General features: G+C 42.2%; 6 protein-coding genes and 2 long non-coding RNA genes across 30 annotated transcripts; 6 read left to right on the forward strand and 2 right to left on the reverse strand.

Annotated features, from left to right (window-relative positions):
* Window positions 1-7,397: 7,397 nt before the first annotated feature.
* Window positions 7,398-42,033, forward strand: ppip5k2 (diphosphoinositol pentakisphosphate kinase 2). 21 transcript variants are annotated; one of them, XM_042059852.1, is made up of 33 exons: window positions 7,400-7,808; window positions 10,078-10,630; window positions 11,580-11,775; window positions 15,113-15,203; window positions 15,936-16,051; window positions 19,166-19,320; window positions 19,741-19,842; window positions 20,942-21,103; window positions 21,561-21,682; window positions 21,912-22,013; window positions 22,112-22,198; window positions 22,465-22,540; window positions 22,639-22,748; window positions 22,834-22,919; window positions 23,245-23,370; window positions 23,594-23,715; window positions 24,324-24,506; window positions 25,117-25,270; window positions 25,591-25,817; window positions 26,048-26,175; window positions 26,406-26,520; window positions 26,650-26,757; window positions 26,875-26,991; window positions 27,296-27,466; window positions 29,231-29,272; window positions 29,421-29,594; window positions 32,792-32,864; window positions 34,267-34,386; window positions 36,500-36,562; window positions 37,251-37,271; window positions 39,684-39,827; window positions 40,511-40,618; window positions 40,789-42,033. In XM_042059852.1, exons 2-33 carry the CDS (start codon window positions 10,469-10,471, stop codon window positions 41,217-41,219), a joined length of 4,194 nt encoding a protein of 1,397 aa, XP_041915786.1. In that variant the 5' UTR covers window positions 7,400-7,808; window positions 10,078-10,468; the 3' UTR covers window positions 41,220-42,033. The 21 variants fall into 21 exon arrangements, with proteins under 21 accessions (XP_041915801.1, XP_041915793.1, XP_041915802.1 ...); XM_042059854.1 differs by having other exon boundaries at window positions 25,117-25,258; XM_042059856.1 differs by having other exon boundaries at window positions 15,936-16,021.
* A 555-nt stretch (window positions 42,034-42,588) lies between these two features.
* On the forward strand, window positions 42,589-45,812 carry macir (macrophage immunometabolism regulator). Its single transcript, XM_042059785.1, has 2 exons — window positions 42,589-42,727; window positions 45,061-45,812. The coding sequence occupies exon 2, from the start codon at window positions 45,074-45,076 to the stop codon at window positions 45,773-45,775; it is 702 nt and encodes a 233-aa protein (XP_041915719.1). The 5' UTR covers window positions 42,589-42,727; window positions 45,061-45,073; the 3' UTR covers window positions 45,776-45,812.
* Window positions 45,813-51,907: 6,095 nt separating this feature from the next.
* Window positions 51,908-53,558, forward strand: LOC121680417 (lysozyme C-like). Its single transcript, XM_042059786.1, has 4 exons — window positions 51,908-52,378; window positions 52,613-52,771; window positions 52,926-53,004; window positions 53,375-53,558. The coding sequence occupies exons 1-4, from the start codon at window positions 52,252-52,254 to the stop codon at window positions 53,439-53,441; spliced, it is 432 nt and encodes a 143-aa protein (XP_041915720.1). The 5' UTR covers window positions 51,908-52,251; the 3' UTR covers window positions 53,442-53,558.
* A 2,952-nt stretch (window positions 53,559-56,510) lies between these two features.
* Window positions 56,511-58,146, forward strand: LOC121680336 (lysozyme C II-like). Its single transcript, XM_042059667.1, has 4 exons — window positions 56,511-56,678; window positions 56,924-57,085; window positions 57,499-57,577; window positions 57,955-58,146. The coding sequence occupies exons 1-4, from the start codon at window positions 56,552-56,554 to the stop codon at window positions 58,019-58,021; spliced, it is 435 nt and encodes a 144-aa protein (XP_041915601.1). The 5' UTR covers window positions 56,511-56,551; the 3' UTR covers window positions 58,022-58,146.
* A 214-nt stretch (window positions 58,147-58,360) lies between these two features.
* On the reverse strand, window positions 58,361-60,360 carry LOC121680337. The gene is made up of 3 exons (XR_006021661.1): window positions 60,258-60,360; window positions 59,612-59,695; window positions 58,361-58,796 (listed from the first exon to the last, which is right to left on the reverse strand). It is a non-coding gene; the product is annotated as an uncharacterized LOC121680337 (long non-coding RNA).
* Window positions 60,361-62,972: 2,612 nt separating this feature from the next.
* LOC121680334 (lysozyme C II-like) lies at window positions 62,973-66,162 on the forward strand. Of its 2 annotated transcripts, none has more exons than XM_042059665.1 (5): window positions 62,973-63,000; window positions 64,259-64,408; window positions 64,736-64,900; window positions 65,081-65,156; window positions 65,610-66,162. In XM_042059665.1, the coding sequence occupies exons 1-5, from the start codon at window positions 62,988-62,990 to the stop codon at window positions 65,671-65,673; spliced, it is 468 nt and encodes a 155-aa protein (XP_041915599.1). In that variant the 5' UTR covers window positions 62,973-62,987; the 3' UTR covers window positions 65,674-66,162. The 2 variants fall into 2 exon arrangements, with proteins under 2 accessions (XP_041915599.1, XP_041915600.1); XM_042059666.1 differs by lacking the exon at window positions 62,973-63,000 and adding an exon at window positions 63,836-63,949.
* A 3,238-nt stretch (window positions 66,163-69,400) lies between these two features.
* On the forward strand, window positions 69,401-76,399 carry LOC121680414. 2 transcript variants are annotated; one of them, XR_006021691.1, is made up of 4 exons: window positions 69,401-69,574; window positions 71,419-71,523; window positions 71,668-71,873; window positions 71,998-72,081. It is a non-coding gene; the product is annotated as an uncharacterized LOC121680414 (long non-coding RNA). The 2 variants fall into 2 exon arrangements; XR_006021690.1 differs by lacking the exons at window positions 71,419-71,523; window positions 71,668-71,873; window positions 71,998-72,081 and adding exons at window positions 71,554-71,634; window positions 76,306-76,399.
* A 1,990-nt stretch (window positions 76,400-78,389) lies between these two features.
* On the reverse strand, window positions 78,390-86,785 carry pdzph1 (PDZ and pleckstrin homology domains 1). The gene is made up of 12 exons (XM_042059888.1): window positions 86,731-86,785; window positions 83,530-85,998; window positions 82,987-83,154; window positions 82,568-82,738; window positions 82,330-82,431; window positions 81,890-82,000; window positions 81,513-81,691; window positions 81,080-81,237; window positions 80,575-80,617; window positions 79,978-80,164; window positions 79,592-79,727; window positions 78,390-79,048 (listed from the first exon to the last, which is right to left on the reverse strand). The coding sequence occupies exons 1-12, from the start codon at window positions 86,783-86,785 to the stop codon at window positions 78,949-78,951; spliced, it is 3,879 nt and encodes a 1,292-aa protein (XP_041915822.1). The 3' UTR covers window positions 78,390-78,948.
* Window positions 86,786-126,975: the final 40,190 nt, after the last annotated feature.

Here is a 126,975-nt window from a genome sequence, read left to right on the forward strand (position 1 = left end):
TATAGATTTTTGCAACTGGTGTTTTTTAACTAGCTAGGACCCCATTCAATACAAAACAACCTGTTTCCAATTTTTTTCTTAATTTTCAGTGCCAAAATTCAAGATGGCGGACAATATATGCGGAAAAATAATATAAAGGCTTTAAGTGGTCAACTTTTTGATAAATATACACCTAATAAGGTAGACAAGTGAGATACAGACTATTTTCAAAAGATGTATTGCATCATTTGCCAAAAAATTTGGAGAAAATTTTGAAAAAATAAAAAAAAAAGATTTAAAAAAATCTGCATCTTGTTTCATTATTGAAGAGTTCAACAAAACATTGTCATTGTCACTGAAGTATTTATCCTCACCACTGTCACTGTCTTTTTAATATTGGTGTACATCTCCTCAGAGCCTTCACACCTGAAAAGTTGCGTGAATGGTAAGTTGTTACTCTTGCAAGAACACCTTATACTGCAATGGCTGGCAAGACAACAACACTTCACAAGTTCCACAACAGCCTCTGGTGCTGGTGGAAGTTTTGACAGAACAGGAGCCCATTGCCCATCAACAATTTGTCTCCATCCCAGTGATAGTGAGTCAAGAATCTTTGGAGAAGGCACTGTATCTTGTGCCCAAACATTTGCTTGCCTGTGTGCTCTCAGAATTTCAATTTCAATTTAATTTCAGTTATAGAGCGTCAAAACATTACACGTCATGGCGCTTTACAGAGTGTTAAACATTCAGACAGAGCCCATGAGTAACAGGGGCGAGGAAAAACTCCCAAGAATGGGAGAAACATATAGGATGAAACCTCAAGCAGATCCACGACTCAAGGGCCTGACCCATCTGCCTGGGGTCAGTTACAGGACAGTAAGGTCTATATACAGAGAATAGAACATGGTATTTAGAGCCACCTGAGGTATATGTTACAAAGTGGTTGGATGGTTACATAACCAGTATGATAATGCATGAATCCTATTTAGTGTTAAGTTCAAATAGTCCAGTGTAGGGGATGAATTGTCCATAGGAATTAAGAGTTGTCATCGGGCAAATAGTGGGTCGCTAGGCTGCGTGGGCAGGAATCCGAGCATGGGGACAGCTATAGGCGATGGTAGGGTAATTATAGTGATGGGATTTCCCTAGTTCCCGAGTTTTTCCACTCCCTGGTTGGGCTTTAGAGTTTTAAACATGTTCCACCGAAGGGCTTTAGCTGTTTGAAAACCATGTTTTGAGGAGCTGACACAAATTTCTCACATCCAGCAAACACGTCTGGAGATGGATGAGGACCTACTACAAGCCTACAAAGTGTGTTAATGACACCATCATGACTTGATTGACTTGAAACAGAAACCTTTCCTTTCCCACGGGATAAACGGTAAATGGCGGGACAAATGGTTGACTTTCAATTTCCTGATAGGATAGGATACAATAGGATACCCGATAAGTCCACCGACTCTATACACGATGTGATTGGCCTGAGCGAAGTTTGGTTTTTCCACCTCACAAGCCAACGGAGAGTTGCTAGACTACCCTGACTGCAAATTACATTTGCTGCCGCTAGGGTGCGTCAAGATTTCTAGGCTGTATCTTTTGTCGACGTTCTCCAGTGCCCATGATAATGAGACTCTCTTTGTTGATGTCTGGTACCCTGAGAAGGGCAAGCACCAAGACATCTGTGTGACATGTAGATATATGGGGTTTTGGCAAAATGACTTACTGTTACTGCCACCTTTGTGTGTGTGAACTGTGACTGGCAGTTTACATAGTTCAACAGCTTTATGACCAAGGTAGAGGATGAGGTTGGCTTTGGTTTCCTTCGATCCCAGGAAAGCTTTAAAGTCTTTGATTGGTGTAGAGTCTTGTATTTTGTATCCCTTATCATGTGCTTGTCCCATTGTATGGACCTGTCTCGTCCTGTCTTTCATAGAGTTTGTGATGGTATAGTTGTTAAATAATAAGTAAATGTCATTGTAGCCTCGTGCCTTACTTTCAACATTTTGCCAGATCTTGGCAACAGTTTATGTCACTTTTCCTGACAACCATCTCCTGCACAACAGCCATGCCATCTATTAAGATGCTATCCAATGTGTGTGTTAATTGCACTGAGCTACTCTCTGTAGATTGTTCAGAGGATGCTGTTTCTGAAACCAGTCACAATTCATGGATGAAGGCAGACTTAGATGTAGTGGGCAGCATTAGGCTTGCATATAATCAACAAATTCATATGTTCCCACAATTTCCTGCAAGTCCTGTTAACAGAATTATTGAAGACCAAAGCGCTCATTGTGGACTTCAGGAAGTCTAAAGCTAGCACACACACCCATTCTCATCAATTGGACTGAAGTGGAGTGTATCACCAGCTTCAGATTTCTGGGTGTCCACATCTCTTGGTCCTCTCTTGGACCCTCAACACCTCTACCCTGATCAAGAAGGCTTACCAGCATCTTTTCTATCTGAGGAGGCTAAAGAAGGTCCTGATCCTGGTGAACTTCTACCCCTGCACCATCAAGCGTATCTTTACCAACTGTGTCACAGTTTGGTATGGCAACTGCTCTGCCCACAACCGAAAAGCACTGCAGAGGGTGGTGAAAACTGCCCAACACATTCCTCACTCCCCTCCATTGAGGCCATCCAGGGCAAGCGATGCTTGCATAAGGCGCACAGCAGGTTCAGAGGAAGCTTCTTTCCTGCAGCTAAAGTCTAGCTCTCCATCCCAGTGACAACCAACCAACTAACCAACAACCATACATTGTTCACATTACATAGCCATATTTATTCTGCTCTTATAAGGTAACTGCTAATACACTGCACATATTTATATTACTCTAAACCTCTCTACTTTATATGAATCAACTGTATACTACTGTCTACACTGCACTATATTTCTTGACCTGTCTATGCACCACCTGTCTATACTTTGCAGTGTTTCCCACAGAATTCAGTTCTATTTGTGGTGGTAGGTGACGGTGGGGGTTGCAACAGTTTTGCGCAGCATGTTTATGATGCTAACCTGATTTATTCACGATTTAACCAGTCATCTTCTATGCCAACAACAATCCTTGCACAAATGACAATGTTTTCTTTAAACATGCATGCAGAGGAGGGGCAGAGAGAGAGAGAGAGAGAGAGAGAGACAAGGAGAGGCTCATGTCACCAATGTCATCTCATGTCACCCATGGTCATATTTATTACCTAAGTCATTCAATTTTATTAGAAAATGTATGTATATAATGATAATACCTAACATATATCCATTTAAAAAATTTAAAAAGGCGATTATTTGCAATTTTTGGTGATATATCCGCCATCTTGGATTTTGGACCTGTGCAGTCCGGGAAAAAATTGGAAACAGGTAGTTTTACAAACTATAGGGTCTGAAGAAGTGAAAAAACATAATTTGCAAAAATCTATATGAAATGTTCCAAACACCTTTTTTTGCTACATATCGCCCTGCACTACCTGCTGGAAGTTGTAAATCAATTAACCTTTTCCAGACCCACTCCCAATTGTAGTCTAGTTGACAGAAAGGTGAACCCGGAAATGTTGAGGACACCAAAGTTTTATGATAGAAATATATAGTATAGGTCCCCAGCATGCAGACACTGCCGGATGCTAATTTGCATTTGTTGGGCAATTTGTTTAATTGCGCTAATTAGCATAAATTAGCATAATTGCCTATATTGATCATATTATAGGAGCTGCTTGGCCAAAACGGACAATGTTAGTATGTTCTTAAGGGTTACTGGAGATGCTGAGTCCATATCTGACATTTTCAAGATTCAAAATCAATATTTAAACATGGTTTGGTCACGTTTTTACTCTCACTAAGCTGATTTTGCTGAGTTTTCGGGGGCGATTTAGACAGATTTTTGGAGGATAAAAATGTTCAGTGTTAATAAGGAATAATTTGGATCCTCAAGTTATTTCTGAATTCCAAAATAATTTTGGAAATAGCTATTCACTGGCCCTCTGCTGTAACTCACAATTGAGTAACAAAGGGAAGAACTAGCCTCTTAAACCCAAGCCTCTTCTGAAGAGAGCCCTTGTAAGGGGTACTAAAAAGCTTACAGAGGTCTTCGGTAGCAGCCGCGGGAGGAGACCAGCCGTCGCCTGGGCCTGGCTACGGGAGTGCTTGCCTGAAGAGGGTCTTGATGCAGTGGCCACGGCGGAGAAGGACTTCATGTGAGTGGGAGAGCGGCCTGAGGAAGCGGCCTTGGAAGATGAGGTGATGACGCCGGCCTGGGCGCCTGCCCCCGCAGGGCGGCTTTAGGCTGGAGTTGGCGGTGGCCCTGGCTGTGGAGCAGAGCGGAGGTGGAGCAGCAAGGAGGTGGTGCCTTGAGGACGGACAGTTGGCGGAGCCGTTTGAGGCACGACGGTTGGGCAGCTTCGGCGGAAGGGCCCTCTGAAATACTGAACTCTAAGCCTTTGGGTGCGTGTGGGAGGCACCATGCTGTGCGGGCGCCTGTTCAAGTTGGCCTGTTCGCCGGCACTCTTTAGAAAAATAAGGGGAAAAAAAGTTTGTTGTGTGAAATCCGATGGCACGAGCCAGAGACAAGGTCTAGGCCTTGGCGCAACCGTGGCAGAGTGGAGCGGAGCGGCCGGGAGCAGCGACGGTAGCCGTAGCCTGATTGCGCTGCGATGGAGCTGGAGTTGCCCCAACCCTATGTGTGTTAGGTGCGAGTGTTCTTGACTTGTACTATGTCCCTGCTCCCGACCTTTAATAAAGCTTTTGATTAGACAAAGCCCCCCCCCCAAAAAAAGAGAAAAATCGAGGTTTATATCAAACTGGGTCAAAAATCGCGATACGAATAGAATTGTTAGGTTGGTATATCGCTACAGCCCTATCCTCCAAAAATCTGTCTAAATTGGACCAAAAAAATCAGCTTAACATACTAACATTGTCCATTTTGGCCAAGCAGCTCTTATAATATGATCAATATAGGTGATTATGCTAATGTATGCTAATTAGCTCAATTACACAAATTGCCCAACATATGCAAATTAGCATCCGGCAGTTTCTGCATGCTGGGAACCCATACTATATATTTCCATCATAAAACTTTGGTGTACTCAACATATCCGGGTCCACAATGGGGCTCTATGGGCTGTCAACCGGACTATTGTACCAGAGTACATGGTAAAACATTGCTGAAGTTTATATCATAAATATATCTAGCAGTAGGAGCACTGTACTGTACTGTTGTTGGTGGCACACCTGTCTCATGCCATTTGCCTACTGTCCTACACCACTCACCTACTGTCTTGTCACTTGTCTTCTGTCCATGCCACTCGCCTACTGTCACATGTCTCTGTCCCACAAGGGCGTAGGTTTGGTCTCAGCTTTGGTGGGGACACATCCACAACTCCTGTTGTCACGATACCAACATTATTGTTTCAATACCAATAGCAAGTGAAGAATCTCGATTTCGATACTATTGCGATTTTTAAAAAATTTGATTTGGTTTGTGTGATTTGTGAGATCATTCACATCAGTGGCAATCATAGAATTTGATTGACCCTCCACACACACACACATAGAAAGTGATGGTTGTCATAGGTTTCTTTTTCATATTTTGGAATTCATATAACTATAAATGTATATTGATAATTATTTATAGTATTTTATGATCTGCATGATTACTAATAGATAAACATATTTAGTCTTTTGATTACATCATATTGATATTTAAATTATTAGGCTACACTTGTCTATATCATCACATTTGGTGTGTAAATCTAGTGCCTGCCACTTTAAGAGGAACGTGAATGATGGAAAATAGTTTCGCAAGTGCAAGGATATGTGGATTCAATTCATCATGTTTGCTATGTCATTAGATAAAATAAATGTTACAAAAAACTAACAAGTAAAAGAAAATCTTTCTGGGATGAGATCATAGAAGAGATAAGTGTCTCGCAATGTTCATTTCTGTGAGTATGGAAATGCACCAGTTTATCTTTTATTTCTTTGCATTGTGCAGACTACATTCACAAATACATTAGCCTACAGGATATATAGGAAAAATAGGAATAGGATATAGGAACAGGAAAATGTCTCGGATCCAATTGTTTATTGCGACTGCAAGATTGGTAGCTCAATTAGCCTAACAGTGATGGTGACTTATAGCTGTCCGTGCGGCACACCCTTGTTCAACATGACTCCTAACTTTGGTTGAAAGATTACAGAAGCTAGGTTAGCTGTTACAATATCCTGGGTAATATCCTAACAGCTGATGCTATTTTACACAGTAAAATCCGCATTTGAAAGCCTGGTCACCAGTTTGTATGGCTAACTATTTTGCCTAGACTGCAATGAAAAAACTTCGTATTTTTGGGTGGCATAGCTGATCTACAAACCACAAAAAGGGGCAAACATGTATGCTGAAGGGCAAAGGGAATATCACAATGTTTTTACTCTGGCCTTTTTTGGGATAGGCTATGTAGGCAGACAGCCCTAACTTACCGTTGTCGTTGACACACCCGCTCGCTTGACTGCCGGTGCAAACAAGCAGCCTGTGCTTGTCACTCTCTGTACGTGTAGGCCTACTGTAGCGTGAATGTCAGATAACCCTTCCCCCTCCCCCTCTGTTTTTCAGCAAATCATGACGATGTTTCTCGTACTGTCGTGCTGGCGGTCGGAATGATCAGCAGCACAAATAAGTTAGCTAAAATATTGGTGGGGACAATTTTGTCATCTTAAAATATTGATTAGGACTAGTCCTTAGTGTCCCACCCTAAATCTACGCCCATGCTGTCCCATGCCACTCACTGTCCTGTGCTACTTGCCAAACATTTCCTTAGGTTAGGGTTGAAATATTGGCATGTGGCACGGGACAGTGACACATCTGCCAACTGTTCTACGGATTAGGGTTAGGGTTGGTATAGTTTGCAAGTGACACAGGGTAGGCAGAATGCGAGTGGCACTCACCACCAACAACAGTATAGACCTACAGTAGGCTATAGTTTTTGGCTCTACTGTCTCTCAGTATTTCTCACACCAAGCAAATGGGCATTTGCAAAGAGCTCAGGTCAAGAAAAAACTCAGGTTTTGTCAGATGTTGTATCATAACCTCACTGATGTCAGATTATTCACTTCTGATAAAAGCTGTTTGCATTACTTGAGATTGGGCTTGAAGCAGGCATTTGTTTCACTGTAAGTGTGTGGACTATTAGCCTATGTGTGGATAATTAAGAGGATAGCCTAGGCCTACCGTGTGTTTTTACAGTAGTTAGAGTTAGTATTTTAAGCTAAATAAACTTTTTCGCCTACTTACATCTTCCAAAATGTACACTTTACATTCATTATGTAGGACATTTTTGTCATAGCCACACATTTCAGGTGGGACGTTTGAAAGGCTTGCGAGCGATCCCACCCCCTAGTGACGACATTTGTCATCACCGATGTTTCATTTGGCTGTTGCTGGTGTTTGTGATTTTTTTTTAATGCTGGGGGAAGAAACTGTTAGTGTACCAGGTTGTGAGAAAGAAAAGAAGTTGATTGCTAGAAGAGTCTAAAATAAAACCTTCATTTGAATGTATTCGCATTTTAAACCTTTAGCTTAAACTAAGTTCCTCGTAAGGATTTAAAACTCGACAGTTTATCCACCACGAGAAAAGAAGATGCACCCCTCTGCCTAGCTACACAGCACGCACCGCTAGCATGCCTGCTTTCTTGGCCGTTTTACAGGATATGTGGTGCGTGCTAGCCAGATAGCCGTGTCTCAAGTTGATGTTAGCTGGCTGCAGAAAGCGATGCAAATTATCCCTGGACCGAACTTCTTTTAAGTTGAAATAATTTCGAATGACTCTTTTATAAAATATGAAAGGTAAGACAAATTACAGTTATTCAAATGCTTGTTCATTTGGTTAAAGTTTCTAAGCACGTGCTTTGAACCGATATGTTAACAGTGAAGATTGCCATAGAGACGTTTGTCATTTAACAGTTAGCAGCTAGCTAACGTTAGTTCGACTGACTGACATGTTAGCTTGCTAGTCATCGATAGAAGGGTCACAGTGGCGTGGTGGGGCTTGATATGAGATTGTTTAAACCGAGCATCGTAAACCTCCTGTTTCCAGCTTTCGTCAGGTAGCTAACGTTAGCTTTAACTGGGCATGCTAGCAGATATCACTGTCTAACCATCGTACAAGCCTGATAGTCCACCAAAATTAAACCAAACGCCAGGTCATCCTTCAGATAGAACTTGGCAAAGGCTGCTAGACCGCTAGCTCGCTAGGTTAACTCCGAGCCATATAAAGGCTCTGGGTTAACTAATACGTTACCTATTGATTTGCTGATCTGTGTTGTGTTTTGGCTGTGGCTCCTAAATGATTCAAGTCAATATCTGTTAGCCATTCATCTATACAACTCAATTGTCTGCCGTGTTAGTTTGCTAGTTGTGGAAATGAAAACCTGGCTAACGTTAGATGTAAAATATCCTAGTATGTTGCTAAAATGTCAGTTGCTAGGTAGTGTTAACGTTATGTTCACGTCATTAGTTAGTGACATTAACGTTACATCAGAGACGGCTGATAAAGGATCTTTGGTTACATCCTTTCCTATCAATATCTGCAACACAGATTATAACATTAATGCGCATCCACATGCATGGGGGCAATGCATGGGGCATCCTCTATGAATTTACATAATTATAGTGTTTTCAGTCAGTTCTCTATCTGATGCCACAACGAGAGGGGGATGTGACTTCTGGCAGGTCATGACTTTTGACTTTCAGTACATGTGTTGCAAAGCAGCTTGTATCAAAAAGGCTTCTTTGGTCGGCAGTGTACTTGTACAGTGTTGTGGTGTAGAGACCAGACAAGGTGCCAGTGACAGATGTCATGACCGCGGGTTAGGTCGACCGTGGGCGGCCGCCCCCTGATGAGAATAAAGACGTCACTATTTTGGCAAAACAGGAAAAGAGCACTTGGGGAATCCAAAACAGTATTGCACAGTACAGTGCTGCCAATTACATTCATGCCAAAGTGCACACACGTGCATGCGTTCTGTTTGGGTAGTCACATCTAGAGTTCATATTTTTACTTGTCACGAGTGTTTGTTCCAGCTAACCAAATGTCTTCTGGTGTGATAGACTATGGTACAGAGGTGTTGGTGTGGCACCTTTTACCAGAATTCAGACTTACTTGTAAATAGCTGATTTGTGCACAAATGTTCAGTGTTACATTTAAAGACCCAATGTGTTTGTGCGAGCAATGACACTAGGAGTGTGTTTCTCAAGGCCAAACATAGCAGAGTGTGGTTACATAGACATACATCATGTAATTTGGGGCTGCCTAGTAATGCATTATGCATCGTTGCTGCCAACTCCTCATTTACAGTAGGTCTGTTCAGTATGAAGACATCTTAATAATTACACTGTAACCCTATTCTCCTGTTTATAGGAATAAGGCTAGCGATGTGAGCTCTCTCAGTATTCAGAAATCTGTATTCCTTCCTTTGCTGCCGTTTCTATTACACCGCCTGCTATGAGCTATGGGGGATTATCATGTCAGGATGGCTATGCTTGCAAATCACAAAGACAGACAAAAACCACTGCCACGTCCAACATTAAAATAGTGCCAGTGAAGAAGAAGCAACAGTTTGTAGGGCCTGTGAGAATAACATTCTGTCATGTTTTTTTTTTATGGAGTGGAAAAGCATGAGGTGTAGTGGAATCTTGTTGCATAATAGAATGGTGTTTAGCAAGTTTCTAGGAATTTATTTTCTCATTGAATCACCCTCTAAATATGTATTTATTCTGCAGGGTCTTTGATGTTGTTTGTGTTACTTTGTAGCATACTGTTTCTTATGCAGCATTTTGTTAGGATGCATTGACAACCTGTCTGAGGAAATTGATGTGCCCACTTATGAAGTGGATATTGTGGAATTGCTCCATATTCATTTCATTGATTCACCATTTCCTTTGTTCTTTGTCACTGAACACAGAACAAACCCAGGATTTTCCCCAAAGACATTATCTGGAAGTCATTTCTATGAAGTGAATCGCATTCATGTAATCTGCATCGGTTGCATAATCAGTGAAATAGGACCCAGAGTTCTGTTGTCAAACCCAGTGTGTGTGTTTGTGTGTTTTACAGAGAACACCATGCTGATATCCGAAGACCAAGATGAGGGGAGAGAGGCCCGGCCTCACCCAACCTTGTAAAGTTGCCTGTCCCATGGATGCATAGCCAAATCAGGCCATTTCCTCCTGTGTCGGCTTAATCTGCCTCTCGCAGTAGACTGACTAGACCGAACAGAGACTGAGGGGGGGGGGGGGGGGGCAAAGAGGCGGAGAAGAGGGATAGGAAGTGACAGACAGAGACGAAAACACAGAAGGACAGGAGGGTGGAGATTTAGTGAAGGTCTGGAGGCACTGGTGGGAGCTCTCAGCATTGGTCCAGTGGTGCAGAGCGGCTCTGGGCAGACGGGGTGCCCCAGTCCCCCCGCCCCACCGCACGCGCCCCTCTGTGGTGCCCCGGGGCGACCATGTCCGGAGGGGAGGCGGATGCCGACCACCCCCGCTTCTTTGTCGGTGCCGATGAAGGGGAGGGTGACGAGCTCCTGGACCCGGGCCGGGTGCTTGGCTACGACTGTCTGTACGAGAACGTGGAGGAAGAGGAGGAGGAGGACGATGAAGAGTATGACTCGGTAAGTTCCTAAGAAAACTCGTAGACGTTGCAGTACTGTATGCTTTTCCCTGTGCAGATTTGATGTACTTTTCTATCATTGTTTGGTCAATCTTGCTCTGCTGCTCTGTGAATGTACTGTTGGCACCATTTAGTAATTCTGGGGTATGTTCGTGTGAAATGAGACCTTTGTCACACTCCCAGTTAATTATTAAAATTTGACACAAGAGCTAAGCTAGGTTTAAACAGTGAGACAGGCCTGGTTGATACTAAATTGCAAGCAGCCAAGACTCACTTTGGTCAGTCAGCTCTGCAACAGCTGTGACCCTGGTAGACCTAAGGGCCTTTTTCCAAAGGCACTCTGAAGGTCAGCTTTTGTGGCATGCTTTTTATGTGAACGCAGTAGTTTGTGGAGCATTGCGCCGTATGCGTTCTTTGCTTCCATATAAGCCCAGCTTTTGCCCAACGCAGTCTAGTCATGGTAATTCACTAAGACGAGAGGTTTAGCCCCTGATATTTTCCATTGTCTTCAATGACTTCTATTTGTGTTCATAGCTAGTTAACTCAAGCCTGTATCATAGCAGCCTAGGACATTTGTGGCTCCCTATTCTAGGTGAGTCATACCAGGAGGGTGACGATGTTGACTCTGAAACTGTTGAGGCGTAAAATAGCATACTAACTGACACCTGACTAACTGAATAGTGACAACAAAAATGTGTTCATGTAATGGCTAGTAGAACCATTGAACCAAAGCTTGCCAGGTATGTTCAGCAGAGAGAGTTTGGCAAATGGCTTTAAGTTGATTGATTCCGTAGATTCTGTGCTGGAGCCTAAAAAACTTAAACTCGTCACTGAACACACACACACACACAAAAAAAAAAAAAATTGAGGAGAGAAGTCCAATGTTCAATGTCGAATAAACATCTGTGTTTATTTACCCTCACTCTACCCCCACAATTCCCCCCTCAAAGCCCCCAGAGAGGCAGATTGTGGTGGGCATCTGTGCCATGGCCAAGAAGTCCAAGTCCAAGCCCATGAAGGAGATCCTGGAGCGCTTGTGCCTCTTCAAGTACATCACAGTGGTGACCTTTGAGGAGGAGGTCATCCTCAACGAGCCCGTGGAGAACTGGCCCCAGTGTGACTGCCTCATCTCCTTCCACTCCAAAGGTGATTTATACTGATACTCATTGAGGTCAGGGGTATAGCCAGTGGGTGGGCTTGATGGGCCTCGGCCCACCCAAAAGATGCATTAATTAAATTATTTCATTTAATGTAACCTAATACGTTATTGATATCCAAAGGTAACTGATTGCTAGATTATGATAGACTGAGGCTGTGATTCATAAGAGGATCCTGTCCCAGGATCGCACAGTGTCACGAAAGGACATGAACCCTTATTCTAAACGTTGAATGTAGACGCGTGCATATGCCTTGTGTTCTCATATGCAAACTTTTGTTTGCATACTCTTTCACACATACCTTACATGAACTCTCGCTTGTGCAAACACACTCCCACAGACATGTATACATTGACGTGCATGTGTGTGAGCACACACGCACACACTTCCTCTCGCATGAAAAGCCTCACTATGCGCTTTCACATTGCATCTCTTTCACAGCCTTGTGGCCTGGCAAAGTTGCCTGCTCGCCGGTAAACAGCAGGAAATACCTGTGGAGAGTTTTTGTTTAAGTAAGGCCAATGCATTCCTGCTCCCATGCGCGTTATGAAAGTGAGACCAAATAACATGTCCCAACACCTTTCGCTGTCCAAACACATCAGGACGGGCTGTGAAATTGATTTGTTTTGCTTTTGTAAACGAGCTCAAACAAGCAGTGGAAGTGAGTGGAAAATAAACAAAGATTGCGCAATACTGCCCAAAAGTAAGAAATCAGCCGAGAGGGATGAGGCTAGACTGAAGTTTATTTATGTGGGACCTGAATGTAGAGTTGGCATAGAAAAATTACATACCAGTAAACAGTTCCAATATGTGAATACTCTGCTATCGTTTTGATGTTTCGCTGGAGCGTAAGAGTACAGTTGAGCTGTTGAAAGGCAAATTGAGCAATTAGATGCAGCAGGTATAAAACATGTTTTCGCATTTGCACTTTGAGTTATTTATGGCCAGAGTTAGACTCTGCTTAATGTAAACACATTTGATTTTCTTGGGGGGCAGTAAGGACCTCATTTTGTGGTCCGCTGCCAGTGGCAATGCTGCCTGTACAGTCGTTTGGCGAGGGGAGGTTGTTTATGGCGTGGCACCCACCCATCCCTCTACTGCCAGCTGCCTCCTCGTAATTGTAACAATTTGTCAAGGTCCGGTTAGGAAAGGGCAGATCTGCTGAGGAGGACTGACCGCTCATTTCCTCTCCCGCTTGAGCCAGAATGAGCCAGAGCCAGCATTGGAAATTTGTACCAGCCAAGATACAAGAGTTGGTATATTTCAGACACAAAATAATGACTTACTATTGAGTGGCTGGTGAGTTTGCCACTAGAAAGTGTGTCGTTTTTAAGGAAGTTGTGTAGTTGTGAGAACATGTTTAGCCCAATTGGTAAAAGCAAAGTATGGTTAAACCTAGCCTCTGTACACCTTTGAAGTCCATTATTTTTGCTGTTGGCAGAAGGATAGCATAAGCAGTGTTTCAAAATTTCTTGTATGTAGGCCAATGCTGACAGGTATGTCCACTACAGTACACAGCCATGTAGTTAGGGATGATGGAAAGAATAGAGAGGGAGGGACGGGGTATAAAATTAACTTTTTTTTGGCTTGTTTGCCAATGGCGGCCACAGCCACAAAACGATGTAATATGTTTAGATCTAAATCCATGTTGCTCTCCTGTCCTTGATCTTTTTTGTTCTGGGTTCAGTTTGAGATGAATAGGTTAATTAAGTCCCTCTTCTCTGATTTAGTGTTGCGGTTTCTTCCTCCAAACGCTTTGACATGCCTGCTGACTGCAGATAATACAAATCATAACGTCTTAAAAAATTGTAATTAATTTAATATCTCGTTTCTCCATTTCTAGTGCAAAACTTTTTCCTTCTATAAAACACCTGCTAGTCTGAACACTCGGTTGATGCCATATTCAAAACCTGTAACTTGCTGAAATTGCATAACCCTAAACGACTAATCTATCACAGCTGTTTGCCACAGCAAAAAACAAAATGTTTGCAGCATCAGGTTTTGCTTGAAGCTAGTGACAGTAGACCGCGAGGGTCATAATTGCAAAGCATTGTCTACCACGTATGTGATCTAGACAAAGTCTGTATAAACTCTCTGTTGCGGAATTGAAGGATTTAAGGTTTTTTACTCGCATTTGGCGAGTGTCTGGTGCCAATTTGAAACCCTGAAGAGTAAGAGAATGAAAGATTTGGCATAAACATGCAAGCTGACTAGAGGTTTTGTGATGTGATCACACCTGTTGATTTGAAGATGCTTGCACACTGGCCAGACAAATGCAGACCAACTCTAACCAAGACCCAAAAATTGAACAAGTATGTGGCGCGAGTCTGTTGGTGTTTGCATAGTGGAGTTTTTCCAAGTGCGACATTCCCAGTAACAAACATCTGTGTTTGTGGAACTGGTTGTTTTTCTGATTATTCTTAAAGATTACAACCAACTGCAGCCAACCTTGGAATGTTGGGGTTTGGTGGGCAGTAAGCACAAAAGATTGCACAAAAGTAAGTTTGTCTAATATTTGTTCGTCTTCAACTGCTTTTGTGTTGCAATGTGTCCATATGCTTGAGTGATTTAAAAAAAAAAAAATGTTGTGATATTGTTTTGAGATGTAAAAGTTCTTTGCTCCAGACAGCTTTAAATGGTGTTGTTTTCCAAACTTAAAATGTGCTTTGTGCCTTATTTCAGTGACAAGTGAGTTGAATCTAATTTTCATCAAGTTTGCTTGAGAATGATTAAAAAAATTTCCTCTAACGCTACTGGTTCCTCCTGAGTCTTGTCCTCCTTACTCTTATCACTTGTCTGCCAGAGCACACTCTCCAAACGTAGTGTGCTCAGTGACAAGGGGATCTCAGAGTTTCTCAGATTATGATACCATCACATCATAAAACGCTTCCTTTGAAATCTGATGGCCTCTAGGCTCAGAAGAGACAAGTCATCTGTGCTGCCTGATACATCTTAATGAACAGAACACAGATCTAATAAACACCAAATGGGATGCGTTTCAGAGAATAATGATGAACCAACATAGGGAAGAAATAAAAGTACTTGGTCTGATTCTCATATCAGTTTGATAAGTGTGCTGGGGTGGTGGAACACTACCAGGGCAAAATGATTGCAAGCTGAATACGGTGATCGATTTGATGCACTTTTGTGTTTCATAGAATTATGGAATACAGTATCATGGGGAGCCCCATTAGTGTGTGTGTGTGTGTGTGTGTGTGTGTAAGGTTGTCTTGGTTAGGATATCATGTACTTTGGGCAGGTGGAATTTCACACTGATGTCTGATTGATGTAATCTCACTTGAGTGGGGGGTCTCTCTTTCTTGCAGGTTTCCCGCTGGATAAAGCAGTAGCCTATGAGAAACTCAGAAACCCGTTTGTCATCAATGACCTGGACCTGCAGTACTGTATCCAGGACAGGTGAGGAACATGCCTCGTCCTTGCTCGCCCCCCCCCCATTTTATTGGTGGAAGTATTTCATCAGGAAGTCCACTGATAAACATTGACAACTAAACTATTGACAATCTGCTACTTGTGATGGACAGTAAGTCATTTTTTACAAGGATGTAAAAGGATGCTTATTCGACTGCACATTTCAGACGTAAGCAATGGCCATCGCTCACATTGACATCATTAAACATCGGTCACGGTCCCTTTATTAGATATTTGGTCTTTGACACCCTCAGATGCCCATTAATCAGATGTAATTGATGCATTAAAATCAGACACACAGACCAGACAGCATTGCTAGCCCTTGGGTGTACCCAGTAGGGTTTGATGTCTGTTTTTGGTCCTTGTTCACAGCTTGCATGCTAATACACACATAGTTGATTGTTGTGAGCTCCCTGTCCTCATATGGGAATTACACAGGCTGACATGTATGTGACACCCTGCCAACAGGGCAGACTGTGTGACTCCTGCCATAAGTACCTTGATTAAATTACCCACTCACATGATAGGGCGGCCATATGCGTATGTGTTTGTGGTTGTGTGTGTTTATGGGGTGCCACATGCCTCTCTATGCCCTGTGAAGTGTGCTTATGATGACATCACTGAAGAGAAAATATCTGTCTGTGGGAACCGAAGTATCCTGACAGGGTGTTTGTGTGTGTTCTTTAAAAGTTGTATTTATTACTGATAATTTCTTTGTAGGAGAGAAGTGTATCGGATCTTGAAGGCAGAAGGAATCCAACTTCCACGTTTTGCAGTTCTAAACCGGGACCCCGCTCTACCAGAAGGTGTGTGGTGTGTGCGCATGCATGAAAATGGTAATCCTTGAATTTCCTGAAATTTACCAATTAGAAAAACCACTGATGATTGACATGTATATGTATAGGAAATGTGCACTGATTTCAGAGCAGTATTCAGAGAGGATGCAGCCTGACCCCACCCTGGCTATGTATGTCAGGAAGCAAACAGATGCTGAGAATCACTTTACCCTCTAGAGAGCATGGCAGTCTCTTCCTTCTCTATCTCCCGTATCCATGGCAGCCACATTCAGTGGCCATGGCAACATCTGTTCCATTCCAGGCCTTCTGTAGGGTTAAGGATAGGGCTCGGCTTGCCAGATCTTATCCAGACAGATTGAGCCAAGCCTTCATCATACGGGCACAGTGATGCAACCTCTCTTTTTCTCTCTCTCTCTTTCTCTTTCTCTCTCCCTCCCTCTCCCTATCCATCTCTTTCTCTTTCCCCACCCCTTCAGACTCTCTTCTCTTCTGGGTCAATCTCTCCATCAATCTCTCTTGTTCTCTCTCCTGCCTTTTACAGTCAAAATTTTTTTCATCCCTCTCTCTCTGTCTCTCTCTGTATCCCTTGCTCATCTCTTTCCCCCGATTTCTACTAATGAAATGCTCACTGTTGTTCAACAGGTCACCTCTTGTCCGTCCACCATCTGTCCACTGGTAGATTGAGATTTTTAGTTTTTTTTTTGTTTGTTAACCTCCGCATCACTTTGTTTTTAAAGCCTCCCCAAAAAGCTATACGGTTTGTTTGAGTTTGAAATTGAGATCGAGTGGAGCTTTTTGTAGACCTGCCATACACTTGCATCATGGATTGTAATTAGTCATTGCAGATATTTTTAGGTAATGTTATTTGCCTAAAATTTGCCTATTACACTCTTGACTGATTGCTGAAATTGTACTTTTTAAAAAAAAGACTGGGGAGGAAAAACAGAGAGAGAACATTTCCCAGAGTGGCAGGAGCAGCAGCAGTAGTTGTTTGGGCAAACACAGACCACAGCGGTGTTTGAAGTTGTGAATGTGGGCCAACATAAAAGAGCCTGTCAGTGCCCCACAGACATCAGAGGAGCGACGGACGGGGAGAAGTAGAATTATGGGATGTCTGAGCCAGGCTGTCCACCGCAACACTGCAGCCTCTATCTCACTTAATGCTTCTCTATTAATAGTGTTTCAAGCAGACACTATTATAAACCCAAGCAGACATGTACAAGGCCATTTCTGACTTCTTTGTGACTCTTTCGGTTACTGGTCAAGGTGGGCATGACAATAAAAGGGGGCTTCTATGGGCCTCTGTCTGTTTACAGATTCAGGAGGTCGGCTTTGTTATTGAGAGCGACTTGGCATAGACCGCAGGCGTTGTTGTTTGGATAGGATCAGCCGCAGCCATGGTTGTGTTGACAGGAGTCAATCATGACCTCGTTGGCAACTTGTACAACTGCTGCCCACTCTCTGATAGCTCTGACACTGGACTGTGTCTGGAATTCCAGAATGAGAGTTTGCGGTGTCCTTCACTGCACACTGCATAACAAAGGCCAAACAACAGCATAGGCCATACTTACTTACTTACTTACTTACTTACTTATTTATTTGGCTGATGCTTTTTATCCAAAGCATCTTGCATTTGTCAATTATTAATATTAAGGGTCAGTGCCCCCAGAGCACCATGTGCCTTGCTCAAGGGCACAGCAGTGGAAGCCGACAACTTTTCTGGCTACAGCTCCTGAGCTGGGCTACCATCGTCTACCACCGTCTATCTATTCAGTACGGTGGGTCACACAGCAGCACAAGCCAAAAAAGACCATAGGAGCAGTACAGTAGCATAGGCTATAGGCCTAGAAGATGATTTAAGGAAGCTAACCGGTTCTGTCCTGCCGTCATCATGCAAATGTTTGGGGAAGTGGACATAACCACACTAACGGTGGGGGCTCTGTTCTGTTTTCTGTGTTTTGTCACATTGCTCTTGTCAAGTGTTAGAAGAAGAGTCCCCTACAAGTGTTTCGCTAACCGTGTCATACATGTTGAAGCCTTTGATGAGGTTCGTTCCCCCAGAAGTTGCTCTGAATGTGTAGTTTTTATTGATGTCTTTCATTCTGAACCCTTGCTGTGCATATATGTGTCGCTTGCTCCTGCTATCGCTGCTGAACAGCTTAGGTTGAATGCCAGGGATAATACGAGATTAGGGGGCAAAACGCCTGAATATGAATCTCGTTTGTCAGCGGAAGAGATTTTATGAAAATTGTCTCTTTGTGTGTGTGTGTGTGTGTGAGAGAGTATGTTGGTGTTTGTGGTGGTGTGTGCCAGCAGTAATTTCTCTTCCCTGTTCTCTCTGTGTGCATCTCTTAATTGTGTCTACAGTTTAATTCTTTATAATCTGCAGCATTCTACAGCTCTGGAAATAGAGGAACACTCAACAAACCAGCACTTTAGCAGAGACCCTCCCTACATTTCCACAGCTGCTCAAAGCTTCGACTGCAGACATCCTATTTAATTAGCCAGCCAGCTGACAAACGGGCCCAATGGAGATGACAATTAAACGCTCCATTTTTGGATTTTCAGCTCGGCCTCAAACAACCTCCAGACTGTCCCCCTCTGTCCCTTGATAGTGTGTTTTCCTGGCTGCGTCCAAACTGGAACTGTAACGGGTTTGACCATGTGTGGAGGTTTATGAGGCTTATGTAAGCTTGTCTGCTTACCGCTGGTGTCGCTGCCAGCCGGGTTGATAGTGTGCTTGTGATGAGCCTTGTGTCTCTTGTGTGGGGCTTGGCTGTGACGAGGAGACAGTCATGGATCGGTACCCAGCCTTGGCTTTATGGCGGCTGGCTCACCACGGGGGGGGGGGGGGGGCTTCTGAGAATGATAGAAACAGTTGAGGAATGTGGAGATTTTTGTATTATATATATTTTTTTTATTTGCACATATTGTAAATAGACAACTACACCACAAAATTATGTGAAACAACATTCATATAATGAAGCATGATTAGTGCTTCAGACTATTCAACTGCTTTCTGAGGAATCACTAAATACTTTACAACGAAAGAGCTACTCATTGCGAAAGACTGCATTTCCCTTAATATTTAAATGCAGTTCTGATGTGTGTGTGTGTGTGTGTATGTCTGTGTATGTCTGTCTGTGTTTGTAGAGTGTAACTTGGTGGAGGGAGAGGACCATGTGGAAGTGAACGGAGAGGTGTTTCAAAAGCCGTTTGTGGAGAAGCCAGTTAGCGCCGAGGACCACAACGTCTATATCTATTACCCCACGTCAGCAGGGGGTGGCAGCCAAAGACTATTCCGGAAGGTCAGTGTGGTGTTTTGTTTACACCTCTTCAAAATCCAATATTTGAACGTAAGTGGAAAAATAAGACACCAAAATTAAAATGTCAGATTCAAATTTGTCATGATGTGCGTAAATCTGTAGAGAACATCCTATATAATGGTTGCAGTGATCGCATGAAGGATATGAGTTCACTCATAAGGTTGCTATAATTACCAGCATGTGCATCAACCAAAGTGTGTCCAAATATGAATGAATTTAATAATCAGCAGTGTTTCCCACTTATAGGCAAGGATATTGGACATTATCCCACAAGGTGTATAATATACATACATTAGGCTTTTCTAATGTATATCAGCTGCCACAAGTATATGTGTAGAAATCCCTCACTTTGAGGATCAATGAGGCCGATCTTCTTTAGTCTCTTTGTTGTTTTTGCTGTAGATTGGCAGCAGAAGCAGCGTTTACTCTCCTGAGAGCAACGTGAGGAAAACAGGGTCCTACATCTACGAGGAGTTCATGCCAACGGACGGTACTGACGTGAAGGTACTCCACCCATTCTCCTCCACCATTCTCCTCCACCCATTCTCCTCCTTGTCTCTCTGGGCCTCCTTCCATCTCTGTGAGGGACAGAGGGTCAAAGGACCCAGCCTGGATTGCCAGCCAAGTAGATTGCTGTCTCTGTGGCTTTGGAATCCAATTATAGAAGCTAGAACACTGCTGGGGCACGATCCCGACACTGTGACTGTAGTCGGATGTCAAACCTCAGCAGGGTGCTTTATTTTCCTGAAGTCATTTGCATGCACATTTACATTTTGTTTTGTTTATAGGGCAGATGCTGGTCTTTGTCTAGAACAACTTATGGTGAAGGAAAGACATGTATTTTGTCTCTGAGTGTACAGTTGTTCAGCTATATACACAAAAGCGACACATACTATCTTAATTTTTGTTTTTTCATTGCTTACTGTGCATTGTTAGTTACATATCATACTTACCTCTTTTGCTACAAACCATGGAGGTATAACTGGAGAGAGTGAGGACATACCGATTAATTTTAATGTAATCTTTAAAAATGGTCCCGAGGGAGCTCAGGTGCAAGTGGCTGCAATGTCCATACTACATTCAGCTGCAATGCCCATACTACATTCGGCTGCAATGCCCATACTACATTCGGCTGCAGAGCCCATACTACATTCAGCTGCAATGCCCATACTACATTCAGCTGCAATGTCCATACTACATTCAGCTGCAATGCCCATACTACATTCAGCTGCAATGCCCATACTACATTCAGCTGCAATGCCCATACTACATTCGGCTGCAGAGCCCATACTACATTCGGCTGCAGAGCCCATACTACATCAGCCAATCCACATGGATGACCTCATTAATGAATAGTTATGTGGATTAAGGCCCATGTGGATCTGCAGGAAATTGCATGACAACATGGGCGACATAATTGGTGGCCATCAGTAATGTGGTACCTGATTGGCTTGTTTGTGAAAATGTGAGGGGAAGTGAGCACATGTTGGACCCTGTTTGTGAAGATGGTGGCAACCAGCTGTTATGCTAACTGGCTGAAGCTAACCTTACAAATCCTGCCCCCCTGCAACAAACCCATGCTGCCCCTATTCACTGGCTCCAGGTGTACACGGTGGGGCCAGACTATGCCCATGCGGAGGCCCGCAAATCGCCAGCGCTGGACGGAAAGGTGGAGCGGGACAGCGAGGGCAAAGAGGTCCGGTACCCCGTTATCCTGAATGCCCGAGAGAAACTCATCGCCTGGAAAGTCTGTCTCGCCTTCAAGGTGGGTCCGTAAAAAGGGGACCAAACACTTTTATGCGTGTCCTTGTTGCATGGCTGCCACTTGACATACAGATACTGAACTGAACAGAAAGACAGAGTGGACGTTGTCCATGGGGAATATCTACATTTAGCCGTTGATATTTTGGACATGAATATAGAAAAACAGCTCAGACCTCAGACCAGTACCTTCATTTTATGTGGAAACAGACTAAATTAGTATCTGATTCCACATACATCAGAGAGTGTTGACTCAAAATCAAAATCACTCCATTCTGCTCTGGACCTCAGCTGATTCAGGACCTCATCACCATTTGTTGTTGGGTATGACCACAATAGTCAACATACCTGTCAGTAGGAAGCCCTAGAGGCCTTTATGACCAGAGCTGCCCCTTTCCCTGGACAGTGTGAAATATGTGACTTGACACGGCTCAACCTTTCCACCTCTCTGCACCTGACAGCAAACTGTGTGTGGCTTTGATCTGCTGCGTGCCAACGGACAGTCATACGTCTGTGACGTGAACGGCTTCAGCTTTGTGAAGAATTCCATGAAGTACTACGATGACTGTGCAAAAATTCTGGGGTCTGTATTTCCACTTGTACATTATGTATTATCAACCATGGATTATGTCCATAGATGCTAGGTTGCATGTATTTGCAGTGTCATAAATGTATTATGTAATGTAAATATGTAATAAAGAATGTGTTATACTAGGAGCTGTGTGGATGATATGACTTTGAAATTGTGTTCAATTTTAAATGTTCAAACCAGTGTAGCTGGCAGGACCTGATGTCTTCTTTTCTTTCTTTAGGAACATCGTCATGCGAGAGCTGGCTCCTCAGTTTCAGATCCCCTGGTCCATACCGCTGGAAGCTGAAGATATACCTATCGTCCCCACAACCTCAGGAACTATGTGTGTATTATATACCCTCTGGATGTCCATGTGGATCACACCAGATTTTGTTTGAATGTATCATTTTCATGTGATGGCTTACATTTGTTTTTTTTCAGGATGGAGCTTAGGTGTGTCATTGCCGTGATTCGCCATGGCGATAGAACTCCCAAACAAAAAATGAAAATGGAGGTCAGACATCAAAGGTACGCCATTTTTTTTTTCTACTAAATGTTATTGTGGCTTAATGGCGTTGACATTGTAATGAATTTATAAGGAGGAAATATAGCAGGTGAAGCTAGGAGCATTGAAATGCAAATGTGTTCTCATCATCGTAATGAGATATGTTTCCAGCTCCAATTTTGACAGTCATCGCCAGAGATTTGTGTCTTAGGTAAAGTCTGAACAGTAGCAGCCCAGCCTCATTCATTTTGTTTTATTGTGCTCTGGTGTATGTTTGTGTGTCTTGCAGATTTTTTGACCTCTTTGAAAAATGTGAAGGATATAAAAGTGGCAAGCTAAAATTAAAAAAGCCAAAGCAGCTACAGGTAGGACAACAAACGGTAAAGCACAAGAGTTAATAAGACCACCTCGCTTTATTGATGACATGTCTAATCACTTGTTGCTCTTTTCTGTGTAATGACAGGAAGTATTGGACATTGCCCGGCAGCTATTGGTTGAACTAGGACAAAACAATGACTCTGAGATTGAAGAGAGCAAAGCAAAACTGGAGCAACTCAAAACAGTCCTCGAAATGTATGTAGAATGCTATTTTCAGTTTCAGGTGTTGATCACTTATTTACATCTCAGAGTCCGTATTGTTCAATTTGCTGTCCTCCAGGTATGGACATTTCTCTGGAATCAACCGAAAAGTCCAGTTGACATATCTCCCGCATGGCCGTCCAAAAACTTCCAGTGAAGAAGAAGGTATTAAAAACATTTCATGCGTCAAAATATTTATTGTTCTCATTGTTGTAGTTCTTTTTGTCTGTATCTTCAAATGTAAACACATGGATCACAAAGTCACAAACACAAACAAACCGCAGTGTGTTGTGCTTGAAACCACACCGTATATCTTGCATCATGTACTGTACAAAAGGGAAATCACAAAGGACAGCCTGTACTTGTTCAGTCCCTTTTAATGATTGCTCACAGGATCATGAAGGTCTGGCCTCTTTGTGTTTGCTTCATGTATGACCTGATAACAGTCTAGAAACGCTAACTTCAGCTGTGCGTGTGTGTTTGTTTACAGATGTGAAGAGAGATGATCCCTCCCTGCTGCTGGTGCTGAAGTGGGGGGGTGAGCTAACCCCAGCCGGCAGGGTTCAGGCTGAGGAGCTGGGTAGGGCCTTCAGGTGCATGTACCCCGGAGGGCAAGGTGAGTCCTACACACACACACACACACACACCCCCCCATAAATGCACAAATAGGCTGACACCAGACATAATTTCACTGCATTTCTTACTTCCAGTAACTATATGCATGTGACAATAAACTTCCTTGTATCCGTGTATCCTTGTGTTGATTACATCGTCACACTGCCATATACGGGTTGTTCTGCTCTGGTGACTGAGGCGGGCTGTGTCCTGTTTTTGGCCAGGTGACTATGCGGGCTTCCCTGGCTGCGGGCTGTTGCGCCTACACAGCACCTACAGGCACGACCTGAAGATCTACGCCTCCGACGAGGGGCGGGTACAGATGACTGCTGCAGCCTTCGCTAAGGTCAGTATGCAGAGCGACAAGTGAAACAGCAGTGCTCGTTTGGTGATTGATCAACTTGACAGACAGGTTCTGTCAAAATTCCATTATGCAACAACAATGTATGTTTATTTAGGCAGCAGGCTTACCTAAGGCTAGAGTATACTGTACACTACTCACAAAAAGTTAGGGATATCTGGCTTTCGGGTGAACTTTAATGTTTCAGTTCAGAAAGTACTGAAACATTATACTGTTGGACATGCACATTCAAAAGTTTAGAGGTGGTCACATTAAGTTCACCTGTAAAGGTTATAGTGGATTTTAGGTTCATCCTGAAATTTCACTCAAAAGCTGAATATCCCTGACTTTTTGTGAATAGTGTACTATAGATAGATACTTACTTGCTTGCTTGCTTGCTTGCTTGCTTGCTTGCTTGCTTGCTCGCTCGATCCCTAGGGGAAATTCAAGTTGTATGTTGATTGGCTTCAGCCCTTTAGGGTTTTTTTTTCTTTGTAGGTTCTATCCCCTTCTCTGCTTTTTAGAAATGGACACTATTCCTTGGTGAAACCACCTCTTTCTTTCTTTCTCTCTATCTCTCTCCCTCCCTCCCTCCCTCCCTCCTAATGCTGCAGGGTCTGTTGGCGTTGGAGGGCGAGCTGACGCCCATCCTGGTGCAGATGGTGAAGAGTGCCAACATGAACGGCCTGCTGGACAGCGACAGTGACTCTCTGAGCAGCTGCCAGCAGCGTGTCAAAGCCCGGCTCCACGAGATCCTGCAGAAGGACCGCGACTTCACCGCCGAGGACTACGAGAAGGTCTGCTGATAGAAGAGAATAGAATAGAAAGACACTAATTGTCATTGTAAGCAGAGCAAACACGGAAAATAGGGGTGCAACTCCAATTAGTGTATGAAAAGTCAGAATTTAAAATATCATCCAGGTAGGGCAGGGAGCAGCCAATGATTTTCTGGGCTGTCTTCTGATGGCTCTTCATCTCTTAATGTGAATAAGTCTATTCTGTAGTGCTAAGGACTCCCTCCTCACTATAGCAGGGGTATTTTGTTGCAGCAGTGGAGCACTTGTTCTTTATACAAAAGCAATTCCCACTTCTACAGTTTTTATTTATTGTATCATTTGTTTGTACTGTCAGAAAACCTATATTTTTGATGGTTTCATAGCAAATATAAAAGTATGCTTTGGAGAAAAGAGATCTCATTTTGTCCTGTGTTTCTACCCTGTGAGTGCCCTATAAAGATGATGGTATAAACCTTCTTTTGTTAAAGTGCCCTGTAAAGATGATCTAGCTCTTCTGTTGTGACAGCTCAGAAATCAACCATTACTAGGCCACCCCCCCACCCCCACCCCACATTTTCTTTGTGTACTGTCTGGCTTCAAAAGCGGTGTTTTGTTTGTTATTTCCTATAAGCTTGCACCAACCGGCAGTACATCCTTGGTGAAGTCCATGCAGCTGATCAAAAACCCAGTGAAGACCTGTGATAAAGTCTACTCCCTCATCCAGAGTCTCACCCAGCAAATCAGACAGAGAATGGAGGACCCAATAGCTACTGGTAACAGAAACCGTACGATACATTTGTAAATATTACAATATTCCTACTTCTACTCAGTGCAATTATTATTGGATTCCATTCAACATATGTACTCATTGTGGAAGGCACCCTTCAAACATTCCCTTCAGCCTGATAGCAGTAAAAATGTAGGTCTTATGTTAGTGAACAGGCTTTTCTCTGAATATAATATTCTAAAAGAAACTTGGAAGCTTTTGCAAAGTGCATTGTAGAAAGCATAATCAAATAAAAAAAAAAACAGTTAACAATTAAGGCTGATATAATTAGTGTTGATTACTCTTCCTGTTCTCTTCTCCCTCGCTTTCGCTAACTAGGAGACATCCAGCTGTATCACAGCGAGACACTGGAGCTGATGCTGCGGCGCTGGTCCAAACTGGAGAAGGACTTCAAGATGAAGAACGGCCGCTACAACATCAGCAAGATCCCCGACATCTACGACTGCATCAAATATGACGTGCAGCACAACAGCTCCCTCAAACTGGACAACACCATGGAGATCTATCGCCTGTCGAAAGCACTAGCAGACATAGTCATACCACAGGCATGGCCAATTTGTGTACTTTAGTTGTAGAATAAGTGAAATCTATAAATTACCTAATGTTATTTTTTCTCTTTGTATGTTCCTCAAGCTCTGTTCTGGGTAGAAGCGCATGGTGGGAGCAGTGAAGCAGTAATAATGGGATTGGTCTTCAACGGATGACTGAACTAGAGAAAAGCGCACGACTCAATGCTATTGATTTATCAACAAACAATTTTGTTCTTTTCCATTAGGAGTATGGCATTGTCCAACCAGAAAAGCTTGACATTGCCAAAGGTTATTGCACCCCGCTCGTCCGCAAAATCCGTTCTGACCTCCAAAGGACTCAAGACGATGACACAGTCAACAAGCTTCACCCGGTGTAAGAGAGAGACATTGCTATCATCAGACTAACAAACCTATTGTAGTTTTTATTACTTAAGCATTTAGCTCATACTCTTGTCCAGAGGAATTTATAGAGACCAGTTTCAGGGACAGCCCCACTTGATTCATTTTGTAACATGACTGGTTAAGCTCTTTCGCCAGATGTGAAAGCAGTTGGAGCTCGGGTCAGTGAGTTAATCTCGTTTTGTGGCCTCTCTCACCTCGCAGGTATTCCAGGGGAGTGATGTCACCAGAGCGTCATGTGCGGACCCGACTGTACTTCACCAGCGAGAGCCACGTGCACTCTCTACTCTCCATCCTTCGCTACGGGGCACTCTGTGACGTATGACACTTAAAATGCACATTGACACGTATACTCTTATCATGGGTTGTTTAGCAGTTTGTTTATTTTCATTCGTTGCATTTGTTTATTCTGGGGGGGTTTTGCTCACTGTATTTGGCCATTGTCCAGGAGGCCAAGGACGACCAGTGGAAACGGGCCATGGAGTACCTCAAGGTCGTCAGTGAGCTCAACTACATGACCCAGATAGTCATCATGCTGTATGAGGATCCTAACAAGGTATCTATGGCACACTGTGCTTTTACCAGAGCCAGTATCTTTGTTTTTGTTTTGTTTTTAACCGCGGGCTAATAGTTACCATCTTAATTAATTAATTTATTTTTGTGATTTCCCCAGGACCCTTCATCAGAGGAGCGGTTTCACGTGGAGCTGCACTTCAGCCCTGGAGCCAAGGGCTGCGAGGAGGACAAGAATCTGCCTGCAGGGTTTGGCTATAGACCGGCATCACGGGAGGTGAGAACCATGCCCTGTGTTGACACGTTACCACTCTGTAGTATTTGCATATTACACTTACATAGTCTTTAGCTGACGCTTTTATCCAAAGCGACTTACAAAAAGGGAAACTGTCAAGGTACCGCAATGTACTGCAAGATAACGCTCCACAAACCAAGCCATTGGTTTTGGCTAAAATGTCATTCCCAGACTCATTTTTTCACTGAAAGGGGAGATCATGTTAATTTATTTTCCATTTTTTCTAGCTGATATGATTATTGTGTAGATGGTGCAATTATACAACCATTTTGACATATCTCACCAGAACGAGGGTTCCAAGAAGAAGTCCCAGAACGACAGTGATGAGGAGTCCGGCCCAGTCAAACGTGACGAACCGGACCGAGCCCTCATGATGTTCCGACCCATGGTCTCAGACCCCATCTACATCCACAGGAAGTCTCCTTTGCCCCGGTCCAAAAAGATCGGCTCGGTGGAAGTAAGTGCTCAGCACCAGACATTAGTCATTCTTTTAGAAAGTAATGAACTTAGCATTACTGGCGGAAATTGCCTACACGATTGTCTGGTACTTCTAGCGGAAAGAGTTGTTTTCCCTGAAACTCACAAGTGACTTATTGGTCCAAGTATGCAATGAAGACTGCATCAAATGGTACAGGTTTACCAAAAGTTAGCAATAGTTAATGCTGGGTGAAGATTTTTAGTGTATGGGTTTTAAAAAAAAAAAAAAAAAAATCAAATCAAATCAAATCGGTCAAAAAAAAAAAAAGACTGAAATGACAACTGTAATTTTGACATTGATTAAATGTCGGGTCCATTATTTATGAATTCCTTCATGGTGTGATAATGGTATGGTAATTTAGATCGATGTAGTGCTTTTTGCCTTCTGCTCTTGCTGGGTTTTATGGTGTTGACAAAGAGACACTGGGTGGAATATGCACTGAAGCTGGAAGAAGTTGACATTTCTTTCCACATTTTTAGTAATTAGCGTTTGTCATCACAGACGTCTCTTGTTTTTGTTTTGCTGTTTAGCCTAAAAGTCCTAGACTACATAAATTGTCTGTTTTCAGCACTATGAAACCTCCTCTTTCTGTGAATTCTAGTGTCAGTGATACAGCCCTGCTATCATACTGTTTCTTTTTGTACTGTGCACTTTGTTTAAGGAAGTCACATGTTAAGCGTTAGCAGTTCTAACCTGGCATCAGCATGATTGCAGGAGCTGAATCTTCTTTTTAATTTTGAATCAAAGAGACAGAATTTCATGCGTGATTTCTTATAAAATTTTGGGTTCTTCGTTGTAAGACCAGTTCCCCTCATACCATTACGACGATCTACCAAACCCACATTCTATCTCTAACTTTCACCTCATGTCAGTAATTCACTAAAATCAAAAATGTTCATGTCACATATGGTATGTCTGCGAACATTTTAATATTGTCTCCTCAGATTTACGAGAATTATCTAGCCTGTTGTGCTGTATTAAGGAAATCCTAAAATAGTTGATTAAAACTGGAACAGAAGGTATACTTTTTATTTTTGTCTGTAAAGAAGATCCATGTAGTCCAAATATGCTTTCAATTCAAAACCTACTTTTATTTTTAGGCCATTGATCTTTATTATTGGAGTGTGCAGTGTCTAAGAGATTATCCTCACCTATTCATGATTGCGTCATTATGTGCATTAAAACATTGTAACACTAAAATTTGACTCCACTAGAACACAAGAATTAGACATTCCAATGTAGAATGTTTGTTTTAAATTAATGATGAAGTTTCTGTACAAAATGTCCCCAAGATGTTAGGTAGGCAAAGGCTGCTTGCATTTAGAGAATTGAGAATTGTTTTAGCACTAGAGCATATTGAAAATCCAGTCTGTGGCCTCTGAGTCAGTTAGACCTGCATGTGTTCATCCCCAAACAGAGCCACTTAGTGGTTAAGATGTTATGGTAAAGGAGAAAAAATGGTAAAAATCCATTTCAACAAAAAAATGTCTCAAGTTGGATTACATCTGCTGTCAGGAGAAAATTGGTGCATGCTACAATTAACATGATCTGAAAACAGTTGAACTTGGTATCCTGAATTATTTTTCTTAGTTGATGCAACATAATGGACTATCCAGGACAGGTGTGAATAGTCTCTGCACAACCTGCATTATGACACTTGTGAATTGAATTTTAACAATGAGCATACGTTTTCTTTTTTCACTTTGTTTTTGTTTGTTGTTTTCTTCTATTTTTTTGTCTTAGTCCCCATTGCAGCCAGACTTTAACAAGACCACCACTGGCAAAGTATGACCCCTTTCTGCTGTTCCAAACCCCACCCACCGTAGGGCTGTAGTGACCTTGTGAATGTTTGGATAGACACGTGTAGTGTAGCCCGACTGTTGTTTTTAATGTTGCATGACTGTGCTGTTTTTGCCCCCTCTCTCACCTCCAGGAAGAGAGCCCCCTGAGTGTGTCTAGCCCTGACTCCTATGGTACCTGGACACATTACACCTGTGGTGTTGGTACTGGGCGTCGAAGACGCAGATCAGGGGACCAAATAACTTCCTCCCCTGTCTCCCCTAAATCACTGGCTTTCACATCCAGTATTTTTGGCTCATGGCAACAGGTTTCTACCAATTTTTTTAATTCATTATTCACACATAAACTCGCTAACGCTTACTTTTGTTCATGCGCACCCAAGAAATTGGCCGCAGTCGACAAGGACACCTAAAAAAAAAAAATGTCAGCAGATCAATTTAAAGAGGTAATTTTTTACCCCAGTTTTCTCAGCTTTCCACTTACCTAATCGCGAGTAGAAGGATTGAGAAAGTTTAGAAGTATAGAGGTTTTTAGGTTAGGTTTTTTTACACCCATGTTTTGCTTTTTTGCATGCATGTTTACTACAAGACTGTTTACAGTGCATGTTTCTCAGAAACTTAGACTTCTTTTAGGTCCTAAACAACCTTGCACTGTATACATTCTTATCTTTTTTGCATCGTAAAACATTTTTTGTTTTAATATTTTAAATTTTATAAGATAAATAAAAACTTAGCCTATGAGATTGACAGTTGTTTTCAATCTAGAGAACCTGATCAATATTTGTTTGACCTTATTCCATCTTTTGTAGTCTTGTAGTAGCTGAAGGTAGTATTTCTTGCTGTTCTCAAGCCTGACCTTGGTACTTTTTGGAATGCCCCCCCCTTCATCAGAGTGCAGAACATAATTGGTATACATAGATGCCTGTTGGCTAAATGCTGTTATTACATGTAATTGTGTGTTATTGAGTTGGGCAAGCTGGAGTCCATTGAAGCCATATATTATGTTTGCTGTAGATATGCCATGCTATGCTATTTTTGGCATCTAAGCAATCACTATTTTATGTTTTCAACAATTGTCATGGGATCGAGCTAGTACAGGGAATGGAAGTTCATATCAAATGTGCAATGTACTAGGAAATGAACGTTCATGCCTATTACAGTGTGCAAATGTGCAAGTTAGTGCGAGGAATGCCATTAAGTATATCAATAGCTCTGGGGGATTACTTTACTATATTATACTATACTATACTGTTACTATCAGTATCAGTAGCTCTGAAACGGTGACCTGAGGGCAATAGCCCACTCCCTCTGGTGATGATGGTACTGGTAATCCAACATATGACACCGTGGTACAGTTATACATCTTAACATTTTTCTAATTTAGGGTCTTTATTCCATTAACTACTTGATTCAGTTGCTTTTGCATAACGTGACAATCAAGCATTTGCATGAACAGCCACCCCCCCCCCAGTTTTAATAAAACAGCCTTTAAGAGCTCTTAAGCATTCCCTGCTTTCTGTCACCGAAGACTGTCCAAACCAGTCTCGACTAAATCATTTTCAGATCCATTTTAGTTGTGGTCTATTTTACAAATAAAAACTCGTTTTTGCTTTCCGGCATTTTCAGAATAATGAATTAATTTGCATACCCAATCAGTAAAAATATATTAAGTCCTATGTTTTGAGCTTCAGTGGCTGCGAAGTACATTCTCAGCATCTAGACTGGATAAGATTGATTTCAAACATGCTCTGGGTGAAGGTAACTCTTTACATTTATCTGCTGAAAACACGTTAGATGTCCTTTGCAACTTGCACAATTTCAAAGTGGGAAAACAATAATAATAATAACAATCTAAGGCTATAGACCACCAACCTCCTTGAGTTTCGGTCAGTCTGATGGTATTGATTTAACCCTTTGTACTGATCTTTGGAACGTGTGTCTTGGGTGGATGTCTCTTGTCCTTCCAAAATTGCCTGGCCCCTTTGCCTCCCCTCGGAACCTGAATCCATCTCTGCTTAAGCACGTTACGTTTTGAAACACCCTGTTAGCCCATGGGTCATGGCTTTGACCAGGTGAAATGTAGGCTAATGGTAAACTACATTTCTGAACCACTCACCTCAGCAGATAAAGTTTGCACTTACTAGTTGGCTGTTTGAAGCACCATAAAATTGATGTAAACCTATTTTCTCAACCTTGTTGATCGGATTGGTCGATGACCGATGTTCTACGTATATATTATATATAGCGTCTGCAAAATACCATAACCATATATGCAGGGGTCTTTATCAGTGAACTATAATTACAGTGGTTTTAACTTGCTGTATAGAGAGGATGGTGCACATTTGCGAAATCTATTTAAATTCATGTTTATTAGAGCTGCTTGCCCATGCTGAGTGATGAATTGGTTGACAGATGGTCATACTGTACGGCCTTAAGATTGGCTTGCTGTTGATTTGGCTTCATTAATGCCTTGTTTTATCTGCACACAGCACTTCTGCCAAGACTGGGCACAAGTACTGACAGTCCTTTGTCAACCATATTGTCCTTCAGTCGAAACTTTCACTTGCACAAGCAACTTATTCCAAAGGGGGTTAGATTTTGTGCACCACAGTTTTCCAGACTATTCTATTGCCATGTGAAAGAGGAGTAAGGCTTCTTTACCTCACCCTCTTTGAAACAGCGGGAGGGGTTCGGGGGGGATCTGAGGCCCTGGTGGATAGGTGTCCCCCCTGGTCCGCAGGTAAGCTCCTTGTGTCAGACGTGAGAGTGGGGTCATGGTGTCCTCATAATGTCCTGTCTTCATCATGTGACTCATGACCTTTGAACCCCCCGCCCGTCCCGTTCGTCCGTCTGCATTAGGACCCCACCCGGAGGTCCTCCCAAGACCTATTTACTCAGTAGGGGGCGCTACTCATTTCAAGTTTGTCTGAGGTTTTGAAATTCTTTTTGTTTGTTTGTTTTTGCACGAAATACTCGTCTGGGGAAAAAAGAGAACAGGAATACCCTCGTTTGGTTTCCCTCTCCCCTCTTTTTATATTTTATTATGATTATTGTATTAATATTTCTATGGTTTGTTCTTGAGGTGCAATATGAATTTGGTTCCAAGTTGTGTGGTCTTGATTTTTGGATTTTCTTCTTTTTTTTTTGTGAACCTCATTAACCTGCAAACGGTTGCCATGTCTGTCGCCATCTGCCTCACCCTGCATCCCTCCCTCACTTGCTGTGGTTGTCTCCCGTCTCAAAGGTTTCCCATACCCTCACGTGGAATGGACTTCCTGTAGCCATTGGGGATGTCTGCATGACCTGTCTTCTCTGTTCAGATCCTGTCCCTTCCGTGTGCTGTCCTGGCCACTGACATGTTTCCGTGCTGCTTACTAACACCCTGTGCATTTAGAGAGAAAAGTCTTTGTTTGCTCTTATCTGTGTTGTGTTGTTTTGTTTTGTGATGGTTTCTAACTATTGGGAGCATTTGTAATGTTTGTGTTATTCGTCTCTACCTCGGCAGGTGTTGGCAGAGAACAACAGCCATGCTAGGCCAGGCAGGCTTCATTCCGAGCACAAACTGACCACGGGCATAGGTAAGCTGTTCACTGTGTGGTTATCACAGCATCTATTTGTGTTTATCCTTACCGTTTGATAAATAGAATGTAGTACAATGCATCAAATGAGATGATGACTTCTTTAGGTCACATCTATGAATAAGTGATAATCACTTGATCAGTTGAACACATATCATGTTAAAGTTGCTACAAGCAGGATTTGTTTGGGAATTTTTAAAATATTCAGTGGCTTGATCCTCTTTGTTAAGGGCAATGACGGAGCAGTGTTGCTCTGTCTGCTCTACTCTAGTCTTATGCCTGTGATCTCGACTCTGCTTCTTGCACCGTCATTGATCTTTCTGCACACACACTGCTTTCTTGACTTTGATCTTGTGTGGCACCAAATCACTAGCTACTAAAGATATGAACCTTCTTAGCCTGATTTTTAAAAAGCACATTGTAGATGCAAGATTTTTGCCACATGACTAACAGTGTGCGGACTCCTTTGATGTTGGTGATTTATTGATATGGGACAGGACTGTTTCAATGCAGTTTTGGAAACTGTCCACTCTATTGTGGTTTAAATAACTCTCAAGTCTAATTAAAAAAACAAATAAAAAGTTACATTTTTGTGTTGCTATACATTTAACATACAGGAAACAGGATGGTTTGTTTTATTATCATCTGTTAATTTTGTCTTTGTTTTTAATCATAGATACAGTCTATTGCTATTGTGTTCTAGACTTTTACTGCTACAGTAATACATTTCCAGTAATAGAGCTTGTTATACTGCAAATGTAAAACAATCACTCAAACATAATATGCTACACATATTTGTTGGATCATATTAAGGTTGCAAGAGTGTTTCTAAAGTAGTGTAGTAGTGACCTACCCTCAGATGCATTGTTATATTTCTGAAGGTGGTAGGGTTGATGACCGTCTGAGGGTCTTGACCACCTCTGCATTCTCTGTACAGATTATATGGCCTGTCTGGAAAGAAAGTATTTACTTTCCACAAAATGTCTCCAAAGATGGTGATGGTGCTACAATTTTTCCACATATTCCTTTGGGAAAATGTAATGATTTTGCAGCCTGACACAAGCTCAACTTGAATATGCATCTTAATAATGGTGGTAAACTGGTCACCGTCACCATCACCGTCACCGTGTTGCTGCAATTGGCTACTCTTAGGGGATAGTAGCTAGCCTTATTATGGGATATTAATGTTAACGTCATGTTGGCAGAGGCTAGTTTTATTATCTGATAGTGACATTACTGTCATACACTCTGAGGCTGCACTACCAGCTATCCTTTTGTGGCAAGAATCTAGAAATGCATGATGCATGCATTCAGTGGTGTGTGTGTGTGTGTATGCGTGTTGCGTGTCTCCTTGGAAAAACACGCTGTTTGCTGTGTGTATCTCTTCTAACTCCCTCATCAGGGTCGCATTGTGCAGGCCTGTTTAGCACTATGGTGCTCGGGGGCTCCTCCAGCGCTCCTAACCTGCAAGACTATGCGCGCGCGCACCGTAAAAAGCTGACCTCCTCTGGCTTCTTAGATGGTATGTGCAGACTCGCACACACATCTTGTGATGAGATGAACCCTTACCCCTTACTTTTTTTTTCAAAATCCTTTCTTTTTCTTTTTCTTTTTCTTTTTTTTTTTTTTAAATAAAGGAATCCTGGAATTCCATTCCTGTGGGGGGGGAAAAAAACAAACAAAAACAAATTGGGTGTTGTCTTTGGTGATGGGTCATCATGGGCATAATCATCATCACGATCACTGGGGTTGATCCATTTTGTGTTATTTTGGGGAGAGCCAGCGCTTAACCCACAAGAGCCCATGGATGTATTTTCTAAAATGAAAATTATGGGAAATAGAGGGGGTGGGGTGGGGTGGGGCCTTCTAAAGAAAATGTTCAAGGTATTGAATTAGTTTGACACCCACGTCTCCATGGGCCCTTATAGGTTAAATCTGTACTGTTACATCATTAACAACATACGGAGGGCCATGTCCAAAAACACACATCCAGTGGAAAAACTTATTTCAACACCTTATTAAAAATATACCAAAAAAATTCACACATTCAACTCATCAAACATTTTCCCAATACAAATCATTCTGTCTGTCTCATCATTCACTTTTTTGTTTGTTTGTTCTTTTTATAGTTTTTAAGCCATTCTATTGACTGATTCTAAACATCAGGAGCAACGTCCAGGAACATCTTAAGAGACATTGGAAAATCTTGAACAAAAAAAAGTTGAATAGATAGTGCTCAAAAAATGTGGTCATGCCATTTGGCTCCCTGGTAGGGGTTTGATGGTTTGACACAAAAAAAAAATAGATTTGATAACAGGGAAAAGAAGATGAAAGGATACATTTAGGCAAAGCCTTGTCAAAAGTATCTAGCAGCAGTGTCCACAAGACTATATCAGTCAATACATACATTTTTTAAGGGTTTTACCAGAGATACTTTTAGGCATTTTGAACATTACAGGCGTCGTTGAGGAACCTAGTTTTACTCCCTACAATTTTGTGTTCAGATTTCAGTATTTAATCTGACAGGAAGATCCCTTTAGTACTGTAACCTTTTTTGATGTAACGTGGCTTTGGTTTTGGTGCAAACTATTAGCCAGTATCTCACAACAGTGAAAGGTACAGGCAGGTGACTAAACAGCTTTAAGGTGCCTGTCACAATTGTTGTGACATCTATGAATAAAGCATTCTCCCTATTCTTGATTAAAAATGAAAACAAAACAGGGGCATTTTGTCAAGAATTACACATTATACCATCATATTAGTGTTTATGAAACCTAGTGACATTGATTATTTTCCCTGGCTCTATGATGGGCATTACAAATCAATTTACAATCCTTTGATTTGCCAAATCAGTCACCATATGCAGTTAGCTTAGACCTTGAAACATTAAACCTTTGTATGGTTCTTACTGTATAGTTGTGGTGGTAGTTCAAGATGTATTCAACAGAACACCACACACTCATATCATAGTCATTTTTCAAAACCAGTGGTTTGGCAAAATATTTCATCATACCTAATAAAAAATATTGCCATATCATTTTTAAAGCTCAAGACTCAAGGTCTTCGAGGATAATTAGAACAGTATATCTTTTGTCATATTCTGATCCAGGATTCCTTGAATATTCATCTTCAAGAAATAGATTTTATGTATGTTTTCTATATGAAGATTGTGAAGTTACATGTCATGCTAAAGTGCAGGACAGTTCTGTCACAATTTAGGACGGGTTATGGCATGCAACGGTTGAACCTTAGAGACATTAGCTTGAGGTTGGATGTGGTTTGGAGGGGAATCTTATTTTTTTGACAGTGTCCCTTTGAGACTTGTGGTAGCACTTAACGTGTGTCCACTCTCCTTTCTTTCTTTTTTGACTCCAACTGGGATGGAGTACATCCTACTACATGGTGTCTGATACCATTGCCTTCGGGAAAAGGGTTTATCTGCCATCTACGTTGCTCTGGCTGGCCAGACCCCCCAGCTAACTTACTAAAACGACTCTCCTCTCCTTTCCTCACCCCTCCTACCTGCATGCTGTTCTAATGCTTTAGTTCTTACTTTCTGCCCTCCCTTTTTATCTAACTCCCTTCTTTCTTTTAGATGTTGTACATTTTCAGGACCCTGTTTTTCTCTTTCTCAGAGGCCACGCGTGGTTCTGCCGTAAAAAGATTTTCTATCTCATTTGCGCGACACCCAACCAATGGTATGTTTGCTTTCGTTTAATTCTGTTGTGTTTTTTTTCCTCTTCCCCGTACCCCCTCTCATTTTCTTTTGTTTTGGTTCTGAGTAAGCAAAAGACCCCCCCCTTTTTTTTTTCAGTTACTACCCTCTAACTCCCTGTCACCAGTCCAGAGCATTCTGTGATGGTGCCTGTGTTTTTAACAAACTCACTCATTGGCCGGCCTCTCAGTTCTGTGTGCCGGCCTCTTGAGTGTTCCTCTTACTCAGCTTAGCCAAGCTTCAACCCCACATGGATCACAGGAGGTTAGGATGTCCAAACAGCTGTCTGGTAAATCTGTGCCTCAGTGCTGAGTATACGTTCAGATGGGGTCCATCCAAATGTGAATGATTATTGAACCAGCCAAGTTTAGCAACCTTGCATTCAGTTTGTTCAAATATGGAATCTATGGAAATAACTGCCTAGGTGAGCTGAGTAATTCTATCTTGTTTTAATATAAATTGTTATTTCATATATATTATACTGGCATGGGTTTTATTTTTGTTTGTAAGAATTGAAAAAAAAAAAATCATATCAACTTCACAACTTCTGGTGAAATGCTGAAAATACTGTCTTTAGCTCAGCCATTTGTTAAAAATATCCTATTTTTATTGTTTTGTTTTGTTTTTTGCTTTTGTTTTTTATCTGCTTTTCTAAATGGGTCTTCTAAAAGTGTTTCCCAGTATGTTCTGTGGTAAGTGTTAATTATGTTGAATTTACCCATTTGATCTCTCGTCTGAATGTTGTTTGGTGTTTTCTTTTCGGCTCAGGCTCCTTCTCTTCTGTTGTGTAGAGTTTGGCTTCCTTTATCTCTCACAGTTTTCAGCCCTAGACCTCCTCACAGTACCCCTCTTTCCTCTTTTGTCCCTCTTTGTGTACCGTGTAGCTTTGTAACACCGTAGGTCATTGGCCCACCTACATGTAGGGATGTAACGATTACCGGTATAATGGTAAACCGTGATAAAAATGTTGACGATAATAATTACCGTTTTCATCTAATTATATAATTTAACTACCAGTTCATCTAATTATATAATTTAACTACGATTCGGATTAGGCTACACCTGATTTTAAAAGGCGGAACTTTTTCACCGCAAAATGTGCACTGTATCATGTAGCCACTCTGCTTCTTTTTATGTTCACGTCCACATTAAATCCATTCCACTCACGTTATCAGGAGAATACAGTAGCCTAAAGTTTTATTTTAAACGCTTACTTTGGTCTCACTCATTGCATCCAAATAACAGAAATAGCAAACTCCAAGTTATGGTAGGGTAAGTTAAGCTATAAGCACATAGCCAATTAAACATTAAGAAAAAAGTGAACGGGACACACTTTGAAACTATTTCAGCTTGTGTAGGCCTATCAGTGCTTTCTGAACATATTGAACACACTTTTAGAAATACCGTGATAATACCGAAAACCGTGATCATTTTGGTCACTATAACCGTGAGGTTAAATTTTCATACCGTTACATCCCTACCTACATGTAATGTATATTACACCTCCACACAACTTAGTAAGTAGCACTGGGACGAATCCCTTGTAGTCAGGTATTGGAACTTCGGAAGTATTGGAACTTTAATTGAAGTGACATTTGAGATGCATAGACATTATACATTCATTTGTGACTACCTACAGTACTGAAAATAAGAAACTGCAAGATCAAATTTTGGAATCACATTTTGATTTTCTAAGGTTAATTCAATTTGTATTGACTTTTTAAGATTGGAAGTTTTTGTCCATTCTTTCATACTTGATAGGCTATGGGCACCAAACTATTCCTGAAAATTATGGTAAGGTGCATTGCTTACTGTAAGTGACTCCCATCGGCATAATTAGCCAGCCAGTATCCCTAGCCCTGTCCTAGTGTCCTCTGCCTTTTAGCATTGTGTAAGTTTAGACTTGAAAAGGAGTGTTGTTGTCGGTCTTTATGTTTAGTGTTTCCCACCTTCTGCCAATAGTCCTGTTACTACCTGGTGCACGTGAAGTTATTGGTACCTGGCAGGTCCAAGCCTTAGAATATGATTCCTTCAAAAAGTAGATTTACCAAAATATCATACTTATTTTTACAAGCTTTTTGAAGCAGAGATCCCCACAGTGCTGTTGTACAATGCTAGAGTGGACTCTTTAAGTCTAGACACTTAAAAACTAGCCTAACTGTACACATTTTTTCCACATTTATTTTTTACATCGCCACTGTAATAATTGCATGTTACTTTTGGTTCTCTTGCCTAAGCCTCCAGTTATGAGGCTTACTAGCATTAGTACATCATAGTACATACTATACTAAAGTTACTGCACTATGCATAGAACAGTCATTACTGAGATCAAGTGGGGTTAGTTGCAAGTATGAGACATTTTAATTTAGTACAGCTATTCGATGCTGGACAGAAGGTTAAATACTGCTGAAAATATTGCTGACTCATAAGTCTTATCTTGATCAACTGGCTCTTTAAGCATGGATTTATTTGCTTGTTGTTTTTTGTTACCGCCGAAATTTGAAGTTTCGTCTGGTGCTAACTCCTTTGGTAAGGAGTTTCCAAACAGGATGTAGGACGGTGATCACACATCTCCACTGTAGCTGTACAATGCTGTTTTTCAATAATTGCAATCGTATCTAAAAACGTTTTTAAACATGCCTTGTCAAAACGTCCTCTACGAGCTATTTCGGTGTTGCTCTTTTCAAATCAGTCCTCATAAGTTGATCTCACTCTTGATGTAATTTGGTGCAATCCCCATCATACCGCTTGGACCCTATTCATCCAATAACAATGATATCCAAAGTAACAATTCTACTCAGGTAGGTAGAAATCCAGTTCTACTCCTCCTCTCCTCTTGGCTGAAACAGTGGCAGTAGATAAAGCTTCCAGTGAGGTGTAATTTCTGTGTAACTCACCCGTCACCATTGCCCCACCACAAACCCGGGTTTGATGGTGATTTAGTTTTCTCTGTCCATCCTCACAGATAATGGAGTATCATGTTTCTATGTCGCCCAGCTTCATTTAAAACACACTACTCATTTGTATAGACTGTTATACTCATAGATGGATTATAGTCTCATGGCAGTTCATACGAACCTAACCTGGGTTTTTCTCTCCCTTAGGGTTTGAGCTGTATTCAATGGTTCCCTCGATCTGCCCACTGGAGACCCTTCATAACTCACTCTCCTGGAAGCAAGTGGACGACTTCCTGGCGTCAATTGCAAATGCTCAAGATTCCTTTTTGGACATCTCGGCCTCCTCCCCAGGTACAGACCTAGCACACTTGAGCTTCTACATCCCTGTAACGGAGGTGGGCATGAGATGGCTTCCAGAGTTATTGCTGTTTGTTGGGTAAAATCCCAACCTAGCATGTCATGTGACAGTCTGTTCTCCAACATTGTCAGAAAAGGCCTCTCTTATACAGTATACAACACACAATACTAATATACTTTATTATACAACAATTAGGTCAATTAGGTTAGGAACTATTTATTAATTTCTGATTGGACAAGAGGCATTACAGAGTGGGGATATCCCAGCCAGGACATCCCCACTCGGACTCTCGAGTAATATGCTGCGTTTCTTGGCAACAGGAGATGCCAAGACTAAATTTGGAACTATTTTTTTGGGTGTGAGATGAATGAACAACAACAACAAAAAATCGGTGTGTTAACTCAATTAGTTGGTAGTAGAACTGTTGTATAAAAGTACTCGTTGGCACTTGTGATTGTGGGGTTGGTAATGGCTATAGGACCCACAGCTGTGGTTACCAGCTGCACATGGCCTCTGAACCACAGCCATGGGTATATCCTTACCAACCCCACTCTCATTTGTGCCATGTTGCTTAAATATACAGTTGAAGTAGTTTTGTCATACAGATATAGAAATATCATTTGCTTTTGCAAATGCTGAAAATTTGTCCTTGTCTGGTCTTGTCATGCTTCTTTAGCTGTTCCAGCAAAGAAGGCTCCGCTGAATACTTACACTCCAGCCAAGATTTTACCATGTCCATTCACCCAGTCATTAGCAAAGCAGGCCTCTGAAAGGGCAGCTTCAGGTACAATATACAATTCTATAGAATCATTCTCAGTATGGTATATTATTTTTCAAAATGAAATTCCAACAGAACCATTTCGAATGTTGTAAAACATAGCAAATAGAGTTACAAAAGTAAGACATATAGCAGCAATGTGACCGGTGTGTGTGTGTGTTTGTGTTTGCTCACAGTGACCGAGGGCACATCAAGCCGACGGGCTACGTCTAGCCTGGCTGACCCTAGGGGGACAAGCAAGGCATCAAAGGAGAGCTCTCCCCTTTGCACATCAACGCCCAGCAAAACAGAGCCTACGAGAGTTAGCCATAACCAGCAAGGCCCCAGTGCCATCCAAGCCCCAGCACAGTCTGCAGCCTGTCCAAAAGCAGCCACTGCAACACTGGCAAAACCACAGGAGGATGGAGAACTGAAGACAGCTACGTCTACCTTGGAAAGCAGTGGTGGGACCATACAAGAGACTTTATCTCACGAGGGCTCAGGAGACAAGACCAAGAGAAAAGTTACCGATGGCACGGTCTCTGATGTTGAGGTGCACACTGAGCCAGTGGTACCCAGCACCCCAAACGATCACAGTCCATTTCAGACTTTAAGCAAGGGTCAATAAGCAAATCAACTAGTCTTGGTTTTGGGACATGAATTTACGAGTTACACAAACTGAATGTGCCATAAAGGTGCAAACCGTCCTATGAGTTCTTTCCCTGTAAGAATCCTAATGTCCGATTTAGTGTAGAAAGGATTACACCTATCACTTGAACTTTTAAGATTAGCACATTTTAAGAGGTTACAAATCCACAGTACAAGGATGCCATATTGAGGTTCACAGAACGTAGCTGTGTTGTGTATTGTGGAACAGACACAGAAAGCCATCATTTTCTTGTCAGGCTGTTCATATCCTTGTGTTGCTGTTGTTACTGTCTAGCTTTTTTGTATATTTGAATGTAAAAGCAGTTGTTGATAAAAAAAAAATAAAAAAAAGTGTAAGAAAATTCTTTTGTCAGGAATGGTTACTGTTTTTGAATATGCTGCAGCCAATGTTTCCTTGTGGAAAATTCCAGAATGGAGCTAAATAAAATGGATGAGGTTTCTCATTCAGAGATCACATTATTATTTTGGTCCAAAGTGTAAAAGGGCCGTGTAAAGGGTCAGTTAAAATGTACTCACAAACTGACACACACACACACCTTTTCACCAAAACACAATCACCCAAACACCTAAATGTTTTTTGATATATGTTTTAGCCATACTGATGAACTTGCACTTTGATATCTGAACCATTGAATTGGAAGTGAGAGTCTGCCTTACAGAATGTGATGATTGTCCTTTAACATCATGCTTTATTCCATTGCAACCAAACATAATGTTGTGTATATAATGGAAATAAACTTTGTTGGAAGTCCCTTGCAGGGGTATTCAGTCAACCAATCTATTGCTTTCATTATTCAAAACTAATGTAAGGTTGAACGTTTTATTTCTCGGCAATTTTGTTTAATTTTTCATATTCTATAAAAAAAAAAAATAACCATAACAAAAGCCTAGAGCCATGAAATCCGAAGGATCCAAGACAAAATGTATTGAGGTTTGAATTATAATCTAAAATTGATGTTGGGAGTCTGTATGGATCATAAGGAGTTTATGAAAGTCCCTCCAACACATACAATACAATTAAATGCAACATTTAGAAACCTGGAATAATTATTGTAGTCCTTTGAAGCCATTGACTGTCACCAGAAGTGTCACACACACAAATTCAAGTTTCTTTAAAGTAGCCAACTGAGTAGAGCAGGCTACATGTAAGTAACCAGGTAAATTTCACCCTAAGAATCAATATGTAGGCTATTGTGTGGTTTCAGTATAAACAATAGGGCGGGGTCAGTATGGTTCATCTCCGACTAAAATTAGATTAAAAACGATTGTTTGTGAGTAAATGAGCCCTTATCTAACATCGATACTCACACTACAGCTGAGGTCATGCCCAGATTACTGTATCACGTGACTCCTATCGGAAGCGTCGGCTGGCTGCTGCTGGTTACTACCATAGCTTTATTACATTGACAGATAATTTGGATCAGACAAGCAGAGGCGTGAGCGCAGTGTGGCGTTGCCGTCGAACAGGTCTGTTTTCTCTCTTATTCATTTATTAATGTAATGATGTTGTGTTCATGTGTTGTTTATATGTTATTAAGCTGTTATCCTTCATATCTGTCGGCAGGTTGTTAAGAGTAACGTTAACCTAGCTGAAGCATCTAACGTTATTCTGGGGATTCGTTGTAATGGTGGGCAAGTGAATATTTCACACCTTAGTGATGGTTTAACTTGGAAACCAAATTGTGTACGCCTAAAAGGAACAGACTGGCACTATTAAAATAGTTAGTCTACCACTAACCATTTTGCAAAGCATATTTTGAAAGGCCCAGTCCGTTTTCAGCGTTTTTCCATCAGCTAGCTAGGTCTACATGGACGAAGCCTGCAAGCACCAGGGAAAAAAACAGGATAGAACTGGCTTCTCATCACAATGGAGATGAGATGTTGGCTAGCCATTAGCATGCTAATGTTGTGACATATTAGATATTTTCCTAACTCCCTGATAACGTCTGTACGTTGGTCATATTATCAATGGAGTTGTATTCCCATTGTAGTATTTCAGTCGGATTAGCGTTAGGCTAACTGCCCGATGCGCTGTGCTCCCTGTGCTGATGACAGGAGACGATGACAGGTGTTTTCGACAGAGCGCAGAACATATATCAGGAAATGAAATTACATTTTCATTCCGTCTGCTCAGTTCAGCAAATTCGTTCAGCCATTTGTTTTGAGTCCAAGGATAGCTAACTCTTTGCTTGCAGGTGATTTAGCTTCACCTGCAAGCTCTTAGAATTTAATAACGGTTTATGTTGGTAATTGTATCAAAGACAGTCTGTGTGAGTAATTTTAAATGGTTTGATTTTGGGTTGTCATGCTGTAGGTCTCAGACTCCGACAAATGCATGCCCATGTCCATACAACCTTTCCTATACAACCTTAACCTTTCCAACCTTTTACTATGAAAGAAATATCTGAGGTGCGAAGGCAAATAAAGTGATAAGAAGAAAAATGCCAGGCCCTGGCCTATTCAAAGCTAGCCTGTATCACTGGGTGGAAATCATTTCAGAAATCTCTGCCATTATAATGTTACAGTTGGCTAGGTATGACTTAAGACACCAATGACACACTGCTTGGTTTACATGCACATGTATTGTCACATGGGTGGGGATAGTCTTATCAGAAGCTTCCGTAAACAAGCAGGCTATTGGACCATTACAAAGGCAATGAACCTTATAGCTTGTGTAGTCTGAAGCCTGAGCTATTCCTGAGCTACACTAGATTGGATGGAAATAATTCTGTCCTTCAGTTAGAATTAGGTGTCACAGACATATCTCTGGTTAGGATGCCAGAAGTGTCTTACTCCATTTATGTCTTTTAGCTTGTCAGAAATGGCCAAATGGGAAGCTTCATGAAGCAAGCATGCATGTTCATTTGAACTTTGTTGTTTGATCCTTTCTGTGTTTGCCTTTTTTAATCTTTTCTATTTTGCGTCTTGGCTCTTGCCCTGTACTACATGGGTCAGATCCACAGAATCTGACCCATATCTCTATAGCCCTTCTGGTGTTTTTATCATGATCTCATGTGTGTTGCCCCAACTGCTGTTTTTTTCCCCCAGTGTCTTGCTTTTGGCCATCCTGCACCCGACCATATGGCCATGTTATTGTGGAGATGGCATGTGTTTTGGTGGGGACCAGGGTTTATCTCTAGTTATGGCCGAGATGAGATGAGTGCACAGAGATAGAAGGGATGAGATTGAGGCCTCGGCCATTAGAAAATGAACAGTGTGTGTTGAGTTGGCGTTAATGTGGTCTTATCTGGAAAAGTGTGTGTGTGTGTGTGTGTGTGCGTCTGTGTGTCGCTGTGTCAGTATTTGCATAGAAGATACAGCTGAGGCCTGTGGAGGTAAAAAGGTGGATTTATCTAGGCTGTTAATCTTACAGTGCTGGACTGGGAGGATGGGTGATGTAATGGGGCGATGGTCTCACTTAACCCTTGTATGATGCTTTCCATATGTGTCTGTCAAACCATCTGAGTATCTTGTGAAACCTACAGTAGGCCTAGATCTCAAATGGTTTAACTAACTGCTTGTGGTAACTGATGTTGTCTGCTTTGCTCTCCCTCCTCTCCACCTTTCTGTCTTTTTCTCCTCTACCTTATTCTCTCACTTCTACTCTAAACTCTAACTATTCTCTCATCTGTTTTTCTGTTTCGTATACTTGAGTACTCTCCATCTCTCTTTTTCTTCACCCACCTCTCTTTATCTCTCTTCATCTCTCTTTCTTTCTCTCTTTCTTTCTTTCTTTCTTTCTTTTTCTTTCTTTCTCTCTTTCTTTCTTTCTTTCTGGGTCCCTTTCTGTGTCTTTCCAGCACCAGCCAGGTCATGTCTTTAAAGATGGAGATGGATGTCAGTGGCGTGTCCAGGGCACCCATATCTGTTCTACCTGCTGCTGCGGCGGAGGTGAAGGCCACACTGAAGCCCGAGGCGGAGCGTCCGCGCTGCTCCAGCACCCCCTGCTCACCCATCAAAAGTACTGTCTCAGGATACCAGATCCTGCAAATGAACTCCAACTACCTGGTGGGCTTTACCACCGGTGAGGAGCTACTCAAGCTGGCCCACAAGTGGTCCGGCGGTGCTGATGCCGGACCGGACAGGCCCGCTGCCTTAGGCTCCACCTCTCCCGAGGCCTTGCCGGCGAGCCCTCTGAGGCGGCCCCTGGATGTGGGCCTGCACCGGGCCTCGCGCATCTATAAAGCCAAGAGCCGCTACTACCAGCCGTACGACATCCCCGCCGTCAACGGCCGCCGGCGGAGACGCATGCCCAGCTCAGGGGACAGCTACCTCAGGCCGGCCTGCGGCTCCGGGGTCGGGTCGGGCGCGGCGGGTGAGCCCAGCAGGGCCCTGCACGGTCCCCTGCCTCTGTGCCTGCTGAAGGGGAAGAGGGCGCAGTCCAAGTCCCTGGACTACCTCAACCTGGACAAGATGAACCTGAGGGAGCCGGCCGCGGACACCGAGGTGCTGCAGTATCAGCTCCAGCACCTCACCCTGCGCGGAGAGCGCGTCTTCACCCGCAACAAGACATGAAGGAGCTGGACGGTGGACAAGGAGAGGATGGTGGAGGGAGGGGGGGGGGTTGTTTGGGGGGCGAGTGGGAAACGCCCATGGAGACGGCCTGAGCAAAACAGTTCCTTGGAGGGAGCTGGTCGCCCCTTTCACAGCTTTTTGTGTTGCTTCTCTCCTGTCCCAGGCGATTTGAGACTCCTTGGTCCCTGCCATTACATTATGCACTGTTTCCAACTGGAGAGGTCGATCACTGCGGAACTCACTCGACCCACTCTGTCAGTACGTCAGTCTGTGAAACGATTCAAACAGGAATCTCAACTATCAAATCTTAAATTATAAAAAAGAGGGTTATTTATCCAGATGGGTGGGGTAAATAGAAACAAACAAACAAAAATGTGGAGGTTAGCAATAAATGGTATGCTTCAAAACTGCTACTGTTGTATGTGTGCGTATGCGTGCTCCAGTCTACTATAGCCAATCTTTTTCGAAGTTGTCATTTGGTTTTGGTTGCATTAAGATAGCCACTGTTGCAGAGCTGTGTGTGTATGTGTGTGTGTACTCTGTCACACTGCACACACTTGCTTAGACACTGAGAAGTCCTCAACTCCTCAGCCACCATCTTTGAGGGGGACCCCACATAGCGCGCCTGTTCTGTTAAGTATTAGCCCTCTTTTAGCATTTTTAGCGTTAGCACCGTCGTAACAATCTCAGTGTGTGAGCTTACCTCTTCTGTAAACTTCTCTGGCACGTTGTGTGTGACGTGGCGCTGTTTTTATATACTTAATACACACGACTGTTACACAATCGTTGGGAAGATGGGATGGGGGGGGGGGGGGGGGTTATTTAAAATGTTGAAGCGGATTTGTGCAGGGGAGGCTTATCTTTAGAAAACCCTGAGGTGAGATTAGCTTCTCCCTCATTCACACAGAGCATTAATCTCCCTCTCAGCATTCCTTCAAGAAGAGCCATCCAGCTGGATGATGTTGGGATTATTTATTCCAATGTCTCTATAAGAGTCTGTGATCGTCCTCATCACTTTGCGTTTCGTCTGTTTAATATGTTCCGTTCCTCGTCATCAGACCATAAGATTACAAAAAATGCAAACCTTTGAACGTTTTAAACTCTGTATTTCTCTCATGATCTCTCTCTCTTGCTACATGTTGAGACACTGTATGTTTGTGCGTTGCCACGGAAACCAAAGGATGAGCTAAGGGTGCCCTGGGAAAAACTTGATGTAATTTTGTTATTGTTTTGTTTATTTCAACTGCTTAGGACACTAGACAATCATTAAGCAGGGTTTCTACCCTACTTGAAGTATGGAGACAGTTTTCCTGGTAGTACATTAGTTCAGGTAATAATCCAAATTTACTGAGCCAATAATAAAAAAAAAAATACTACTTTTCTCTGCAAACCTTCTTTCCATTGACCTGCCTTTGTTTGAAATTCATTTTCATGTTTAGTTGGAAATACCATGTCCTTATTTGGTTCGAAAGAAAAACTGTTTTTGGTACACAATGTTTTAAAACAGTCCAGCATTGTGTTTTACCTTTTTAATAATGGTTTTGTGGTTCAGATAAGAATTTGCTAAGCTAAGGATAACATTTGATATCCATCACTGGTTATACAGTGTTTCAGACCATTTTAAATGAAAGACACTGTAATGTGAAATAGATGCTGATAGCACCTAAGCCCCTTTCAGTTGGTTGATATTGTACATCTTGGTAGGCCCTCAAAGGGACCTTTTGGGTGTCTTTTGGTATTATTAGTGCAGCTGAATGTCTACTTTAATGTAAGTTTTGTGTACTTTAACTGGAAATGCTCTCTGGGGGAAAATAAGACTGTTGTCATTGGATAGCTTTGCAGTAATATACTTTGCAGGTTGTCAGTTAAAAAATGGTGTGCATTATATTGCAGTGGATTTGTCAATATTATACTCTACAGCAATTACCCGGTAGTAATAGCATAATTTTGAAATATGCCACGCTCATGTTGAATATTGCCACTCAGGACAAAGTCTGATTTAGTAGTATGTAAGTTACATCACTTTGTGATTTGATCAATGACCTTCATCAAATATAAGTAATCACACAACTGACCAATGAGTTTGCCAATAAGAGACAAGTATACAATATTCAGAATTAGGGAAAGTAGGTATATCAATATAAGGTTTTCTGTTACTTGTAACAAACATTAAGTTCTACAGACATGGGTGAAACTGACTTCTGCATGATGAGTTCAAAGGCATTAGAAACTTGTATTACAGGTTGCAGTGCCTTCTATGAGGAACTAACTTTGACCTGATCTTGATAGGTTAATGTGATATTTTTTTTTTTTTTTTTTTGACTGTTTAGTTGTAATTTATTTAGAACATAGGTTGTATGGTACACATTAGGCCTCATAAATCCAGTGTAGCATAGTTTGACTGCTTTTTTGAGCCTTCAGTTTTTTTCCCCACTCTGTCTCTATGACCTGCAACGCATTTCTGTGTCTGACGTTTACTGACCTTTCACTTGACATCATTAATAAAACACAAACTTCAAACTGACTGGTTGATTGTTTTATAAGATCCTTTAAGAAATTGTAGAAATTGTGATTAGAGCTGCAACTAACAATTATTTTCGTTATAGATTAATTATTTGTTCAAATGCATTTTCAAAAGTGAGATGATACACTGAGTCAAATAATGAAATAAGTTTTGAGATGATATAAATCTATCCTACATATATATGCCATCTATCTAACTATCTTCTATCTATAAATGACAGGAACGCCTGTCTGTTATTCACATATTATGTCCGTTCGTCCGATTGATTTCAAACGCAGCCTACGCAGGTGTCTTGCTACAGGCACGAGTGCAGTGCCAAGTTTGACATTGTTGGGATAAGTAATGCAAAAGTACGGATGGGAAGCTCATTGCATTCACATGAGTAAAAAAAATCACATTATCTCATAATTATGAGATAATTATCTCGTTATTATGAGATAGATCTCTCGTAATTATGAGAGGTTAATTATCTCGTACGAGATAATTATTTCATAATTAGGCTACGAGATATAGTTATCTCATAATTATGAGATATGGTGATATTTTTTTACTCAAGCAGAGAATGTCTAATAAAGGGAGAACCGCCACTCTCGGGAAACTTCCGGTTTCTGAACTGGTTGCAGTTCCTTTTCTGGTTCCACATGAGGGCGCTCACGGAAGAATTAATGGAGGTCTGTGGAGCTGTACCCCTCAAATCCACTTTTCTCAGGATATCATTTTTTGCCCAGAAATTTGAATGTTGCATGCGAAAGTATTATATTTTTTGAGTCACTTATTTGTTCTAAAAAGCCTTTCAAATGCGTCAATGACGTCATTCATTAGCAGAAAGCTAGTGTGTTGTGGGCAACAACGACCCAACCTGTAAGAAATCGAAAGGACGTAAGTACTCGTTCATTCAACTTTTGACCTATAATCCATAGTGAGCTTGCAGAAACCGCAATCAAATCTTCGATTTTTCAATGACAAACAAAGAGATAAATTTAGCCGTCTAGCTCCATAGACCCCCATTGTTTTTGCACTTATTCATGATCGCCCCTAGCGGAATTGCAACAGATTGCAGGTACAATGGAGTTAATAGGGAGTGATCCGGCTCTCCGTAAACGGGCTCTGACTCAAGTGAATGCAATGAGCTTCCGTACAACCCTGGAAATCCAGAGTTCTCACGAGAGCACAATCGGAATTGCTCTGCGATACACCCTGGCCAAGAGCAATGATGCACGTTACTTTTACCCCAACATTCCTGGAAACCAGCTAAACTGATGAAAACAGCGCTGCAACGCTGGAGGACATGGTCTAGTGTTATCCAATTGCGTGCAGTGAGATTTTTAAATGCATGCTTGTTGCCGCCCCTCGAGGTGGGCCATTACATTGTTCTTTGCCAGAACCTTAATCTTTCTAGATTATCAGGGTCTGGATTTTCCAGGCTATATAAAAGATAGGCCTATATTAAAAATATTGGTAGGCTACTAGGCTACTGTAGCCACTCCCCCACAGGGTAAGGGCACAGCACGGGTCAAGATGCAAGATGTTTGGATGATTATGTCTGACATCAACAATAAAGATTCCCTGTAGCCTATGCAGTGTGCTTGTATAAAATGATTCCGTGGATTTTTCAATAACACACCAACAAACACGGGTATGCAGTGGCTATTCAAAATGACGTAAAAACGATGTGTAGGCTAATAAACTGACACTTCGAATAGCCCAGGCTACTTTGGACTGTCTTTAGACTTTAAATAAACGAATGACAATTCCGACTGCAAGGTCCAAAATTGAAACTAGCGAATTTCAGGACGTTTCAGAATGTCACACATGCAAGCATAATTAGCTAGCCTGAGGAGCCAGACCCACATCAGGATGTACCGTAGGGTCTGGGAATTTACCATAGGCGCTCAATCCGAGGGGCGGGATAAACGGTTGTCTTTTTAAAATTTCCTCTGCACGCAATAGGATAGAGACTATTTCACATATGCAAATTTCATATGATGATGCCACAAAATGGTTTGTCCTTCTGTCATCAAGTTATTCAATAGGCCAAACATATAGTCTTCACGGAAAACTTTATGGCTTATGTAATTTTGATGAGCTACAGACAAGGAGTGGCAGACAGAGTGTGATGTCACCAGGCTACCAGATACTGTTTTCACATTGTTGCAAATTTCATATGATCATTCCAAAAAAGTGTTTTCTACTCATCAAGTTATTCAATAGCCTAAACATAGGCTACTGTATAGCCTTGACTCAAAACAGCTGTTATTTGTAAAAAATGTCACATGCAGCCATGTGCTCACTGCACTCTGCTCACTGCACATGTAGGCCCCTTAATATAATATCAGTATTCATTATTGAATGCCTAGCTGGAATTATGTGTTTCCCTATTATCCTATTTTTGAAGCAGGCCTACCAGTGGGCATGTAATTGGGCTACAGGTTTTTTACAGGAATAGCATGCTTGAACGGGCACTGCACTAGTGTGTAAAATGGCAAGGTATAGCAATAGTGTCTGACCCATCCGACTATGATCATCTCTGGACCTCTAAGTCCTTCACTGCCTTTTTTGCCATCTAGTGGGCACATGTGGAAGAGGACCTTGTTGCATCTGCCCTTATGTTTGGGTAACATTACATTATACTACCACAGCAGGGCGCTAAGGTAACATTTGTAATTAATACCCTACCACAAAGCCCTATGCATGTCATACAGTTTGTACACTAGGGCCCTGTCCTACCTGCCATAATTTTACCTTTTTGTCCAAAGGAAAATGTATCTATTTGATCAGTAGATAGCTTGATCGACTTTTGGGGAAGAGGCTTTGCACTTTTTCCCAAAGAAATAAATGATCGGCACTAATTAATGATTGTAGCAACACCATATCTGGCTAATTCCACAGGAATTTTTCATTGCATGTTTAGCTGACTAGGCTTTATTATTGCATTATAGTATATTTAAGTCATTTACTTTTTACATTTATATATTTTTTGTTTCAAATGCTTTGATACATTTAAGCAAAATGGTGTACTGTAAGGTCAAGTGGCAGAGGATTGCATATCAAAACCTAGTTTTGTGCAGACAGACGGACCTATCCAACTACCTCTTTTGAGTTTCAGTTCCTTGTCAGACTTTCCCTGATTACAGTAACGTACACAAACACTGTCTTCAAAACAGTGTTGTCAACAAAGAGCACTTTCATCACATCAGTTATGAAAGAGTATTACTTCTGTAGTGTAGAGATGCTTCTGCTATGATCAGGTGTTGTTTTGACTTTGTTTCATTAGAGTTGATAACTTTCAAACTGGTGTTGCAGTTAGCCACATTTGTTTTGTGTGGGGAATGGGGATAGGTTATTAGGTTTTTGTTTGAAGGTTTGACGTAATTTATAATTCACATCAGCATTTTACAATTTATTATCATTAACCCTTATCGGTTAGTTGTGATCAGAAGTCTAGGATAATTTATCACCAGAAACAGTTTTGTACATTGGATTGGGCAAGACCTTGGACTTGCCCTTGGACTGTAAACATACATCCCTCTCAATCTCCTGTTTACAGAGCATGAAGCTCTTGAAGGACTCGGTAATACTTGGCAACAACTGGCTAGATTGTTGAAGTCAACAATGGCCACAGGAGATTGTTAAGTGACCAAGTTGTTCTCCTTCCTGCTTTTTTAAGTGTGGCATGGGCATGCTCTCTCCCCTCAACTCCAGTAAATGCTCCCTTATCAAAATATTCCAGAGCTAGCACAAAAAACGCTGAGTATCTCTAAATATAAACTTATCATGTTGACTCTGATTGTGTTCAACAGAAGTATAAGCCTGACTGGACTAACTTCTTATCGAAAGATCTAAAGACACACATACAACATTCAGTCAGTATTATACTGACATATATAAAAGGGGTAGCCTACCTCAGATCACGGTCAAGTGTTTCTTCTTCAAAAAAGACACCCAGAGCATCATGCGAGCTGTTGTGCTTCTCCTCTTGGTGGCCTCGGCCTGCGCTGAGGTGTATGACCGTTGTGAGCTGGCCAGGATACTCAAGGCTAATGGAATGGATGGCTACTGGGGAATTAGTCTTGCCAACTGTAAATAGTTGTTTTTGGACACTGGGATACTGGTGTTGTTCTGAAAACGTGCTTTCCATTCTTGCTCAAGTGACCTTAAATCTCAATATGATGTAAATGTTTAACCCTTGATCGTCAAGCTTTCATTCATCTTATAGATTGTTCAGAAGATTGTTCTTTTTAGCTCTATTCAATGCAGAAAGCTGCATTTTGGTGTAAGATATCTGCAGTTTAAGTGTCAAGAGGTTTTCCCAGGGATGTGCCTTGCCGAATGGGAGTCTCACTACAATACTGATGCCATTCACCATGACTCGGACGGATCAACTGACTACGGAATCTTCCAGATCAACAGCCGCTGGTGGTGCAACGATGGTCACTCAGTAACCTCAAATGCCTGTGGAATCAGCTGCTCAGGTTAGTGAGGACTCAAAGAGAGATTATGATAACATATTGTGGAACTGATGTTTGCATTCTTTCTGCTCAGATTAATGCTCAGGGTTAAAATAATTTTCTTTCATTGATAATTAATAAATATGTTGTTCATTCAGTCATTTGTTTATTTGTACAGAGCTGCTGAGCCCCAATCTGAGTGTGGCCATTGAGTGTGCCAAGCGTGTCGTGAGAGACCCCAATGGCATCAGTGCTTGGTAAGAGCCAAACCGGGGGGGGGGGGGGGGGGGGGGGGGCACTCATACTGTAATCCTACAAGGGCCTCAACTGATTCGACAACCTACAATTTATGAATCGAGGGATTAACAAGCATTTGCTGCTTGATCCAATGGCTTTTAATTCCTAATGGATCATGTTAGTTTGTACTGTACGTGTATAGCCTAATTTCATCATATCATGGATAGTTTGAAATATTCTGAAAATTTGGTTTAAAAATATAGCAAAGCATATATAATTATATAATTATCATATTTCCCCATTTCCTAAAATCTGTCTACATTTTAATAATTAGTTTATTATAATTTGTGTGGAGTTTATTTTGATGTGTTGTTTTCCCTTCTCTTGCAGGGTGGCCTGGCGTACTCACTGTCAGGGGCAGGACTTGAGCTCCTATGTTGCTGGCTGTGGGGTCTGATCAGCACCTTGTTATTGGAAAATGTTCCCATGTTCATTAGAGCCAATAAAAGATTCTGTGTGTGAACCACACTGCATTGTTGTACTCTGTAATGCTACACTTTGGTGAAAGAGGAACTGACATTGAAGCAACACTATCCAAAGTCCTATTCTTAAAGGTTCTGCATTGTCACATCCCATAATTAAGCCACATGATCATCATTGCTTTTGGCCAGAATTTCCCATCTTCGCCATAGCATACAAGTGACAGTGTCCCTTTTCTGAGTTTGACATAAAGTTCATGCATATGAAAACTAATCCTGTTGTCATGCGACTAGATGTTGGCAGTAGTGAGATGGAAACTGTGAGTGAAATGAATAAAGTTTACAAGAGCTTTTCATTCACTGTTACCAGTGTTCTAAGAACAAAAGCCCAGATGTGAACACTCTTCACAGATTCTTCCCCCCCAAAAAACTATAAAACAATTGTTTAGAATATTTTCGACTTTCATATTAAGTGCCCTGACCTGATGCTAAAGTGCTAAAGTCAAAAGGATTCATATTAATGGTTTAAGAGATTGCCAAAATAGTTCTAGAGTGTTATGAACAGTCCTTTAAGTCTTTCATTGTAGTTTAAGATGCAGATATTTTCTTCTAATATAGGAGGTTCATTTCTGTTTTTTAGACAAACTCATGTTGAGTTTTTAGTTACATTCACAACACATGCTTCTCTGCTTCTCACTCTTTGTATCTCTCTCTCTCTCATTATAGGGTGACTTGGTGTAACCGCTGCAACCCAGCCGCACACGACCGACCTTCAATGTTGAAATATAGGGGAAATAACGTCAGTTGTTGCGTCAATGTTGAAACAATGTTTAATGCTAAATGGTTGTAAAAGGGTATGTAGACAAACATTGAAACAACGTTGGTTGTAAAAAGGTCAAGAAAATCAATGTTGAATTATAGGTGAAATAATGTCAGTTGTTGCGTCAATGTTGAAACAATGTTTAATGCTAAATGGTTGTAAAAGGGTATGTAGACAAACATTGAAACAACGTTGGTTGTAAAAAGGTCAAGAAAATCAATGTTGAATTATAGGTGAAATAATGTCAGTTGTTGTGTCAATGTTGAAACACTGTTTTAATGCTAATTGTAAAATGTTGACAAATGGTTGTAAAATAAGAAATCAAGGAAATCAGCACCAATGTTGACATGGCGGATGTTGAAATAATGTTGCGATATCAACGTTGATTCAATTTGCAAATCCAACACATAATTCAACGTTGATTCACCCGTTATAACTTTTTTTTAAAAAAAACGTTTATAACGTTTATTTACCGTTGAATCAATGTTGAAATGCCAGCAGGGAAGGATAAAAATCTCAGATCTTACCTCAAAGACTGTTAAATGTACAAAGTTCACATCATAACCCATGCAAAACTCCATGCAAAACATGTTTGTCTATTGCTTTATATACTCACTAGATTTCTTCTTTCTAGAGGTAATTAAAGGTCTTTTGAGGTCTTGTTATCCTGATGTTTACTATACAAGGATGATACTTGTGATGTCTGTGTGATGAGTAGGCTACTTCACAAGTAGTTCAACTGAGAAGAATGGGTGAATTTGGATGCACTTTCTTTCTTGCCGTGCGCTGTCACTTTCTCCACTGCGTGGATGAAGACTAAATTAATTTGCGCTGTGAATACTAAGCTTATTTTGACAGGCCATAGACTAAATACAAATCACTATTAGTCAGACGCAAAGCAGAATATTGAAAGAAGGGGGCACCAACGCCACCGTGGCCTGTAAACCTCTGATTTTCAAAGGGGCATCACAGCCAACGCAAGGGGCAATGACGGCCATGGCCGTGAAATTATACCCTGTTCACACATAAATTCTGTCTCTTCTCCATCCTTGATGTTCCACATATTCTGACACAAGCATACATATGATATGAAGCGGAAATATAGATTATTCATACAAATTACATTGTTTATCAAACTGTTTGATCACATGTCTTCAAAAAACTCTTGAAGACACTACTCTTCCAAGAATACCTCTTCTTCTTGCACTTATAAGTATAAGTATAAGTATATATACTGTAAGTATAAGTATATATACTCTTTTGATCCCATGAGGGAAATTTTGTCTCTGCATTTATCCTAATCCGTGAATTACTGAAACACTCTCAGCACACAGTGAACACACAGTGAGGTGAAGCACTAATCCCGGCGCAGTGAGCTGCCTGCAACAACAGCGATGCTCAGGGAGCAGTGAGGGGTTAGGTGCCTTGCTCAAGGGCACTTCAGCCGTGCCTACTGGTTGGGGTTTGATCCGGCAACCCTTAAAACCAGTTTCAAGTACGAAGTGTTAACCAGTAGGCCACGGCTGCCCAATCTCACACTCCTGATGTGCACTTGATATCCACTTTACTCCTGAAACCTACTTCTGTTCCAGTTTTCATCTTCCATTCATTCTGTTTATAACTTAATGCAGTCTCAATAGGCCAACTTGACTAGTCTTCAACTTATACTGTATTACTTTCAAAATGTTGACAATTCTTCACTCATACTGTAGGAATGGGTTTACTTTTTCATGGATTATGATGCACCATGCACTGTCTGTTCATCAGACTACCACATGAAACCATTTAAAATCAATATACCCCAGCTTCGGCCGGAAATGGAAAACCAGATTTTGGAACACTGAAGTGTTCTGCCAACGTCCACCGCCGACGTTCTGCCACTGATTCTGGAATCTAGTCCAGAATTTCCCAACTTCACAATTTTTTCAAGTTTGACGTGAAGTTCATGTACAGGAAGACTACTCATGTTGTCATGTGAGTAAAAGTTGGCAGAGTGGTAGTGAAATGCAAACTGTGTATGAAATGAATAAAGTTTACAAGAGCTTTTCATTTACTGTTATCAGTGCTCTATTCTGTCATTTTCACAAGTATTTGAATATGTATGTATGTTTATTTGCACACAGTTAAATTGGTGGAGGAGCATTGCATAACATCAAAAGAGGAAATGAAAATCACATTGCTTTACCCAAGTCCAATATCCTCTTTTTGCTGTACAAATAGCAGCCTCAGTTTGCCACTCCAGCACAGACCGACCCCTCTGACTGCAACATGCGAGCTGTTGTGCTTCTCCTGCTGGTGGCTGTAGCCAGCGCCAAAGTGTATGACCACTGTGAGCTGGCCAGGACTCTTAAGGCTGCTGGAATGGATGGCTACCGTGGAGTTAGCTTAGCTGACTGTGAGTAGTTGTTCCTGAGTCATCTGTATTGGGTTGCTAAGATTAGTATTGACATAAATGGATGAATTACTTTAAATGTTACATACACTGTATATTAAATGTTGTCATGGAAAATAAGTTTAGACATTTTTGTAAAAATGTTTTGTAAAATTAGAAAGTCACAAACAGGAGCATTTTTGCCTTACAAATTTCTAATGCATCACATTGAACTTCTGGAACATTCTAAAATCTCCATCTGCACCCAGGGGTCTGTCTGTCCAAATGGGAATCAAGCTACAACACCCAGGCAACCAACCAAAACACAGACGGCTCCACCGACTATGGCATCTTTCAGATCAACAGCAAGTGGTGGTGCAATGACGGGAAAACCCCCAGGGCAAAGAATGCTTGCAACATCAACTGTGATGGTCAGCTACTCTTGAATAATAGACATCACCTCAAACCAGTTTCTCAGTAGATTGTGTGATTTACAATCAGTAAAAACACGCACGGAATATCCGCACACTAGCTCCCCCTTTTTCTTGTTTGTTAGAATTAAATCAGTTCATCAAAGTAGCATACTGTGCATCATGTGTACTGCTGTCCATGCGAGGAGCTCTGCCTGTGAAAATGTTTGAGGGGAGAACCCTTGGTGTGGGGTTCTGCAGTGGCTGTGCAGAAAACGGAGAGATTCTTCTACACCCTTTTATTAAAAAGTCAATATTTCATAATATTTATACTTTTGTGGAGTAAGAGAGTTTACTGTGTTGTATCTATTTTATTACTCTATATTAGCCTATGCTTTGTGATCGCTTCCTGAAGTTCCTGATCTTGTTTCCAGCTCTGCTGACTGATAACATCCAGACAGCCATCACATGTGCCAAGCGTGTGGTCAGAGACCCTAATGGAATCCGTGCCTGGTAAGAACGAGTGCCCAGACAAGAACACTCTTTACAAGTTCTTCTCACTATGACTATAACTGCATAGAACCCTTTCGATTTTTATTTTTTATCTTTAGCATCAGGTCACCTAACACTAACCCTAACCTGAGGTTTTATAACAGTTAATATAAAAAAATAGTTCCAGAGTGTGATGAAGAGTCCTCTAAGTCCTTCGTTGTGGTTTAAAGCTTTGTGGATAAGTTATAACATTTGTTTTCATAGGAGACTTTGAATGGCTCATCATCATCTATTAGGAATTATTGGGGTTTTTTAGACAAAGGGGACTGTGTCATGTTGAGTTTTTGGTTACATTCACAACACACACTTCTTGTTTTTGTCTCTCTTTCTCTTTACAGGGTGGCTTGGCGAAATCACTGCCAGGGTCAAGATCTCACCCCCTACCTTGCAGGCTGTAAATTATAGTGCAAAGTTCACATCACATTACATCACATTACAGTATGTTTGGTCTCAGATGAAATGAAATGAAAATGAAATGATGTTTGCCTATTGCTTTATATACTGAAAGAAATTAAAGGTTTTGAATTCTCCTTGCTGTCCTGATGTTTATATGAAAAGATCCCTCTTCAGTAACCATGGGATGTTTCCATGATCTAAGTTCATCTTGCTGCTGGTATAGTTGCTGTAAAGTTAGCCTGGCTGATTGAAAGTAGTTAGGCTACTACTAGCTAGGCCAAATTACACAACAATATGCTCTACACAGAAATGGAGAGTAGAAATATTTACAAATGTTTGTGGTAAATATGGTCAAATAGATTTAATGAATCTGCTGTGGTCATGATTGCTCATTAAACCCAGTAAAAGATGCATTGTACTGTTGCACATTTATTTATCTAATAGAGTTAATCTATCTAGCTCACTATCTTAAAAAAACAATTTCAATTTCAAGATCATCCCCACATCATAGGCCTATGATATTAGGCAATGTATCTCTTCTCCATGCTTGATGTTCTACATATTCTGACACAAGCAAAAAAATAAAGTGGAAATATAATGATTATTCACATTACATTGTTTATCAAAGTATTTGCTCAGTTTTAGCACTTTGCTCCATTTTATGACTAAGAAGTCGGATGATCTATTAGTGATTACATAACATATATTGACAACTGATTCACTGAGTCAAACCAGTAATCTGACTTTTCAGTTTCCAAATGTCTTTCGAGTTCCTTCCAGAACACTGAAAATGAAACAGAAAATTATATTGAGCTTATGTAGGCCTATGGAATGTATACATGCATGAGTTGAAAACACCTACTGCAGGCTATAGCCTTTATAATAATGAGTACAAATGTGAGACAGAAATAATGTCCATATCATTCATTTGCTGACAGCTCAAGGATGCAGTCATGTGAATTTAGAGAACAACTAGAACATTCTGAATCCTTTTTGCTTTCAGTAGGTTAAAAGAAAACACAGATGAAACATATTGAGTGATTCTCAGATGAAAAGTTCAGATCAGAGTCAGGTTTCAGGAAAACAGCTATTTCTGTTAACTGGTACAACAAGCAAATGCATTTGTTATATATAGTAGGCTGAAATAGTTGTTTTCTGAAAGCTAGTTCTAGTGAAAGCTATAGGACAACACGTGGGTTTATTTTAGCCTAGACGAGTGAACTAGCTTTCAGCAACTATTTCGTAGCCTATTATATCACAAATACGTTTGCTTGTTGTACCAGTTAACAGAAATAGCTGTTTTCCTGAAACCTGACTTTGATAACTTTTTATCTGAGACCTTTTAGTCTGACTCGGCTTGTCCTAAGACCTGACTCCTTTTCATCTGACAACTTTTCATCTGAGACCTTTTCGTCTGACTCCGCTTTTCCTGAGACCTGACTCCTTTTCATCTGATGTCTGAGACATGACTGTGTAATTCTGTAAACTTGACAGCGGTTTTCCTGAGACCTGATGCCTTTTCACCTGATGTCTGACAGCTGAGGATGTCCTAATATGTACACCGTTAGACAGAGTTCTCTTGAGACTGTTGATCCTCACCTGGTGGCCAGAACGAGGCTAGAGGGTACATTTGCCATCACACCTCCAGTCTAGCAGATGGTGGTAATGCACTCTGTATGCAAACTGGCAAAAAAATCACAGAAGAAGAAGGTTACTTCACTCTGGCAGGCCAGTGAACCCATAGATATTAGAAAGCTAGATACCGCATTGACTGTCGAGTTCTATTAGGTGGCATCGTAAACGCGGCCGCCATATTGGTGGGGGCAACACCTTTATTGTCTATGGGCAACATTTGCAGCCAATCACAGATGTCTGATTTCCAGTCAGAGTCACATGCTCCTCCATTGGCCTCCAGTAATTGCTGCCCCCACAAAGATGGTGTCACTATTTACATACGTTCTGGAGCCCAATGCTTTCTAATATCTATGAGTGAACCCATCTGTCAGCTTTTTTTCGGCAGTTTGCAAACGAGTGCATTACCACCATCTGCTGGATTGAGGTGTGGTGGCAAGTGTAGGCTACCCTGTAGCCTCGTTCTGGCTACAATGGCCGCCGGGTGAATAAGGCGAATTCACCTATTGCAATGAAAACACTATCCAAACAATGTCTGAACTGAGCTGTCAAGCAATGGGGTGAAGGCAATATTACCAGCTGGTATACCCTTGCTGAGATCGATCTGACTCACTGCTGGCTGTGCTCTGCCTTAGGCCTATGCTTTTGGTGCATTCAGAGCACCTCGGAATGACAAGGACCGCCCCCATGGCTACTTTGTTTTTCCGACAGCAAGTGTTCATGTGCTTTGCCATCTGAATGTGTGACAAACACGGATGCCACAACAAAGGTTAAAACATACACTCACTAATCCTAAACAAACAACTGTATTTGCTTAAAATATAGTATAAGACGCTCGTGAAAGAAAGATATGCAGCTTTCAAGTGATAAAAGGGCAAATTCCCAAGTTCACATTAAAACTGTTGGACATGAAAGGCCACATGGACTACAATCAAACTACAACGTGACGACAAAAGTGATGACGAGCCCCTAACTGGGCAACTCTGTTAGCAAAATCTAGCCCCAGTTTCCTACCTCTGATCAGACCTCTGAGTCGACTCACACATTAAGTGACGTGAATGACGCGGAATGATGATGTTTTCACTCAGAGAAAGGTTTTTCCGAAGCCCATGAACGCTAGGTTTGGCTATCACAGAGCGCCTCCCACTTGGGACATTACCTAAATGCTGCTCAGCCAATCAGCACTAAGGGGGCGTTTTACAACGGTGGAAACCAGGAGGGCGCCCTAACCAGGGTTGCCAGATTGGGCGGTTTCCCGCCCAATTGGGCGGTTTTGCAATCTATTTTGCGGGTAAAAATGGGTTTGGGCGGGTGTATAAAAATTGGGCTGGTTTCGGATAAGTTCGGCGGGTTTTTGTAGCCGAAACAAAGGCACTTCAGACCCTTCTTCCAGCGACCGTCTCTGGTCAGCAGGCAGCAGTCTCTCACTCACTCACTCACACACCCTCTGGCTGACGTGCCCCCCTAAACTCACAACAGACACTCTCAGCTCACGTCACCTTATGTATCGAAACATGCATTCTAGCCATATAAATGGCATAGTGCATGGTATTTCCATAACCGCGAGATATGCGCTTCACAATGACCGCAATTAGTTGTTAGATATTCACAGCAGACAGTAAAGCCCAGCAGTAATTTATCCAAATTAACACATATTTCAAGTACCATTCATGATGTTGTCAAATATTGAAGTTGTGGGAAGTTTAAGCTGTATGTTTCTTTCGTCCCCCATGTCGTTTCATTTATCCCGGTCGAGGGACGAATGAAACAAAACGCATGTTCGATTTCTCCTTAAATAAATCCTGAATGGTTTTGTTCAGAGCTGAAAATGCAACTGTATTTGACAGAGGACCGATGTAGTTTGCTTGTGACAAAATATTAGCTTTCAGTGTTTTACGATGTCTTTGTAAATTACGTTTAATTAAAAAGTGTTTCAGTCCGGTTCTCCCCTACTCTGGCGCAGACCGCCATTCAAACACACAGCTCGCGGGGTTTTCAAACTTAGCTAGCTGACTGACAATGTCACTATGCCAAAGTGGGCAAAGAGCATTTTGTCATTACAGTCAATCTCTTCATGAATGTGCACACTGCTGAAAGATTACCTACGAGACAGGACTTACCCCTTCTTTCAGGGTTGATGGATGTGCGCAGGTCTTGCGCGAATGGCTTGACTAGGACTACGGCCCACGTTCCGTCCAGCCCGACAGTTGTTGAGGAAGTTTGACAAAGCCTAGGCCTACTAGAACTTTTTAATTATTTTTAGGCCTAATAACAATTGCTCAAAGCGATTTTCACGAAGGGCCTAGGGCCATAGGCCTATGTTTTTTGTGTAGAGATGGCCCATGCATGAACGTTCTGCTTCTGCAAAGAGCGCACTGACACCCCTGTTCGTTCAACGCGACTTTCATGAAAACTAGGATTAACTGCCTGTCAGGTAGGCCTACTAATTGTTCTAAATTACAGGTGTCAAACTCAAGTTTGCCTTTAGCCTATATCTGGCGTATGAAAATATTTTTTGCGTGTAGTTGCCATGCATGGACGCACTGCTTCTGCAAAGAGCGCACTGACACTGTCCTAAATAGCCTATTCAGCGCGATTTTCATGAAAACTCTAGGCCTAACTGCCTGTCTCAGGGAATATATAGCGCCTAGGTAGGCTATTAATTAATTGTTCTAAATCACAGGTGTCAGACTCAAGCCTTTAGCCTACATTTGGGGTAGGCCTATGAAAATATTTTTTGTGTAGCCTACAGTTGGCCCACCAGTTATGAACGCACTGCATCTGCAAAGAGTCGACACTCTTCATATATCCACTCAATGTTTTTATGTTAGGCTAGCCTACTGAATGCTTTTGTTCCAAGCGTCTATTGACACTAAACAGACAGATTAATAGTCTATGTTTAGCCTATTGCATTATTTTCCGTAACATAAGCTTATAGAATAATAGTCTGACGTCCGTGTAGCCTACTTTTGCGTTCATTTGATTGAATATTGTTTCTGAAATTGGATAGGCTAAGTCGAAAAATGGGTCATTTTAAAGCTTGTTAATGATTTTAATGTGTTTAAATGAGAAACAAGCAAAAGCAAATTTGGGCGGTTTTTTGTGCATTCTCGCGGTTTTTGACGAGGTTTTGGGCTGGAAAACCTTGCTGGCATCTGGCAACAATGGCCCTAACTGCTTCTTGTTATCGGCTTTCACCAGCTGGTACTCCACCCTCACCCTGTGTTGACAGTTAGGGCCCTATCATGACATTCTAAAGTGCATCGTCACTCATTAAAAGTCTATTCAAATTTAGTAGGTCCAGTTCACATTGGGAGGGGTTTCGTTATCAAACGTGGAGCGCATGGCGCAACAAGGTGTTTTTTAATCAGTCATACGGGTGTGTTTGGGGCGTAACATCATTTAAACCAATGAGAATGACATCTGTCATTCCCTTTAACGCGCAAAGCGCGATATGTCAAATAAATGCATCGGTATTTTGCCATTCAACGGCGCATTTGAAGGAGGCTGCTTGCGAGATTGCTTGCATGGTTTAAGAATGACTGCTTGGAATAGTCATTCTTAAACCATGCTTCACTAAAACCTAGCATAGCCTTCACGCATTTGCACTCGTCTATTATTTGAACTCATTGGCAAAGTGAAACTAACTTCACCAAGGTCTTGGACACCTTCACCAAGGTGTCAGTCAACGAAGACAGTTATATGCAGTTACTTTCACTATTGACTGAGAATGGGTTACCATCGAAAACATAGGCTGGAAAAAGAAACACTTACCCTAATATTGCTCAAATGACTGAATAAAACAACATTTATCCTGCAGAGGAGTTGCTTATATCTCGTGACAGTGTGTCTTCAGCTGTGCTCCATACGTGTCTCTCGCCTCTCCCCTAATCACTTTTAATTACTCATCATGAGATGTACAGTATTTCGTAATATATTTATTCTAATTATGTTTCCCATTGTAATCGTGCAATTTGTAATGCTTTAAATGGATGAATAACGAACTTTACGCCATGCGCTGGTACCCAAAATACAGCCCCTGGTCTCTCAATCCACAGCATGTGCATTTTGCCATGTCAGGTTATTGTCAAAACTCATACAACAGATGTTCCACTAACATGTTTCTATCAACTATTACAAGAGGAGGGAGTGAAAGTACCTAGCCTAATATACGTTTACTTTTACAGGCCGGATGCTAGGCACTGTCTGTTCGTCAGACTACCATGATATGAAACCACTTAAAATCAGTACAACCCCAGCTTCAGCAGAAAACCAGATTTTGTCCGACGTGGCTCACAAAATAAGGTGGATATACTGTGTAAAGGCATAACAAGGGCGCAGATAATTTGACAGACAATAATCCGGGGGATCTTTCTGAGAGGGCCCCCTGTCAGTGCTGGGCCCTTAGAATCGTCCTAACCCCCCCCACAACTCATTATCATTGGTGTGCAACATCATCAACTAACAACTATCTTTCAGTTTCAAAATGAAACTGGATCATTTGACAGAAACAAAATACTGTATGACACACCAGGTCAACTAAAAGTTCAGCCATGAAGAACTCAAAATGAAAGTTACCCTTGAGTATAAATATCCTCTTCTGCTCTCTCTCAGATATAGACCAAACCAACTCCTCCTCTGACATCAACATGCGAGCTGTTGTGCTTCTCCTGCTGGTGACTGTTGCCAGCGCCAAGGTGTTTGAAAGATGTGAGCTGGCTAGGAAACTGAAGTCTGCCGGAATGGGTGGCAGCCTCTCTGACTGTGAGTAGCTATAATTTAATTATGGGGCTTATCGATTTGGGGGTTATGTAAACATGCTACTTTTTTCAGCTTACATCCCTGCTAGTCCAGTCTGTGTTTTTGTAGATATGTTTTTATAGACTGATCAAAGAGGAGCTTTTGCATTTGCTTTCCCATAGCATTTGTGTGTGTGCCCTGACACCTCATGTACAGTATGTCAGCATCTTGTTGACTAGCAGGAAATGAGAGAAACGAAACCTGTGTATGTGGCTTGCCCATGCCCCTGTCTCAGGACAAATCCCATGTTCTGAGCTACTACAACATGTTCCAATCTTATGTTGTATCCAGGGGTCTGCTTAGCCAAATGGGAGTCTGACTACAACACGCAGGCAATCAACCGTCACAATACAGACGGCTCCACTGACTATGGCATCTTCCAGATTAACAACAACTATTGGTGCAAAGACCCCAACTTTAAATCAAAGGCAAATGGCTGTGGAATCTCCTGCTCAGGTAAGTTGCACTACTGAATATTAAGCATTACATACAACTTTAAACACAAACTAATACCTTACAGAATGAAATATTATTATTGTCATATTTTTTGTTTCTATATTTCGTTTTTTCAGTAAGTTACTGTATGTTGTATGTAATGGTGCTCTATGATTTAAATTTTGTCTTCTTCTTGTTTAGCCCTACTGTCTGATAATATCCAGCCATCTATCAGTTGTGCCAAGCGCATTGCTAGCGAGCAAGGAATGTCGGCCTGGTAAGAATGAATTAAAGCACTCTTTATATGCAGTTAAAAACTAAGTACAGTATAAAAACTGTTAATAGACAGACTGAGCACTGGATAAATAAACAAACATGCCCTGTGTGTGCATTTTAGCAATAGGATGTGTACAAACAATGTACGTTTTTCCACAAACAATATTGGTTTAGAAAAGTATGCACTAGCCTATAATAAATGGGTAAGTTAATGAGTTGATAATATAGATGGCTTCATTTCTGTTCTGTGGCAAATATTTTTACATCTTAATTGGGGCAAATTGTTCTAACAATACATACAAATAAATATGTGTTCAAATATGTAAAACTGTGTAGCGGGGAATCCCTGTTCACAATTTATTGTGTAAACTTAGATGAACAGACACTCTGCAGAAAAGTCGCTTAAAGTCCCCTCATTACTTTTTTCTGTTTATTTGTATTTTCTCTCTTTCAGGGTGGCCTGGGTTAAACACTGCCAGGGAGACACACGCAGCTACATTGCTGGCTGTGGGGTTTAATGAGTGCCAGTTAGCATTACTTATATGAGCTCAGGTCCATTAAACTCAATAAAGTATACTATGTGGAATCACCTCACTTTTGCTTAGCACTGTTTTTTTCTGCTTATCTTTAAGAAAAATGTTTATACATCATTCCATTATAAGCATCATAGCTTCTTTAGGTGAAATTTTCCCTAAAATGGACAGGAAAGTTTGTATGTCTTGAGTGTTTTCGTAAGAGACATAACATAAGCAATCCGTACATGAAGATTTCCAAATGTCATAATGATTGATTGCTTGATTAATTGATGGACTAAATGACCAACAAACAACTAATTGCAGTATTTCAATCCAGTCATACCTTCATATTTTCTATTTTTCTTTCTATCTCTATGCTGCTATATGCCTATGCCATTTATTCATTCTAACCAGGCATGCATTCCACTTTAAGCTGCAGTGTGGTGCTCTGTAACAATGTGTTTGTGTTATAAAAACGGCATCATTGAAGTATATTGTTGCATTGTCATTTTTTATTGGGGGTTCAAATCACAAATGAGTGGTTATGGGCTAGGTTGATGCGGGCCCTTAAGACCAACACAAAAATGATCATTATGGGTGCTATGTGGTCATAATAATAAGAACAAATAGATGTGAGACAGAAACAGAAATAATGTTCATCATTCATTTGCTGACAGCTCAAGGATGCAGTCATGTGAATTTAGAGAACAATTAGAACATTCTGAATCCTTTTTGGTCTTTTAGGTTAAAAGAAAACACAGATGAAACATACAACACTGAACGAAAGCTTTTCAGTTTAAATTTTCATCTTCCGTTCATTCTGTTTACAGTACATATAACTTAGTGCAGTCTCAATAGGCCAACTTGAATATTTTTCAACTGATGTGACTTTCAAAATGTTGACAATCCTTCACTCAATAGTAATATTTGATATATGTTTACTTTTACATGGCTAGGATGCATTAGGCATATGCAGATATAACCATTTAAAATCAATACAACCTAACTTCAGCCGGTAATAGAAAACAGATGCAAGTGTTGTGCTGTTGGCTCACGAATGAGGTGGATAGGCTATACTGCCATATACTATACTGCGTAAAGGCCATGACATACTTCATTGGTATTTTTATTTTCTCTCAGAGCTGTCTTGCAGCAGGTGGTGGGGTAATGATTCATCTACTGTATCTGATTTATTTTATTTTTGCAGACAATGGCCCTTGTAATATAATTGATATATCGCTTTGGATAAAATCATCTGCTAAGTGAATAAATGTCATGATCTTAAAAGATTTGCACTTTGTCCCCTTTTTAGGACTTGGAAAGTAAAACAAAGCTGATTGTTGATTAAACTGACAGCTGACTGTGGTGTACAATTTATGTAATTAATTACCTTATCTTTTAGTTTCAAAATGTCTATTGATGTATGGCACACTGCTTAGCAAGAAAGAAACTAACAAAGTACATAACAAGAGATAAAATAGATTGACCAAAGAAGTGACCATAAACAGTTCAAACCAAAAGTGTCATGTGTTTCCGTTATAGCCAATAAAGCAACAGGCATACATGTTTGCTGTGTTGAAATTGACACAAAATGTATTGTCCCTGAGCACACTCAGTAGATGTGTCATTTTTAACACACCACTTTTACCCTTCTACATAATACCACATACTGTATTTGCAACTCTCTGTCAAATTTTGTTAATTTCTGTTTTATTTTCTTCTGAGGGAACACGGTGAGTGTTTTAAAGGAGAATAACAGTTTAGCTAACTTTACTGCAATTGCAAATCTTCACAATACTGTTTCATTCCCTAGCAATACTTTTTTTTGTGCCCTGGCAATACTTGTCTTTGCAAGGGAATGCAAAACCTTTGCCAGCAAGGGAACACAAGGGAACACAAAACAATGTCAAATAGGACACCATACACCATATACACCAACTGGCCTGTAGGTGGCCGGAGACAGTTTTCTGTGAATATCTTGAGAACCGTAGGGCCTAGGAGGTCCACCTTTTTTTTGTATGTTGGTCTTAAGGGGGCATGTCAACCTATCCCATTATCACTTATTTCATGTATAGCGCCACCTAGTTAAAAATTAAAAAGCAAAACATTAGGTGTTTTCATCACAATATCTCTGGCTGACATGGTCAAAACTGCACGAAATTGAAAGTGTAGGATCATTACGACACCCTCCAAATGCATGCCAAGTTTCGTGGATTTTCGTTCATGGTGGGCCTTACAATAAAATAATTTATGTGTACATTTAGTGACCGTACACCAACAAGCACACACACCCACCCACACACACATAAACATAAACATGTACACGCACACATGCACACAATTCAAGAATTTCTCAGAATTATGAACAGGCAAGATGGGGGTGGGGTTGTATAAAATGTATATTACATGTGAAATCTATGAACTAATCATGTTTTGGTACTTGTTGTCTAGCAGATACCAGTGAGAATTGAGTGTGCATAATGCAATTTAGTGAGACAGTTAGAATCATATATGCCTTTCAGCGTGACTTATTTTTGTGGAAAACATGTGCTGGACTGGGCGGCGGTCATATTTTGTACCGCTCCGCGGTACATCTAGTTTTGATATATTGTTTGCCATGTTTTGAACGAAGGATTTGTGAAGTATTCCACCAAGATGAATGTGTAGGGAGATAGGCGCAGAACCTAGAATTTATGATTCAATTTAATCATAGTATTTATTTGTCTCGCGAACCGTTCACCAAATGGCTAACATTGTTTACAAGCTGAGAAAAAAACTCTTTCATGTGATGTGATACTTGTGATGTCTGTATGGCAAGTACTGTAGTTAAACTGAAGAATGGGTGAATCTGGACGCACTTTCTTTCTTGCAGTGTGCAGTCACTTTCTCCACTGCATAAAAGACTACATTAATTTGCGCTGTGAATGCTAAGATTATTTTGTCATAGGCTAATAAAATACGCTATTAGTCGGACGCAAACCAGAATATTGAAAGATGGGGGCACCAAGGCCACAGTGGCCTGTAAACCTCTGATTTTCAAAGGGGCATCACGGCCAACGCAAGGGGCAAAGATGGCCATGGCCGTCGTGGCCGCGGTGAAATTCCTACCCTGGAATAACATATGCTCATTACTGCTTTAGGCATTGTTTTGGGGGTTTTGAAGAAGTCTAGGGTTTACATCTCTTCTCTGTGTTTGATGTTGTACATAAATATAAACACTCTCTTGCTTATAACAAATTACTCACAGCATGTCACATTGTAGGTTTCAGTTTTGTCCCCTATTGAAAATGAATTGCAAGATACTGATACTGTCAGTAACTTTGAAAGTTACAGACAGAATAACACTCAGTAACTTACTGGTGTTATTCTGTCTGTTACTTTCAAAATTAAATTAAAATGTTCAAAAAAAGGAACATATATAAATTGAGCAGATTAAAACAGATTGACAGTCTTTACACGGGACCATAAACAGTCACAGCAATGATTATAATATAGACAGAGGAATTTGTTGTTTTTTATTAATAGAGAACATGTCATGTGGATGGGGTGGGTATGGGAAACCACTGTTGAGCCCTCTGCAGATGTCTTGGGCCTAATTCAATGAAACACATGAAGGAAGGTGCCTGCTTAATGACCCCAGTGAAATGCTCACAAAGGCACTGTCGTTGATGCTTTTTGCCCACAAAGATTGCTTTGTTGGTGATTTTGTTTTTGATTTTAAACAGGCATGGTTGTTGATTAGCCGCTGTGGGAAATCCCCTACCTAGCACATGGAATATAACACCTCTCCTGTGTATATCTGAAATAGAGGATATGACAGATTATTCACAGCAGGGAACTATGCTCACCATCACATGATACCAATATACAAATATGTATGATATCCTTATTACATATCAACAGGGTAAGTAGCCTAAAGATGATTATCTTATGTGAAGTTCACATCTCTATTCTTTGCTTAATGTTGCACATGTTCTGATATAAACAATTATATTTTGACCAAGTCCTTGATACATACATGCATACTTACAGTACATGTACATACATTTCATACAGTCTTGGTGTCACGAACTTTGTGGGGTGGTGGATCTTGGACAGACATGCAGAGAAGCAATGAGTTGTGATAAGTCTTTACTTTCAAAAACACAGGATACAACAAATGCAGTTCTTCCGTTCAGTTCAGTTCAGTGGAAGCTCCCAGCGTCCCGAAAACAAAAGTTCACAGCCAGCAGTCCAATGACAACAAAAAGTCTTCAGTCAAAAATCAAAGTTCCAACAAAAGGTATTTCAGCACAAAAAATAGGCTTTTCAAATTCTCAAAAATGCAGGCAGAAGTCAAAATCAAAAACAAGAGCTCAAGAATTAGTAGCACAGACAAAGAACGGGTACTCACACTGTGTCTCTCAGGAAAACTCAGCAAAGACTAAGAAAACCCAGGATCTTAAATAGGCTGGTACATCAACCCCAATTATCCAATCCTCCAATCACAGAAGGGTTTCCATTAACCAAAGAAAGGGGAGCAAGTAAACAAAACACACAAAGGCAGAATGGCGACATCTTGTGGGCAGGTAACTACATGGCAGGCACAAAAGTCTGTAGGACTTCACACTTGGTGTAGTCTCTCTTTTTGCTCCTTTTTAGGACTAAGGCAGTGTTTTCAATGCTGGTGATTATCAATGGCGGTCAGTTGAATTAATCTTTCAGTTTCAAAATGAAACTGGAACATTAACAAACTCTTTGCCATTTGCCAGTTTTAGAAATGCACCTTTCAGTTTCAAAATGAAACTGGAACATTAACAAACTCTTTGCCATTTGCCAGTTTTAGAAATGCACCTTTCAGTTTCAAAATGAAACTGGAACATTGATTTAACATACACAGGTTAGCCTACCCGTTCCCCTCTTTGTTCTGAAGTAAATAAACTAGCTTATTCTTGCAGATTCATAAATTTATATTTCAGTTTCAAAATTAAACTGGAACATGTGACAGAAACAAATGGATAAACTTTCTTTCTTTCTTACTTAGGTCAAACAGAACTACCCAAGCCTTTTATTGGCCTGACTTTGCACTAGTATTTTATTGACTGTCTATGCACAATTTCAACCAAATTTTGCTGCTCTTATTTTTTTCATTATTATATGTGCCCTCTTATTTACTTACTTTTTTGTTTACTTGAATGTTATGTTTGTCTGTGGACTTAAATTGGTAAAATATGTCTTGTCTTCACCGTGGGATAGTGAGAAACGTAATTTCGATCTCTTTGTATGTCTGGAACATGTGAAGAAATTGACAATAAAGCTGACTTTGACTTTGACTTTGACTTTGAAAGGTCAATCAAAGGTCCATGAAGACTGCAAAATTAAAGTTGCCCCCTCTTGCCCCCTGAAGAGTAGTAGCCTATAAATAGTTTCTTCTGCTCACTCACTTATAGGCCAACTCCTCTGACTGCAACATGCAAGCTGTTGTATGTCTTCTCTGTTGCCAGCTGTAGCTTGCATTAAAGACTTTAGCAATAAGAAGCCAGAGCCAGGGTTATGAGGAATGCTGGCATTGATGGCTGTGGGGATGTGACCCTTGTGTGCTCTCACAAAGAGCCCAACCTCTTACATATTAAATCTATGTGTTTTAGTAGTCTTTAGGTTTTTCTTCATATTGATGGTGTTTGACATGCTATATGTTTTGCATGAAATGTATTGAATACAAATTTGTGATGTTTTTATCCAATCACTGGCATGTTCACATCTAGTTAGGAAAAGCAAGGAATTAGACAATTTGGCTGATCTAGAAGTGCTTTATTGGCCTCATTTCCCTCCGTCTGTCCGTTCATCCATCAAGACAAAATGCCTTGCTCTAAGGTATTAGAGCAGTATTTCCCATTTTTTCAGGAATGTGCTTAATCGAACATGAGTCCAGCAACAAAGCAAACGTGAAACACAAGAACAAAGATGACAACTCCACTGGCTATGGTATACAACAGTCTTCACATTTTTTTTTTTCAGAGAAGTGTTTGATGAGTCCAACTAAGACTGGGGCGATCAACAGCAAAAACTCAGATCAGTCCACTCACAGTCTGGGATATTCAGTCCACTCACTATGGCCTCTTTCAGATAAAAAAAAAACTGGTGGTGCAACGTTGGAGAATTTAGAAGGAGGGGAAATGGCTGTGGCATCTCCTGCTTACAGTAGTTGAGTTGGGCTACTGAAGGTTGAGCATTAAACAGTTCTACCAACATTATAATTTAATGTCCAACACTGTGATATTCAGGAAAATAATGTCCATAAGGACACCCTTAGTAAATAGATGATATTTAAATACTTTTTTTGTGTAGGTGAGACATGTGGATGTGCATTTTAAACAGTCTTCTGAAAAATATTTTAAACAATTTGTCTCTGGATTCATCGTTACAGTAATACAGGAGGGTATGTTGTCAATATTTTTGTTATGGGTAGTTAAAGAAAGAGGCACAGGTATCCAATTGGGGGAAACATATTGGGTCTGATCTGTTATATTACTCTGTGTTCACTAGTTCGCCCTTCTATATGATTGCCTCAGCTAGACTAGAATGTATGGGAGAAGTGCGTGTTTGGCAAGGTAGCTGTCCGTGGTCCCGGAGTGCCTGGAGCGGATATCGCGATAGAGCGATGACCGCTTGCACCCCCCTGTGTAAGGAGGATGAGTAACAGGGCAATTGGTGAAATGGAGGAGTAGGGGGAGGAGGGGGGATGATTTCGCGAACGTCGGAGCGTGTGACGTATGGAAAAGGAGGTCGGCTTAAATAGGCCTACCCTGCGGCGGCAGTGGGTGAGTTAATTGCTGTCAATCATCCCGAAGGCTCCACCCGAACTTTGTTTATAAAACATCATTTCACTAGTTCGCCCTTCTATATGATTGCCTCAGCTAGACTAGAATGTATGGGAGAAGTGCGTGTTTGGCAAGGTAGCTGTCCGTGGTCCCGGAGTGCCTGGAGCGGATATCGCGATAGAGCGATGACCGCTTGCACCCCAAAAGATCACAGAGAAAGGCCGCTACCAACTACATAAGTGCTTGCTGAGCGAGTCGTAAATCCGCTAGATTGGAGCGGATGTAAGACTGGTAGGCATCCGAGGACCAACGGCCCAGTATTTTAATTTGTTGCTCCGATAAGCCGTTGAGCGCAGCTGTTGTGGCAGCTCCTATCCTGAAGGAGTGTGCGGAGTAGCGATCCGCGGGAAAACCAGATTTGACTAGAATGGTTTTTAAGAGTGTCTGGAATCTGTGGCGAGTGATGGGTAGCCCTTCGTCTGACACGAAGGGCGGGCTAGTAGACGAAGCTTGAGCTGACCGATATGAGATGTAGTGAGATAGGTATTGGAAAGGCTGAAGATCTGAGGCGGAGTTAAATGGATATGGAGTGTCCTTTTCGGGACTGATCGGTTTTACTCTGTTTGATGGTAAATCGAATGGTGTCTTGGTCTAGCTGCTCTAGATCTGCGATGCACGGGTGGACATCGGGAATGAAGAGAGACGAAGGGCATGTAAACTCGCTACATCTCAGCAGCCCAAAAAGGCCGGTAGAAACATAACGGAGATGGTGGAATCGGAATGCGGTGACATGACCCTTTGCGAAGGGTAGCGAGGCGGGTGGCGAGAATGCTTGAGGTAATGGGAAGGCGGGAGTCTTGGGGGACTGGATGTTGCCTACGGATACCTTTAATTAACAAGCCTATCCTGGTGTCGGAGAAGGGGCATTCGGAGCCGTGGGAGCGTTTGTAGAAGAAATGAATGCCAGCTAGGTAGACTCTAATGGAAGAAACTTTGATCCCGAGTGAAGTGTGGGCGTAGGTGATGATGATATGGTGACTGCATCGAAACTGGTAAATGGTAGTGAGTGCTTTGCGTGGAACTGTTTGAAGCACGACCAAGCAGTCCAGTAGGACTGCATGGTCCTGGGTGCGAGGGCATGAAGGGCTTGGTCGGCTGTGATGGGCTGAAGATAGCTGAGGGGGTGGTTTATGGGAAGATGGTCTCCGAAAAGCTGGGGAGTGGAGTAGGGTACGGGTCCGCCTCTGGAGCCGAGCTTCTGAATCTCTGGAATTTAAGACGAGAGAGAGAGTCAGCAATTCCATTGTGGCAACCGGGGACGTGCGCGGCTCTTATAATAAGCTGGTAGCTGGCTGCTATCCAGATTAGACGCATAATAAGAGGGGAAAGCGCAGGCGATTTTGAGCTCGAGTTATTAATGACGTGCACTACGGCTTCGTTGTCGCTGTGGATTATCGCTCTTGGAGGTCCGCTCATTCCCCCAGGTAGGGCCGTGATGGCTACGGGGTAGAGTTCGAACACGGCTGACGATTCGTTTCCAGTTGTTAGCTCTCTGAACTCTAGTGGCCACGGGGATGCAAACCAGCGCCCTTTGAAAAAGCCTCCGAAGCCTGTTGAGGGGGCTGCGTCGGTGTACAACTGGAGCTCTTCTGGAGATGATTGGCAGTCGTCGTAGAACGTGCACAGACCATTCCATTCGTCTAAAACATCCTCCATAGTTTGATATCGGCCAGACACTGGGCATCTAGAGATACGACGTCTTCGAGAGATGGGGTTGCTGAGCGCAGTTTAGGAGATGCGAGATGAAAGGGCGGCCCTGGGGAATGAGTTGACTAGTGGACACTCGACCGCGCCGTGACTGGGGCTATTGCAGAGGGGACAAGATGGCTTAAGTCCTAGGAAAACGCGGTTATGGAGCTCCATATAGAGCGCGCCCCAGTAGGGGTTTTAGTTCCAGAGGCCGACTCTGGCAGCGCATTTTGCTGAAAACAGCCGGTGGTAGCCTACGTATGAAAATGAGCTCCACCGTAGGATACGGCTAGGCCGGCGATGATGGCCGGGTAGTCATTTAGCTTAGTCATCTGCGTCGACTGGAGAACACGAAACAGACGACTTCTGTGTAGTTGGCAAAAGCTATGGTGAACTCGGGAAATGACAGGGTTTTTTGATGCTGGGCCAGAATTTTTTTTTTTTTTAGAGAAAAACCAGTTCGCCGCAAACTAGATCCCGGTTATGAGAGGGAATAGGAAGGGAGGGAAGAATGGTAGAAAGGTCTACGTCTGCACCTGACAAGATGAGGTTCCTGGTGGGCGCTGTGACGGGTGGTGGTTCGAATGCTGCAGCGTGAGGAGGCGGTGGCAGGGCCTGTGCTGTGGCTAAAGAATAGTTTTGCTGCCGGAACGGGACGTCGTGGTCCGAAGCACTCGCGGAGTGCTGATGACCCGCTGCTGCGGGCTGGTCTAGCGCGGAGCCGGGGAAGAGATGGGAAGGGAGAAAAAGGGGGGAGGGAGGGAGCGGTCGCTGACGCGACCGGAAGGGGAGCAACCTGGGACAGGGTCGCGGGAAGTGGGACGGGGAAGGAAAGAGGGTTAGGGGGGAGTAGCGACGCTGTCGCTATCGGCGCCGACTAAGACCAGGTGCTCGCTAACTCATAAGAGAGATGGGGAGCTAGTGAGGTGACTCTTCGAGCTGACGCTTCGTGAGTTGAGGCGTGCTGTACAGACGTGGCTCCCGGGATGGAAAGGGGAGGGGGAGAGGGGGGAGGGAGGGAGCAGTCGTCGGAACGACTGGAGGTGGGGCAGGCCTGGACCGAGTCCTGGCTAGGGGAGGTGGATGGGGGAGGGAAAGAAGGAGTGGGGGGGGGGAGTAGCGACGCTGTCGCTACCGGGGCCGTCTGGAAAAGTGGGGCTGGACCCGGAAATACGGCGGAGATCCGGCGGGAATGGGCCTGAGCCGCTGACGTGGCAGTGGCTGTGGCTGAAGCAGCTGAATGATACGCTCTGAAGCGTGTGGTGCCGGAAAGTGCTGTCGGCGTGCCCGGTTCGCGAGGTGGCTGGTGGTGTGTGCTTCGTCCGGCTGAATGGCCGGCGGAAGGAACCGCGTCGGGATGCCAGAAGGAGCAGCTTGCTTCCTGGTCTGGGGAGGAAAACAAAGTGAGGGAGCGGGAGGGCGAAAAGACCGGGTTATCCGACTGCGTTAGAAGGCGGAGGAGATGGAACTTCCTATCCGACATGCGGCATCGCGATGCCGCGGGAATGGAGAGTGCTGCGGATGCGAGCCACTGTCCAGTGGGTAGGGTCAACGCCTTGCTGGCGCTGGGTGGATTTCCAGTTCCATGAGAGCTGTCTTGTCAATGCGAACGATACGCAGACTGAATGATTTCGCGAACGTCGGAGCGTGTGACGTATGGAAAAGGAGGTCGGCTTAAATAGGCCTACCCTGCGGCGGCAGTGGGTGAGTTAATTGCTGTCAATCATCCCGAAGGCTCCACCCGAACTTTGTTTATAAAACATCATTTAGTTCATGCTTTAAGATATGTTCTTAGTTACCAGTGAGGTTTGTCCGTCTGTCTGTCCATCTGTTTGTGTGCAAAATTACATAGAATCTACTGGCCCGATATCCATTTAGCATAATAGAAAGGTGTAGCACTGCAAAGACAGACTCATAACACTTTGGAGCAAATCTGACTTAAATCATACCCACAGCATTTTAAAACACATATTTATATATATTTTTAATATAAACTAAATTACATACTGGTATGAAAATCATTAAGAGATGTTGATCATGAATCGACCCACTGCTCTTTTGAACCAGATTATTATTTTTTTTACAGAAAGGCCTGGCTTAGGCATTCTGACATGAGGCACTGTGTTAACCAGTGCAACATTGTGTTGCTTGATGCTACAATGACGTCATGTCTAACTCAATAAAACATGTTTCCTGTGCTATGTCAACTTGAGAGTTCTGACAAACACCACATATTATGTAACAACCATAGTGTAAGAAACAAACTAGTTTAGAACAGTGTTTCTCAAACTTTTTCAGACCAAGGACCACTTAACCAATAAAAAAAACCTCACGGACCATCTAGCTAAAAAAAAAAGAAGAGTAGACGTACTTCAACAGTATATTATAATAGGCCTACTCACCTTGCTTATTGTGATAGAGGATTCATATGATTTAAACTGGCGTAGCTTACATAGGCATAATGAATTACTCATAACATGGCAGGTCTAGTTCAGTTTTAACACTTTGTCCCCTGTTGAAATAACATACCTTGGTGTTGGTGAGATATGGTTATTATGGTTATGGTCTTTTGCCTATGCAACTCCTAAAATGAGATATAAGATAGCTAATTCAACCTTGTTGTTTGTTCCGGCTTTGCCTTGTCGTGAGGCGTCACACCTTTTCCTCCCTCTACTCTGCCTTTATGGTGTCTCTGTCCACTATTGTTGCTGTTTGTCATGTCTGTTGTTTTTCGACCTGCAGGAGGAGCTGGAGGGTTCAGTGGTCTGTTGTTAATGAGGGGCGTGCCTCCGTGTTATTGGACTCCGGAATAAAGCCTGTGTCCTGTGGCCTCATTCGGTCTCTCTGTCCTGCTCTGGCTTGACGTTGCTATAAGAGCTGGCTGCGGCTATTCCAGTTGCCTTTTTATTATGTACTACACATACACACGACACGCATGACACTTTATTTGATATTTTGTTGCTTCCCACTTACTAACTTATGTAAATATTTGTAAATAAATGTAAGCTTATTATTTAAACATTACCCGACGGTGTCAGTCTCCCTATGTCCTTACCCTATGAGCCAAGGTGTTTGTGACTTTCAAAATGAACAAATGCAACAAAAGATAACCCCCCCCCCCCCCTTGGTAAATCTCAGCAAAAAAGAGAATAGGTGACTGTTGAAACCATATTATGTGACAAGGAAAAGGATCTCTCATCTGCACTGGAGATGTGCACACATTTAGATTGATAGGCCTACAGTTAAGTGATAAGGAAAAGGAAAGTTGGGTAACTTCACAAAAACAGGCCAAGGCCAAAAAATAGCAAAGTAGCATTTATCAAATAGTTTGTGGATGATTGTTAATGATTACCCATTATTACTAAATAGTCTTGTTAAAGTAACATCATTCAAAAACAAAGAACGTTAACTCCTCTTACTTTAGTTGTATTACTTCAGCTACAGTATACTACAACATGTTGATGATGACAAATCTGTTGTTTTAATGTGAATCATTTTTCTTCAATGCTCATTTTAAAGATAAAGCTATTTGTAATTTTTTTGATTCTTGATCTATCCTTAAGGTGTCTTATAGTGTATATAATTGCTTTATAAGCACATTTTTGAATCATGAATAGTATCAATACTTAGTATCAATTATTATTAACAATCATTAACAAACTATTAGCCAGGTGATGGCAACTTTGCTATTTATTGTGGCCTGTCATTATCAAGTGTTACTCACACATGGATACATTCCTGATGCCAATTTAGTGAATGCACAGAGAAAAGCAAGTTGATGAAGGTCTTTACTACATAGCAGTCACAAGCTATGCACAATAATAAAAAATCATTTAATACAAACAGTAAAGATTGTACTGTATATTGTTATGACACATGAAAGAGCATCGCAAAACTTACAAAAATTAGGTGCAAATTAGGTCATTATTGCAATGTCAGAAGAACACTTAAAAACAATACAAATAATGCATCTTTACATTGAGCATGCCTGCCATTATTTTGAGCAGTAGCAACTAAATTACATCTACAGTACCAAAAAGTCAAGAACGAGCAATAGTATAGAGTTTTTCACATTTCTTTAAAACTGGGGAAATACTTGTAGCCTTTTCAAACTTACCTAACAGAAAAAGTTAATTTAATTAAAAGAAAATATATGTACATTTAGTGCAAACAAACAGATCCTAGATCATACTGGCAGACATGTTTTAGATAACCAGTGTCTGTGTTTTTCTAGGAACTTACTGACTGATTAAGTCACAGTCTGGAGACTACTGTAAACATAGACGAGACTTATGTAGGAAACAAATACTAAAACAAGAAATCCCCCTTCCCTTCACTTGTCTGTGTACTCTGTGCCAAACAACAATCAGTGCTCTTTTCAGACCCATATTCTGGGGTTGTTTGGGCTGATGTACTGTAAATGAAACTAAAAGGAATTCTAAATGGCATTACTTCTGTGATGACACCCCATCCACATTGAGTCCATGTATCAACAGGGTGGTCACTAGACAGATATACTATTACAGTACATCTGGCTCTATCCAAGACACTAGTGTTTTCAAAATGTTTCTGAATGGAAACATACAATGAAATCAGCATTAAAAAAAGAGTTCATAGTAAAATGATGTTGATGAAGTAGGTTAGAAATGGCCTCCAGGGGTGCTCACATGGGGTGCACACATGGGGTGCTCACATGAGGGTTTCCTCCAGGGGTGCACACATGGGGTGCTCACATGCGGGTCTCCTCCGGGGGTTTGCTCATGTAGTCCTGAATGGCCCGGTGCAGGGGTACCCATTTGCTGATGGTGGCTCTGAGGGCCAAGATCCATCTGTGGCAAATGAAGCAAAATTATCATATTTCAGTGAATGGGAGAAGGCTTTGCATGTGTGTGTGTGAGAGAGTGTGTGTGTGTGTGTGTGTGTGTGTGTGTGTGTGTGTGTGTGTGTGTGTGTGTGCAGTCTTTGCTGTGTTTTGATTTGAAAAAAGAACATGTACATGTACATGTCCAATTAACAACTAATATCAAGAGCTGTCTGGGGGACACAAACGAGTGAGAGATAGAGAGAAACCCGTACACAGTTTTGTTCTGACAAGTAAACAAACAGTAAACATAAAAATGTGCAATATGCAAGACCCACATGTAATCCCTGAAAGAGAATGGGTCCTTCCACCTATCGTTAATTATTTTATCTGTTTATTTTACAGAAAGGGACTAGATTATTCTTTTATTCTGATAGTTTACATCAATGGTGTGACAAATCTTAAGGTTAAAGTACACATACTCCATGTCTAATATTATTAGCACAACACAATTATGGCACAACAGAAATGACACAAATAACTCTCTCCAAACATTTTGATCATCCCTTACCGTTTGTTTTCGGTGGGGTTTTCTGCACAGAGGTGGAAAGTTTTAAACTCTTCTGACGGAGGCCTCAGTTCAATGGTGGAGCGTTTCGATCCCATTGGTTGTTCTTTGACACTGTACCCATGAAGGTAAATCCCCCCTGAAAAAAAAGTCACAAAAATGATCCCAAAAATTCATTTGACAGGAGTGGGTGTGTTGATGATGCACAATGCACATCTTATCAAAAGATGTATTGACAACAATGCAGCAAATTAATTAAGCATATTACTATACAATATAAACTAAAAAAAACTCAACAAAAGAAGATTCATTGTTATATTTATACATACACTTATGCCTACACATAGTGAAAGATTCAACTTTATCTGACAGACAAATAAACCTCTCACCTAAGGCGTTTGTGGATCGAATGCTGGCGTAAAGATAGAGGCAGCCATCTTTGAGGATGCAGTAGTTCTGCATCCACACGTCCTTGGTGCGGTCCAGCTGGTGGAGCAGCCCCAGGCACTCGGGAGTCTTGACGGCCAGAGGGGGCAGGCTTGAGTTGTGCCGTGTCACGTCCACCCACACGTGGTTCTGAAGCACATGAATCAGCGCCCAGATAGTCAACGGACAGTCAAGGGGGGAGGGGGGAGGGACAGGAACCAGACGGTCAGTGTCAGCTACCAAGTGAACAGATTTTGTTTTGGGCTGGCGTCAGGCTTGCAGACGTTGTTTGTACTGTGTCAGCCTAACATTGACCCCCAGACAGTGTTTGTTCATTTAGATGCCCTGAGGGGCTCAGAGATCATTATTTACAGTAGTAGAGATTTGGAAGAAAATATTTGTTTTGATGGAATTTCAGTTAAAAATTCCTCAATGGAAAAAGGAAACTTCTTTTTATCAACCTCAATAATTTTCTAATGGACAGTTACAGTAAACAATTGCATTAACAGTACATTTTTGTAAAGTAAGTCAGCGAGACTGATGCTAACATCTGTGCTTACCTGAGGTAGAGGTTGAACTGCTTGAGACATGGCCTCTAACCATCTACAGAAAAACATAATGGTGTAAAAAACATCATCAGCATTTAAACAGATACATCTGTACATCTTACAGCATCTTACATCTGATAGGAGGGGAGAATACTCGCATGTTCGCATGATGTGTGTGTGTGTGTGTGTGTGTGTGTGTGTGTGTGTGTGTGTGTGCGTGCTTGTGTGTGTGCGTGTGTGTGTGTGTGTGTGTGTGTGTGTGTGCGTTTGTGTGTGTGTGTGTGTGTGTGTGTGTGCGTGCGCGTGTGTGTGTGTGTTTATGTGTGTGTGTGTGTGTGTGTGTGTTTGTGTGTGTGTGTGTGTGTATGTATGTGTGTGTCAATTGCTCACTTGCAAATTGTGTGTTATTAATACCTAGATTACATACTTATATGACATAGGATGTTTGAGGTGCAGCGCACAGTGTGTGATCAATGATAAATCATACATTCTCCTTCCACAGCTCGCAGCTCATTACCTTTTCATCTCTTGGTTTGATGTGGCACAAAAGTAATAAACCCTCCCAGCCGACACAGGGGAGCATTTAAACACAAAAGGTTTGCCAAGACTGGAGTCGGCTTCCACCTCCGCACCTTCCAGCTTCATCTTTGACAATGCTTGGCTTTTCCCCTCATCCTGCACAGAGAAATGGAGGCATTACAAAAGATCTGTTCCAGTCATGTTTTATACAATTCTTTATCTATGTACTAATGACGTGATTCATTATGTTGAGGCACTGAAATTATTTAAAAAATATTATATAGTATACAAATACAAAATGATATTGCTGCATTAAGTAAATGGTATGTGATACTAATACAGAATGAAATGTTGCAAATTTCATTTTACAATAATTACAACTTTACAATGACCATATTGCCTTTACTGTTTGGATGTGAAGCAAATCTTACCCTTTTGTGTTTGTAGTAGTAGAGACAGCAATCGTGCCGTAGCACAAACCACCTCCTCCTCCAGCCTTTGATCAGGCTGGACTGGGTGCGTTTGTGCAAGTACCCCCGACAGGCCGGCCTTGGGGTGTTCGGAGAGCGACTGATGTCTGACCCAATGACCATGGTCAGCAGATCTGGACCTGTAAAGCGACCCAATCATTTTTGTGATCATCTTGGATATCACAGATTTATAACATATTTAGATTATGTGATGTGTGCTGTAACATGGGCTTTGTCACAAAGCAATAACATCTATCTGTTTATATCATATTTGTGAGCAGGTTAATCCTTTAAAACAGGTACCAAGATTAGGTCTATGAATGGTCATTGTAGGCTACCTTGTCGAGCCAAGTCTGCTGCCTCAGAATGTGGAACACTGGTGACATCTGTTCCATTCACGGCCAGTACATAATCACCAACGAGAAGCCCCGCCTCCTCTGCTGCACCATCTGTGACCATAGTGAGGATGGCACACAGAAATCAACACCAAGAAAGTCTAGTGTACTTTTTATTCTTTATACTTGGCTCTACATTTGAAGCTAGCTGTCAATTTCTCCCACTGTTTCCATTGAATTATGGAATATTGTCCAGGTGTATACAGTATTAATAGGTAGTACATGAGTGAGGATTCAAGCACATTGCTGAGAGCTGTTTGGCCAACCATCAACTGTCTACAGGATCCTTCTGGGGGCATCGGGTCAGGTAAGCTTATTTGGCTAAGTGTGTCACAATAATTACTGTCCTAAATAAGACTACATGAAAAGGTGCTGGAACTCACTTGTGTCAACTTCAGTGACAATGATTGGCTTCGAGAATTGGATTCTGAACCCCCATGGGTACTCTCCAAATCCTTTAGTGATCTTTACTGTCCTCTCACGAACTAAAAAGTGGAGAAAAAAAGAAAAAAGCGAAATAATTTTAAATAAATATCTTGAATTTGTGAGGAGCAAAATGAAAGATTGGGATTAACACAATAAACAGGAAATGACATCATCAGGAGGAAGAGGTTGTCCTACTGGTGACGGGCCTTGGCCGCTTGCTCAGGCAGCGCGGGCTCTCGCTGGGACTGACATCATCCCCGCGATAAATCCATGACGCACAGTGGAACGTCTCTGTATAGAAGCCTCTGTCCTCCATGTCCCGCATCGACATGTCCACTGATCGAGTTTCCTCTGAGAACATTGTGTCTTTAAGGGACAACAAGATCAAATATATTTTCAGACAATTTAGCTGACATACAGTGACTAATGCACAATTAATTCAACATTGCATCACAAGTGTATGTTAATGCAAAACTATAATTCAAATGATGGCAAAGGCTACCAGTCATATAATAATCCATCTTTTAAAACTGTATATTTAAATATAACATTAATTTAACATGTCCAAATTACCTTGCATTCTTGTGACTCTTGCAGTGCGAGAGGTGACATACCTGACTCGTCCGTGATATTGCTGGTGATAGAGCTTCCTCCAGCTGAGCTTCTCTGTCTGCTTTCCTTAAAGAGCTTACGCCTCCTGGCCCAGTGATCAGGAGCCTCCTCAGGATCCTTGTGAGACAGATCTGCCGGCAGTTTCAGCAGCTCCTTGACTTCCGAGGAGACTGAGAAAGAAGCAAAATTTGTTTATAATCTGACAGCATCAAAGTCACTTTATAACCTGACAGAATCATAGTCAGTTTATAATCTGACAGCATCAAAGTCAGAACATAATCTAGTAGCGTCAAAATCACTTTAAAATCTGACAACATCAAAGTCAATTTATAATCTGATAGCATTAACATCACTTTATAATCTGACAGCATCAAACTCAATTTATAATCCGATAGCTTCAAAACCACTTTATAATCTGACAGTATCATAGTCAAATTATAATCAACATCAAATTAAGTTTATAATCTGACAGCAGTCAATGCTGCACATACTATATCGATGTGCACTAAAAACTGGTTCCAAGAAAAAGTGTTAGGATTATTTACTTTTCGATGAGCTGTGCCTTCTCACAGTATCCGATGGTTGCATCATAGTTCTTCGCGGGGTGTGAAAGCTCCGTTTATTTTGGGATTTGGCCTGGCTGCGTTTCTCTACCTGCTTATCTGTGGCTGCCTCCTCCTTTGTCTCAATCTCTTGCGAGGTGTTGGCCGACCGCAGCGAGTGATTGGAGTCACTCTGCAGGTCGGCCACCTCACAGGGAATCGGGGAGGAAGACTGGATGGAAATGCTCGACTCCGACACCAGAGCTTTCTGAGGTGTCAGTCGGCCCTCTTGTGTCGTCTCCCCAGCGCCATCCTCTTCCATCTGTTCTGCGTCCTGTATCGGAAGAAGACAAGGGGTCTCGCACACCAGCTCTCTGTGTTTCCTCTCTGAAGTTATGGAGTCTATGGAGTGGCTGTGCAGAATTCTCTGCTCACTGCCCACCATCATAACAGTTGTGACAGAGCCCTTCCTCGACTTAGGCTGAATGTCACCAGCAGACTCCTTGCGCTGTGTCCAAGGTTTTGGATCAGACATGGACTCTTCCATGTAGGGTTCCGGATCTTCGGGCTCCTTTGTTTGTTCTACGCTGTAGCCGCTGTAGATGTTGCTGTCCCTTGAAGATCCGGGTGAGGGAGGGGTGATATGGATGAAAGGGTCTTTGGACAAGACAGACCTGATCGGGGAGAGATTTTCTATGGTGCTCTCTATATCGATGATGTCCTCATCAAAACCACTTTCTGCAACCTCACTGTGCTCCTGGGGGCACCCTACGACACTCTCTGGATTAGCTTCCTCCACAACAGACAGTTCCTGTTCCCCCCTCTCGCACTCCATGGCATCTCTGTCTGAGCCAAAGAATGAGTTTCCTGTTCCAAGACCACAGGCATAGTGATTAGGAGAGAATACGTTGTGGGTGCGAACAGGACTCGAGCTAAAGTTGCTGCTACCCTTGGAAGACTTGCGACTCTCAGAAAAGAAGGAATAAAACGGGTCGTCCTCTGGGTAGAACCTTCCAGACAGTTCTGTTTGGCGCGGAAGAGACTGCATGAAAAATGGAGAGAGCGCATCAGAGGAGAACGAGTCCCTGCTCATGGGCCTGTCCTGGTGGTCATTGGATTCATCCACCACGGCAGGGAATGTCTTCCGCCGTTTCATTGGCTTGTTCAGGTAACCTGCAGGCGGGCTGCTGTTCTCCAGGATGGCGATGCTGTTGTTGCGCATGCACCCCTTCTGCTTGTGCCTGTAAATGAAGTTCTTGGTGAAACTCGTCCGGCTCACTGGGGCGTTGGGCCACCCATAAAGCTCTTCTGTGTCCAACTCGGACTCGGGTTCGAAAGAGGTTGAATGAGACAAGTCATAGCTCCTGCCCCCATCTACAGACGTGTGGCATGTAGATTCCCGCTTGGAGCTCGTAGCTCCAAACGTCATTGCTGAGGAACTTTCTCCCTGGTCGTAGACGTCATCGGAGGCGCTGCTGATGTGGCACAATGCAACATCCTCGGTGAGGTCATACACATCATCCTTGCACTCTTTGTCAGCGAATTCTATCGGGGGTGGTACATCCAGCTCTGTTTCACTGGTGATACTGTTGGCCAGAGGCAACTTATTCGGCAAAGGCCAAATATCGGACAGCGCTGAGCGGCTGGATGAACCGTCGACAAGTGAGAAATCGGTGTCGTTGTGACTACAATGCCCATACCCATAGCAGTGGTCTTGGCAACAGCTTTTGTAACAGTCCATGTCCTCGCTGTAACACATGGTTGGCACTGAATTTCTAGATGTGTCCGCATCTTCCTTGCTCATCTCAACCACACTAAACTCACAACTCATGTTCTCAAATGGTTTCCCAATTTTGCTATCATTTATGGTCCTCTGGCTCCATGGATAGGCAAAGGTAAAGCTCTCATTGCTAGGGATATGACAGCCAAACTGCTGGGTCTCAGAAGAGTCTTCTGTGTCCTTTGCCCTCTGACTTTGAAGGATAAATGTAGTCTTGTAATCGGAATCGTCCAACTGCAAAACCTCCCTGATTTCGATCTTCATGTTGGCATTAATGCCTTTCAGCTTGGTGGTGGTGACAGCGATTGTGCTGTTCCCTGATCCCACGGCACCTGAGCCATGGGATCTCTGAAAGACAATCTGGGATGTGTTCTGCTCCAAATTATCAATGGTAACGGAAGTGGTTATTCGGACCCCTTGATCTTGCTGTGAGGTTGTGTCACCTGACAAGATGTTTGCCTGGCTTCTTGTGTTTCCATTTAAACATCCAACAGTACTGTCCCGTCTGAATCTCTTCTCACTGCAGGCAGTCTCTGTGTCTTCCTCCTTCTCCTCTTCGGCATCTGATTTGCTGAAAGAGTTTTCCTTATGTAGGGAGTCCGTCTCCCCCTTTTCCGCATGTTCGCCCCTCAGCTCCACATCATCGATGGGACTTTTAGTATGCTTCTGAAAGTTATATACGGATATGGTCTCTACAGGGAGAACAAGAACAAATATTGAAATATCAGTTATGATCATCTCTCTTTTGCTGTTAAAAATGTCTATGTTTCATCAGTGTTGATGTTTTTATCAGACTAGTTATTCATTTAGCAGATGCTGCAATCCAAACAACATTGTCTTTATAAGTTTATGGAGTCCCTGCAAATCAAAAATATGACCTACTATATGTGCTGTCAACACTTCTTTTTACCACCTATTAATCAAATATATTGGTAAATCTCATATGAATGAATATGCTCAGCTACTGTATGTAGGCTACAAAATCCCACCCTCCCTTTCTCAGAGTTATTAACTGAAGATGCTGTCTTTTGTTGTAAGACACCATAGTCCAGTAGACAGGAAGAGGTGTTTGAACCATGGGAATCAAAGCTATCATCTTAGTGTTTGCCTAGTATTATTTATTACTATAGAATATTGCTATGCCTTCTTAGCTTCTCATCAGTGATCCCACATGCAAGCAAGACAAACCCTCCTTCCCCACAGTTATTCAAGAGTTGTCTTTTGTTTCAAGATCGCATCGTGAAGCACCATAATAGCCATGCTGAAGTGTATCCTAATCCCTCTATCTGAGGGTCCACGCTCTGGCAGTACACCAGGAGCATGGCTGGCACATGCCATGCAGCAGGCTGGGCGGTTTAGTTAGCAGATTAGCCTTAATGCAGGCCTCGTGTGTCACGGGCTGGAGACAGCAGACAGACACTCACGCTTGCTTCCGCTCGAGCTCTTCCTGCGGCTGTTCCTCCTGCGACGCCTGCTCATTCTCGCCTATATCTGGTCACACAGCAGACCCGGCGCTAGAGAGAAAACAGGACAGATTGGTCAGGACAGTGGTACAAACGTTATGCATTTGGATTGCTGTATTTTATTTAGATAATGTTACTAGTGTCATAAGTTTAGAGCTGCTGTACCACCCAGCGTTTTTGGATCCTTGTGCTGAATTAAAAAATAAGTGATCTCTATCAGTTTCTGAGTTAAATATAACTGGTTTTCAGGATAGTGGATTTTTTGTGTGACTGTACAAAAAGCTGAATAAATTGCTCTTTACTCTCTTTAATTGATTTGTCCAAAACAGAATAGTCCATGAGCCTTCTATTTTAAAAATATCCCATTAAAATGTAAGAAATGACAAATGTATTATTAGGTATATGGAATAGATGTGTCATGTAAATGAATAAAGAGCATTTCTGATGGTTTACTGAGATGATATACTATTAAGACTTGTGCCCTTGTCCCCTTCCTACCTACAGTAGCCTTAGCTAAAGCATGACACGTGGCTCTGGTCATCCTCCCTCCTGTTGACCGCATTACAATTAAAAACCACATGCTAAACTCATGAGACCTAGTCTGACAAAGCCCTTTCCTAATTGCCCTCACTGTTAAAATGACACATCCGTTTTACATGCTAATGACAAATCAGTTTTACATGTTTATATTTCTGGCCCACCCTCCCACCTCTGTTGTTAACACTCATGATAGCAATATTCCCCACACAGGATTGAATTCATTTGAATTAAATGTATGACAACTGGCATTTTGCTAAATACATTGATGGCAATGCTAACTTGGTAGGTTATAAAAATATTTGATTAAATTGATGTACTAACACTAAAACTTTTTCTACATATTTTTTAAAAGGCCCCCAAACGCAAATGCATTAAAATGTTATTACAATATTGACAGTAAACAGAATTATATCCCTGCAATTGTACAACAGAATATTGTACAAACATGCTTTGTAGGTTTACTATATGTTTACATGGCTGGCGTGTAAACAATGAGCTATTTGCCATTAGCTGGTATGTTTAATTACAACACCTTTGTCATGTTCATAACAACAATATAGAATATATATACTGTATATAGATATATAATATAGAAATGAATTAGAACAGAAATATTTACCTCCACTATTGCACATAAGGATAGCACATTCTCAGAAGGTCTTTCAACATCCAGGAGCAGCATGGTGCTACTTGCCCAAACAAGCAATTACAAATGAATTCTAAAAGAACATCACCACTTACCCATTGATGAAGTTTTTTGAACACTAGTCATCCACTTTTCAGACAAAGGCCATTTTGCTGCATGCACGCAAACATGTCAACTCCTACACAAGGTGTTTGAAGACATGCAGGTATGCCCTCCACACTGTTCCACTTCTTATTGTTTCTATTTCTACCCCTAAAGCTCCGAAGCAGCTTAACACCCTTTAATCTTATGAGGCACTTGTGATGCTGTGTCCAGCAGGTGCAGGTTGCGTTGTCGTGGTGCGTAGTGAAGCATTAAACATACACCAGGTTGCAATCTCACATGCAAATTAATTTAGCCATAAACTTATGAATTGTTTATTGAATATGAAGAGTTTGGTTCCAAAACGCTATATCTCCATTTTTAAAAACATAAAAAAAGTCATGTCATTTAATTGTGTATTTCAAGTAATATCAATAAAATTGCAATTGTGTTGTTTTGATTGAGTAAAGATAAATCAAAAAACAATACCCATTTATAGTTCTACTGAAATTACATGAAAAAACACAATGTAAAAAAATATTTTATGAAAATTCCCGTAGAGGCAGGCAGATTTTTATTTTTAAAAGCCAGTTATTTCATGGATCCAGGATACTATGTATCCTGATAAAGTTCCCTTGGCTTTTAGAATAAAAATACCCCCACATCACATAGCCTTCACCATACAGTACCTAGAGATTGGCATGGGGTACTGTCCATAAAATCATCTCTCAATGCAAATCAAACCAGCTATTAGGCTAACTGAAATAAAACCATGTCAATCTCTCTTTTGAATATGACTGTCAACTCATTCCAATGTCACTCAGCAACCGCAGGATGACATCAGAAAAATGCACTATATATATGTGTGTGTGTGTATATATATATTGTGTGTGAGAGAGATAGTGTGTGAGAGAGAGTATAATTCTATAACCATTTCAGTAAGGTAACAGTTTGATTACTGTGATAAGGTATGTGTATGAGCTAATGGTTCTCTTTGAGGTAACTCATCACGAAGAAACATCATAATGAACAAGGGCTTTGGAGTGAATGGATCTTGATGGTGAGGCAGCATTAACAGTAGCTTGATTCAATCAATTGTAATAGGATTGCTCTACAAAGCCTGCCGTTGATACCACTACACCCAAATAGACACCCACGCACATACATGCAAGCCTGACAGACAGACAGACAGACAGACAGACAGATAGGTGCAAGACACGTGTGTGGGCCGCACAAACAGGCACATGCACAGACGCCTACACACACACACACACACACACACACGCACACACACACACACACAAATATATCATACTGCTTTGAATTTAGTCAACATGTGGTCTGCACATATTTTCATGACAGTGCATCCGTAAGTAATATGATGTCAAGTACCTTGTTAAGAGACAATATCATAAAAAATAATAATAATTCTAGTTTGTTAAGGTTAATTAATTTTTTAACTGGTTACATGTTAAACTGAGATGTTATAAAAGATCATTTGAATCTTAATGGGCAGGCAACTGACCATTAGGCAGTATGAAGATTATATCTCACAGTGCAATCCCAGCCTCATCCCATCCCACACAATAACACCTTGCCTTGACCTGGTTGCTAGCAATGAATGCTGGGTCAAACACGTGAATTGTGACATTTTCTCTGACTGTCCAGCAGGGGGCGAGACACATCCGAACAAGCCCATGCCCAACCAGCTGCACGTCATGAGGATGCAAGTCACCACCATGTAACCACAGCACTGTCTGCTATGCTCCACCAGAGAGCAACCACTCCCAACTCCAGACCAGCCATGTCCTCCACCATCAAAAAGGCTTGACTCTTCTCTGCCACATCATGGCTTTCATTTCACAGAAGAACTGGAATAAATCTTATCTGACTACACCCGACCGTCCGTTTATCACAGCACTTAACATTTAACATCGCTAATGGTCAGGTTAGACTGAATTGTTTTAACATGCATGTTAGAGATGTCATTATCAGTGGAGTGTATACAGTGGGATAGTGGTCACGGAGGAAACAGCTAACAACCCACCCCCGCCTCTTTCTTTTTTTTTATCTGCCCTCTGCAGCTGGGGCAACCCTCTTGTCTGGGTATGGCCAGTATAAATAGCAGCGGGGGCCATTTGTTCAGTGGACAAGCAGGAGCACAAATAATTAATGACAAACCCCCCCCAATCCCCTTCATGTTTGCTCAGACCAGATCTTTTGTGGGATGAAAACCTTCAGAGATGGTCGGTGGCTAATGGACATGACCCACATAAGCGGGCGGAGGCTGCCCTCCTGAGCGGAGGCCGAGTGCCGGAGGTGGGAGTTGGCGTGTGAGGGTGGATGGCGGAGAAGGAGTAGCTGAGAGACCTGCAGACCTGTCCCATCTGGATCAGTGGCATGTCTGAGTCACCCCAAGCCCTCGGAGGAAAAAACCCTTTCCCGCTGGTGAGGTGATACTGTAGATACTTTATACTCTCCCGCTGGTGAGGTGAGAGAGAGAGATAGATAGATAGATAGATAGATAGATAGATAGATAGATACTTTATTGATCCCAGGGGAAATTCAAGGTCTCAGTAGCATACAGACAACACACACACATTCACTAACAGCAGAAAAAGTAATTAAAAGTATATAATATAAAAATAAAAAAACCCACAACTAAGCAATAAGGACAGTAGAAGATAAAGAAGATACTAAATATACTATAATACAAATTATACTAACTAACACTTAATCAATTCTAAAAACAGTATCCACATAGTAGTGATTAATCAATCACGAGGCGCTTGCAATGACTGAGGCAGGGACTGAGCCTGTGATTCTCTGTGCATAGTAAGGTAAGGTAAGGTGCTCTGTGTGAGTGTCATGGTGATAGTGCAAATGAGTAAGTCCAACAGTGCAACAGTGCAAGAATAAAGTCTATATATCTATATATCTATATATATATATAACTATTTTAAGAAAAGGTATAAGTGTGGCCACAGTTCGGCTGTGGCATGGAGGGAGGGGTTATGCATATGTGCTAATGTGCTAATATAGCACGCAAACAGTGAGGCAGAAAGACAGTGGTAAAAAGTGGCTAGTGGACAGACAGTATCCAAACATGGAGGGGGTGGAGAGGCAGACAGACTATGCAGAGAAGTCTATCTCTCCTCTTCCCTTAAGTGAAGCATTGAACAGTTCAATGGCCCTGGGGACAAATGACTTGAGAGGAGGGGATGGAAGGGTAGTCAAGAACCAAGAGTCAAGATGGCAGAGAGAGAGAGTATAGTTAATAGAGAGAAAAACAGAGGCTACATGTAGCATTGATAGAGAGCATTAGAGAGAGAGAGAGAGAGAGAGAGAGACTGAGTGTGTGAGGGAGGGTGAGAGAGAAAGAGAATGAGTGAATGTGGCAGAGATATGGATGTTATTGCTCTTATTCAAGAGCACTCTGACCTGATACTATGTCATTTTAGCAATTTCAGCCAGTTGTTTAGTTGTGTGTATGGGCTATGTATGGGGTAAACAAAAAAGATACAAAACAAATTTTTGAATTTTTTTGAAGACAAAAGCTTTATACATTCATGCATGAGCTGAGTTAAGTGAGACTTCGACCTTTCTGCAGTTGCAATCAAGCTGAATCTAAAACACTACTGAATTGCTATGTTGCTGTCTTGCTGCATCCTCCAATAGACTCGCTTTTTTCCTCTCCATAATACTGGCCCTGGTGATCCCTTGAATTTCAATGTCGGTGAAATACGGTTTACCTGAGGTGAACTCTATCCGAGGGGAATGGAGAGAGTGTGAAAAAAATAACTCATTTGTGATGGGGGGAAAACTGGTGGTGACAGGATTCTCTCTTTTTTCCACTTCACTGCCGCGCCGTGTGCGGACTGACAAATGATTACACCGGATAGATGTCACGTCATGTCCTCTGCCTCCGTCACGGCCACATCACTCCCTGATTGGCGATGGGGTTGCAGAAAATTCCCAGCAACATTCCCAGTCATTAAACCCCCAGTGCAAACACATCATTCAGAAACCAAACAGATCTAGGTGATTACTGCTCCTGGAGACGACAGAGACAGCACAAGCACTTTGTTAGTAGAAGATGTACTGTAGTCTTAAAGGGTTGGTAGAGGAGGTAAAAGCACACACAGGGTATTGGTAAATGCATGCTCTATGTGTTACATAATATGGGAAAACAACTCACTGTGTGTTAGTGTAACAGCAAAGCAGTTGCGTAACAAACCACTCCTTGTCCCATCACACTCAAATTTCTCAGTTTTGTTTACCTCTTGTCCATATGCCACGTCCTTAACCATCGATTTTTACATTGTGCATAGTTAAACACATGAGCCTCCTAAACACTTTCCGATGATTAAAAAGGGCCATTTATATTTCAGACCACTCATTTCATCATGCATGAGTCATGCCTGAATCAACAGAATTTGCATTAAGCCTCATCCGACCTCATTTAGCTTACAGGTTCTGTTCACAGATTATGTAAAATCACATGTATGTTTAGTAAGCCTTAATGGACTGGGGCCCGTGTGCTTATGCCATCTGCAAACAGTTTGTTTAATTTTATATGATTCCATAAAAATAAATGGCAGTCATGGTGGGTATTCACAATGATAAAGAAAATGGCCTCGGCCGAAAAGAGAAATTGAAAGCCTTTAAGAGTTGATGTTGGTTGCTTCTGCCTCTTGACATGCTGCTGGAGGGCAGAAGAAAGGGATGTCTGGCTGGACCCATTAATGGCTCCAAATCCAACACTTTCGTCCTGCGTCTTGCCCGTTTTATGCAAAACAACAGGTGTTGAAGAAGTATGAAGATGGAATTAGCCAATTACCATTTGAAACCATCTGGAGAGCGTGGACATCCTGCCCATGTTAGGGTCAGCGGGAGGTGTTTCTATCTGAAGATGGATACACTTTACATGCATTGTCAACACCCCACCCCCTCCTCCCTCTCGTCTTTAAACACATATAAGTAATAAAATCAGGAAAGGTCAAAGAGAACCCATAATCCTGCCAAGCTCTTAGGTTCAGACTCCCATTCACATGTTATCACTTATCTAACAAGGCAACAGCCATGGGAGCTTGTATAATGCGCACAGATGACTGGTTTGCTTGGTGAGTGGATTTGACCATATGCTATTAAAACATGATTGAGCGGAAAACACAGCAGTTCAAAGACCAGTGGCTAGCCATGCTGACTTGACAAGCACTGTGATAAATCATGCTTTTGTAGATCATGCCATAGGTCATAGGATTGATAGGCCTATGGAGTTAATCAAGAAACGCAAAGCAATATAACAGTGACTAAAGTAGAACAATTACATTTTTTCTCCTATATTGCATATACTGTACAACAGGATACAATGTAGTCTACGCAAAAATGGTTGTTTAACATTAACCTAAGATGGTAGTACATTTATGATAAAGTTCTTTAAGTGGTAAGGCCCGTTCCACACACCGGGTCTGTGGTGCGAACGTTGCGTGTCTGTTGCGTGTCAGTTGCGTGGCGTGGCGTGTGTGATGCGGCACTGCGGTGGCCTCTCTGCCAATTAAACGTCTCTTTTTCTCAAGTCTTTTATTTTCTTCACTGTTTTGAATGGAAACGCTTCCAACACGCTTGCGTTTGGCGTGAAAAATAGGCGTGAGTCCTCCTAGCATGCACACGATTTCGGTGCGGCTCGAGCCTCGCCTGAGACGTGCGTGTCACGCAGGCGGTGTGCAAGGTCTAACATGTTAACATGGGAGCTGAAATAAAAACGGACACGCCATGCAGCTGACACGCTTAGCCACGCACCCGGTGTGAAACGGGCCTAAGACATTCCACAAAACTTTTCACTGCAACTGATACAAACTGTGTCAAAGGATTTGAATAAACCTGGTGAAGAAAACGTGCCACTGTGTAAAACTAAGCTATGTGCTTTTAATATTTTGACAGTGTTCATCTTTCCCTCGCCCAGCACGCTTGGCGTTCTCCGCATTACTGTTAATTAGCATCGCTCATCTCAGATCACCACACAGCTGCCAGCTGATTCTGAGACATTTGACTCTAAATGATGCCATTAGCTACGCCTTTATCAGTTGGGATTAGCTGCACTAACTCTCCCTGATGGCACTCGGAGGTGGAGGCGTTTGAGGCGGGGGGATCCACGGAGACTCACTTGGTGTGTGCGTGGGCTACTCCACACAATTCATTTCAGCATCTTATTGGAAAATGGAGCTTGGGATAATAAACTTATTTCACTAGCTTTCTTGGTATTGTTTTCTGGAGGTGAAATCCATTATTTTTTTTTGTGTGCGCACCATCCACTGTTGTGGTGCTGCAAGCAATTACTTTTTGGTATTGACAGGCTAACAAATCTGATCCAATAGATGACGTTGGTTGACTATTTCTGTCGGAATTCTGTGACTTGATGCATCCCTCTAGCAGAATGTGGAGATATTTCATTTCTGTACATGCAGGGTCGGATTAGGACACATGAATTTTGGGGCCCAATCCTTTCCCCAGGGAGTTTGATCATTTTTCGCAAATACCGTTTTCACAGTTTCGGAAGTATGGAAAGACAGAAAGATATATTGTTTGTATATCAAAAAACACCATCTGATTTTGTATGGACCCTTTCAACAAGGTAAACAAAAACAATGCTTGAACGTTCTATTTGGGCCCCAATCTACTTCCTCTGCATTAAGATAACATATGGAATGTTAAAAAGGAAGTCTTGTGGGGCCAGCTATGATGCTGATAATGGAACTCTCTTGAAAGGGTCTATAGTTTAGCCATTTTTCAATCATTTTTCACATTCATATCAGTGATGGAGACAGGTAACCTGGCCTACCCGCCAAGTGAGATACTACTCTGGCTCCTCTCAATGTGTTTACCTTTCTGCTATAGCCCTCTACAATCTTTGGTTTAAACATTCCATTTTTAAAATCCAGTTCAATGTCCATGATTTGCAACGATGGAGAAACAAGTTTTCCAAAAACAAAAATAAAGCTCAATATATGAAATCATTACAACTGTAACATTACAAGAGGGAGATCAATTCCCTAATATTACATATTAATAGGCTGCAAGCTTTACATTCCCCTTATCTTCCTACCGTACCCTTTCCACACAGACGACCTGTTATCTAGGTTGTGTGCCACCTGACGTTCCCTGTGTCGTTTGAACTGCAATCCATACATTAGGCTATTGCATCCTGGTAAAAATCAATAGTTGTCACGGCACATTATTAGATGGAGGAAGAATAGTGGGGTTGGACCGTAGATGGCATATATCTGCATTATAGCAGCCACAGGGAACACAATGTCCTCAGAGTATACTTTGTCTATGCTCCTACTTGGCATTTGCTTAACGGTACCTTCTGTGCATAGAAGCCATGACAGGTGGGGCGTGATGAACAGGAGGAAATTAGTTTTCTACTATCTTTAATAATGCCTTTCTTTTTTGACAAGGAAGATCATAGATAGATTCAAACCAAAATGGCCACAAACAAACATAGGAGTCATAAACAGGCTGACATGTGAATTAAAATAACATCTGATCCAGTGGACTGAAATGGGAAATGTAATGTGGAAACAAAATGCAAAAATAATATTTTAACATTACCATTTTGCTAGGGCTTGAAAATTCCCCACCTCCAATGTGGGGAGTGTTCAAAAAAGTTTGAGAACCACTGAACACCACAGAACACTTCAAAGGTTGAGGCTTGATATGAAGAGCAGGCATCTAGTTTGCCATTAAAGACATTCTGCAATTCTAACAATTCTGGCAAAAGGTTGTTGATGTCTGAGCTCAACAGCCAATCAAATTACAATTATTTGGTGGGAACCGTATAGCACAGCAATAATGTTGGCATCCCATGATGCCACATTTGGGTCTAGTGCCCAGGGGGACCCAGGCTTAAATCGGTTATTGATGCGGTTATTTCGCAAGCCCACTCCCCATCTCTCTTGCACTCATTTCCTGTCTCATCTTCCCTTATCCTGTCAATACATATTGCACCCCTTCTTTCTGTGTTCCTGAAGTAATGTGTCGATTGGCTGGAATAGTGTATGGCTCGCTCCAAGACACTTTGTTTTCCCACTTTGTTTAGAGGACCTTGTTGATCAATTTGTTAAATTTGACAGAAGCTATAGTGGATATGAACTGGCTTTAGTTTTGCTTGTGTGGCTGTGTGCTGTGTGCTGTGTTCACCTGTAGCGAATCTGTGGCAGCATGGGCGTAGATTTAGGGTGGGACGCTAAGGACTAGTCCTAATCAATATTTTAAGATGACAAAATTGTCCAGACCAATATTTTAGCGAACTCATTTGTGCTGCTGATCATTCCGACAGCCAGCACAACATTAGGCTACAAGAAACGTCATATGATTTGCTGAAAAACAGAGGGGGAGGGGGAAGGGGCTATCTGACATGCACGCTACACGCACGGAGAGTGTCAAAAAGCACAGGCTACTGGCAGTCAAGCGAGCGGGTGTGTGTCAACAACAATGGTAAGTTAGGGCTGTCTGCCAATACATAGCCTATCCCATAAAAGGCCAGAGTAAAACATTGTGATATTCCCTTTGCCCTTCAGCATATACATGTTTGCCCCTTTTTGTGGTTTGTAGATCAGCTATGCCACCCAAAAATAAGCTTTTTCATTATTCAGTCTAGGCAAAATAACTAGCCATACAAACTGGCAACTGGTGACCAGGCTTTCAAATGCGGATTTTACTGTGTAAAATAGCATTAGCTGTTAGGATATTACCCAGGATATTGTCACAGCTAAACCTAGCTTCTGTAATCTTCCAACCAAAGTTAGGAGTCATGTTGAATAGGCTAAGGGTGTGCCGCACGGACAGTCGCATATAGGCACAGAATAGAAGTCACCATCACTGACTGTTAGGCTAATTGGGCTAGCCTACCAATCTTGCAGTCGCAATAAACAATGGATCCGAGACATTTTCCTGTTCCTATATTCTGTTTATGTAGGCTAATGTATTTGTGAATGTAGCCTGCACAATGCAAATAAATAAAAGATAAACTGTTGCATTTCCATACTCATAGAAATGAACATTGCGAGACACTATTATCTCTTCTATGATCTCATCCCAGAAAACAATTCTTTGTGATCATGCAGATCATAAAATACTATAAATAATTAACAATATAAGTTTATAGTTTATATGAATTCCAAAATATGACAACCATCACTTATTATGTGTGTGTGTGTGGAGGGTCAATCAAATTCTATGATTGCCACTGATGTGAATGATCTCACAAATCACACAAACCAAATTAAAAAAAAAAAAAAAAAAATCGCAATAGTATCGAAATCAAGATTCTTCACTTGCTATTGGTATTGAAACAATAATGTTGGTATCGTGACAACAGGAGTTGTGAATGTGTCCCCACCAAAGCTGAGACCAAACCTACGCCCTTGTGTGGCAGCATGACACATTTATCCAGGATGTGTCGGAAGTTCCACCAACGTCATATAACCTACAAACACAATACAAATGCAGACCTGACAAGGTGACATCCCAGATCAAGAGTGAAATATGCAAGGCAAAGAACAAAAGGGGGCTTCCTGCCAGAATCCTGAGCAACAATTGAATCAGCTATGGTAAGACATGCTACGATATACTGTATGTAAGGGAAAACGGCCGCGGAGGTGTCCTGTTATGCGGAAATAATGGACGAGGGCGAGGCCTTCTCTCCGGCTGATAATTTATAATAATGGGCTTTTTAGCCTTAATTTGAAAGGACAGTGAAGAGTTTACAGAAAATGAGTGGTATAGAGAGGTGGTGATTGGGTTCGGGAAATGAATGACCTCAGGTCAGTCTCAGACCAGGGTCTTTGTCTACCGCTACCTCCGAGCTATGGCACCCCCATATACTTAGTTCAAAAGCGCTTTTGCACACCTCTTTTGGGACAGGTGCGTCGGAAAAGGTAAGATCACCAGTAATGCTTGTTGACTGTCCTTTACGCATGCAAATACTTTATCATACTTCACACAACGTTTCGGTCACCTGAGGAAGGTCTGTGTGACCGAAACGTTGTGTGAAGTATAATAAAGTATTTGTATGCGTAAAGGATAGTGTGCAGGATTTCTTCAACACGCACCCCCATATACTTCATCACTGGAAAATGCTCAGTGAATAGGGGGTGCATACTGAAAGGGGATTTAGCAGTATTACCATCACTTTTAGAGCTGTCTGAAAAGAAAATCACTCACCTTCTCACACAGTGAGCATAGTTCTTACAGTTTTTAACATGGCATCACTCAGTATTAAAAATTTGTGTGTGAATTTATCTAAGTGTGCCAGTGTACAGGATGCGAGCAAGTGATTTTATCTGCCACACACGGGATATTGCTGATAGCCACCAGCATTATATTTTTCAGGCAGTCTGTAGTTTCTCTGCCCTAGCATTCAGTCAGCGAGAGTGGGATGTGAGTAATGAGGTCTCTACAGGTGATTTGAGAGCCATCGGTACGGTCAGGGATTACGGTCATTCTCAGCGTTCGTAATCAAATGGTGTGTGAGGCCTGAGGTGTGTGCAGAATATGAGATATGGGCACAGCATTTAATTCTGGATTCCTTTGCATAGCACGGTGTGTGTGGGCCCTCCTTCAAGGAGGATGCAAGCTTCATTTGCATTCATTTCTGTGGAAATGAACTCCCCCCTCCACACACACAGACGCAGACACAGACACACACACACACACACACACACACACACACATAGGCACAGACACACACACACACACACACAGACACACACACAGACACACACACACACACAGACACAGACACACACACGCGCGCGCACACATACACACACACACACACACTCATACAGTGCTTCCCGTTGAGGGCTGCATTAATTCAGTTCCACTATTCCACCTCCTACGACTCCCTTGGAGTCTTTGAAGAAGGATGTGTGTAATTTACTGTCGAGTAGAAAGGCAAAAGTGCGAAAAGGCAAAAGTTCTCACAAACTCAAAATCTGGGTGTGGCAGGGTTATGAAACTGTGGCTAATATTACCAACCTATTCATTCATCCTCATCAAAACAGGAAGTGTACCCCAGAACGATCTAAGCCACACCACAGCACCTGCAGATATATGTGTGTGTGTGTGTGTGTGTGTGTGTGTGTGTGTGTGTGTGTGTGTATGTGTGTGTGTGTGCGTGTGTGCTCTTTCCCATTTCATTTCAACTTTATTGCCTTTGTTGCCCCATTCTCTGGCACATGGCTCTTTTTGGCAGAAAAAACCCATGAACAGGTGGTGCAGCACCTGTTCTGTGCCCTGCTAGCTGAAATGACAATGCAGATAGATGATATTTGAAGGTGAAAAGCGCACCGACATACAACAACTTCCCACGGCATTCAAAATGGGGGACAGTCACTCCATTCCCGGCTTTTAGTGTGTGACTGAGATAGCTCGCCTGATGGTAATGCTCTACAAAGCAGTGCGATCCTCCGCATGAGCGAACCCCCCACGTCCAATTATAGCCTTGCTCCAGAGCCCCAGAGACCTTAAAAAGAGAGAGAGAAAAAATTAAACGCAAAGCTGAGCGGGACACACGGCACTGCCATGGCAGGGGAAACCTCGGCTGGGAGTGTGGCAGCAGGCGACAAGAGGGGAAGAACGTAGGCCAGAAATGACCCATGCTTGACCAGGACGACTGAGGTAAGTCCCCCGCCATTCACTCCACAGGCTCTCTCTGTCTCTCTCTGCCTCTCTCTCTCTCTCTCTCTCTAATGGGCATGTCCGACGGTATTAAAACCACTCACTCCAGTGGGGCTAAAGGTTGCATCGCAGCAGAGATTAAATGGCCTTGTCAGGGAAGATAGGCTGCTGACATCAAAGCAGTGGGAGATCTGATGGCTGACCGAGCTGTCCGTTCCCCCCTGTCCACACAAATAGGTCAAATCATTTCATCAAAATTGTGCACCTGGCTAGTTTTAAACCACTATATGTGTCTGCAGTCTGTGCTAGATAGCAATTTATATGGAGATGTGGCGGTGGATGTGTCCTTGCAAGTAGGTTAGGAGATCTGGCGTGTTTCCAGGCGTGCTGTCTGGGGTGAGAGATGTTTCAGTGGTGGTGGATGGGGGTTGGAGCTGCTGGGTGTAGAGCAGGGTGGTGCAGGTGCAGCTCTCTCTGGCCTGCGGCGTGGCACCGCTGTGCGCTCTCTCCCGCTCCCGGGGAGAGAGGGGGGGGGGGGGGAGAGCACTACGCCTCCCTCCCATCCAACATTTGTTCACGCTGGGGTATGAAAGAGTCAGCCATCCAGCCAGTCACCTCCTGCAGAGCAGTACTCACTCTCTCTCTTTCTCTCTCTCTCTCTAACTATCTCCTCTCTGTGTCAGTCACTTTCCTCACTCTCTCTCTCTATCTCCCTATCTCTCTCTCAATCTTATCATCCTCTGAGTCAGACTCTTTCATTCTCTGTCTGCCTTTCCTTGTCTCTGTCTTTGTGGTGCTGTTGGACAAGCACTCTCCTTCTCTCTCTCTCTCTCTATCCCTCTCTCCCTATCTTGTCCTTGTCAGTCTCTCCTAACTACTATTTTGTCTTTCTTTCCACAACCTCTTCTTCCAGGTTTGTCATTAATTCTCCTCTTCCCACTACCTCTCTAGGTGGTCTGCCAGTAGGAGGGCATTATCAGTCTCTCGGCAGGATCCTGTGTCACTGGAGGGTGTGTGTGTCTATCTGTGTGTGTTTGAGAGAGAGAGAGAGATAGAGTGTGTGGGTGTGTGTGTGCGCATGCGTGTGTGTGGTGTGCGTATGTATGCGTGTGTGTGGTGTGTGTATGCGTGTGTGTGTATGTGTATGTGAGTGTGTGTGCTGTCCGCAGATGCGATAGCGAACACCAGTGGGGGGCCTTCACTTCCTGTCTGTGTGGAGCCGCTTTCGCTTTCACTGTGAAACTCGAGCCTGTGCTAACGTCAGCCACACAGCCAGCCAGCCCAGGGCCCGTTTCATCCCCGCTCTTAGATAATAGGAGGTTGAAACGCATAGGAGTGCACATCTGTCGGCCAGGCAGCCGTGGCCTACTGGTTAGCGCTTTGGACTTGTAACCGGAGGGTTGCCGGTTCGAACCTCGACCAGTAGGCACGGGTGAAGTGCCCTTGAGCAAGGCACCTAACCCCTCACTGCTCCCCGAGCGCCACTGTTGTTGCAGGCAGCTCACTGCGCCGGGATTAGTGTGTGCTTCACCTCACTGTGTGTTCACTGTGTGCTGCTGAGTGTGTTTCACTAATTCACGGATTGGGATAAATGCAGAGACCAAATTTCCCTCACATGATCAAAAGAGTATATATACATATACTATACACTTACAAAGATGCTAGGTCCACATGTAACTGTGTCCAATTGTTTTGATTGCTAATCTGTTTGATATTTGAAAGCTCTTTGTCAGAGATATGCATAGTCATGCAGACTGATGCATAGTCAATCTTTGTATCAGCATGCTTCGATACACTTGTTTGTGAATGAACTGTAGAGATAGCAAGGGAGCGCTGTTTACCAGGAACTGATCAAATGAACTGTTTTTTGAATAAGATTGAGGTTACCGTTTTAGTTCCGCTTGGCTGTGGCTGAGAAGGAATAAGTGGGTTACAGCTAACCACTAGCTATTTGTCAACATGGGGATTTCCAGAGTAGTGACAATGTTAGTATTTGTCACAGATATGTCAGGCTGAATGCTTGTAAACAGGTAAGAGGCGATCAGCAGTGGGCTAGTTGAGAAAGAGGAGAGACAGTTGAATAATCAATATAATAATCAGAATCAGTTTCACTGACACCAACACACAAGACATTTGGTTCTTTACCAAGATCATGGGCGTAGATTTAGGGTGGGACGCTAAGGACTAGTCCTAATCAATATTTTAAGATGACAAAATTGTCCAGACCACAGAGGGGGGGGGGGGGGGGGAGGGGCTATCTGACATGCACGCTACACGCACGGAGAGTGTCAAAAAGCACAGGCTACTGGCAGTCAAGCGAGCGGGTGTGTGTCAACAACAATGGTAAGTTAGGGCTGTCTGCCAATACATAGCCTATCCCATAAAAGGCCAGAGTAAAACATTGTGATATTCCCTTTGCCCTTCAGCATATACATGTTTGCCCCTTTTTCTGGTTTGTAGATCAGCTATGCCACCCAAAAATAAGCTTTTTCATTATTCAGTCTAGGCAAAATAACTAGCCATACAAACTGGCAACTGGTGACCAGGCTTTCAAATGCGGATTTTACTGTGTAAAATAGCATTAGCTGTTAGGATATTACCCAGGATATTGTCACAGATAAACCTAGCTTCTGTAATCTTCCAACCAAAATTAGGAGTCATGTTGAATAGGCTAAGGGTGTGCGCACGGACAGTCGCATAAGGCACAGAATAGAAGTCACCATCACTGACTGTTAGGCTAATTGGGCTAGCCTACCAATCTTGCAGTCGCAGTAAACAATGGATCCGAGACATTTTCCTGTTCCTATATTCTGTTTATGTAGGCTAATGTATTTGTGAATGTAGCCTGCACAATGCAAATAAATAAAAGATAAACTGTTGCATTTCCATACTCATAGAAATGAACATTGCGAGACACTATGATCTCTTCTATGATCTCATCCCAGAAAACAATTCTTTGACTTGATTTTATCTAATGACATAGCAAACATGATTAATTGAATCCACATATCCTTGCACTTGCAAAACTATTTTTCACTAGCCTAAAACCATAAGACGGAAAGCTAATTGCGTTCACGTTCCTCTTAAAGTGACAGGCACTCAATTAGATTTACACACCACAAATGTGATGATATTAAAGACAAGTGTAGCCTAATCATTTAAATATCAATATGATGTATTCAAATTGCTAAATATGTTTAGCTATAAGTAATCATGCAGATCATAAAATACTATAAATAATAATTAACAATATAAGTTTATAGTTTATATGAATTCCAAAATATGACAACCATCACTTATTATGTGTGTGTGTGTGGAGGATCAATCAAATTCTAGATCACACTGATGTGAATGATCTCACAAATCACACAAACCAAATAAAATAAAAAATAAAAAATCGCAATAGTATCGAAATCAAGATTCTTCACTTGCTATTGGTATTGAAACAATAATGTTGGTATCGTGACAACAGGAGTTGTGAATGTGTCCCCACCAAAGCTGAGACCAAACCTACGCCCTTGACCAAGATAGATCATTCACACGGGTTACAGCAACATGTGCTTACATATGAAATGTGAAGACTAAAATGCACACAGAATTGTTGCTCATTGCTTTCAAGTTATTCCTCTCCATCTCTCATTCCTCTTAGATCTCGAAAATAAATCCGTTTAGTTGTTTCAAATTTGAATAGTATTAGAGGTATTCACTTGTGTTGTTGCGCATACACAAACTCAAGGGTGGGCAATCTATTAACTGGAAGCCACAGGGTGTTGAAGATTTAGCCGCTGTCCTGAGTTTCATTACCAGACTAATTAAATAAATTGATCGATGGAGGTTAAAGTTTCAGAATCTGCTTATAATTTCTATTATTTGCTACTTCATTAGCACTTCATAGAAAGGTAGTTTCACAGATCTCCAATCAAAGACACTTCAAAAATGTTTGACAATTATGAAAATGCATATTAATGTTGAACAACACACAGTCACTGATGCAGTGGTAGATCTGAAAATCTTTAATGGTACCGTCTATGATTCTGGCTAAAGTTTGTTAATATTTGTAGTGCAACAGCCAATTAATTTTTTTTAAAAAGCGTATCGGATTTGAATCGACTGTACCTTCTTCGCACGCACATGACCACAGTAGAGTATAGGCTTTGTTTGAAGTCTCTTAACATCTTGCTGGAACCATGTGTGTTTGTAATATGTGGAAAATATTAGTCAGTCAACAAGCATAACAGCATTCGTGTGGAACTGACAACACGAAACAGCAGTGGCCCCCTTGGCAGCCATCGGCCAATGGATCATTTGGAGGGCCGTCAGCTTTTCACGCCATAGACATTCTGGGTGCAGCAGACCATGAACTCTCCTGCGAATAAGGCAACTGTGACAGCTCACCATAAAACACGCACATAGGCTAACAAAGCCCCTCACAAACATGCACAAAGAGGAAAGCTGCATCATCCTAAAGGATACGATTAAATAGTGCAGAAAAAAACAGATACATGTACATACTAGCTTGCACACATGCTCAAATACACGGATACATCGGTCACACCCACACACACAGACAAACACACACACAGACACACACACACACATTCATACAGTATACAATATATACAACACTGATTCTACAATTGAATCTACAACACTTTTAATATTTAATTTGCTGAACTATCAGTGATTATTTCAAACTGAAGAAAATATTTTCATGACTATCATGGTTGGAGGGTGTCAGAATCTAAACATCTTGAAAGACAAGAGAAAGGACAAAAATTAATGGGCCATGTCTCTATCTAGACAGAAAAATAGCACACAAGTTGAGCTATAAAGGGGACCGAATAATTGTCCTAATTTTTGGATTCTTCCCATTTTGGAATAGTAATGCGATTTTGTGTAACTAATTGCCTATTAATGTTATTATTAGCATGGGTGTAAACCAGTGAATGAATAGAGAATTGCAATGGGGAGCGACAATTCAGAACTGATTAATCTTACTAGCAAGAAACATCCGGAAAGCAACCCACTATTACTGAGGTTATTAGTGTATTTCCTGAGGTTATTAGTGTATTTCTGTATAGACAGAGTAGCCAGCGGCTTTATATATATATATATAAAAGCCGCTGGCTACTCTGTCTATACAGGAAATACACTAATAACCTCAGGTCAAATATACAGTCGATCTCCATCGAGGCTGAAAATATATGGTGTCTGATATTGATTGCGTGTGAGGAATATAAAGTGTGCAGGCTGAGGTGCTCTGTGGAGGCAGCAGAACACAGATGCCAGAATCTGACTGGAAAAGGATGGTCATCAGTTTCCTGCCGTCAAGCACCGAGGCTGATAGTTATTGCACTTAATATGTTCCCATCACGGCGTTCTATATGGGCTATAACTGCCAGATGAAAAATGCTGTTGTCATCAATATCAGGTTATCACCGGGATGACTTTGGAAGGGGGGAGAAGGGAAGAAGACTCGTTTTTTCTCCTCCTCCTCCTCCTCCGCTTCTTCTTCTTCTTGTTCTTCATCATCCTCTTCTTCACTCAGCCGTCTAATATAAATATATCTCTCTGTAAGCATTCCTCACTAGGAGCACCAGAGGAATGGACTGTGGCTCTAAAAACGTCCATGTGAATCAACAGTGGCTGATGAGGATGTTGCTTGCCTGCACTAACCCACCAGGGCTAGCCCTAGACAAATGGGAGCCCCATTCACGAGGATGTGCATTCACTTCAAAGGCAAAGGGATGGTAGACACAGTCCTGCTTGCCTTTGGGATCTACATTACACTGTTACGTAATTGACAAGAAATGGAGTTCGGGAACATCAAATAGAGACTGAGTCTAGAGAGTAGTGGTGGTGGTGGTGGTGTGTGTGTGTGTGTGGGGGGGGGGGGGGGGGGGGGGTAGCAGCCTGCAGTAAATGTTCACTGCCACATCGCAGTCTCAAATCACAGCTGCCAACATGCTCAGGTTGTCATCATGACTTTACAGAATCGAGAGTCCCTTCATCGGGGGAAAAATATAGCAGGCTGCAGATTTTGGAGTGACCACACTGAATTCATTCAAGCACCCCCACCCTCACCATCCGCCTCCTTCCTTGCTTGACCCGCGTTGCATAACTGAGATAAAACGTCATCCATGGAGTGGGAGGCAAATGAACGTGAACCTTTTGTCCCCGCTCACCTCACATCTCAGGTTAATGTCGCAAATGAGAGATTAAAAGGCAGCGAAGGTCAGCCGTGACCAGACCCATGAATCATCAGCATGAACGTTATATGCTAAAAATGAATAGCTGGGACGACATCTAAACCCCATCATGAGGTTAACCAGGGCGATCCGGCTTGGCTCCCCTGGATAGGAACACGACTACAATGAACCCTCGCACTAGACAGAAACAGAGAGAGAGAAAGAGAGAGAGAGATAGAGAGAGTGAGAGAGAGAGAAGAGGCTCTTGCACACAGCAGTCATTGAGCCATCAGGGCTATTAATAACACCTATTCCCCTCCACCCCCCCGCCTGGCTGCTGTGTTCTGCTCTTTGTGCCACTGCACTTCAGCCTTTTCTGCCCCTGGGTCTCTCGTCCGAGGCGAGGAACTCACCCGGCACTCCACCGCCGGTATGTCACTTGTCGCTGCAGCGCTCATGAAACGTAGGAGAGTGCCAGTGACTCCTCCCAGAGTGCCATTTTTGTCACATCCATGCAATCTCCAGAGCCTCATCAAGCTGTCCACGGCCCATCCAATTTATGGATGCGTGCCCCCCCCCAGCATCTCAACTTCCCTGAGCTTAATTAAATCAAAGGTAATGGCCCCTGTTGAACTGGGCACCGGCCCAAGAAGTAGTGCTCTTTCCATTCAACTGCTCTCCCCCTTTCCTCAGGGGCTGCCACAAAACTAATGAATAAAGCCATCTCTTAGTCCAAACTAAGTGTTCGCAGTTTGTATGCGGAGGTCGTCTTAGCATGCAGATATTGTACTTGAAAGAATAGGATACCATACAAAGGATATACTTGAAAGAATAGAATAAATAATTAGTCAGGGGGCCAAAACTTAAAGCAACACCAAAGAGTTTTTTATACCTTAAAATAATGTTTCCAAAATCGTTTCAGTGGTTCATCAACTCGTAACAGGGTGAACGGCAAATCTGCATTCACTTCACGGCCCTCTATCGGCTATAACCGCACTATGTAAGTTTGCCAGATCGGGTAGCGGATCTGTAGTTCGATGGAATGAGACATAAGAAACTACAAATTTGACTTGCATCTGATGTCACAATACATTGTACTTCATGCAAAATATTGTACCTTGTCTGTGGACATCGTTATTTGCAAAGCCGGTGCTGGATAAACAAATGTGTGATAGAGGGAAAGTTCTTTGGTGTTTAATATTAATTGCTGATTAATAAAAAAAATAATTGATTATTGTTGGCCTGTATATACAAAACTAGTTTTAGTTGTATTCCTTCAAAACACTCAACCATCCAGCTTCTTAAAATTAGAATACAGCTTGCCCAGCTTGTGCCAAGGCTAAAATAAATGGCTGCCCCAAGAGGACTTACTTGAATTTGCTATATGTTGTTTACTGAAGCCTAAAGACAGCCCATGACATTGAACTGAGGGGAGGAAAGAAAAAAAAACGTGCAAACATTTCTTGTGTGAATAACTAATGGCTGGTCAAATACAAAAAGCCTCGATCAGGGCATTAATTGCAGAGTGGTTTCATGTTACATAAAATATTTTTTTCCGCTTGTGGCAGGATGTCAACAAGCAAGTGGAAGCAAGTAAAAGCAAAGTGCTCCACCACCCCATCATCATCAAACACACACACACACACACACACGCACATGCACACACACAAACACACACACACACACACACACACACACACACACACACACATACACACACGCACACACACATACACATCCAATCATTTTTTCCACCATCCGGTGTGGGCAGAGCAGTTGGGACCAGTTCCAGCGTCTGTTCTCCAGATAAAAGATGCCTATTTGTGTGCTCAGTCTGTGAGCTCCAGTGAAAGGAGGCCAGCTTGGCATCCTTCGCTACAAAACACAGAGCGGGGGGAAACAAAAATGGCCACCGCGTCACTGAGATGGCCCTGGGCTCATTGCAGGGTGCCAGGTCTTGCTGACTCAAGAGGTCACTGATTGTTGTCATAGGGCATTCGCTGTCATTCATTTGTGATTTTTTAATGAGAAATTCATCTTTGCACAGCACTGATGCCATCACTGTCCTTTCGCCATTATGTCACCCTCCCACCCCCACACACACACACACACACACATTTGTTTGCTGTGATGCGTTTGGGTTGCTCAGTGAGTGTGCGGTCGTGTGCGTTGCGTGAGACAAGGTTTCGCCTGCTCTCCCCCATGGCCCTATCTGCGTCATCTGGATTGTTATGCTCCGAGTGGTTCTTTCTTTCCCCCTCTTCTCTCCCCATGTTCTGTCTTTTAAACAGCCATGAACTTACTCCCTGCTGTATGCTCTGCGGCTCACATAGAGCTAGGGCATCATTGGTGGTATGCCATTTATGTCACATGTGCGTCAGGCTGAATAGGATAAATGTATTCATAGAGCCAAAATATATACTGTATATTTAAAACAAAAAAAAGGTTGACATAAGGTGCAGCACAGCAACACAGAACCAATTAGTAATTAAAGATTAAGTGATTAATTAGTGAATGTCACAACAGTCATTGACCACAATCATCACCTTTCAACACACTCTTTTCTTGAGCTCCAATTATTTGCTGTTGAGTCTCAAGCTGTCCTTTCGTTAGCAGGAAAAATCCCGACTGTTCAGCAGTCTGTATTTCTGCGACGGACTGTGGCTTTGTCAGGCTGTTAAGTGCTCTGTTCTAAAATAAAGTCCTCTGAATTTACACATCGCTCAACACCCTCAAGTAGGGAGCCGGCTCGCTAACCTAACTTCATTTTCACCTCTGAGGGGGAAGGCTTTATAAAGACGATCTCTAAATTGGCCTCGCTGCGAGACAGGGCGTTGAGGTGTTCTCGTGAGGAGGCTGCTGCGTGCTATTATTGCCTTCGCCACCTTAACCCCTACTAGTCAAAGCGATTTGTCAACGATAACTCAGCGGAGTCGCGCTGACAAAACGTTATTTACATGTGAGACTGGCTGTCACAAACACACATCGTTTTCTGGCACAGGAGGATTAGTGCAAATGGCAGATGTTTGGATCGCGCTTCTGCCTTCGCTGCCAGAGTTTGTAATAATCAGCCAGTTGACACTCGCATAACCCTCTCCGGAATGCATTTTGATAACATGCCAGCTCCACAAGGGCAGAATTCCTTTGGCTGGTGATATAATTCACCGCTGGCATTTATTGGGCCAAGCGTGAAGTGGCCATATACAGCGCACAGCACCGACAGCCCAAATCGGATTTTGTCTAACACCTTTGGTTATGTGGCCCATGAAAGGGTGATAGGCTTGCCATGTACAGATATCCACTTCTTACTTCTGTCCTACATTAGTCTCCAAGAAATGAACTCCATTCATAGTCGAAGATGATTAGACTAGAACAAGATAATTTAAAGCGGTCGATATTTGCTTGTAAACCGTAGCTTGCAGGTGTGAGCACTCAGCAGCAGTTTTGGTACAGTAGCTGCAATCTTGTGGCCATGATGGGTGTGTTGATAGTGATGGATGAACAGTTGCAGTGGCATAGTGTGAAGGTCAGACTCCTGACCCCATGACTGAAGTGGCCCCTCAGGCAGGGAGCAATGCGTAAAGCAGCAAGATGGAGTTGCGCAATGCAGTGCAGTCTATCAATACTGTCGTCCAGGTGGTCTTGGGATCTTTCTTGACATTGTTAGAGGCAAAGTTGCATTGACCCATACTTTTAGCAGATGCTTTCAACTGCATCAACTTGTGGTAGCGGTAAGGGTTGATTTACTGTAAACAATACGTGGACATGAGCTCTTGACTATGGGGTTGGTAATAGGCTACCTGATGATTGAGCTACAGGAATACTACATGAAAAAGCAGTGGAAGCACTTATTTGTGCCGTCACGTGAACACGGTTGAAAATGTTTAGCTTTAAGATATCTTAATAGAATATATGAAATGAATGCTTAAGGGATAAAGCTGAACTGAAGTGATTATCAGCAGATTTCCTGACAAGGTAACACCAGTGGTGAATCACCAGTAGTGATAAGCTTGCTGGAATAACAAGCAAGCCTGTCAAGTAGATCCGGAATAAATGGTGGCAGTCCATTTAAAGACATGTTGCCAAATGTGTGAAAACCCTGTCCTCATCAGATAAGCTGCAGTGAAATAGCATCCATTGAGTTTCATCAGCCTAACAGTGACAGTTTGAGTGAGAAAATATCCATTCAAGATAACGAGCCGTCCACGCAGTGCTGTCGAGCTAACGATAGAGCTGTCCACGCACACACACATAGTGGTCTATGTGTGTGTGTGTGTGTCTGTGTGTATTTGTGTTCGAGTCTTTGTGTGTGGTGTGTGTGTCTGTGTATGTCTTTGTGTATTTGTGTGTGAGTCTGTGTGTGTGTGTGTGCTTGTGAGGGTGTGTCTACTGTTTCTACACCCCAGTTGTCAGCAGCACGCTGCATTGTAAGCAGTAAATACCAGTGCCCAGCGCTTGTCACACACCTCCACACACACACCTACGCCACTGTGGTCCACCACGTCAGCCACTATGGATATGAACGTGTCGTCTATGTAATGAGAAGTAATGATGCTGCAGTGGCCGTGGCAGATTGGAGAGCATCTGTCACTGTCGCCAGGGCCCAGTCCCTCTGCTAAGTGGCCCCTCTCGGTACCAGACTGGTCGGGGTCAAGCGCTATGCACACCTCCACCACACCACACCCCCCTGCCTGCTTGGAGAGGGAGCGTGAGGCTAACCGGTTGGATAAAACATGTTCAAGCACTTCAGATCAGGAAGAGGAAAACAGCAGTGTGCTGCTTTGATTAATCTCAGAGGCGAGGCAGGGCGTCTGTGTGGACACAGGGACCCCTCCCGTATAAAGAGGGAAAAGATATGGCATAAATATGATGAATTTATAATGAGTTCTCGGAACTCAGTGATTGCCGCAGAGATTGCTTGGGCGAGGGAATTGGATCACAGGCCCAGGTGCCTGGATAGGTGGAGGAATACATTTAAAAAGCTGATTGCTAATAAGAGAGAGAGAAGATGAGGAGGTGGGTATGATCATTTCAGAGGATTTTGCATTTTTTGCATTAAAATACAGATATGCAGAATTATAGTGGCACTGCAGATCCCTGTGCTACAGCTGCTATGCCCACACTGTTGCTATAAAGCTCAGAAAATAACTATGCCAAGAAAAAGGTCTTCCAGCAATTTCAAAATGAAAAGTGGGCGCGTGCTGTGGGGGTATATGATTTCATTCGAGAATAGATCATAATGTGAAACATGGATTTCTAGACACTGTATTTCATATAGTAGGGGGCATTTAAACCCCGTATTACATTTCCGGTCTTTGATGGAAAAGTCTTTTTCTTGGGCAACTTCTGATAAATGTGTCCATGTAGCCCTATTGCACCATAGCCTTCCAACACTTATTTGCAGCTTGCTCACATTACTAGAATTGAAACCATCAATTACTCAGTTGCTTGTGAGACCTCCGCGTACCCTTTTGTGTCGGCCATAAATCCAGAGATTACATAACCCCGCAAAGACGACTCTTGAACTGGGGGTTTCTCCTCTCGTAACGAAGCATGTTAAAGCATCACCACATTTCGGTTCTCATTATTTCGAGTGTAAAAACAAAATCAGTGGAGTCATTAAGCCATTAGTGCGGGCGTCGAGGAGAACAACCCTGCAGCTGTGGCCCTAAACGAGTTCTGCCTTTACAGCCATAGTGCAGCGCCGTGCCGTCCATTAAATATGAGAGATGGAAATGAAACTCTGCGATATGAGAACAGAGCGTAATGACAAAAACTAGGTAGAAAAAAAAAGTAATGAATTTTTGGTGTTAAAGAGTTCACTAAAAATGAACCATGCTCAGTTGCGATATTCAACAGAGCAAAACATATTTGTAGTGGATGGAGAAAACAACACATTTGTACATTATCTTCACATTATCTGTCATTAGTGGCCTATTTCATTATGAACGAGTTGTAGGAGTTGTAGGTCTAAACAAACATTTGATTTAGACAAGGGCGTAGGTTTGGTCTCAGCTTTGGTGGGGACACATTCACAACTCCTGTTGTCACGATACCAACATTATTGTTTCAATACCAATAGCAAGTGAAGAATCTTGATTTCGATACTATTGCGATTTTTTATTTTTTATTTTATTTGGTTTGTGTGATTTGTGAGATCATTCACATCAGTGGCAATCATAGAATTTGATTGACCCTCCACACACACACACATAATAAGTGATGGTTGTCATATTTTGGAATTCATATAAACTATAAACTTATATTGTTAATTATTTATAGTATTTTATGATCTGCATGATTACTAATAGCTAAACATATTTAGCAATTTGAATACATCATATTGATATTTAAATGATTAGACTACACTTGTCTTTAATATCATCACATTTGTGGTGTGTAAATCTAATTGAGTGCCTGTCACTTTAAGAGAAACATGAACGCAATTAGCTTTCAGTCTCATGGTTTTAGGCTAGTGAAAAATAGTTTTGCAAGTGTAAGGATATGTGGATTCAATTAATCATGTTTGCTATGTCATTAGATAAAATCAAGTCAAAGAATTGTTTTCTGGGATGAGATCATTGAAGAGATAATAGTGTCTCGCAATGTTAATTTCTATGAGTATCTTTTATTTATTTGCATTGTGCAGGCTACATTCACAAATACATTAGCCTACATAAACAGAATATAGGAACAGGAAAATGTCTCGGATCCAATGTTTATTGCAACTGCAAGATTGGTAGGTTGGCCCAATTAGCCTAACAGTCAGTGATGGTGACTTCTATTCTGTGCCTATATGCGACTGTCCGTGCGGCACACCCTTAGCCTATTCAACATCACTCCTAACTTTGGTTGGAAGATTACAGAAGCTAGGTTTAGCTGTGACAATATCCTGGGTAATATCCTAACAGCTAATGCTATTTTACACAGTAAAATCCGCATTTGAAAGCCTGGTCACCAGTTGCCAGTTTGTATGGCTAGTTATTTTGCCTAGACTGAATAATGAAAAAGCTTATTTTTGGGTGGCATAGCTGATCTACAAACCACAAAAAGGGGCAAACATGTATATGCTGAAGGGCAAAGGGAATATCACAATGTTTTACTCTGGCCTTTTATGGGATAGGCTATGTATTGGCAGACAGCCCTAACTTACCAATGTTGTTGACACACACCCGCTCGCTTGACTGCCAGTAGCCTGTGCTTTTTGACACTCTCCGTGCGTGTAGCGTGCATGTCAGATAGCCCCTTCCCCCTCCCCCTCTGTTTTTCAGCAAATCATATGACGTTTCTTGTAGCCTAATGTTGTGCTGGCTGTCGGAATGATCAGCAGCACAAATGAGTTCGCTAAAATATTGGTCTGGACAATTTTGTCATCTTAAAATATTGATTAGGATGAGTCCTTAGCGTCCCACCCTAAATCTACGCCCATGGATTTAGATATACTTTGCTTCAACACAGCCATGTCTGCTGCCACATACAGTATGTAGTAACTTGAATTGAACTTCTCAGGTCGAAGTCCTGATTGGTTTGGGGTTATCTGATTGGTCCACTTCACTGTCCTTAAACCCACCAAAACACTGTCCTCTGTTCTGTTAACTTAGTCATTGTGCCCCAGGCTTTATGAAGACTTCCCTGCACGCCTGTGATAAACACATCACTCTGTTTTTTATTGTTCACCGGATTGGCCCAAACCACAATTTCAAAAAAACACTGATGAACCAATGTTTTCACTTACCCCTCAAATGTTGTTTTTAAAACAAATGCAGATTTGTTTTTTTTTTGTTTTGTTTTTTTTTGGTGGTTTTGATTGGGACCGTAGTCATTCTGGTGTAGTGGTGCATGAAGCGATGACAGACTAATGACACCTGAAAGCCTTCTCTTGCCCTTGCCTGACCTGAGCCTGCAGGCTTGCGGCTTTCTATGAGGAGTGCAGTGCAGCATCCAGGCATCTGTCTCAGCCAGCAGACTGCGTTTCCCCAATGGCCCCATTCAGAGAGCAGTTATACTGCAGTACATTCTGTTCCAAGACGAAGGAAAGATGGGAGGAGAGGGAGAGAGAGAGAGAGAGAGAGATCAATTTCTGCTGAAATGGTGCAATGTAATGTTGTCCGGTCAGGTCAAAAGGACTCCAACAGCAAACTTGCAGGGGTGGTTTACTTAAAGATTAGTATCATACTACCACATAACGTTCTGTAGAACAGTGGCTTAAAACGACTACCAGCGCTCTTCCTCCCGCCCTCCTAGAGATGCCATCAATGTGAAATAATGAGGAGACCGTTGAGAGGAGATTGATTACCTGTCGCATGTGCGTCTGTGTTTTCAACAGTGCTAAGTAATGATTTGTGTTGATGTGCAGAAAAGCACAAGATGCATTACAGTAGAAAGCTCTTGCTATATTGGATGATGCACTGGATTTACATATAGACACACACATGCACACATGCGCGCACACAAACACACACGTTTGACAAATGAAGAAATAAAGATATTTGTACATACTTAATCATAAACATACACACACACACACACACACACACACAAAGACAAGCATGGGTCCATTTATTAAGCACACACAAACTAACACTCACAGAAACACATTAACACTCATCCACTCTCAAAAACACACACACACACACATACACATTTACAATCACTCACTCACACAAACACACGCACGCACACACACACGCAGAAATACAAGCATGGGTCCACTTATTATGCACTCACAAACTAACACACACACACACGCACAAATGCACCAGCCCTCACACCTGACTGCAGCCATATGGCACGTCTCCAAGGCAAGCGTCCGGTGCCATCTGTGCTTGGCTTGCTGGCGAACAATTCATGCTGTCGATTCAGACCTCTAAATGATGCCACCCTTTCAAAGAATTTTCCGCTAAATGTTTCCAGTGTGCAACAAAAGCTTTCCTTTCCATCCTCTTCAGCCTTTACTGTATGGTTGCATTGTTTTGTAGCGGGACAGATACCGTGTAGTACAGCAAAGCCAAAATGTGAAGTAGCAAAGCACAATGTGAAGCAGTGTATATTTCATACCGACACCATTCAAGTGAGCGATGGAGCTTGAACCGTATATGAACTGTGAGCCTTCATATGATATCACTGTGATGATTGAGGCAATCCCAGGCATTGAGGCAATATTCAGTTTTCACTGAAATGAACATCAGGTCATTCCCCTCATTGCTTTTGAGTTCTCAGAATCCACATCATGCTTAGTTCAGTTGATTCTCCATGCTCCGACATGAATTTTGTTTCAGTATATTGTTGTTATGTGATTGATTCTCCCTCTCGCCCTTTGTGACAAATGATGTGAGGTGACCACCTGTGCATTACATGGAAAAGCAATGCAGTCCTTCCTGCGTCTACTTATGTTTGTAAGGGCACTTGATGGATATTGGTGAGTATAAAAAAAGACTATTAAACAACAGACAACAACTGAAGAGTTTGGTTCCAAAATGCTATATATCCATTTTTTAAAAACATTATTAAGTCATGTTTTTTAATTGTGTATTTCAGGTAATATCAATACAATTGCAGTTGTGTTGCTTCGATTGAGTAAAGATAAATCAAATAACAATAACCCAATTACAGTTCCACTGAAGTTACTGGGAAAACAATTTTAAAAAAGTGATTTATTAAAATTCATTAAAATGGTTCATTCAACTCATTCATTAAAATGGTTCATTCAACTATTCTGTACTGTAGTATACTGTAGGCTTACTATATTGTACTGCAGGCCTACTCTACTCGACTCTATACTATACTATAGACTTAACCACTATACTTTATGCTTTATTCGGGTAATTGGGGTGTCAGCTGAATAGCCCAGAACCCAAAGCCCCCAATAGACTGGCAGCGGACACCCTTATACCTCTAGATGTTGATCTGTGTGAACAGCTTGCCTGTGTACACCAGCATTTGTTTATCTTTCAAGATGGCTGCCATGTTTGCTATTGGTGTTACTCCTCTGCATTCCAAAAATGAGACGCCCTTGAGATTTTTTATTTTCCTCTCATGTAATTGATTGTCAGTGCTTACATCAATAATCCAAATTTATCTTCCCTGGGTGCTGAAGGTCACCTCATGGTTAACTCACAACTCCGAGCCGGGAACAAAATGTGTTCTGCATCACTTACTCCCTGCTGAGAAACAACCGACGTTCATACGCTTGGAAGCGTTGCGTCGCGCAGCCAATTAAATCCGACTTTACAGAAGACGATGCCTCAGTGCTCAAGCTGCCAGGATGACTGCGGTGCTCTCAAGGCAGCTGTGGTGGTTCTAGAAAGAATTTAATGGGGTGGCAACTGGCAAGGTTGGGACACAGACTCAGAGAAGACATAACATAATGTAGTTTAAAGTAATAGTCAATATTACAAGGATACAAGGAAGTTTATTGTCACATGCATATATTTACTGGAAGTAAGAAATGCAGTGAAATTATGTCTGGCGTCAGCCTATTTGTGCATTTATGGGGGGGGGTAAAAAGTGCAGTAGAAGAGGGGTTTAGTAGATTAAGTGGCATGGGCTGCATAAGAAAGGTGGGGGAGGATTGGGATTGGGGGGGGGGGGGCACCAACAAGGAGCACCCAAGAGCAACAGGGGCAAGGAAAAACTCCCTTACCAAGAAGCTTCCTGATGAAATAATGTGCTGTGTAGGTAGGGGAGGGGGGGGGGGGCAGTGTACTGCAAGTATGGTGAAGGGACGTACTATTGCAAGCAGAGTACTGTATGTATAATGTATGTGAGTGATGACAGTGAAGATGTGTGTGTGGGCGGGAGGGGAATGGAGCAGTGACTGTGTGTGTGTAGTGTGTGTGTGGGTAGGTGGGGGCAGTGTGCTGTAAGTATGTAGAGGATGTGTGTTGGAGAAGATCCTGAAGACAATGTGCTGTGTATGTAGGGGGGGGGGCAGTGTGCAGCAAGTATGTAGAGGAGGCTTACTGTAGCTAGCAGTGTGCTGTATGTATGTGAGGTGATGACAGTGATGATGTAAGTGTGTGTGTTTTGTGTGTGTGTGTTGGGGATGGGGGTGGGGGGGGGGGCAGAAAGGCTAGGCAATCAAGGACATGGGTAGATAGATGGAGGAGAAATCAAAAATAATAAATAAAATATTCTATGGAGATATGCAAAGTTGGAGAAAGTCAGATATGTGTGTGTGTGTGTGTGTGTGTGTGTGTGTGTTTTAACGTGTGATGAAATAAGAAAATAAATAAAAGGTCTGTAGCATAGGGAGAGGGATGTAAAAGTGCTAAAAGTCATGTAGGTGTGTGTGTGTGTGGGGGGGGGGGGGTCATGAGTGCTGAGGAGTGAATGAGTGCAAAGTCAGTATAGTGTGAATTCAGAGTTGGGAAATGTTTGAGAGTGCTGAGGAGTGAATGTGTGCAAAGTCAGTATAGTGTGAGTTCAGAGTTCGGATGGCCTGGGGATAAAAACTTCTCCTGAGTCTCTCAGTTCTGGCTTTGTGACTACATAGGCGTCTTCTTGATTTCAGCGGTAGGAATAATCCATTGTTAGGATGAGAAGAGTCCTTCAGAATCTTTTGGGCTCTTAGGAGTACTCTTCTGGAATAGATATCTTGTAGAGCAGGGAGTTGAGTTCTTATAGTACGTTCAGCTGAGCGCACTACTCTCTGCAGAGTACTACAATCTCTAACTGTGGAGTTCCCATACCAGGTGATGATGCTACCAGTTAGAACACTCTCAACCGCTGAAGTGTAGAAGGCCTTCATGATGGATGTAGAAACTTTGAATTTCCTTAGCTGACGAAGGAAGTAGAGTCGTTGTCTGGACTTTTTCAGAACATATTGAGTGTTAACAGTCCATGTTAAGTCTTCAGTAATGTGGACACCAAAGTATTTAAAACTCTCTACAGGTTGCCCGCTGATCATTAGTGGGGTGTAACTGTAGTTCTGCTGCTTCCTTCTGTAATCCACTACCATTTCCTTGGTTTTATTGATATTCAGTGTCAAGCTGTTAGATTGACACCACTGTGCCACTTCATCAACCTGATCCAAGTAGAGCTGTTCATTGTTGTTACTAATCAGGCCCAAGATCACTGTGTCATCTGCAAACTTGATGATGGAGGTATGACTACTGTTGGCTTTGCAGTCATGTGTGTAGATGTTGTACAGCAGTGGACTCAAAACACAGCCTTGGGGAGCACCAGTGCTGATGGTTAATGAGTCAGATGTCAGACCCCCCACTCTAACCACTTGTGAACGGTTGGTGAGGAAGTCAAATATCCAGTGACACAGGGTGGTGTTCAGTCCTAAGGCCTACATCTTTGTGACCAAGGTGAGAGGTACTATCGTGTTGAATGCTGAACTAAAGTCAATGAACAGCATCCTCACATAATTCCCATTCCCCTCCTCCAGGTGAGTTAAGGTGGTGTGCATAAGGTTTGAGATGGCATCCTCTGTAGACCTGTTGGCTCTGTAAGCAAATTGGAGGGGGTCGAAGGAGGCAGGGAGGGATGAGCAGATAATGTTTTTCACAAGCTTCTCAAAACACTTAATCACTGTAGACGTCAGGGCTACTGGGCGGTAGTCATTCAGACATGATGGACTTTTGTTTTTCGGTACTGGAACAATAACAGACTGCTTGAGGCAAGTAGGAACTGTCTCTTGAGCCAATGATGTGTTAAAGATATAAGTGAACACAGGAGCTAACTGAGCAGCGCAGGATTTCAAAACCCTGTTAGAAATTGCATCCGGTCCAGCAGCTTTTCTACAATTAACCCTCCTAAAGGCATTGCTCACATCGACCTCAGAGACACAGAAAGGTGCATCCTCATTTGCTTCACTTGCTGTAGCTAGTGCAAGATAGTCTGTGTTTTTCATGTCAAAGCGAGCATAAAAAGCATTAAGTTCATCAGGGAGGGCTTTACTCACATTCATCATAGGAGGGGACTTTCTTTCAAAGCCAGCGATGGTTCGGAGTCCTTTCCACACTCGTGCTGGATCACCCTCCAAGAAATCAGCCCTAGAATACTAAATTTCTCTTTATTCATTATCTTCTATTGATGATGAAAACAAACATGTAAACCAGAGAGCATCAGAAACCTCACCTGTGCACAGATGTAATATTGCATGCATGCATTAAATGAAATATAGCCTGAATAATTTGGTCATCACAGCAAGGTAAAATGTTTGTTTTGGCTGAGAAAACAATTCTACTTGTAGACGTCTCTAACAAACCCAGCTATCATATCTCTGGTGGGGTGGCACTTGGCATGACCAGTTGGATTCTGGGGGGTTCCCTGCCACCCTCACCCCTATCTGGCTACGCCCCTGCAAAGCAGACGTCCACATTCCCAGCGATACATGCGTCATGGTTTTGTTTCCTCACACATACACAACACCTCTTTCTAAAAAAGGCACAGTGTTAGTCATAAACAGACCAGCCACTCTTCCACCATCTCACTTCAGAGAATGGATCATGTATCCATCACATAATGTTGTATGCAATGATTACACTAATTTAGAGTATTTAGAGGTCATAGTGTTTTGGTAACTGTGCTTTAGTGTGTTTTGTGGAGATTTGCAGGTAGAATGCATAGTTCACAGCCACAATATACTTCAGTCCTTACAGTATCTTTTGGAGATATAAGGTATGTGATGTTATAAGTTAGTATATTTGGCAGTTAAATAATATTGTTAAATGCATCCTATAATGAGTTTTCTGCCTCCTCAGATTTGTGCTGCTATCCAGGAGCTGTACAGTATCTACTGCCAACCAAGCAAACAAGCATTATATGCAACACACTCCTCTGTGGTTAAGGCCTTGAGCTATTCTAGAAACTCCCCCGACACACCAACCTCCCTTACTGTCATGACGCACACTTCTCTCGCTTCTCTTAACCACAATTAACCTTCCCCTATCTGCAAAAACTAATTTAAGAATAGTTTTGAGACATTCCGTTGATAAGTGCTAGCTTGCCAGAAATTTTGTGCAATTAGGTATGGGGAGAGAATTAGTTGAAAATTATGTGTGTGTGTGTGTGTGTGTGTGGAAGGGGGGTGGGGCGGCTCTCTTGAGAGAAGGCTCTCTTGAAAGAAAGGATGTCATGACTTTTCCCTCTAATGGGTCCGGTTTGATTGACTAATTGGCTGAGTCTGTCCCGACCGTTCGTTAAAAAAATGTCTCATTCATTCTCAGTGTTTGCTATGTGCCGAGGCTTTTTAATGTTAATCGCGATCGACACTCATTAGCCACCATTCTAATGCCCAGTCAGTGCCCCGAACGTTATGAGAACACGTCACAGACCACAATCAATTAGTGATGAAAATTTGTGAAATGTCACTGTCAAGGTAGAACCGTAATGTCAATAAACTGTTCTCAAGGAAGCTTGTTAGCACATCTCATCAACTGATTCTTTACTTCTAGCCCGCACTAATTAGATAGGGCCTAACCATTCCTGAGCATACCATAGGGGCAGTGGTTACTACCATTTTAGTAAATTGTATAACACATTTATGTAAACTGCATAACACATTTATGACTAACAAATTAGATTCATTAGCATATGACGTTAGCATGCTAGTTTGCTGCACACGGACTCACAGCTCTTCAGTGCCTAACACACTATTTACTGTACATAAACTCATGTGTGCTATTGAGCCGCCCTCAGCTGACTTGTATGACGGTGTCAATGTTGAGCATTTGTTGAATTTTGATTAGGCATGGGCAGCTCAGCTCCACGTGACGTGATCCCCTGTGCAGTAGAGGACATGTGAGTGGCTTGTCAAGGCAAACGCTGCCTTATCTCCCTGTGGTGACTGGAGACAACCATACTCAGCAATCACCCAGAGGCACGATGTGTAGGTTCAGAATAACACATATAGTATATATATATAGTGCACACTGAGACGTGGATCAATCCCAGAGATCAAGCAAACTGCTGGAGCGACTGTTGGGGAGGGAGAGAGTATGAGTGTCTCCCACTGCTCACTCTGATGCTAATCCCAGCAGCGGGACGCTTGACATTTCAAGACCAGAGGGAATTTCGTTTTCAGGCTGTGCTTACCTCTAGGCTTTTTGGTTGTGCACAGCTGTCACCCATGGGGATACGCATGCTTAGCATCCGTCTAGGTGTTTGGCTCTCTCTCTCTCTTTCTCTCTCTCTCTCTCACTCAGACTTTTGAAGTGTGGAGAGACGGAAATGTGTGGTATACCTTCTGCCAAGCCCAAGACCCAGAAGCCAAAATAAAAATCCTGTATATGTGTATGTAATCAGAAAGGTATAGGCATCTTTTTGTCGCATATAACAGGATCTTTTGCAAGGCTTGTTAGTATCACATTGAGAGCAAGATAAACTATATTTGTAGTACTTAAGCACAATTGCAGAGACCCATCACGCTTGCACTTGCTTGTGAGGAATTGGTATCTGCTTGACAGATTTCTCTGTCACTAATTAGCATGCTAGCACAGCTGCTCGACGACTGGCTGCCATGCCTCTCTCGTTAATTTAGCAAAACATCTGAAACAAAGTCTTGCTGGGCTCTGGGTCTTCAGCGGCACTACCGACACTACCGACTGAGGCGTTCTGTCACATTTCTCTCTCATCTTCCCTGGTTAACGTGCTCCAAAGCAGGTTGCCCCCCTGCCGGCTCCTTTCCTCACCGTTGGCCATTTGAAAAGAGATGACGATGGCAACGGCAGATGAAAGAGGTGGAAGGGTGGCAGGGGTCAACTATTTCATTGGCTCTGTTTCATTGGCTTCCACCCTTTTCCTTTGAGCGCCATTCTTCTCTCATGTCGTCAAACAAGCGGAATAAACACTAATTACTGGCAAGTTCGCGGACAGAGGAGATAAACTTTAATGAGGTAAAAAATAAAACAATAATTGGGTTTCAATTATCGGGACTCTGCAGGTCTTGAGCGTCTGGTCCATCCAATTATGAAAAGAATTTCCATCCATTCACCAGGTCTGCAATATACTGCAAAAAACGGTGGCTTAGCACAAGCCCCAAATATACTGTAGCTGCAAGGGGTTTCCAATTCTCTTGCTTTCAGGAGCATGACAAAGGCATTGGTATGGCACATAGCCTGGCTACAGTACACCCCCATATTGATCACATCATAATTTCCCCTGGGATTATACATTTATAAGATGAACAGCATTAACAGCTTTAGAGTGTGTAGGGACCCATTATCTCAGCACAGGTCAGATATATGATACAGAGCATTTACCAGTGCTCAGCTGGTGTTGGCAGCTGCTCTATGGGTGATTCTCTCTCTCTCTCTCTCTCTCTTTCTCTGTGTCTGTGTGTGTGTTTGATGAACTGTACAGAGACAAAAAGTAGACAAAGCAAAAATGGACAAAATAGTAGAGACAAAGTAGAAATATGGAGATTAAAAACAATTATTGGGCAAAGGCAATGAAGGAAAATGCTACGACCATCTAAGAGAGATCACTTAAATGACCCAGCATGGGTTCTGTGTAATCAACTAAGCTTGGAACAAGTCATATGCATGTCACATGGATCTTAGGCTGTTTGATTGTGCACACAGTGTGAGCTATAGTGTGCATCCAGACTTGCACTTTTTCCCTTTGCCTTTTGTCATTGAAAGTTGGCTTTGAGGAGTGGCAGGCTGGTGAATAATGCAAAGACAATCTAGTAGTCAAAGGCCAGATGTGTGACATTACCCTCCAGCTTTCCCTGCAAACACACACACACACACACACACACACACACACACACACACACAGACGCACACACACATAATGCTCACAACTATAGGCTTACACACACATACACTTAGTGAACACATGTGCACAAAGTCATACATACACACAAATTCATTGAATCACACACACACACACATACATACACGCGCACACACACACACACACACACACACACCCTCACACATAAACACACTCATGCAGCCCCTTCCTGTCCTTCTTGTCTGTGAAGAGGAGGCGAACAAACATAACATAATGAGTCACGGTTGTGTCTCCAGCCCACAGCGCACGCACGCACGCACACACACACACACACACACACACACACACACACACACACACACACACACACACAGCACATGGCTCGGCCTCCCAGCTCCGCCGGCGTCACCATGGCAACCAGCGCCCTCTGTGAGGAGCACTGGGATGCATCATCATCACTGCACTCACTTGGGATGGGAGAAGAAAGAGCTGGAGAGAGGGATGGTTAGAAAGACTAAGTGGAATAGATTGGGGGGGGGGGGGCATACCATTGCACATAGAGCCTTAATTTATAACACCAGTATTTCCATTTATAAATAGAGACTACTAATTTACTGGACAACTGACGTTAATGTAGTCTTACACAGAGTTAAATGTCGTCTTAAGCAGCGCAAAGCCTATATTGTTACTACATATTTGACAGGACCAATTACTTTTTTTATGAATGAAGATTGATGAAGAATGAAGGAAATGTACATGAGGCACAATATATCTACATAGAGTGCAACAAGACAAACAGGACCAGTATCAGTCCATTAAGAAAAGCCATTTATTCATTTAATTTCATTGATTCATTTAACGGATGCTTTTATCCAACGCGACTTACAAAATGAGAAAAAAAATCCAAACATAGCACACTGAAGGCTTATCTACCTCTCTATTCACAGACTGTAATAATGCTTGGAAAGAGGAGCTGGATTCTGACAGAAGAACACTGTCACAAAGACAGAGCTCTCCAATCTACTTCACTTCCCCCTTCAGAGCTAACTAGGCAGATAATTATACTCCTAAAAATATCCTCACCTTGATGTCTGATGAAAGGCATTGATTTTCTGAATCAACAGGAACCATTCTTCCTTCCCACCTTGACTTCTACCGAGGCAATTATATGTGTTTCGTGATGCTGTCATGAGGTACAGTCTATTATACTGTAACACACACTTAAGACCTATACACACACACAGGCACAGGCATACACACACACATATGCTCCCACTCTTTGACACACTTTCACGCACACACACACTTGCAAACACACACCCAGTCATGCACATGCATAGACACAAATTTGCGCATGTACACACACACACACACACACACACACACACACACACACACACACACACACACACACACACACACACACACACTCATGCACAAATTTGCATGCACACACACACACACACACACACACACACACACACGTACGCACACATAAAACACGCACACCCAGGAGAGATAAAAATACCAGCTGCCGTCAATGTTACTGTGGAAATGGGAGAGCGATGCAGTCGTATCGACGCTTGGAGATGGCAAGGCTCTGACAGGCCTTCATTGTTTAGCCCTGCGAGTGTTCTGACCCTCTTTATGCCCCAGAGAGGAGAACATGGAGAACCATGCGGATACACACACACAGGAAAGTACAGCGGCGATGGCCATGGCAATGGAAAGGGGAGAGGAGTTATGTGTGTGTGAGTGTATGTGTGTGTGTGTGTGTGTGTGTGTGTGTGTGTGTACTGTATGTGTGTGTGTGTGAGTGGGATGAGAGGTGGGGTGCGTTGGGTCTATTTGCGCAGGTGCTCTTAGTCAAAGTCAACAGCAGTTTTTTTTTCACTCAGGACAAAGTAGTCGTGGGGAGTTGTTGGACATGAAGTCACTCTACAGTTTAGTTTTCTGTGCATTATGAAGATTTAACACCAGTCTAAAACATGTCATTATTACACTTTTATGCTTCGAAAGAAGACATCACAACCATCAAGAAACATATTGTGCTTTAAATGTTACAAGAACAGTTATCAATTTTTTTTTCTATTTCTGTTTTGAAAGAGCTCCATTGAAGATCACACGGACACCACCAGATTTGTACTTTTATCCTTAAACTTTATAAGTAAGTGGCTACACCACGCATAGTCTGCCTCACATCAGAAAATCGACTTCATTAGAAGACATCAAGGCAGTAATTAGAAGGTCACTCCCAGTGCAACAGCACAATCTAAGCCATGGAAAATCTTACCGATTCGCCACGACTCACTAATCACCCCAGAGAGAAAGGACCAGTCAACACCCCAGCGATTTGTTACAGTAACAGAAGTCATACTTGACTTATATTTTTAATTATGCACTGCAGTAATCGGTTCCGAAAAATTTGGTGTTATTTTGAGTGCAGCCAGAAGTCATTATGTTAGGTGAACAGCACAGAAGGATATATAGTACAGTGTTTACGTCCATTGCTTTTGATAAAACAGTAGTACTGATGCAGTGAAGTCTTATCGATCGAAGATTTAGCTGATTGGACTTTGGGTTGGTGCATTCCCTCATGCAGGCTAATAACGTCAAAGGGACAGGGACTCTTTCACTATTCAATTACTTACAAAGCCATTTAGCCATTTGGCAACCATTTGGACAACTGAAAGTATTAAAGTATTTTATTCATTCAAATGGCTTTATGTTATTGATGTCACCTGGGACAGCGACTTGGCATAAATACCATGTGTTGTAAGGACTTTCGGAACAAGTTAAACCACATACCATAAACCACAAGAACAGTGAACTAACTCATTGTGGACAACGTGGAACACAAATCATTTGATATTTTTGGGTCAATTTTTAGGTTACATGGAAGGTTACTTGACAATGATGTGAAAGTTATGTTGGATATGTGTTAGTTCTTAACATTTTGTTGAGTATTCTGAAGTGGAGTGTTGCTATTGAATTTTGGTAACATTAGGAGTGCCATACTAGAATGTATATTTAATGGAATGTGGCAGGTTGACTTGGTAATAAAAACACTCCTATTTACTGTCAATACACTCCTCAAACCTTCTCACAATTCCTGATATCACCACATTGACAGTGTGTGAATGACACAAATGCCTGAGAATGTGCCAAATACTCTGCAGCCACTGAGAGAATGAGGAACATTATAATCACATCACTCACCAAGCTTATGTCTAGAGAAAAGAAGTAGTACTGATAGGAAAAGGCATAACCTGTAGGGGTAAATTATACCATGCAGAATGCAGAGCCTTCTTTGTTCATGTGATTAAAGAGATGATGAGAAGATAAATGAAAAAAAAAGATGAATGATGAATGAGAGGAGGAAATACCTGACTGACAGAAATAAAAAAAAGACACAGTATCTGCCTTGTGTAAATTCAGATTAGTGTCTCCATTCCCATTTCTTTAAATTCTTCTGGGTTTTATGTGGGTATCATATTAGTGTAGCCACTTAGACAGATCTCGACTCAAGCTCTGTGGCCCATCACAAGCTGATAACAGAAGACTACAAGCCATGGGTTTCATTTCAAAAGCTTTTTAAAAATTAGCCATCTTGACTGGTAAGCACATTCACTAGCATCTGTTCAGAGGACGACTCCACTCCCTGTTCCCAAAGCACACATAAATAAATCCCTGCGGCTGACACATGTTATTTTTTATTTCATTTTTTATATCTCCCAATGTTACTCAACATTACAAAATATAGGATTAGGGTGAGACAGGAGAAATCCCATCAGAGGTAATGACGGTGGTGAGGGGGAGGAGAGGAAACCCATCTGCCATGCGGCTGCAGCCTCTTTGAGGGATTTGACTTCCTTTAATGGCTGTGTGTGTTCTTTGCCTCTGCTGTCGGCTGAGTCACAGCCAGCTACGCTGACATTACACAATACCTGCCCCAGACCTAACACCACCCGCCCACCACCACCACCACCACCGTCACCCTACACTTCCTCTCCTCACACCCCTCTCATTTCTGCCAGAGGCATGGCTGCCACCGTCTCCATGGTAATTTTTAATCTCCATCTGGGGTTAGCTTCCCTGTGCTGCTTGTGCAGTCTGGACGTCGTTGCACATGATTGTGCAGCTCTGCTTTCTCTCTCTCTCTCTCTCTCTCTCTCTCTCTCTCTCTTCTCTCTCTCTCTCTTTATATCTCCCTTTCACTATAACCCTCTCTCTTTTCTTCCCTCCCCCCATCCTAACCCATCTCCTGTCTCTTCTCCTCCTTTCACTCTCTCTCTCTCTCTCCATACACTGGGAAGAATGAGTTGTAAAATGGGCTTATCAGTAGCTTGCCTGTGAGAAAGAGACAGCAGCAGCTTT

This window comes from Alosa sapidissima, chromosome 13, assembly GCF_018492685.1.
Source record: "Alosa sapidissima isolate fAloSap1 chromosome 13, fAloSap1.pri, whole genome shotgun sequence".
NCBI classification, from domain to species: domain Eukaryota; kingdom Metazoa; phylum Chordata; class Actinopteri; order Clupeiformes; family Clupeidae; genus Alosa; species Alosa sapidissima.

Excerpts from the sequence above, each read along its gene's own strand:
- ppip5k2 (XM_042059852.1), top strand. The coding sequence starts at position 10,469 with ATGTCCGGAGGGGAGGCGGATGCCGACCACCCCCGCTTCTTTGTCGGT. Across the intron at positions 21,104-21,560 it reads AAGTCTGTCTCGCCTTCAAG|CAAACTGTGTGTGGCTTTGA; the intron begins GTGGGTCCGTAA and ends TGCACCTGACAG. Across the intron at positions 24,507-25,116 it reads CCGCCGAGGACTACGAGAAG|CTTGCACCAACCGGCAGTAC; the intron begins GTCTGCTGATAG and ends ATTTCCTATAAG.
- macir (XM_042059785.1), top strand. The coding sequence starts at position 45,074 with ATGTCTTTAAAGATGGAGATGGATGTCAGTGGCGTGTCCAGGGCACCC.
- LOC121680417 (XM_042059786.1), top strand. The coding sequence starts at position 52,252 with ATGCGAGCTGTTGTGCTTCTCCTCTTGGTGGCCTCGGCCTGCGCTGAG. Across the intron at positions 52,379-52,612 it reads GGGAATTAGTCTTGCCAACT|GGATGTGCCTTGCCGAATGG; the intron begins GTAAATAGTTGT and ends AGGTTTTCCCAG. Across the intron at positions 52,772-52,925 it reads CTGTGGAATCAGCTGCTCAG|AGCTGCTGAGCCCCAATCTG; the intron begins GTTAGTGAGGAC and ends TTATTTGTACAG.
- LOC121680336 (XM_042059667.1), top strand. The coding sequence starts at position 56,552 with ATGCGAGCTGTTGTGCTTCTCCTGCTGGTGGCTGTAGCCAGCGCCAAA. Across the intron at positions 56,679-56,923 it reads TGGAGTTAGCTTAGCTGACT|GGGTCTGTCTGTCCAAATGG; the intron begins GTGAGTAGTTGT and ends ATCTGCACCCAG. Across the intron at positions 57,086-57,498 it reads TTGCAACATCAACTGTGATG|CTCTGCTGACTGATAACATC; the intron begins GTCAGCTACTCT and ends TCTTGTTTCCAG.
- LOC121680334 (XM_042059665.1), top strand. Across the intron at positions 64,409-64,735 it reads GGGTGGCAGCCTCTCTGACT|GGGTCTGCTTAGCCAAATGG; the intron begins GTGAGTAGCTAT and ends TGTTGTATCCAG. Across the intron at positions 64,901-65,080 it reads CTGTGGAATCTCCTGCTCAG|CCCTACTGTCTGATAATATC; the intron begins GTAAGTTGCACT and ends CTTCTTGTTTAG.
- pdzph1 (XM_042059888.1), bottom strand. The coding sequence starts at position 86,785 with ATGAGCAGGCGTCGCAGGAGGAACAGCCGCAGGAAGAGCTCGAGCGGA. Across the intron at positions 81,238-81,512 it reads ACTACTACAAACACAAAAGG|GATGAGGGGAAAAGCCAAGC; the intron begins GTAAGATTTGCT and ends TTCTCTGTGCAG. Across the intron at positions 80,165-80,574 it reads CAGTTCAACCTCTACCTCAG|AACCACGTGTGGGTGGACGT; the intron begins GTAAGCACAGAT and ends CATGTGCTTCAG.